Source organism: Sceloporus occidentalis, unplaced genomic scaffold (genome assembly GCF_023333645.1).
Source record: "Sceloporus occidentalis isolate IW3139 unplaced genomic scaffold, rSceOcc1.0.p SCAF_2, whole genome shotgun sequence".
NCBI lineage: Eukaryota > Metazoa > Chordata > Lepidosauria > Squamata > Phrynosomatidae > Sceloporus > Sceloporus occidentalis.
In genome coordinates this window covers 253914978-254039317 of record NW_028316982.1, presented here as the reverse complement: position 1 = coordinate 254039317, position 124340 = coordinate 253914978, and the positions used below count along the sequence as shown (strand labels likewise).

Here is a 124340-nt window from a genome sequence, read left to right as displayed (position 1 = left end):
GTGTCATCAGTGGGATCAGGGGGAAGTAAACTGTAGTTAAGTGCAAATGGTGCCCCAACTTTATTTTGTTTTACAGCACCATCTAGAAATGGTTGCGTTCACCTGAGAGGAGTAAGTGGCATTCAGTGCATTGGGATTTACTTTTGAGTAGACCAATGTAAGATTGTGTGTGTATTAACTGCCTTCCAGTTGACTTTGATCCATGGCGACCTATGAAGAGAGAACTCCAGGTCACCCTATCCTCAACTGTGTTGTTCAGCTCTTGCAGGCTCACAGTTATGGTTTCTCTGATTGATCCTATCCATCTGGAATAAGGTCTTCCTCTTGCCTTCTACCTTGTCAAGCATTACAGTCTTTTCTAGTGAGCCCTTTCTTCTCCCGATATGGCCAAACTACAACTTCAGTTTACTCATCTTTGCTTCTAGGGAGAGTTGGGCCTGATTTGCTGTAGGAACCATTCACCATATATATTCAACTATAAGTCAACTTCATATATAAATCAAGGGCAGGTTTTAATAAATTGAGTGTAAAACTAAAGGATGAAGCAAAGGAAAACAATGCCAAAAAAACTTACCAATGTCCAGCAGGCATGTTTGTAGTCATACTAAAGGCTGTATGAATGAGTGAATAGAGTGGGGCCAGTGCTTCCAGGACAGAAAACACACTTGCCCTTCCTTTTTAAAATAAGAGTACTTACACTGACTCATGGATAAATCGACTCAGGTGTTTTTGGGTCAGTTTTTGACTAAAATTTCATGAGTATATACATAATCATAGAATCATAGAGTTGGAAGAGACCGGAAAGGCCATCCAGTCCAACCCCCTGCAATGCAGGAAATCTCAATCAAAGCATCTCTGACAGATGGCCATCCAGCCTCTCCTTAAAGACCTCCAAGGAAGGAGACTCCACTACACTCCGAGGAAGAAGTGTGTTCCCCTGTCAAACAGCCCTTACTGTCAGGAAGTTCCTCCTAATGTTGAGCTGGAATCTCTTTTGCTGTAGCTTGCATCCATTGTTCCGTGGCCTATTCTCTGGAGCAGCAGAAAGCAAGCTTGCTCCATCCTCAATGTGACACTCCTTCAAATACTTAAACAGGGCTATCAGATCACAACTGTCTATTTTCCAGGCTAAACATATCCAGCCCCCTTAATGTTTCCTCATAAGGCATGGTTTCCAGACCCTTCACCATTTTGGTTGCCCTCCTCTGGACATGTTCCAGCTTATCAACATTCTTTTTGAATTGTGGGACCCAGAACTGGACACAATATTTCAGGTGAGGCCTAACCAGAGCAAAATAAAGTGGCACTATTACTTCCCTTGATCTATTCTAGACAGAATATTTGTACTGACACAGCCTAAAATCACATTGGCCTTTTTAGCTGCCACATCACACTGTTGGCTCATGTTCAACTTGTGGTCTACTTGGAATCCTAGATCCCTTTCACAAATAGTCTCATTAAGCCAGGTGTCCTATATCTATGCATTTCATTTTTCTGTCCTAAGTACAGGACTTTACATTTCACCTGTGATCATAATCTTTGTTTTCTTGATGTTCACTTTGCACTTTCTCCCTTGACCTTTCTTTTATTTCTGATTATGGAGCCAGCCTGGTTCAGTGGTTCGAGCATTGGGACTGTGAAGTAGAGGGTTCAAAGCCCTGCTTGACCCACCGGGTGACCTTAGGAAATCACACACTTAGCCTCAGAGGAAGGCAATGGCACCCCCCCCCCCGGAAACCTGCCAAGAAAAACCCCATGATAGGTGCACCTTAGAGTCGCCATAAGTCAGAAACGACTCAAAGGGACACAACAGCCATCTCTGATTATATTTTCTGCTAGCATAAGATTGCAAAATGTGTATGAGGAATTGGGAACTTCTCTCTAGATCTGGGAATGGGGTGGTGCTAAAGAGATCTTACTCAGCATGACTAGACATACTCCTTTTCCTCTAGGACATGTCCTACATTTCAACCTTTTATCCAGGAGGAATTTCAAAACCTCCTTCTGGAGCATGGCTAAGCGTGTATTTATGTTTAAGTGGTTTAAGCTTTTCTTTGGGAATGTCCTCCCATTTTTATTTTATTTTGTGGTTCCTTGTCCTCCTTTGTGGTTTGGACATCTGGACCACCTGTTTCCAGGCCATGGCCTACATTTCCACCTTCTGTCCAGGAGGTGTTCCAAAATGTCCTCCATTTTGAGCAGGGCTAAGAAGCACAAATTTATATACCTGTTATGAGTGTTTTAAAATTTTATTTGGGACGGTCCTACCTTTTGCGGTGCCTTGTCCTCCTTTGCAGGGAGGACACCTGCTCACCTTGTTTCCAAGGCAAGTCCTCCATCTCAACCTTCTGTCCAGGAGGCATTCCAAAACATCCTCAGTGTGGAGCAGGGCTAAGAAGCATGCATTTATATATCTTTATGTGAGTGTTTTAAACTTGTATTTGAGCAGGGCTAAGCAGCATGAGTTCATATACCTTTATGTGAGTGTTTTGTGGTGCCTTGCCCTCCTTTGCAGGGAGGACATCTGCTCACCTTGGGTCTTACTGCAATTCAGCCAGACAACAGTTTGCATGGTCCTAGGAAACAAAGTTTGGTTTTATGTTATTTCACTTCCAAAGTCCTAGAAGCAATGATTATTTGGGGGTGGAAGAGGTCTCCTTTCTGTTTTCTCCCTCCTCCTGTAAGGCTTTGGATCCTGGTGGGCAAGGGTCTCATTTCCTTCCCCCCTCCTTTCCTATTCCCTTCTTATAGTATGGCTGAGGGAGGTGAAATGATCCCAGTTCCTCCTTCTCTCTGTGGGAGAGAGAGAGAGAGAGAGAGAGAGAGAGAGAGAGAGAGAGAGAGAGAGAGAGAGAGAGTTGGAAACTTTTTTAAGGCGCAGGATGAAGGAAGGGGGGATAAAACCCACAAAACACACGGTTGACGGACACTCTTCCGTTTAGAAACCTTACTCGGGCGGGCCCGAAAAAAACAACCAACGACTTTGTAGCCAAACAACGCGGAGCAGGGAACAACCAGCCTCCCCTGGTGATCAGAGGGTCCGAAAGGGTGAGGAAAGGCGGCTTAGAAACCCACCCGTGGGAGTTTTCGGGACCGAAACCGCGGTTGTTTAAATTGAGCGTGGCCGGGCGCGAGAAGGAAAACAAGCGAGAGAGCAGCTAAGAAGAAGCTGGCTAGTTCTGCAGGATTCGGCGCGGGCGGGCCCTGGGTCCTGGCTGGGCGGAGTCGGTGGCTCGGGCGGGCGCCTTTGCGAACTTTTGTTTGGGGAGTTTTGTTTCCTGCCGCCGAGGAGCTGCGGAGATAATCGATACAATCGATACTATCGATACAGCACCCCTCGGTCCGCACTGTATCGAGAGGCCTGCCTCTATGGGCCGATCGATGCAGACACAGATGTGTGAAAATCCCTTCCTTTCATTCCGAGAGTTAATGGCGGAGTAAGAAACTTTCTTGGCAGTCGCTGCTGGAGGCAAAGCCGAAGAAAGGAGCCCAAAAGGGGGGCATGCGGCTCGGAGGCCCCCAGAAAGCCCTTGACTGAGAGCAGGAGGAGAAGAAGAAGGAGGAGGAGGAGGCAGCCATGGAGACCCAGCAGCAGACGCCTCCGACGGCGGCCCCCCAGCAGCAGCAGCAGCAGCCCCCGCCGCCCCAGGCCCCTCCGGCCCCCCAGCAGCAGCAGCAGCAGCAGCCCCAGCCCCCTGGCAGCGCCTCTGCCCCGGGGGGCCCTGCCGCGCCCCCTCCTCCTCCGGCGGGGCACCAGATCGTCCACGTCCGCGGAGACTCGGAGACCGACCTGGAGGCCCTCTTCAACGCCGTCATGAACCCCAAGGGCGCCAACGTGCCCCACACGCTCCCCATGAGGCTCCGCAAGCTCCCCGACTCCTTCTTCAAGCCCCCGGAGCCCAAGGCGCACTCCAGACAGGTCGGCCTCCTCCTCCTCCTCCTCCTCCTCCGGGGGTCTCTGGGGAGGGAAGGGCTCCCCTGCCTCTGCGGGGACAGAAGGGGAGGGCTCTGCGGGGCCTGCTGCCTCTAGGGGGCGCCCCTGAGGGGAGTCTGGGGGGGTTGCCTCCTCCTGAGGGGAGTCTATGGGGAGGGAGAGGTTGATTGGGGTCTGGTGCCTCTAGGGGGCGCCCCTGAGAGGAGTCTGGGGGAAGGGGAGGCTTGTGGGGGCTTGCTGCCTCCTCTGTGGGGAAGGGGCGTCTGCTGCCTCCAGGGGGCGCCCTTGAAAAGGTCTGTGGGATCTGCTTCCTCCAGGGGGCGCCCCTGAGGGCCGGGGGAAGGGGGGCTGGGGCTCTGCCTCCAGGGGTGCCCTTGAGGGGGGGGGTCTGTGGGGAGGTCCTCTGCCCCCAGGGGGCGCCACTGGGGGGTCCGCGAGGACTGCGTGGGGTCTGTGTGGGGCGGGCTGCCTTTAGAGGGCTTCTCTGAGGGGGAATGTGGAGGGTGCTTCCAGGGGGCTCCCCTGCAGGTAGTCGGGGGGGGGGGAAGCAGGATCTGAGGGGGGCTGTCTTTAGGGGGTGCCTCTGAGGGGGTCAGTATTTCTGAAGATTTTTTGGGGAGGGTTGCTGTGGGAGAATCTACCTCAGGGGTGCCCCTAAGGGGGTCTATAGGGAAAGTGGGGTCTGTGGGCACCCCTGGAAGCAGCAGCGTCTGGGAGGCTGCCTGCAAGGGCACCTCTGAGGGGTCTGTGGGGAGCAGGGGCTGTAAGGGCCTGCCTTAAGGGGGCTCCCCTGAAGGGGCTCTCTAGGAAGGGGAGTATGTGGGGGTTTGCCTCAGAGAGTCCCCTGTGGTATTGTCTGTGTGTTCTGGGGTTGCCTCTTGGAGATCTGTTGGGGGGCTGTCTAGGGGATAGCTCCTGAGGGGGGTCTTTTGGGAGTGGTGTATGTAGGGGGCTGCCTCCAGGAGGCACCCCTGCCAGGGTCTGGAGAGAAATGGTGTGTTGTGGGGACTGCCTCCAGGGTGCGCCCTTGAGGAGGGTCTCTGGAGGACAGGGGTTTGTGAGGGCTTGTCACTCGGGGGCACCCTTGAGAGGGTCTGTGGGGAGGGGGCTCTGTAGGGAGGCTGCACTCAAACATATCAGCATTAACACAGAGAAACATATAATAACATCAAGTCCACTCTCCCCTCCCCTATTTCCCTCCTGCATTAAAAAAAAAGTGACTTCCCAGTTCTGTACTTTTGGTATAACTCTATACATCCCCACTATCCTTTCTTACCATCTCTTAGTCAACCTAACCAATCTTTGTTGTTGTTGTTGTTGTATGCCTTCAAGTCATTTCCAATTTGCGGCGACTCTAAGGCAACCCCATCATGGGGTTTTCATGGCAAGATTTGTTCAGAGGAGGTTTCCTTTGCCTTCCCTTGAGGCTGAGACTGTGTGACATGACCAAGGTCATCCAGTGAGATTCATGGCTCAGCAGAAATCAAACCCTGGTCTCCAGAGTCAGTCCAACATTCAAACCACTACCTTAAATGATCAGGATTGGTCCAAACCACACTGCAGAAATAATCCAGTTTAGGACCGCTTTGACTCACCTGACTCAGTACTAGGGAATTCTGGGAATTGTAGTTTTGCGAGACATTGAGCTTTATCTGTCAGAGAGCCCTGGTGCCACAATAAACTACAATTCCCAGGATTCCCTAGCACTGAGCTAGGACAGTTAAAGTAGTCTCAAACTGGATTATTTCTGTAGTGTGTTTTGGACCAGAGTCTTCTGGCAATTTATGGTCTGAGCATCATATCCTATAAAACTGGTAACATCTCTTTATTTTATTTTTACAAATTCCATAAAAGGTTTCCATATTTTTAAGGAATATTCTATTGAGATGCCCCTTTCGAAATTAGTTAACCTTATCTAGCTGTGCCTTCATCTTCTTCCATCCATTCCATACATGTTGGTATTCTATTAATTTTCCAGTATCTCTCAAAAATCAGTCTTGCTGCTGTAAACATATAATTAGTGATAAAAGATTTTAAAATTAATATCACACCTCAGCGAAACTTAGCATGGAAAACTTGGTTCTGGGAAGTACTGCTTTTGGGAAGTTGTAGTACGAACAAGTAACTTTTATAAACTCTGGGCAGGGAGAAATCAGTACTCTTTTTGTTTGTTTATTTGTTTGTTTACTTAGTCATTTAATACTTTCCTCTACTGCTTACTTAGTTATTGTGTGCCTTCAAGTCATTTCTGACTTATGGCAACCCTAAGGTGAAGCTACCATGGGATTATTTTGGTAAGATTTATTCAGAGGAGGTTTGCCTTTGCTTTTGTCTGAGGCTAAGGCGGGTTACAGACCGGCCATTTGGGGCGGGCTGTACCCGCCCCTTTCCCCGGTGTATCGGGGCCTCAGCGGCCAGAACAGCAGCCACTGAGGCCCCGATCCGCCGCTTTTCAGGCTGCGGGGAAGCGGCAAAATGCCGCTTCCCTGCAGCCTGATAAGGGGTGTCCTTGGGGCTTCAAGCCCCAAGGACACCCTGCAGCAGCGGGGAGGAGGAGAAAGGGGCCACTTGGCCCCTTTCTCCCTTGCTTCGCTGGGCACAGCCGTCTGAAGGCTGCGCCCAGCGACACAAAGTGGCGCCGCAAACCAGGAAGGAGTTCCAAAATGGAGCTCCTTCCTGGTCCGCGAAAAGGGCGCACTAAGCGCCCTGGCGCAGACTGACGACGTCACGTCTGCGCCGCCCCGTATAGAGGCGCCGTGGTCGTGACGTCGTCATGGCGGCCCCCATGTGGAAGGGGAGCCGCCATTTTGTACGGACTCAGTCCGTACTAGGGTTAGGGGGGTGCGGAAGCATCGCACCTTCCTAACCCTAGTACGGACTGACTCTAAGAGAGTGTGACCTGTCCAAAGGCATCCAGTGGGGTTTCCATGGCTGAGTGAGGATTTGAACTCTGGTCTTCAGAGTTGTAGTCCAACACACAAACCACTATGTTAGCGTACCATATCTAAAAGGGATGGCTAGTCTCATTGAATCAGTGGAGATCTGGTAAAACTAATACATGTAGTATGTTAACCAAGCGATTCAGTAGGTCCAATTTAGTGATAAATAGGTTTAACCCATCCTGGGCTAAATCCTATATATGGTTTCTCAGGCAAGATCCATTAATTTCAATGGAGTTTACTCCCAACCAAGTAAATAAACATTTCATGTTCTCTAATGTGGAAAGTAGAACCTATTATCAAACTTGGCTATCATCAGGTTCTGGAGGGGAGGTGTTTTCAGTAGGACTTGTTTATACCTGTTCACTAGCCTTGCAGACAGTTTCATTGCCCAGAAGGTGGAAGAGACAACAAGCAGATCAGCTATTTTGGATCGGATCCTAATAAACAGTAATGACCAGGTTAATGGAGTGGAAGTGGCAGATGGGAATGACCATGTTCTCCCAGAGTTTGTTATTCAGCTGAAAGGTGAAGCCATGCTTAGTCAGACATGCCTTTTAGACTTTAAGAAACCTGATTTTAGTAAACTTAGGGAAATACTGGGAGTGATCTTGTGATCAGGAATATTAAAAGAGAAGGAAGTTCATGATAGATGGGAGTTTTTTTTTAATATTGAAGGCACAATTTCACATCATTTCAGTGAGGAGGGAAAATGGGACATGTCTAAAGAAACCAGGATAGATAACTAAAGAATGTGGGCTAAGATTTAAAAGAGACATGAACAAGAAATGGAAAATGTAATAGCCACAAAAACTAAAGTGCAGGAAAAAAGGCTGTTTTGGTTATCTATGTAGCAAAAGGAAGAACAAAGAAATGGTAGGGCTGCTGCATGGAGAAGATAGCAAAATGCTAACAGGGATTAGAGAAAAGGCAGTACTACTGAACACCTTCTTTGCCTTGGTCTTCTCCCAAAAGGAGAACAGTGCTCAATCTGAGTGAAATGGAGCAGATGATGCAGTAGCAGGAAATGCAACACAGAATAGATAAAGATGTAGTGCAGGAATACCTGGTTATTCTATAAACAAATTCACATCTTTTGGACCAAGTGAACTTCATCCAAGGGTATTAAAAGAATTGGCAAAAGTAATCTCTGAATCACTGGTAATAATCTTTGGGAATTCCGGGAGAAGAGGAGAGATCCCAGCAGACTTGCGAAGGGCAAATGTTGTCCCCATCTTTAGAGAGAGAAAAGATGACTCAAATAGTTACCACCCAGTCAGCCTGACATCAATGCCAGGAAAGATTCTAGAACAGATTATTAAACAGACAGTCTCTAAACACTTAGAAAGGAATGCTATGATCACTAAAAGTCAATATGGGCTTCTCAAAAACAAGTCATGCCAGAGTAATCTTATCTCTCTTTTTTTATATATAGTTGTAAGCTTGGTAGATGAAAGGAATGGTGTAAATTCAGTGTATCTTGATTTCATTAAGGCCTTTCACAAGGTCCTCCGTAGTATTCTTACAAAAAGGCTAGTAAATGTGAGCTTGGCAATGGGACTCTTAGACTGATTTATAATTGCTTGACTGACCAAACACAAAGGACGCTTACCAATGGCTCATCTTCAACCTAGAGAGAAGGGACTAGTGAGATGCTGCAGGGTTATGTCCTGGGACCAGTGGTGTTCAAAGTTTTTATAATGACATAGTTTATGGTATAGAAGACACGATTATCAAATTTTAGATGACACCAAATTAGGAGGGTTAGACTAGGACAGATCATAAATAAAAATTACCATTAGAAATCTGGGCCAAAATTAATAAAATGAATTACAACATGGAGAAATGTAAGGTACTATAGTTAGGTAGTAAAGATGGCAGCACAGCTATAGGATGAGCGAAGCCTAGCTTCATTATTATAATAGTAGTAATAATAATAGTAATAATTTCTTACCTGCCTTTCCCCATGAATCTAGGCGAGAAACAACAATAATTAACAAACAAGCAACATCAGTGAACAAATAAGGACAAATAAGATGTACACATATGAAAACAATCCAAGGAAAGTAATAGTGCCACTCTATTCTGCTTTGGTCAGGCCTCACCTGGAATACTGTGTCCAATTCTGGTCACCACAGTTCAAGTGGGATATTGACAAGCTGGAGCACATCCAGAGAAGGACAACAAAATGATGAAAGGAAATCATGCCCTGTGAGGAGCAGCTTAGGGAGATGAGTATGTTTAGCCTGGAGAAGAGACTACTGACATGATAGCCATGTTTAAATATCTGGAGGACTGTTATATTGAGGGAAATACCTAACAACCCTAAAGGCAGCAGATCCTATCTGAAGTTGCAAGCTAAGCTGGGTCAGCACTGGTTAATACAATGGGCCCTTGGTATCTGCTGGGGTTTTGTTCAGGGGCTTCCCATGGATACCAAAATCTATGGATGCTCAAGTCTCGTAATGCACCATATAAGATGACTTTTTAACCCAGGAAAATCTTCTCCAAAGTCGGGGGTTGTCTTACACAGCGGAAAAAAAAAAAAAGGCCTTGCCAGCCAGTTGTGCCCAGAGGAGAGGCCACGGCGGCCAGGCCTTCTCCTGAGGCAGAGGAGCCACGCGGCACGTCTTCCGCCTCTGGAGAAGGCCTTGCCGCCGCGGCCTCTCTCTTTAGGGCCCAACCAGCTGGCAAGGCCTTCTCTGAGGCGAAGACACACTGCGCAGCTCCTCTGCCTCTGGAGAAGACCTTGCCAGCCGGTTGGGCCCTAACGAGTGAGGCCGTGGTGGCAAGGCCTTCTCCAAAGTTAGAGGAGCTGCACAGTGCATCCTCCGCCTTAGAGAAGGCCTTGCCAGCTAGCTGGGCCCCGAGGAGAGAGGCCGCAGCGGCAAGGCCTTCTCCAGAGGCAGAGGACTGCCTCTGGAGAAGGCAGACGGCTAGCTGGGTCCTTCTACTTTCTCCTCCTCTTCTTCCCCTCTCCTTTTTCTTCTCCTCCTCTTCTTCTTTTTCTTCCCCTCTTCCTCTTCTTCTTTCTCCTCCTCCTCTTCTTCCCCTCTTCCTCCTCCGCTTCTTTTTCCTCTCTTCCTATGCCTCCTCTTCTTTTTATCTTATTTTTCCTATTCTTCTTCTTTCTCCTTTCGCCTTCTCCTTTTTTCTCCTTCCCCTCTTCCTCCTCTGCTGCTGTTGTTGTTGTGTGCCTTCAGCTCCTTTCTGACTTATTGTGGAAGAGAGGGGTAGTCTTAAAAGGCAAGTATATCCCAAACTCTATATTTTAAGTTGAAAAGTTGGGGGTCGTTTTATAGGCCGGAAAATACAGTTTAGTAAAATGGTTTCCTTATCTAAAATGGCAAAATCAAGGTTTGCATTTTGGAATTAAAAAAATTAAGCCATGGATTATTGAATTTGTGGATGCAGGATCCATGGATGTGAAGGGCCAACTGTATTTGGATGGGAGACAGCCAAAAAATACTTGTTAGGTATTTGTACGCTATAGTTCAGAGGAAGGAACTGGAGAAACCTCCTCTGCCTAAGAAAACTTTATGGACTACGTAGTAGGGTTACCATAAGTCGACAGGCAACTTGATGGGAGGCACACACATGCACACAGTTATACTACCTTCACCCCCACATATCCTGGCTGAGGGCAACCTTTGCACATTATCTTCCTCTTGTTCACTAGAGTGTCATAGTGCTATGGTGAGTCACACCTACATAGTATTCCCCTGTATTTTGCAACATATACACATCTGGAAGATATTGCCTATATATGTGAGGCAAAATAGATTCTCACCATTGTGTTGCTGTATAGATACATGTACTGTGTGCTTCCTCCTACTTGGGCATACCAAAAATGGCTGAAATGACTCAGACGTTGGAGGAAAAGTTTTCAGGTCTGAAGTCTATCTCCAGATCACAAGGTATGACTTGCAGGAGTTTGATCCTGCGTACTTTTCACTTAAAGACATTAAAGGCTTATGAAGTTGCCTACACAGAAAGCATGTGCTAAAACTATTGCTTTTGAAAGTTTAAAACCTCTCTTAAGTCTTTTCCGTTTTATTGCACTAACCTGTACAGTATTTATTCTACTTCCATATTTTATAGGGAGGGGGAGAGTAACTTGTCACAGGATTATACCAGGAGTTTTTGGTTTGTTATGGGTATTTTTAAAATGTATCATGATTCTTAATAACTCAAGATGATACACATTGTAGCCACCTCCTTTTTAATTTTACATCAGCTCTGTAAATTTGATTTGGGAGAGAGGTTGTGTATGACAGGCCTAAGGTCACCCAATAAACTTTGTGGCTGTGTGAGAATTTAGTCTGGATCTTCCCCAACCGGGCAACCTTTCACTGTACATATGTAATTATAATACTGTGTTTCTACTTTAACTGCCATGGCTGTTTCCTATGGAATCCTGGGATTTGTTGTTTGTTAAGGCAGAAGAGATCTGAATAAAAATCCTACATAACCTTTAATAAACTGCAAGTCACATGATTTCATAAGAGATTACTTTTGCGCTTAAAGTGGAATTATAGCACTGTAATTGTGTAGTGTGAAAAAATCCTGAGTTTCATATTTTGGGAGTGGAGAGAAGATAGGGAAGATATATGCTTTCTCCTGTACTCTGCTGCTTTTCTTGTTAATAATGAAATCCTGCTGCTCCAGAGACTAGGATACGGAGCAATGGACTCAAACTACAGGAAAGGGGATTCCATTCAAACATTAGGAAAAACGTCTTGACAGTAAGAGCTGTTTGACTGTGGAACACGCTACCTTGGAGTGTGATGGAGTCTTCTTCTTTGGAGGTTTTTAAGCAGAGGCTTGATGCTTTGATTTTGTATTCCTGCATGGCACAGGGTTGGACTGGATGGCCCTTGTGGTCTCTTCCAATTCTATGCTTCTAATTTTTTCTGCTCTTTCCCTCTGGAGGGCAAGATAATCTTTCTCACACACACATTTATGGCTGGTCTTTTCAGGTAGGTTGATATTCTGCTTTGCGACCCTGCAGGGAAAGCCTTAGAGTTCCCATAAGTCAGAAACAACTTGAAGGCACACAACAACAAAAACAAAAAAGCAGTTTTCTTCTTCAGCCTGCCCTCAGTGATCATGTGGTAGTGGTGATGGGGTGCCATTGTTGACAGCCACAATTTTTCAAGTAGGATGATACCAGACTTAAAGATGTGATAATCAAGACAAGGCAATTTCTCCCTAACTTAGTGAAATGTTCACTCTTCAGCAGGGTTTAAATTTCCTCTCTTTTCTTTTCTCGGACCCCCAGCTGCAGAGAATAGAGTACAAAAAGTAGCTTATCTATATTTGGACAATGGTGGAGGCATATTTTCTCTCCTGATCAAGTAATACTTTCTTTCTTTCTTTCTTTCTTTCTTTCTTTCTTTCTTGTTCTTTCCACTACCTCATAGGTTTTTGTGGCCAGGTGCATCTTCTCTGCAACATTTCATCTCTTAGATTTTTCCTTTTTCTGCCACTTTTTCTTCTAGAACTCTTCTGATGAGGAAGCTGTCACTTTCTTCCATGTAGCCTAACAGAAATTCTGCTATAGTCCTCTTTCCTGTACATGGATTGTCATTTTGCTTTCCACCATTAAATCTTCTGTTGTGACTAAAGTAGATTTTCTTCTGGTTTAATTTCTTTCCCTCTTAAATTCCTGGGCAGACTTATTCAGACCAGCTTCCATCTTCCGCTCTTCTACCCTCCTAGTTAAAGTCCTTTTTTATATGTTCGAGTGGGAGGTATCAGTATGCTTTCATTCCTCCTTTTCTTACAACTACCCTTAGTCCCTACAAATGTGATGGAACTATTCCATCCTCACTGTCTTTCTGAGCTGCTTATGAGAGATGCTTGTGGCAAGGCTTCTACTTCTGTGTTTCCTTAACCTCTGTTCAGAAGCTGAATGGTGCAGAGTATAATTATTTGCACTTCCTCCCTTTCCCTAAATTTGAGAGTGTCAGTCGCTTCCCTCGGAGCCTGGAGATGGAACAGCTATGAAAGCTTGACTTGACTGCTTTCTAGAGAAGGGTCTGTGCTAGTTCGAGACCTGTTTTCACTACAGCATTGTTCTTATCAGTCTCAGAACAGAGTTCTTGTGTTTGCTGAAGGAAGGAAGCTGAAAGCCCCTGAAATGATATTGGAAATTAATCACTAACAAAAACAAAAGGACTTTGACCTGATAATTGCCCTTGTCTGATTAGTTGTAGAGTGGAGTGTATGAGAAAGGCCAAAAATCTCCAGTGGTACAATTGTGCCAGACTTGACCCTTAATAATGTGAAATTGTAGAACACTCAACACTGCCTTCATTAAGTCTTACTCATGCCAGAATTTGAAAATCATTCAGTGTATTGATTCTGTGCTGTTGATATTTGGATGCCATCTACAATGTGGATTATTTGCTGTCTTTCTGCTTAAATCCAAGATGGGCACAACTCAGCAAGCCATAAGTATGAACAGAATAAGATAATCTGAACTGGGACCTGATTTGAGGGCATCAGGTCCCAAATGTCAAACCTACAGTTAGTTATTTAAGTCTTGATACAGATAACAGTAATACAGAAAGATAACATTTAGATGAGGAAAAACAAAGACTCTAGCTAGCATGTTTTATTGGGCATAAGTTTTTCATCAGATGCTTAGATGAGAGTTAACTAGTTTCATTTGTCTAGAAGACTATTTAAAAAGTTACACTTGTAAAATCATTTTTTCGTTATAAGGCCTTGTCATCTCATCTGTGTAGACGGCAGTAATGACTAACTGTTCTGTAACTATTTCTTGTATGTCTGTTACCAGCTATAGCAGCTTTTCCATGATTAAACATCTCTTTATGAGAGGCCTGGCGCTGCGTGTGTGGCTTTTTAAAAATCAGATTCAACCATAGTGCACAAACTCTGAGCCCAAGCATTAATTAACTTGACAGATATAAAATGGAGGGAAAGCCTAGTCTTGGAGCTGTATAGGTTCAACAAAGATTGGTGCTTTGCTCCCTTTGAACTTTAACACAATACAGGCTTATCACATACTTTCTATGTAGGTCCAATATTTCAAACTCCACTGACAATTATTGAAGAAAAGTTATTAGCTAACTACAGAAACAATTAAAACATACAGAAACAGTGTGCACTTCTTAAATACAAAAGGCTAAATGCTTGCCTAAATGTATTCCCTATTCTCAGTACACTACTGAACGGTGTACTTAACTGCATGCCATGGGGCTTAGAGCTTTGCAGACATGTATGTATCTGCATAGTAAAGGCCATAATAAGCATGGTGTGTGGGTGGGTAGGTATTAAAATCTTGGTGGACAGTAAAGTGTTTAAACATATGAACACTTGTTAAGGATTACTTAGGTTGTCTACAAAGGATTCGGCAGTTGTTGGGTAAGGGTTAATCTGAAGCCTTATATTCTGTGGCTGCAGTGTAGTTTAATAAACTACTGTAGGTTGTGTATGCTTGGGCTTCAGAGATGGCTTGAAATGAGCAGGGAGCAGGGCAATTCTGCAGGAACCCTATGAACCTGTCAAGCCTGGTTGAAATAATGCGAAGTGAGTCTGACCTGATGGTCCCAATGGCCTGTTACAGACAGCCAAAATAAAGCTGCTTCGAGTCACAGTGGAGGTATGGTGTTTCAATGATGCATGCGTCCTAAGAGTCCAAAAGTCACACCAAAGCCACGCTCCAGTCCTTAGGGATGGAGTGTGGCTTTGGTGCGACTTCTGGACTCTTAAGGACGCATGCATCATTGAAACACCATACCTCCACTGTGACTCGAAGCAGCTTTATTTTGGCTGTCTGTAACAGGCCAATATTTACATTACAAACTCCAGTTTTTCAACTCTAAAGAATACACACTTTAGATCCAGATCTAGTCACAGTTACCACGGTGTCATCTGGTTCTGATACTGTCTTTGAAAATTCTTGAAACAGTTGGGTTACATTACCTCTTGATCACTTGGAAGAATCTTCTAGTTCACACATCTTTGCATTATGGTGTCCCCCCACAAAATATGTGATACACATATCTTCCACAAGACAATCCTCTCAGTGGAAATGGTCCCAAATAACTATATACTAACTATATATTAACAATAACTATGTAGGTTAAGATCTGATTATGTTTTAATGAGTTTCCTAGTATGATAAAAACTTCCTCCATTTAGGTGTTAAATTATGTAGCAGATTTTGAGTTACACATATCATGTGTTTAGAAATTCTCTTGATTTGATCCAGTATTTAAATTTACATGGGAAAATTGCTTATTGCTACCCTGCTATACTGCTATCCATTTCTTTTTCTTCTCTCCACAGACTATAAATTAGCATTTAGGTCTGTGTATTAGTATTAATTCTTATATTCTTCTCGACATCTTCACCTTGCCACAGTTGCAACAGTAGTGTACTGCAGTGGCATGCCATGCATCTAGTTATAGAATGGTGGGGGCAAAAGAACCAAAAAAGTTGAGTCCCCAACTTTAGGATAAGACAGTCTTCTCTGACAAGTTTTGACCACTTTGTGGCTGGAATGACCATAAAAGTACAGTAAAAACTCCATCTGTCTTTTTCACCCATTTAACCAAGTTCAACCTGTATTCAGAAAACATTGTATGCAAAGTAGACTCAGAGACAGAAGGAGTGAAATTCAGAGGTAGGAACATTAACAGCCTAAGAGATGTAGACAATATAGTACTGCTAGTGGAGGCCAACAAAGACCTGGAGCAGTTCATTGAAGAGAGTCCATCAGGAAAGTGCCAAGGTATGCTTGATGTTGAATGTTAAGAAAACAAAAATAATGATCACGGAAGATCTACAAGAATTCATCCTAGATAATGAGAAAATTAAAATAATCAGAGTTCCCATATCTTGGATCCAGCATTAATCATAATGGAGACTGCAGTCAAGAATTTAGGAGAAGGCAAGGAAGCCAGGATGAATAAATTGTGCCTATCATATTTTGGCCACATCATGAGAAGGCTTGAGTCATTAAAAAAGACAATAATGCTAGGAAAGATTGAGGGCAGGAGAAAGAAAGGGAGACTGCAGGCCTGAATCAGAGATGCCACAGGTGTATGAACAAGGTGTATGCTACACATTATTTTAATGGATCGAATCCAGTACCATTCTTCTGTTTGCAGACAAGCCTTGAAGAAGGGGATGATGTATACCAATTTCCTCCGTAGCCCTCCCCATTCCCCCATTTGTTTCAAAGGGTTGTGCAGAACTGTGCAAATGATAGCATAGGGGTCTGCAGGGTGAACGATTAGTCAGCATTACTTCCCCATCTTGACTGTTAAGAGACCTCTAGATCAAAGATTCTTCCAAAAAATGAAAGGACTTCTTCCTTTAACAGAAGGAAACCATTGGATATGGTTTGCAACTGTGGCTGACTTCCCTTCCCTTGAAAGGAAAAAAAATCCTTCCAATGTCTTTTGTGCAGATGTTGGGGAAAAAATTCCTGAAGTGCTTTCAGATTCTCCATTGGAAGGCAAGATAGGAAGGCAACATTTATATAGATTTTGCTGTTGTGGAGGGAGGGTTCAGCAGTTTAGACATGCTGATCTTATACGGGGGCAATTTGTGATCCCATATCCAGCTATTTTCTGAAGTGGAAGTATTTGTATGATCTGCCTCAAAGATTCAGTAATAAGAGAAAAGTCAGCCTGATGAACACTGAGATTTGCCCTGCCCTGCTTTAAATCACGCCTTGCTTTCTTTTCCTCCCCCATCAAATCTTTTGTCATCTGGAATACATTTTAGCAAAACCAGACATGTATTACTGTTTGCAATGTGGACCTCATTTGTCCCATTTTGTAATACTATTTAAATAGCTTTCACAGCTGTCTCCTGAAGTCCTTGATAAAGATGTGGGACAAAGGAAGGGGAAAACAGAGAAAGGAGAAGGAGACAGAGCCAGGTACTCCATGCCTGAAGGAAATAAGAACTACCTGAAAAATCTTAAAAGTGTATACACACATGCATACTTATATCATTCAATTTAAATGTTTTTGCAAGATGTGTCTCAGAAAAGATTAATCAAATTCCAGTCCTGCATCTTGTCATGGCCTATATTTAGACATAGACTTATATATATGAAATAACTTTCATTTCTTTTATATTTTATTTATAGAGGTACTGCTCTCATATCCATTCCAGTGTTAGCTTTGGCTGTTTTCTAGTGGAGGGACTGGCACTGGGGTGTCTATTGATTGTTGCTTGTAGGATTGTGTTGGGAGATGTGTCAAGATGAGATGAGATATCTTAACATGGTGCTGACATAATGGGTATCTGGCTATGCTGTGAACTGAAGGAATTGCTTAACTTTTTACAGGCCAGCACAGATGCAGGAACAGCAGGAGCCCTAACTCCTCAGCATGTCCGTGCTCACTCTTCTCCAGCCTCACTGCTAGGAACAGTTTCTCCAGGAGCACTCACCCCTTCCAGTGTAGTTCCTGGAGGTGCACCATCTCAACACCTTCGTCAACCATCTTTTGAAATACCTGATGATGTCCCTTTACCACCTGGTTGGGAAATGGCAAAGACACCTTCTGGTCAGAGATATTTTCTGAAGTAAGTAAACTTATAACAGGGATTGGATGACTAACATTTGGGCTCTCTCCCCCCTCCCCCGACTGTAGTCAGATTTTGTGTTTAGCGTGTGTTTATGTAAGGCTGCTGTTCTTTTTTAAACAATGTGGATCATGGTAAAAATTATATTTTTCAGCAACAGGGTCAACTTACAGGTTTCAACTTGCAATATGCTTAAATTGCAAAGATGAAAAAATGCATATCACTTCTGAATACATTCATAGTATTGGAAGTTTCTGGCTGATATGGAAGAGTCCATATCTCATTGTTGATTGCTTACTTTGCAGTGACGGAGAGCATGGTTGAGAGAGGCCTTTGCCAGGAATCTTGAGAGCTACTGGTGTCTACCTCTGCATAAGACATCTTAATGTGTTCATACAACTTTTGGAGATTGAAAGATGGGAGTAGGGGAGTCATGCATGGGGGGCAGTGTCTTACTTTGTTTTTTATTTGAGTAAATAAATAAATAAATACATTTTTGCCTCTTGGCATTTTTGCCACCTTATTTTAGGGGGAATTGGAAAGAGGGTAATCATAGAAAATTGCTTCTTCCTCTCATCTGTTAAGAGACCTTTGCTAGATTGAACATTCCTTCATGTATGAAAGCAGACTTTCCTGATTTGAGTATGCTTGGAACAGTCATAGTACATAAAGGAAAACAAGTGCAATACATACACAGAAACTTATAAAGTAATTAAACATATGTTCCAAATTATAAAAGAAAATCAGGTAAGTTGTTGGTTTGCTCTTTCCTCTTCTATAGGTTTTAGAAACTTTGTATTTTAATGTTTTCAGTTGTAGCCACTTTAATCCTGAGAGAAGGTTTGCATCCTTATATTGCTGCTTTTTGTGTATTGGAGCTAATTCTATCCCCCCTGTATGCATTGCTTAGCCAATTCCAATAGAGAGAGCATCCATAATCCATTGGGTAGCCTTTTCCTTTTATGAGGAATAGTTTTATAAAATTGTAAGAATCTGTAATTGATGTAGTGCCCGTTCAGGATAGAGATTATTAGCCCGTGTACACGTCAGTCTGCAGGAAAGCATTCCAGCAGACCACTAACTGTTGCTTTGAATTTATGGATGGTGGTGGTTTCATTTCTCTGCATGTCTAAGGCAAATGATGAGTAAGTGTACTTGTGGTGATTTGGGGTGAAATAAGTTTTCTTATCTAAGCTTTGTTGATACTACATTATTGTTCTCCCTTTCTCCAAGAAACTTAGTGCAGCATATTCTCTCCTACCCCTCACCCCATTCTATCTTCACAGCAACACTGAGGATATGTTATAGAGAAAGCAAGAGAGTGCCAAGATCTTACAGTGAACTTCATGGCCAAGCAGGGATTTGAACCCAACTCTATCCATTGTACCACATTATATCTCTGTGTACTTATTTGAATCACATAAGTTAAGTGCTTTGGCTTAAGATAAATTTTTCTATGGCAGAAATTTCCAAAAGAGAAATGCAGTGAGCATGACCTGGTATAAAGAAAGGCCTTTGGTAACATTATCAGCTGGCCTAAACCAACTTAGTTGTGAACATGGCTAGCTATGAAGGAATATTTCAAAATGAAATTGGAATAATTTTGGGCTATCTAGAAAGCTTAACAGAACAATTATAAACAGTGCAATCCTATACATTTTGTTGTACTTAGTGATAGCCCATAACTCAAACATATAGCACATTTTAATAAAAAAAGTTTTAATAAAACTTTTATTTATATCCCACTTTTTGTTAAAAACAATCAAAGCAGCTTACAAGAGTTAAAATACATCCATATATACAAATATCCCCCCTTAAAAGACAATTAAACAATATAGAATTTAAAATTACATAACAATTAAAACCAATAAAAGTTGCAGTCATAATATATATATATTGGGGGGGGGGCAGTCACCACATGGCCGAGTAGTTTATTCTGGAAAGGCCTGCCAGAAGAGATCCATCTTGACAACTTTCTTGAAGCTGTCTAAGTTGGTGATTTGACGGATCTCGTCCGGCAGGCCGTTCCACAGGCTGGGAGCAGTTGCAGAAAAGGCCCTCTTGGAAGTTGCAGTCAGTTTAGTTTTTATAGGCTGCAATAAATTCTAACCAGAGTACCAGAGAGTATGGGGCGGATTATATGGAAGTAGGCAATCCCTTAGATACTTTGGGCCCAAGCCATGTAGGGCTTTAAAGGTAATAACCAACACCTTGTACTGTGCTCGAAAACTAATAGGCAGCCAGTGGAATGACTTTAATAATGGTGTTATATGGTCACTCCTAGATGTTCCAGTGATCAACCTGGCCGTCATATTCTGTACCAATTGAAGTTTTCAGACTAGGCACAAGGGCCATGTAGAGCGCATTGCAAAAGTCAAGTCTTGAGGTTACCAGTGCATGTACTACAGTTCTGAGGTCATCCAATTCCAGGAAAGGGTGCAGCCGGCGTATCAGCCGAAGCTGATAGCAGGCGCTCTTGACTGTTGCTTTCACCTGATTTCTCATCTGAAGCGACGGATCAAGAAGCACCCCCAGACTGCGAACACAGTCCTTTGAGGAGAGCGTGAGCACTTCTAGGACTGGAGGTTGCAGCCCAATACCTGGTTTAGGAGCCCCTACTGTAAGTACCTCTGTTTTGTCTGGATTCAGCTTGAGCTTGTTTTCCCTCATCCAGTTCATTACTGCCTCAAGACACTGTTGAGGGGAGAAATGCCATCTGTCGTCATCGCTGATGCCCTAGACATGGAAAAATATATTTGGGTGTCATCAGTATAGTGATAACACCCACCCCAATGCATTAGTGACAACTAATGCATTAGTGACAACTTCAGTCCTCTTCACTTTCAGTTAATAGGATCAGGAAGCAGGTGATGGGAGAGTTCTTCACCTAAAATCTTTCCAGAAAGCAGTTTATCCAAAAGCAACTAAAAGTCAGTGTAGATAGTGGGCTAAAGGACTATTGATTTGACTTGGGATAAGGTAGTTATGCTTACCCACAGTCAAGCTCAGTGGTCCCCAGACTTTCTAGCTGCCACCCCTTTTTGCCTCCCCCCATGCATGTTTCTTGATATTAGGCCTACTGTTCTACTTAGAAATTCAAGATACCAAATCTCAGTTACTTTACACCTGGTCACCCTGAGAGCAGCAGCTGAGCAGCTGGGTTCACAAAGGCCACATGCCCTGAACTGGAGACTGGCATGGAGAAAGAAAGGGAGGTATTTTAACTACAGGAGCTGTTCTGAGATGAAGGACTCTTTCCAAAAATTGTCTCCTGATACTCATTCCTTTTCTTAACCAAAGACATGCCTCCCCCACATGGCTTCAAGTGTTCCTCCGCCACCACCACCACCTCACACAAACACAAACTTTGCATCTTCTGTTACCTTTTATCTCAGCCTGTCCAGTGAAGGAAAACAGGAACACCAGAGTAGCTCCAGCTTACCAGCCAAGTCCCAGCAAAGCTGATAAAGCTGGAGCAGGGTCCCAAATTTGAAAGCTCCTCTTTTGCTGCCACTTTTCCCCCACTGTCCGTCAGCCAGTCTGTCCCAAAGTGGTGTTGTTCCAAGCCACAGAAGCAATGTTCTGCACCCAAGCCTCGCAAGAGTTTCCCAACCACCACTGCCATCACCAGTGAAAGATAAAGCTAAGGGAGTAAGCTCATGCGGGCAGGCCAAGGGCAGGAGACACTACCACACTAAATGATCAGCGAGCCTGCATTGTGATTTTAAAGGTCACTGAAAAGAAGTTTCATGCAACCCCCAGCTCCACCATTCTAAAGGCTGCTGGTTCCCCTTGTCTTTCTTGCACATCAGTACTTGGACTGAAGCCCACCCCCCCCACCCCCCCGTCATCCCCTTTTACCTCACTTCCCCCCTGGATCTTTCCACTGCACCCTGAGGGGGCGTACCACCCACTTTGGGAATCACTGGTCTAACCAAATAAAGAGCGAAACTTGCAAAATATGCCTAAATTTGATTAGGCACTGGTCAGGGTTTGTTTGTTTGTTTATTCCTACTGAGTAAATGTAACACATCTAAGTAGTGGCCCAGTTTTTTCATTAGGTCCTTAAATTAAACTGTCAATTACTTCTTAAATTCCCAGATCTAACCAGACCAGTTTGGCTGCTGCTTTGCAATTTGTGGTTTAAAGATGGTTTGTTTCAAACAAACCATAGTTAAAATTATCCCCTGTTTGTCAGACTTGTATGAAATGACAAGCTATTGTTAATCAAGGGCAAATGTTTCCAATTTCCTTGTGGCCACACAAGATGTAAGCAGGAAACATGTTAATCTGAGGCTTGTTTTGGTTTGTTCCTGTTGTGATACACTACCTTTTAGTTTGACATCAGAGCTAGCCCATAGTATAATGTAGTTGTTGAGAGAATGAAGTATCAAGAAGGGAATTGCCATTATTGCAATTACTATAGCCACAGGTGGGGTGGGGCTGGATAAAGCACCTATGTGGGTTGGTTTATGCCTGTGGCTCAGAGGTTTCATCCTCCTCCTTTACAGGAGGATTGCTGTAAGAATTACAGTCCTTTACTGTAATTATTACACTGCCAATGAATGTGAATTTCTTTAACCACTGAAGTAACCACAACAGCCTTCAAGCAGTACAACTGGGTAGTTGTCATCTATAGTACTTAATTCTTTTTTACTGTCTAGCATGAATAAAAGATAGGTTTGTGTTTAGGATCACTCAAGTATTTCCATCATCATTCTACCAGAGTTTCTGTCAGTCACTATTTCATTAAAATACACGGGCAGGGAGTTCCGCTTGTGAATTTTCATCTGGTTGATGATCTTTGAGGCATGTAGGATCTAAGGGAAGGAGCCATAGCTCAGTATGTGTTTTACCTTTAGTAGGTTTCAATTTCTATCTCTAGCACCTCCAAAGTCTAGATCAAGCTGGGAAGGACTTGTTTCTGAAGCCCAGGAGGGCTACTACTAGTCATTGTAGAACAATGTAGATAACTGTATGGAAGCCAATTTTTGCCTTCTCTTCATGGGCTGCATGCCCATGTTCCTCAATGGTGACATAGACAATACTGAGTTAGATAAATTGGTGGGCTGGCTAGATGAACTGTTGGGCTAGCTACATAAGCCACTGCCTGTATTTATGTGATTTCAGTAAAACATTTTTCCGTCAAAGAGCATTTAGTGTCCCAGTCCATGTATCTAATTCAGATCAAGCCTACATGATTTGCAAACTACTTATTAATCTTTTTTGATGAAATCAGTCTCCTCTAAAGAGAAGGAAAGCTAGCCTTTTTATAGCTGGATTGTAAAACTGCTCATTTAGGCTGAAAGCAGAGGAACACATTTGATCATGACCAGATTTTAGACAGTTTTATTATTGCAACAGAAAACCTTCCCACCTCACAAGAGGTGTCTCTCCTCTCTTTCTTTTTCTTTTTGGACTTTGGTATCTATTTCAAAGGGTCAGGTTTCAGTAAGAACAATAAAGAGATTGAGACTGGAAAGTACACATAAGTCTGGCATACTCATCTGCATGAGCAAGATCATTTGTTCTCCAGCAGACGTCCAAAGTAAATGATTGAAAGAGTTGCTAGCTGTGAAGGATGTGTCTTGAAGGGGAAAGAAGAGCAGAAACAAACCAGGTTGTTAGGAAGAAAAATAAAGGCTGTACTTTTTTTGAACCTCTCCCTGCTGGGTCACATGCAGATCAGGGGAGATTTTAAACAGATTAATAAGTTGTTTTTCCTTTTTCTTTGCTTTGGGTGCTGCTGTGGTTTGGTAGAATCTGAGAAGAGTTTCAAAGTTCTGATTAGTGCTGAAAACAGCATTGATGCTTCTGTATAGATCCTGTATGTGCTATGGAACTTTAGCAGAACAATTGTTCGTGTAAAATTGTTGCTGATTTTGTTGTAACCCAGGTTACTTGTAAGATGATTTGTTTTTGTTCTTGAAAAAATAAATTCATGAATTTTTTTATTAAAAAGTTGGGTGTATTCTTTTTTCTCCCCTCTCTCTCTTTCGAACGTGAGATACAGCTTAGAAGGACAGCTGACTGCATGCTCCTTGTATGGAACACATTAATATTTTTGTGTCTGCAGCTACATTAATATTTACTCATATTAAGCTTCTGAAGTTTTTGAAACTTTTAAATCAGTCCTTAAGTGTCCTAGTCTGATACTTTCTGTTGCATTCTCTTCTCATAGTCTTTCTTTCTACCAGTTCTTGACCATCAGATTGTCTCGGTGCCAATAGCATTTTGGGACCATGCACATGACCTAAGAAGCAATGTGGCATGACAAGAATTACTTGTGTAGCTCTTTTGCATTTCTGTTTTTTTAACAGAAAATAAAAATTGGGTGTGTAGATTCCACAGTGCAGCACTAGATTATGGTTGCACTGTCTGGGAGTATTCATTCTTGGGAGTATTCATTCTTGACTGGAGAAAGGCCGGGAACAGACCAGCAAGAAAGGGCGACTTTAAGCCGTCCCCGCCTAAAATGGATTGGGGCTGTGGCAACTATACACTGTGGCCCCAATCCAGCCTAAAAAGGAGCGAAAAAGATCAGCTCCTTTTTGGGCCAGAAAAAAGCCAGCTTTCCCGGCCCTGCCGCAAGCCAAAGCCACCTTCAAGATGCTCCAGTGGTGTGCAGCATGTCAACACCATGCCTCCGGAGCGTCTTGAAGCTGCCCATGTCTGGGTGGCCGCCTGACTTCCAGGCGGCTTCAGGGTGGCTTCAGAACATGTGGCATATAAAAGGGGCGCTCTGAAGCTGCCCAGACGGTGGCTTTAAAGGGCTGTCTGTTCCGGCCCAAAATGTCTGCTCAGGTAGAGCAACCAAACAGGTACCATAGGTTGTTGCTCTCAGTATTCGATTATTATGATTTCTTCCATATTGCTCAAATTGAAGCTTAATTCTAGGTTCACGTACACTGCCATTCTACCACTGCAATACTTTTTAAACTGCTGCAGGATTCACATTTAACCAGTGGCCACTTAGTGTTAAATGAATAACAACAACAACAATAGCAAGTACATTTCTATACTGCTTATCAGTGCGCTTAAGCACTCCCTAAGCGGTTTTACAAAGTGTAAGCTAATTGTCCCCAACAAGCTAGGTACTCATTTTAGCAACCTCAGAAGCATGCAAGCCTGAGTCGAGCTTGAGCCCCCTGGCTGGGATTGAACTCGCAACCTTATGGTTTGTGAGTGAGTTGCTGCAGTACAGGCATTTAACCACTGCGCCACCAGGTCTGCCTACTCTGATTAGGCAGCTTACAGTAAAAACAGTCTGATACATAAAACAACAGTACAAAATAACCCCAAATTCTACCCTCCTCCTCCTAAAATAACAATTAAATCATGTATACATTAAACATTAAAATCAACAAAACAGAGGATGGGGTGCGGACTAGTTGGTGAGATGGGCTGGACAGTGGTTGATGATTAATTCATTTCAGTGGATGGCTGATATGCTATTCCGGAAAGGCCTGTCAGAAGAGATCCATCTTGACAGCTTTTTAAAAGCTGTCCAAGCTGGTAATATGGCAGATCTCATCCGACAGGCCGCTGCACTATCTGGGAGCGGTTGCAGAAAAGGTCCTCTGGGTGCCACAGCTGATCTGGTCTTTACCGGCTGCAACAGATTCTTCCCAGAGGACCTGAGGCTGCGGGGTGGATTGCATGGAAAAAGGTGATCCCTTAAATAGGTTGAACCCAAGCCATGAAGGGCTTTAAAGGTCATTACCAACACGTTGGATTGTGCCCAGAAACTAACAGGTGACAGAACATGCAACGCCCCGACTCTAAGAAGAGTTTATTCCTCTAAGAAGAGCTTCTTAGAGGAATAAACTAGGTTTATCAAACAGTTTAAGTATCAATGTAGCATATTACTGCATCTCTCTTCGCTAGCTACGGTGTTTCTATTCTGATTATGTTTAAACCACAGTTTCATATTGGATCCAAACTAGGAAACTTCCATTTAGTCTTAACTTACTAAGCAACATATGAAAGCAGGATAGATTTTAGTGTGATGAAAAAAGAAATTCATTTGAAATGTGATGCTGGAGGAGAGTTCTAGCGATACCATGAACTGCTCAAAAAACAAATAGATAAGACCTACTAGAAACCAGGCCTGAAATGTAAAAGTCGAATTCTGTAAATGTGAATTTTTAAAAAGACAAGTTGGTCCTAGAGGAAATTGGGCCTAAACTCGACCTAGAAAACAAGGTAACTAAACAAGTTACTGTATTTTGGATGTACAGTGGACCCTTGGTATACATTGGGGTTTGGTTCAAGGACCCCCTGTGGATTCCAAAGTGCATGGATGCTCAGTTTCCCTAATATATACATTGGAGTACTAAAATGGTGTCCCATATATATATATATATATATATATATATATATATATATATATATTCTTCTTCTTCATGGTCTCTGCGAATCATACAAATGGGTTTCACTGTGCCTGCGCAGTGCTCTTCGGAAACTTCTGGAATCACTAGACAAAGTACACTTTGCAACTTTTAGTAACTTTTTGGCGGTAACTCCTCCCACCCGTTATAAGGCCCCTGCGTTCCTGCTCTTTCCCCAGTTCCTTTTTTCCACCGCGTTAGCTGCTTTAGGAAACTTCACTTGCTTTACTAGCTTTTTTTGGAATCACTGTTTTGACCTTGGACCGTCTTTTGGCTATTCTCTCTCTTCTGACCCTTGGTGAATTCGGACTCTCGGTTTGTTGACCTCGATTTTGGACTCTCCTTTAAACTGTCGACTTCGGTAAGGATGTCTCCAGCGCCTTTCAAGAAATGTGATGTGTGCGGGGGCAAGGTGCCTATCCAGGACCCCCATTCCTCCTGTCTCCTTTGCCTGGGAAAGGACCACGACCCCAAGGCATGTTCTTTGTGCAAGTCGCTATCATCTCAGGCCAGGAAGAACCGTGAGTCCTGGCTGACTTCTGCCATTGCTCAGGGCAAGATTCAGGAGGGTGGCTCCCGTCCAACATCAGCTCCCGCGGCCTCGGCCTCAGTCCCTGAATCTTCTTCCCGGGCCAGCGTTTCCAGTGTCGCGTCTGCCCCAGCGACTTCCGTAGTCCGTGATCCGGACGAGTCTGGCGCCGCCTGTGATGTGGCCCGTGATTCTCGAAAATCCAGTGCCACCACCAAACCCTCCAAGCACCCCTACAAGCCCTCGGGGACTGAGGGTTCTGAGCCCAAACCGGGTTTTACAAGGAAATCATCTCCTGAAGGTGCTCGCTCCAAGGGATGAGTCGAAACCGATTCCTCAGACAAGGTGGCTGCCACTTCAAAGTCCTCATCGAAGTCATCTCGGAGTGCCTCCAAGCCTGGTACCGTCGCCTCGGGATCGAAGGGTATCGCAACCTCAGGAGCAAGGCCCGCCTCTGAAGGGAAGGTCAAGACAGCCAAGCCACAACCCATGGACGTCGCTGTCCTCTCTGACTTGGCCGAAAACCCTTTCTTTCCTCCTGAGGACCGGGGAGAGACTCCGCATTCTTCTAAGAAGAGGCCTTCAACGGGGACTACAGCTGACCATAGCTCAAAGAATTCCAAGTCGACTCGGGATCCGAAGGAGACGGGATTGTCCTCCAAGGAGAGGGATCGTGCTTCCAAGAAGCCCTGACAAAGGGTCCTCCAGGCAAACTGGCTCCGGGGACGTTGCGCACCAAGGAACCATCTTCTCGGCACTGACCAGCTAGCCCTACCCCCGACTTCCCACACCTGTCGACTGTTCCTTTTGTCCACCCGGATACAGAGGCTACCCGGTCCCTGCATCACGAGTCACTTTCGCCGGTCCTGCACTCTGCTGGGGAAGAGCCCCTCGACGATGACCCCTCTGATATGTTTTACGACTCCGAGACGGACCGCTATTACATGTCGGGACCGAGGGAGCTTGCTTTCCAGAAGTTCACGGCCAAGCTCAACCTCCGTCCTGTGGCTCCCGACCGAGGCAAACCTTCGGCGGCGGCCTCAAAACCTCCTGCCCCCACAGCCCAGCAGTCCGCGGTACAGCCCTCCATCCCGTTGCGTCAGCCTGATCAAGCAACACTCCTGGATTCTGACTCGGAGCCCGAGGTCCTGCCTCCTTCAGAGGATCCTTTGGAGGAAGACACTTCCCTGCAAGGCTCTCCGCAGCGGATGCACCATCCCGAGCCGTCTTCTCCCACCGATGATGTTCGCTCCTTCAACGAGCACATTATCAAGATGGCAAGGGCACTGGACATTGAGCTATCCTACCCCGAGGAGGAAGCTAGGGACCCCGTCGAGCATCGGTTCCACGGCCGCGTGCCGACACCACCCTCCATTCCATTGCTCCCGTCTCTCGAGACCATCGTGAAGAGGTCCTGGGATGCACCGGCCTCCTTGGTGGGCTCATCGTGCAAGATCGAGTCCTTCTATAGGATTTCGCCATCATGTTGTTCTTGGTAGGCCGACCACCCTAAACAGATCTCGGCCATAGTGGAAGGGGCCCAGCAAACGTTTATTCCAAAGCAGGCAACCTCTCCTGCTGATCGAGAAGTCAAGAAAATTGATGGTCTCGCCAGGAAGGCTTATTCGGCTGCAGCCCTGGCCGTGAAGGCCATTAATTACAACACGTGCATGGGTGCTTACATCCAGACACTCATGGAGGGGATCTCACCGGTCATTCCAGATGTCCTGGATGATGTGCAACGGCGGCTGGTCGAAATCAGGGATGAGACCCACTCCATAGGCAGTTGGCTGATCACTGCCTCCAGGAATGTGGCGGATTGCGCTGGAAGGGCCATGGCTGCCTCAATGGCTCTCCAGCGGCATGCTTGGCTTTGGGGGTCTGACCTCAACATGAACGTGAAGTCAACGATTGAGGACATGCCACTGGATGGATTGGGCCTTTTCCACACCAAAACCGACGAACGACTGAACCGTACGTTCAGGATGAAGGCGGCAGCAAAGAAGCACGGCATGTCGTCATCCTCGATCTTTCCGTTCTGAAAGAGGCAGCGCCCATGGCAATCCCAAGGTCAGTCATAGAGGGCTTTTCACTAGGACCGTCAGTCCCAACAGCAAGGGGCCCAGAGGCAGAGATACCCCTCCCAGTTATCCTCCTCCTCTGGCCGGTGCAACTTTCCTGCCCGGTACTGAAAATCTCGCCGGCAGGATACCGACCAGGGGAAGAAGAGGTCCTGAAGGGCCCCTGCGCGCTTCGTCCTGTCCCCTCTCCTGTTTCTTGACATCTTGAGGCCCTTTTGCCAACACCTGAGCCTCCATCACAATGGACTCGTGGGTCTTAAACATCGTCCGTAGGGGTTACGCCCTCGTGTTCGAAGAGCTCCCCCCAATTGGAGCTTTCATTTCCACCCTTCCCTCGGAGACCCTTCTCGACGAAGTGCGCGCTTTGCTTTCCAAAGGGGCAATTTCGCCCTTGCAGCCCGATCAACTTTACAGGGCTTTTTTCTCCAGATATTTTATGGTACCGAAGGTGGGCAACAGTATGAGACCCATCTTGGACTTGAGGGCGTTGAACTATTTCCTTGAATATCGCCGGTTTCGAATGGTAACCTTGGCTTCTATTTTGCCTCTGCTTCACCAGGGTCTCTGGTTCGCGACGGTCGACTTGAAGGATGCCTATTTCCACATGGGGATTCGAGAGTCCCACAGAAGATTCCTCGCCTTCGCTGTTGGCTCCACCATGTACCACTACAATGTTCTTCCCTTTGGCCTTGCCACGGCTCCGAGGGTCTTCACAAAGTGCATGGTCCCAGTAGTGGCTTACCTCCATCAGAGGGGGGTACAGAGTCTTCCCGTATTTGGACGACTGGCTTTTTGCCGCCAACTCAGACAGAGAGCTTCACGAAGCAGTCTCGTTCGCCTTGCATCTCTTGGCATCTCTGGGATTGGTCGTCAACGAGGAAAAGTCTCACTTCACTCTGGCCAGGCGGGCCAAGTTCATCGGGGCCATTCTCGACTCCGAAAAATGCATCGCCTATCTCCCTCAGGACTGTTTCCAGGCTCTGACAGCTTCTGTAAAACTTTGCGTAGCACACAGAAGGGTGAGGGCCAGAGACGTCCAGGTGGCCTTGGGTCACATGGCTTTGACAAGCTTCGTAACACCGTGGGCGAGACTCCGTTTTCGTCCTCTTCAAGCGTGGTTCCTCTCAGTCTTCAACCGGATGGAGGACTCCCCTGCCAAATGGCTCACGGTTCCAAGGCCTGTAGCCTCTTCCTTGAGATGGTGGCTAGACTCCCGCAACGTCTGCGTCGGCATGCCCTTCGAAAAGCCCCAGCCACAGATGACCTTAACGACAAATGCTTCCCTGGAGGGTTGGGGCGCACATCTGCTCGACCTCATCTTAAAGGACAAGTGGTCCCCAGAGGAGAGAGATCTCCACATCAACGCTCTAGAGATGCTTGCAGTCGAGAAGGCGTTGAGGGCGTTCGAGTCCAGTGTCTCCAGCAAGGTGGTCCTCCTGAGGACGGACAACACGACCGTCATGTATTACATCAACAAGCAGGGGGGCACCAAGTCCAGGACTCTGCTCGACATCACTCTGTGCATTTGGGACTGGTGCATCCCGAGGCAGGTCCTTCTCCAAGCGATTCACCTGCCAGGAGAGGAAAACGAGTTGGCAGACTGCCTCAGCAGGTCTTCCTCGGTGTGTCACGAATGGAGACTTCACCCGGAGATGGTCGGCAACCTCTTCGATTGGTGGGGAACCCCCCAGAGTGACCTTTTCGCGACCGAATGGAACAGCCACTGTCCTCAGTTCTGCTCCAGAACGCACATGGAGGGATCCCTCGGAGACGCGTTCGCTTTCGTCTGGTCGGGATAGCTGCTCTATGCCTTCCCTCTGATCATCAGGGTGGTGTCCAAGATGACAACGGACCGATCGGATGCGATCCTCATCACCCCTTGGTGGCTGAGACAGCCCTGGTTTCCGCCTCTCCTCGAGACTATTCCTCCGCCTCGATTTCCGTCCAGACCTGCTGTTGATCCAGAATGGCCGGATTCTGCATCCGGACATCGAGAACCTGCCGCTGGTGGCGTGGAGACTCCAGCCTTAGCCTCACTGCCGGATTCAGTGAGGATGGTGATCCTGGCTGCACAGAAACCTTCCACCCGAAGGTCCTATGCCTGTAAGTGGATGAGGTTCAGTCACTTCCTTGCTCAAAAAGGCCTCTCTCCTGCTCAGGTAACGACTCCAGTGGTGCTGGAGTTTCTCGTGGCGCTTCTGGATGCGGGGCTATGCCTCACATACATCAAGTGCTACCTTTCAGCCATTTGCTCCCATTTTCAATTTGAGGGCAAGCTGTCCTTCTGTAGGGATCCCCATGTTAAAAGTTTTCTAAAGGGATGTGCTAACCTACACCCCCCGGTGTTGGTACCGGCGCCGGCTTGGAGCTTGGACACTGTACTATCCGCATTGCAATCCAAGCCATTTGAACCAGTGGCCACAATGGACTTGAGACTATTGACTTGGAAGACTGCCTTCCTTGTGGCCATTACCTCTGCTCACCGTGCGGGCGAACTGTGTGCCTTGCGGAGGGACCAGCCCTTCCTTAGGTTCCATAGGGACAAGGTGCTCCTCCGTACCGACATCACTTTCTTGCCTAAGGTGGTGTCTGCCTTCCATATGTGTCTGGACATTGTTTTACCTACCTTGGCGGCCAACCCGACCGAAGGCTGAGCGTAACCTACACTCTCTGGATGTAACGAGGGTTTTAGCCTTCTACTTGGACAGAACTGCTGGTTCCAGCCGGTCCGAGATACTTTTTCAGTGCTACTCGGAACCGAAGAAGGGATTGCCTGTGTCTGCGCAGAGATTCTCGAAATGGGTGGCCGCTACCATCCACCTCTGCTATGAACTCTTGGGCAAACCTCTCCCGGACAGGGTTCGGTCCCATACTACAAGGGCGGTAGCAGCATCCTCCGCATTTTTATCGGGGATTCCTTTGGAGGATGTTTGTAAAGCTGCAGTTTGGTCCCAGCCCCTGACTTTCATAAAACATTACAGGCTGGATACCTGGGCCATACGGGATGCAGCTTTTGGGAGGGCAATGTTGGTCTCAGGGATGCACTGATTGCACTGTTTCTCCAATGTTCTGTATTATTGCAGGGTTTATGCAAATGCTATACTGATTTACATGGTTATGTGAAAGTTTTTTTGATCAATCACTGTTTCAACTACCATGGGATATAAGTTCTGCATGACTTGATACTCCCATCTCAGGTTCAATATTACTGAGGCGGGTTATAGACCGCCACTAAAGTACGTGCAGAGCGCGTACTAGGATTAGGGAGGTGCGGTGCTTCCGCACCTCCTTAACCCTAATACGCGCTCTGCGCGTAAAAAATGACAGCGGCCATTCCAGACGGCCGCCGTCATGAGGACGTCACGGCCGCCCCGCCTCCACACGGGGCGGCGCGGATGTGACACCCTTGCTGTGCGCCAGGGCGCCTAGGGCGCCCTTTGCGCGAACCAGGAAGGAGCCCCAAGAACACCCCACGGTGGCGGGGAGGAGGAGAAAGAGGCCACTTGGCGCCCTGGCGCAGACCGACGACGTCACGTCCGCGCCGCCCCGTATAGAGGTGGCGTCGTCGTGATGTCATCATGGTGGCCCCCATGTGGAAGGGGAGCTGCCATTTTGTACGGACTCAGTCCGTACTAGGGTTAGGGGGGTGCGGAAGCACCGCACCTTCCTAACCCTAGTACGGACTGACTCCGTACTTTCATGGCAGTTTATAACCCACCTAAAAGTTGCAAAGTGTACTTTGCCTAGTGATTCCAGAAGTTTCCGAAGAGCACTGCGCAGGCGCAGTGAAACCCATTTGTATGTATTCGCGGATGACCACTTGAAGAAATACAGTTACAGGTAAGTGACCTGTCCATATATATATATATATATATATATATATATATACATACATACACACACACACACACACACACACACACACGAAATCAAGATTTGCTTTTTAGGATTTATATATTTTTGGAATACAGTGGGCTCTTGGTATCCACTGGGTTTGGTTCCAGGACCCCCCAATGGATACCAAAATCCATGGATGCTCAAGTCCCATTAAATACAGTGGCATAGTGAAATGGTGTCCCTTATATAAAGTGGCAAAATACAGCCTAACTTTTGGGGATTTGTATTTTTTTAAAAATATATTCAATGTATGGATGCTCAAATCTGGATAAAAAAATCCATGGATAGGGAGGGCCAACTGTATTTTCAAACTGTGGATGGTTGAATCCATGGATAAAGAATCTGTAGATATGGAGGGTCCAACTACAGTATATTATGAGATGATGTGACTCACTGAAAAAAACAGTAACACTAGGTAAAATGGTAGGCAGTAGGAAAAGAGGAAGACTGCACTGCAGATGGATTGATTCAATCATAGAAGCTGCAGTCCTGACTTTGCAAGACCCAAACAGGGCAGTTGATGACTGAAGCTCTTGTAGGGTTGCTTCTGAAATGATCTGATGGTAAATAACAAGAAAGGATAGGAATACTTATAGTAAAAGGAAGAAGTTTCAAGCAAGGAATATGCTGGCCTGATGCTTGTTCATCATGACTTAACAAACCCGTATATTAAGCAGGGTTTGTCATGTCTGACCTGCCCATATGTTGTCTGACACAAATGGTAGGGGTCCCATGACCAAAGATGTATGTTCCTGTATGCATAAAGACTCTTACACTATTTGTAAACAAGTATCTTTTAGTTCTTACAGCAACTGTTTCATATATGTATCTGTACAGAAAACTTAAGTGTTACAACACTTGGCTTCAAAACTGTACTTGGTTAATTTGCAGTCACTTGTCTTCTTAAAGAACACAGCAGTGGCTGATTTTGTTTCTATGGTTGTTATCATATGGGGTGGGTTTCTTAATGATACTTTATTGTATGTCATGATCTGTTAAAGGAATTTTTAAATTATTTTTGTATTGATTCCCCATGCAGCTGTAAGTTTGAATAAAGCTTAGGAATAGCCTGGCAAGACCTGTTTGCATTAATTGCACAGCTTGGAATTTATTGATGGGGTGGTCAATTTTTAAAATGATGACTTTAATATAAAGGCAAATTACAGTGTAATATCAAATCCATAGTCCATGTCATTTGCAAGACTTTGATTAAAATGCTTTGAATCAGTCATTCATAAAACCTGATTTAAGTAGCTGTTGATTTGAGCCCATCATGTTCTCAGGGAAATTAAGTACTGTACTTAAATATGTAAAACTATGCATATTAGTTCAATTCATTTGGAGGTTCTCCTATATATCCCATTTAATGAATACGAATGTCACAGATGATCTATGGTTCTCATTTAATTTATTAGAGAATGTCCAGCAGAATTTTATACTGGATTGTGTGCCCAGGCTTTATACATATGTGTGTGTGTGTGATATTTCTAAAGGGGTTCTCACTTATGGAAGTGACTATGGAAGTATTATTGCATATTTATTTGGCTCCTAAGGATTCTCACAGTTTAGAACATTTGGCACCTAAATAAGTAATGAATTATGATCCTTAAGTATTTTTACTACAATTAAGTTAATTCCGTATGAGTCAAAATTCGATAATATGATAAAATATAACTACCAAGATTTAATTTTAAATATTGTTGTGCTTTTTTAAAAAAAAAAATCTGACAGGAATATCTTCCCCTGGGAGTGGAAAAGTAGTTTATAGGAGCAGGAAAATGGTTTAAGAGAAAAGGGGATTTAGCATCATCTCTTTTCACTTCATTGTTCAAATTGGCTACTTTTGGTTTGTGATCTTGGTATGATGGCCTTGAATCAATCTGGTTTTCGTAGCAAGATTCTTCAGTGATAGTGTAATAGGCAGTTTCTGGAAGAGAAATAAGTGACTTTATGCATTTTGACTGGAACAGAGACAGAATCCAAAACAGAAGCCTGTATTTCTCAACCCATGTGTATTCTGAGATGGAAGAGTCACTATAGGAAGTCTCTCTACCTTCCTTAGTGACCACCTTTGGCAGTACAGTGGTACCCCGGGATACGAATGCGCCGCCTTACGAAATTTCCGGGTTACGAAAAAAATCCATGTAATTAAATGTTTCCGGGTTACGAAGGTTATTCCGGGTTACGAAGAAAATTTTTGGTGCTTTTCGGCGCGATTTCACACGAAATCGCGGCTTTCGCTATTAGCGCCTATGGGCTTTTCGGCTAGCGAAAGTTTCCGGGTTACGAAAGCGGCGGCGGAACGAATTACTTTCGTAACCCGGGGTACCACTGTATATTATCTGCCTGTGTAACCTCATTTCTTTCACCTTTTTTTCTTCTCTTTCTTGACATCTTTATTGATGAGCATGTTGTGCCAGGTGTGCAAGCTGGTCTTTGGTGTTTAAACAGGAACTAATGTGTTTACTGTTCCTCCAAAGTGGAGGTGGAGTGCTCCTCTACACCTGCAAGACGAAAGTGTGGTCTTGCTTTAAATGTTATCTTTTGGATCTTTTCCTTATGCTGATATGGGACAGGAGAGTATATCTGGTAGACATGGAACTGTGAGAAGTGTTTTGGATGAGTTAGAGGTGTGGTAGAACAAGAAGAACAAGACACTGGTGCTTTTATTGACAAAATACTTCCTGCCTGACATGATTTGACTTGGATGTCCATTACAGTGAACCTCTGGTCTTAACTACAGTAAAATTAAAAGCAGAGCAATTAAATATGATTTGTTATAATGAGAAATCTTAGTTAAGAATGCAGTGCATTGTCCCACTGAGCTTCACTGATTTTGTAAGGACTTAATATTGGACAGTGCTTGCTGGTTTGTTCTTCCGGTGTCCAGTCACTGGTGCCAGTTTAAAAATGAAGTTACACAATGTGCAAATGGCTGTCTGGACAGAGAGACATCTGTGTTGCTTTCGAAATGTTTCCTGTTAGCCAGCTGTAGCTTGACATTGCAATGAACTGTGAAGTGGGGGCTTCGCTTCATCCTTTAAGGCAAAAAGCAAGCTTTAATTAGCAGCAGATGATGATTTGCAGACCTCTCTCTTAAAGTGGAGGAGGTTCTTTTTCCAGGTGTGCTTTTGCTTATTTTCTCAAATAAAAGCAAGTTGGATGGCCGAAGTTCATATGCTCACACATATCTGCACAAACTCTTGCACTACTCATTAATCATGCTCCATGCTGTGGAAATTGTTACTGATCACCCCAGCTATCTTATGTAGTTAGCTTTCTCTACAGGAAGCTATTCTTCCGAGGAGTTTGTCAACAACTTCCTATTTTCTTTTTTGAGCTGTTGTATAGCTTCCTGAATGAACTTGTGATATGTTTCCAGTTGGTTTCTGTGGGTGCCCTTGGGGATGTTGACACAGCCCTAGTGTTATAACTCCTTATGAGGTGGTAAAATGTGTTTTGCCTTCAGTAAATGAATTATGGAAGCCTATGGCAAAATGTATGATAACCGGCTCTTAAACAAACAGGATGGTTTGCTTGAAAGGACTTTCATAAATTAATCTGTCTGAAAAGGACAAGACATTGTAGGTGGACACTGTCAATATTTTGCACAAAAGAAACTGATTCTAAAATGGAAAACCTGAGACACAGGCTTCACCAATACGGAGCACTGACTATATCAAATTGGATAATTTTAGGCCAATGCTATATATAATGCATTCTATGTCCCTAAAGTAACAGAATAATTTTCAGTCTGTTGTTGGGTGGTTTAAAGTTGTTTCCGACTTATGGTGACCTTATCATAGGGTTTTCTTGGCAAGATTTGTTCAGAAGGGGTTTGCTATTGCTGTTCTCTGAGGCTGTGCCATGCCCAAAGTCACCCAGTGGGTTTCCATGGCTGAGCAGAGGTTTGTACTCTAGGCTCCAGACTCATAATCGAAACACTCAGACCACTGCACCTTGCCAGAAAGGGGTTAAAATGCATCCCTCATTTTTCTGAAATGTTCTGTTCTTTGCTGGACCAGAGCAGGGCAAAACTGTTTCTTCCCATGGCTTCAGTATGTCTGGAAATTTTACATTTCAGAAACTGACATGCTCCTATTTGTTATATGTGCTTATACTGGCCTTTTATAGTTTGGATATTATTGTTGAAATGAATTACATTTTACCACCTACTTAGTATATATGTGCAGTTAATTGGTCTTATCTCACTATTTTCAGTTTCACATTGTGCCTTTATGCAAACACTAAGCATGATGTAGGTCTCCCCCATTTTTTCTTGCCCTGCAGTTCTTTTTCATTTCCTTGAATTCACATACTATACTATGACTTTCTATCTTAGTTTTCAGTAATTTGCTCTGGATTGTGTTAGAGCAAAGTGCTAGTTCAGATGACATATGGACTGCTTTTGACCTTTGACTTTGCCACCAAAATCTTAAGGCTTGACAGTGAAGATGAATCACAGGACTTGTGTGGCTTTTTAAACAATTGCTTTCGGTGGAGAATTTTTTTGTGTTGTAGGCTCCACTCCTGTTTTCCCTAGACCCAGAGTGGGAGGGCACATAGTCAGTTTTTGTTTAAAACGTTCAATCCTGTGTGTACCTTACCTCCCCCCCTCAATTCTGTGTTTTGGCCACACAATGCTCCAGTGAGGTAGACTAGGCTGAAGCTGACAATGACTTACCCAAGGTCTGTCTGGGAAATCAACTTGAGTGCTTCAGCTTCCACTGCCTTGAGCTCCCTGCTAGCAAATGGCATTTGCCAGATAATTAAAAAAACTTTGGAAAATGAATGTGATGTTTACAATTCTTTTTTGCTGGGGTATAAGAACTGAAGTAGATACTCTTGGAATTTGCACTCTTACATTTAGTGATACATTAGTGCTAAGCTAGTCTGTAATTGCAGTTCTGCAAAACAGGCATCCAGTCTGAAAAGATGGAGGACTGCCTGCCTATTTGTCTTAGTCTTGAGGTAGAACTAAAGGATAAGAGAGCAGGGGCAGCTCCATGGGTGGGCACTGGAGGAAAGAGTAATGTGCGAAATACCACACCACATTTGAAGAAAACAAAACACTGATAATGTCCTTGGAGTGGAGTACTCTGCTTCACACAGAGCTGCTGGAAAGAGAAAGCTATAATGAAGGAATTTTAGGCAAACACATGGTAGGTACTTCAGGTCGCATGAGTGAAACATAAAAGCTGATTATATTTGTACTTCAGAGAAAGGCACTCCTTGGAAATAACTATCAGTCTTTCTAGCAATGTCAGTGCATGCATAGCAGGAATGGGAAACTGTACAAGATTTGGGGCTGGTTTTCCTCCAATTTCCCTTCAGACCACACCTGCCCTTCTACCTCTGTAAATACCACTCTCTTTGGCTTTGTATAAGCTGCCTTGAATCCTTTTTTGGGAAAAAGGCAAGATGTAAATCCCGTGTGTGTGTGTGTGTGTGAGAAAACATGTGGTATCACTTCCAAATGCCATTTTGGACAGTATATAGCCAAAGAGTGTTTTTTTTTAAAAAAGGAGGATTGGGGGCAGGGTGTTTTCATATGTTTTTTGGTCCCTGACTGTGGTTTATGGGCAAAAATTACACCAAAATCAAACCAAAAATTGTTTCCGCAAGAACTGAGGGTGGTGGTTAAATGCTGTAAAAATGGGGCTTGGGGGGCACTTTCCCCACATTGTATAATAATTATAATGTGATATCATTGTCTTTAACTGAGACAGTAATGCCTGAAGGCAGTGGTGGGGAATGATACGTTACCCAAACCTTGGATATTATTGCTCTAATAAAGTTTTTTTCAATAAGAGACAGAATAGCAATATCAAATACATTTCTATACTGCTTATAAGGGCACTTAAGCACTCTCTAAGTGGTTTACAATGTGCAAGCTAACTGCCTCCAAGAAGCTGGGTGCTCATTTTAGCGACCTACAGAAGGATGCCAGGCTGAGCCTACCCTGGAGCCCTGCCTGGGATCGAACTCACAATTTTGTGGTTGTGAATGGCTGCAGTACTGGTATTTAACCACAGTGCCATCAGGGCACCTTCATTTGATGTTTACAAATTTTTTTGTGGGGTACAAGAATTGCATTAGATACTCTTGGAATACTCTTACATGTAGTGATAACATGTAATATGACCCACGAGGAGACTGCTTTGCGTTCTGCTTTCTGTTGTTGCATTCCATCTCTTTAATCCAGAGAGCTTCTTCAGATATTTTTAGTTGGACTTCTGACTCTGAACATCAGCTTCTCCTCATTGCTTTGCAAACAGTCTTTTGAAGCTTCCTTTGTTTCAGAACTGGTTTGACATGAAGGCAGGGAAGACTGGTTATAAGTGGGAAGAAGATCAAAAGTATCAGTAGATGTGTAGAACTGGGAACACATTTTCCTGGGTTGTAATCTTTGGGAGCTGCTGACCTTAAAATCCTAATTAAACTTGCTTATGGCATTTCTATCTTGTTTGTCTTTGCAACCATGATAGCTTTTCATTTATAAGTAAAGCAAATGTTGTTGCTCTGCTTAGGATAACATAAACGGTCATGTACATGCATGTTGAAAAGCAGAGACGGAATTATTCGCCCTTTTGGTAGGACAGTTTACAAAAGCCTTTTTATTTGCCTTCAGGTGAATAATTGAGATGCTTAGAATTCTGATGTGTGAATGGAACTCCATAATATCTGATTGGTAGTATCAACTGAAGGAAACAAGCAGTTTTTTTTAATTACTACTACATGGGATAAATCTTATTTGTAACATTTCTTTACTCCCTCATTCCTACTTTTTTGGGGTCCATTATAGTTACATAAACTGATTTTATTGAAATTAACATAGCATATTATGATTAGTAGGTCTTTCCATAGTTCCTTAAGGTCAAGCTAGAAGTGATGGCCACAGTCCACTTTGTTTAAACTCAGCACTGCCTCAAGCAGGGGAGATGGAGGTGGAAAAGAGGATCTAATCTTTGTTTGCAACAAAAAAGACACATGAAAAGAGGGCTGCTAAACAACCACTACATAGCTTTTTCCTCAACGAAGCTCTGGTGCACATTAGATGAGAGGTAACCTTTAAATGTGGGGAAGGTACAGCCTGGTATCTTTCCGTAGGTCGCTAATTCCCTTTGCTATTTAAACAATGGGCAGCCTTCTCCAGTTACAGATGATTGTGGCAGATCTGTATTTAGACAAATGCTGCCACCCCCAATCTACTTTGGCTTCAAGAGTGGCTTCATTGTATCAAAAAAACCCAAAAAACTTTAAACTGGGAAAGGGTGTGTTGTTGCTTTGACTAAAGGAAGCTATTTGTTCAAGTACTGTAGCAGAGGGCTTTCTAGCAACTATATGCTGCTGCCATGGAAGCACCTTTATTTGCTCAGGTCCTGACCTCTCTGAGAGTCAAACAAGAATTGGTTATAAATCATGGTACTTGGTTTTCACTCAGCTCATCCTGTTCTCTCCTTCCCCCATCCACACATGGATGCAATTTAGTGTATGATTTAGTGTACAAGGTTGCTTAGAAAACCTAACTAAAGCACAGCTGTTAATTGCTCTTCTCACCATGGCAAGTACTTTTGTCTTCTAGCCAGAGTAGCAGGAGGAACTCTACTTTTATACACTTTAGTCATCAGAGGCAATGATGAAGCATCATGGAAGATGCATTCAACAACATCTTGATGACCATGGGTTGTAGAGGCAAATCCAATATCATCTGGAAGGCCTCTTACACTCCCTGCCCCTCTGTACACCGGTATAATTTTGTAGCAGAAAAACAAATGAGTGACACGTCTGTAAAGAAACTAAGCAAGATTACTTAGTTTACAACTACATTTCTAGAGCTTACCAGAAGCAAGGAATCATAATTATTGAGTGAGGGCATACTTTAAGAATATGTGGGAAATAGATGTATCTATTATTTGATAGAGTTATAAATATATATAATTTTGAAAAATGAGTATGTTTCAGAAGGGACATAATGGGAATCTAGAACATATGCTAGATCCCTACAGATGCAATATTTTATTTATTTATTTATTATATTTATTTGTATCCCGCTCTTTTCCCAGGACTGGGACTCAAAGCGGCTTCACAGCATTAAAAACAGTACAATTAAAAACATAAAAAATTAAATTAAAATTATTATTATTATTATTATTATTATTATTATTAAGTACATTAAAATGAATTAAATTACTACAATATTAAAACAAATAGTTATTAAAAGAATAAGACATATTTTAAAAAGATAAATCTATAAATAAGAGGGGGGGAAACTGTAACAAATTTTTAAAATGGTCCAACATCCCAGCCTGTCCTTAAAGCAATTCCTTAATCGCCTGTGTGAATAGGTAGGTCTTCACCTGCTGGCAGAAGGCCATCAAGGAGGGACCATTCTGATCTCCCTGGGTAGAGAGTTCCAGAGTCTAGGGTCAGCCACCGAGATATCTTTCTAGTGTCTTGATCCAATAGGAAACTACAGTAAAATGTGATGTTCGGCATTTTATTTATAGTGCTCAGACTCTAAAAGGTCCAGATATTTTTGTCCACAGTTGTCTTTTGTTACTTAAAAAAGCACCCTTAACTTGGGTGCTGTATTCAGGGGTCTTAACTAAGCCATTATAATGGGGATGAGGGATGATCCTAGAATTTTCTCCTGGGAATTTTATGTGCATGTGTTTGAGCTGCATGAAGCAGCTTGAAAGCTTTTGCTTCCAGTTTGGATTAACCACAGATTTCTTGTGTTGTTCAAGCTAACTACCGGTGGTTAATATTAAAACAAACTCGTTCCATAATCCATGGTCGGAAGCTAGATTGTTTCAAACAAACAAGTTAAGATTTAAATTTCAATACTTATTTTGTGCATGTTTTTAACTGCATTGCTCTTTTAAGCTGTAAGCTGTTGTGAGTCACAATTCTAAGGGGAAGACATCATAATCCCAACAGAACAAGAAGAAGAAGGTGACAACAAGAGCGATTAACCCCAGTTCAGACAATGCAACCAGCTATCAAATTATTTTTAAAAGTCCAAGAGTCTCCTACAAGGCCTTATCCCAAACATTCAGGCCACAGCCAAAGCCTGTGGATTCTTTCTTTACAACATGGCCAAAATCCGTCCATTTCTCTCAACCTCCACTGCCAAGACTCTGGTCCAACCTCCTTGTGGCAGGGCTTCCTCTCTCTCATCTTCGTCCTTTAATTTCCGTTCAGCATTCAGTGGCACGCATCCTCACATCCGCACGTCACTTTGACCATGTTTCTCCTTTATTATCATCCCTTCACTGGGCCCCCTTTCCCTTCCATATCCAGTATAAGCTTCTGTTGTTTACTTTTAAAGCCCTGCATGGGCTGGCCCTTTTTTATTTATCTGATCTCCTTTCTCCTTACATTCCCACTCATATCCTCCATTCTAGTAGTCAAGGTTTGCTGTCCCAGCCTAGGATCTCCACTGCCCCATCCCGGATTCGTCCCTTTTCACTTGATGCTCCTCACTTCTGGAACCTTCTTCCCCCACGAACATGGGTCATCACTTCTTTGACCACTTTTAAATCTGAGTTGAAGATTGTCCTGTTCAGGGAAGCGTTCCCAAGCACTGTGTGAATATTTATCTGGTATTTGACTAGATAGTGAATGTTGATGTTTTAATTGTTGTCTGCTTTTTTAACTAATTCTATTTCATATTACTACCTATTTTTATATGTATTTTGTAGATTGTACGCCATTGGTAGGTTTTATATTTTTATTGATTTGATTTTTTGTATGTAAAGCACTGTGTACATTTACAGCGCTATAGAAATAAACTATAATAATAATAATAATAATAATAATAATAATAATCTGGATAAATAATTCAGATGGTTCAGAGTCTGAACTGTCCAAATTCAATGTGAAGTCGAAGGCTTCCATGGTTGGAATCCGTAGGTTTTTTTTTGGGGGGGGGGGTTGGGCTATGTGGCCGTGCTCTGGAAAAGTTTATCCCTGGGCCCATTCACATTACAAAAAAAATCGGTTCTGAAACCGACTCAATCACGTGAAGTTCCTACTCACCCCGAATCTCACACAAGCGAATCCGGGGCTTGCACACCCGTTCCGTGTTAAATGGCCCCTAGCGCGGTGTTTTTGAAATCGGCGCAAATACCGTTTCTTTTGGAAAACCCCGGGTCCTGGGAATGAGAACTTGGCCTCGATCACGATCGAGGCAAATTGAGGGAGGGATTTAGGTCAGAGGGTGGGCAAAGGGCAAGGCATTTCCTCCCCTCATCGGAGGGGAGGGGGAGGAGGAAAGAGCCCTGGGAAGAAGGGAGCAAGGGAAGGCATTCTTTAGGAGCCTCTTTTCCCTGCATCCCCTGCCCAAAGCCCTCTGTCGCTGAGCATTCCTTCCCTTGCAGGAGCTAAAAATTCAGGTCACGAACGGAGCTCATGTCAGGCAACCCCCCCCCCCTTTCAAATTAAAACAATTTTTTTGGAGCAAATATGCGCATTGAATACATTATGTTTGTATTCCAGAGGCAGATGGAGCTGGGCTTGCACTTTATATCCTTGGATCTCCTTGCCTTCTGCAGAGGGGGAAGCTACAAATGTTGCAAACAATCAATTTTACATTTTTAACAATTTTTTTGGAGCGAATATGCGCATGGTTTGTCTTCTTGAGCAGATACAGCAAGGGAAGCAAAGGGAAAGCTAATGTTGCTTTTAAAAGCATAAAAAAAATGCATGGCAATCCCATCCTTTGCCTGGGACAGGGGCAGATCTGACCCCAAAGCCCACAGGTTTATAAAAAAAGAGAGAGAGAGAGAGGCATCTCTCTCCCTGCTTCAGCCACTGAAACCCCTGTGCCTGGCTCTTTAAAAAGGGAGGACACTTTCCCCGATGCCCTGCAAACATCACCATGACGATAGCTTGATTGGCAGCAGCCACCTCGCCAGCAGACACAGAATGCATTCGATTTCTAATTTGCAGGTCAAAATGCATTCGATTTCAAATTTGTAGTGGGCACTTGCTAACGGAGCGATTCGGGGGAGGGGCATCCGGATCAGCCCAGTTCCTTCCAGGTCTTTTAGACCAGTATGAATGGGGCCCCTGATGTTTCACCAGCATCTGTGGCTGGCATCTTCAGAGAAGACTGGCAAGAATAAACTCTTCCAGAACACGGCCACATAGCCCGAAAACCCCACAAAAAGTATATCAAAATTCACTTGCTGCCACCATTCACTGATCTGCAGAGAGCAGTAACATTCAGTAACATTCTTCTTCTAAACTTGTCAATGCAATCCATAAGTTCTGCTGTCAGACATTCCTTTACTCATTCTAATACATGAATATCAATATAGTTCTTCCCCTTTTTTAGAATAATTGATTACTCTTATTGCTGCTTCTTGCTTTTACAGTTTGATTTTAAAAGTGCATTCTGAGGAAAGAGAAATCTATGGTGTCTTTGCTAAATTCTTGTTATTAGATGATTCTGATAACTTTAAGATGTTGTGAATGATAAAGTGTAGTATGCATCCTGGAAATATATACCTATGTATTTGCTACTACTACCTATGGCTCCATGCCTAATGACATTGAACCTGTCTGTGATACTGACAAACATAATGGGCAAGCTGCTTGCTACTTGTATCTTGTTCCTACTTAGACTGAATGTGATTTTTTTCTAATTGCAATTACATTGGCTTGCCACACAGTAGTGAGCCGATAACACAATACCTCATCTTCCTGAGGGAGAGGTCAGTCTTAAATCAGACTTGCTGACCAAGTGATAGTGTCGGAGTTCTGTTTAAAGTAGATCACCCTACTCACTCTGTATTTTATTTCTGAGTACTCCGTTAAAGATTTTTCTCCACTTGGTATACACCAGGTTTTGTTGTTTGACACAGAAAGGACTAGATAGAGACCCCAAATATCTTTACGTGTGAAGGAGCCCATACTAGTGTCTTCTTAGTGATAGACCACATAGGTCACAGAGACTGTATAGATAGCATAGTAAATCACCCAGGCTTCTTACTCTGGAGTTATTCTGAGATCATTCTGTGTGGCCCACTACTTGCATAGGGACATGTCCTCTGAGGGAGAGAATAGGCTGGCTCAGCTGCATCAGGGCCAGCCTGAAGATAGAGGCTCCTCCCTCCATAACTGTCATCCTTCAGCCTGTGAGGGAGAGAATAGACTGGCCCAGTTCCATCAGGGCTAGCCTGAAGAAGACAAGCCCTCCCTCCGGTCCATCTGCCTTGGTCCAGGCCTCAGAGGGAGAGAAGAACTGCTGGACCTGATCCCTTTCCCCCTCACCATTCCCTTCTCCTTTTGTGTTGTGTCTTTTAGATTGTAAGCCTGAGGGCAGGGAACCGTCTGTTATCCCCTCTGTTGTAAACCGCTCGGATTCCCAGTGATTGGGCGGTATATAAATAAAACCTATTATTATTATTATTATTATTATTATTATTATTATTATGTCACAGTTCTTAACCTCATGATCCCAGTGTTCCACCTTATCAGGCATTGCCATCTGGTTGTATGGAAAACATAATACAGATGTTGTACCTTTCATAGATTGGATTGGTGATAATCTGTGAATGTATGCACAGAAAGATAAATAATAGTAACATAACACTGGTTTGAGTTTTCATTCACACAACCCAGGTACTGTTCCTGGGAAACTTTGCCACTTGACCTCTTGATCACTGTTACATTCTAGTGAAGTGAGTGGAAGGCAGAAGCCACATCGAGGCTTTTGAGTGTGAACCTTATAGTTAACATGTGTTTTAGCAGCCAATGGTTCGAAACACACGGGCCAAATGACGTGGATTCCAGCCACATTCAGGGCATAGCATTCAGATGATGCACACCCTGAATGCAGCGGGAGCCTGCACTGAACCCATGTCATCTGAAAAGAACTGGGCCAAGAAAGAGCGGAAAGAATCTACTCTTTCCCATGGCCCAGTTCAGGACTGCAGTGGCAGCCCAGATCAGGATTGGGTGTATGTGGTTGTTGCGATATCGGTGTGAACGGGCCAGTCTATTCAGCCGTTTGTCTCAGCCTATATAAAGACTCTTCAATTGAAATATTTTGTCTTGAAAATGACTTTTAACTGCCTTTGTTTTGATCTACATTTTGGGCAAACAATAAATAGCAAGTCTGGGAAATACTTCAAACGCTTCACTTTAATCCTGCTCACATGCTTCCATTATGCACAAGAGTGAGGTGTTTTTTCTTGCAAAGATGTATAAGATCATTGACACAAGTAATGTTATTTTGGGCCTGTACAGACAGGCCAAAATAAAGCTGCTTCGGGTCACTTTAGAGGTGTGCTGTTCAAATGACACTCACATCTTAAGAGGCCAGAAGCTGCACCAAAGCTACGCTCCAGTCCTTAGGTCTGGAGCATGGCTTTGGCGTGGCTTCCGGCCTCTTAGGATGCATGCATCATTTAAACAGCATAACTCCAAAGTGACCAGAAGCAGCTTTATTTTGGCCTGTCTGTACAGGCAGGGCCTTTGAGAATCTTTCCCTGTTATTTATTGATATCATTCTTCAATCTCAAGCTCTTTGTAAATCATGAGTTACCCATTATTTCTGGCTGTCAAATTCACACTATTAAATAACTGAAAAAAAATGGTAAATCATTCTGTCTGTCTGTCTGTCTTTGTCTCAAAATGGGATTCATTGCAAACAAAGTACCTGTCAGTGGAGGAAGTTCACATCTGTTCCATCTCAAAGAGGCAAGCATTTTTGTGCATTTCATGTGAATGCATGTAGAATTCTCACCTTCTGCAAGACCCTTGTGCCAAGGAAAAAGAAAGAGCAAAGGCAATGCAGAGGCTAGGGTAGTGTTTCATCTTGCTTCTATTTTTCTGCCAAGAACTCCTCTGCCTTAGAACAAGGCCTCTTAATCTGAGGTCCATGGGTTTAAAAAATTATTTTCTCCCTTCAGTTTACTTCCTGCTGATTTGAATTTTTCATCTCATAGTGAATTTGAAGGTAAACATTTAGTATTTTCAAAGTGCTCAGTATATTTTACAACATTAAATATTAAAAACCTTCTCAAATGTTTATAGACTTGTATGTGTGAAGGACATCAGATTCCAGTGCAGTAAAATGTATTGTATGTAAAATAATGTGCATATATACAGTATGTGTTACCTGATATCAGTTACTGCAAAATGTGGCAACCAAAATGTCAGGTATAAAGGGATCTTGTAGCACCTTTGAGATAAACTGTTGTCGAGTGTGTTCTTTGGGAACCACATATCACTGGTTTTGCATCAACTGCCCTGGCTTATAGTTGGCTTCTGACATCAACTCAAGATGTTAGTTTTTACCTACAAAGCCCCAATGGCTTGACACTGGTAATATCTGAAAGACCACCTTTGCCCATGTGAATCTAGCCAGAATTTGAGACCATCACCATAGTTTTGTTGTATGTCCTACCACCTTAAGAACCAGATTTGGTGAGTGCATGATGACAGGACTTTGTCTATAGTACTATCTTAGCTATAGCACTTCTTTTCATGGGAGGTCAGCTTGTAATCCATCATTATACAGTACAATCAACTGTGTAGCTTGCTAAAAATAAAAACCTATTTTAAAATTGTTTTGGTTTTTGTTTAGAGAATGCTTTTGTTTCTTTACCATCACTGTAGCAGTCTTGGTTGGCCAAAAATAGTAATAAATAATATTTGAAATAGTAAAATAAAAACACTTTGAGGACTACATTGCCAGTGGTGGGCTGGGCCACAGGAGATGGTGGCTACCCCCTTTCTCTTTTCCCCACCTAGCTCTAAGAGCTAGATTGTTGGGGGCGGGGGAGTTATGTTGTCCATGGAGCACCTAAAAGCTAATTTTTCCTGCACTGAACTAATTCAGTTTCTAGAGGGGTTTTGAAAATGGCAGGACCAACATGCAAGACTGGAGCAGGCATAGGGTTTTGCAAGTGTCTGACTGTATGCTAGTGGTATCACTTGTTGTTATAGCTCTGTAGCTTTCATTCCAAAATTTACAGTAGTCATATGTATACATAAAGGAATCAGACCTGTTTGTTTGAACAGTCACTCTGAGAAATAAGGAAGATTTCCTTTTCTGGTAAGGTTTTTGAAAAAGAGAATGTATTCTTTTATTTCCCATTTGCATTCTGTCTTTCCAGTGAGCTCAAGGCAGTCTATCTAGCTTTTTTCCTCCCCACTGTACAGTCGGCCTTTCTTATCCACTGCTTCAAACATCCATGGCTTCAAGCATCCACGGTTTGAAAATTTTCTAAAAAAATATAAATTCCAAATAGCAAACCTTGATTTTCCATTTTATTTTAGAGACACCATTTTCCTTTTCCATTGTATTTAATAGGACTTGAGCATCCAAGGATTATGTTATCCACCGGGGGGGGGGGGGGGTCCTGGAACCAAACCCCAGGAGATAACAAGGGCCCACTATATTCTCAAGAAAGAGCAGTCTGAGAGAGAGAGAATGGCTAGCCTATTTGCATCCTATGAAGTTCATACTCTACAGGTACTTCAACTTGGAACATGAGTATCAGAGTTGTCAGTAGAGGTTTATAATGGGTTTGGGAATCATGTGCCCTACCAGATTTTGTTGGCCTGTAGCATTCCTCAACATTGGCTTTGCTGACTAGGGTTGCCAAGACTGTCAGTCAAATATCTGGAGAGCAGTGTGATTATCACCTCTGGTTTATAATCATGACTGTGGTCATAAATGGCTTTGTTCAGGAGTCCAGAATTGAGAGAAATCTCTCTAGCTAATAAATCATACATATTATCAGCACCTGTGGAATACATATAAATAAAATAGCTGTCACCTCTTTTAAATCCATGATATAGTGTGGGCTGTACATGTAGCAAATAACGATGGAGATACTTGCTTCCGAATAATGTTAACAGGACTGATTGAAATGGATGGCAAGATGATTAATATGAAAACTGATTTACCATATATACTTGTGTATAAGTTGAAAAATTTATGCAAAAAATTGACCTAAAAGCCTGGGTTACCACAGGTCAATATTATAATATTGCTAGAAAAAATGATGGTAGCAGCTCTTTTGGATTTCCCTGCTATGGCAGGGAGAGCAGAGGGGATTGGTGCTTCTTTGACAGTAGGGTCTCCCCAAAGGGCCAGGCTCTTACTCTAGTCCTTACCTCCCCTTCCCCCACCCTGGCAGGGGAATCTGAAAGAGCTGCCACTGTGGCAGAGAGAATGGGGGAGATTGGTGTTTCTTTTATGGTAGGCTTTTCCAAGACATACTCTTTGCCACTCTACCAACCACCCTTAGTTGTCCACAGCTGGTCTACTTGTTTTCTCCTGCTTTAGGAGACATGTAGGAGAGCTTGGCCAGGGGTGGGTAAAGATGAGCCTGCGAAGGCAGGCAAAAAAGATGAGAAACCAATTATTGCACCACCCACAGTGCTTACCGTCTCTGCCTCCTTTTAGCCACCTGACTACCACCTCTTTTCCCCACCTAGCTCTAAGAGCTAGATTGTTAGGGGTGGGGGAGTTCAGAGAAGGTGGAGACACACAGACTGGCTGCAGCCAACTGAGAGCAGGAAAAGGCAGACGAAAGATGAGAAACAGCTGCTGTTCTTTACTACAGGTTGGGAGTGGTGATGAATAGGCACAGACACCCTTTGCTTCTTTTAATCCCACTCCCCACCTCTGGAAGGCAGGGAAGCCAAGAAGTCTTCCTGGTGACTTGGTAAAAACATTTTACTTTGGGCAGGGAGCAGGATTGAATAGGCATGGACACTGGACAGTCTTTGACTGTTTAGCCCCATTGCTGACCTTGTAAGGCAGGGAAACCAAGAAGCCTTCTTAGAAACTTCGTGAAAGATCACAAAGTTCGCAATGAACACGGGTCATACTAAAATTAATAATTTTTGGCTCTGAAACCTGCCTTCAACATACACATGTTTTAATCCCGTCCGTTTGATCCTCGCAATTAAGCAAGGGTTGAGGATATGAAACCTGCGCAAATGGAAGGGCAACTGTATATGGTATACCTAATCTAAAGCATGACTTCTGTGCATTCGGTTTTGATTACTGTGTTGCATGCTTGATACATACAGGTTGAGTTTTCCTTTTCTGAAATGGTTTGGGTTTCAGATTTTTCGTGGTTTTTTGTTTGTTTGTTTGTTTGTTTTTTGAGGGGGGACTTTGGAATATTTGCCTATCTATAATGAGAAATCTTGGAGACAGGAACCAAGTCTAAACATGAAATTTATTAATGATTCGTATATACTTTATCCACATAATCTGAAGATTATTTTATACAGAAATTGTTTTAATAATTTTGTGCATGAAACAAAGTTTGTATATACTGAGCCATCAGAAAACAAGGTGTCACTAACTCATCTCCCATGTGGTCAATTTTGGATTTTGAAGTTTTTTGGATTTCAAAATTCTGGATAAGGGCTACTCAATCTGTAGTACCTGTCAACAATGAAAAGTATTAGCAGAGTTAAGCTTTTATTGTAGTAGTAAGTAGTTGGGATTTTTTGCTAAACTGGAATTAGAGAGAAGTTTCTTACTTTATTTTTTAATTACCAGTAAAACATAGGGAAGATAATCTTAGCCCTACATGATAATATTTAAATAATGGAGTATAGTTCAAAAATTATTTTCCCTTAAATGCCAGAACTGTTAACAGACTCCCCCCACTTTTCTGTTCCACTGTGATAATACATAACATGGCAACTGAGTATTTGTGTCTTTGAATGCAGGTTTGGAAATATGGACTGGATGCACCTAAAACCTTGGGACCATTCCCCTTCCCCACATTTTGAAAGCAAGTCCTTGTATTATTTAAATGTGAGGTTCAAATGATTTGTAGTGTAAATATAAAGCCCACACTGGTTGCACTTTTGATCTGCTTCTCTTCTGAATTCTTTCCCACATTACAACTTTCATACATAGCAAATAACAGAGACTTTAATAGGCTTTATACCATCTCATATGACACCCATTCCTGCTTTATGCATGCTGCTGAATCACAGAATGTTACTAGTTATTTCATACATGCTTCTTAAAAAGCACATTTTGCTGAATGAGATATTCCATGCTGGCTTTCACCTCCATTAAAAAGTAATTTAAAACTTTAGTTAACTGTATTATGACTACAATTCAGGCTTATCTTGGATTTAATTTGCCTTTAGAGGCTAGATTGTATTTTATCCATTTGCTGTTTGCTTTTTAAAGTCCCCTCCTAAAAACTTAATGTTCAGTTTTTCAATAGTTTTGAAAAAAATAAATACTTTCATCATATTTGGGTGTTAAGTGTTATTTTAAAAAAATTAAACAGCAGTTAAATGTGTTAGTTATTTTATTCATTTATATCCCACCTTCCTCTCAATAATGAAACTCAAGGTGGCTAACAAAATACAGTTGGCCCTCCACATTTGTGGCTTTGGCTTCTGTGGATTTGATTATTCAAGGATTTCATTATTATGTTCTCTCTAGGAATCTCTTGAGTCCTTCAGCGTGACTCTGTTGGCGGTTAGCCATAGCATTGTGCTGGAATACCTAGAGATTCCTAGAAAAAACACTTCTCTAGGCATTTATAGGACCTCCAGCATGTTTTTGTGGTTAAATTCAGGTAGATGTTGACCACAGGAGTTGCACTGGATGACTTAGAGGTTCCTAAAGAGGTATTTTCTAAAGTTTAAAGAAGAGGGTATTTTTTTAAATTTGCGGTTTTCCCGCTTTCATGGTGATCCCGAGCCCAAAACCCCAGCGAATGTGGAGGGCCCACTGTCCCTAAAAACAGTACAGATTAAAACTATACAAAAGCTTCAGTAAAAGTATAAACATTATTTTAAAAACAATTAAACAATGTATAAAAAGCATTTAAGTCCCACAACAGTGCAGCCCTGTGTAAAGAATTATATTTTAATATAAAGAAGGGAATAACACATTCAGCCATAAAAATATAGTAATAGTAGTTACTATTAGCAAGTGAAAGCTAGTGTGACGTACTGGTTTGAGTGTTGGACCACGACTCTAGAGACCAGTGTTTGCTCACTCAGCCATGGAAGGCAATAACAAAAACTCCTCTGAACAAATCTTGCTAAGAAAATCCTTTGGTGGGATCACAGTAAGTTGGAAATGATTTGGACAAAAACAACAAAAATATGGTAATAGTGAGGTTATTAAGTTGAAATATAATTATAACTGATAAGATCTGAAGGTCCTCCACTTGACAAAATCTATATGTTTTTGGAGAAGAAAACATACACCCCATTCCTGCTACTCTGTCGGGCATAAGCATGTCCTTAACCTCATTTGGTACAATTGCTCAGCTTTGAGCAACCGGTAAAGTGTAGAAGAGAGAAACAGAAACTCAGTCTCACACAGTAAGGGTGTATCACTACACTTAAAAATAAAAGCATGTATAAAATAATAGGAAAAGCTACTACAGCAGTGGTTTTCAAATGATGGGGCAGGACCCTCAGGGGGCATGCGAGAGTGGCTCAAAAGGATGTGATATTTGGAGAGACTGATACCTCCTCCTCCTCCTCCCAAACCTTTTTATGTGTAAAATTTTTGCATGCATCAAATTAAATATTGAATTTACTTAAATAAAACTTTTCTAATTGATATTATTTCCTTATGAAATGTTAAAATATGAATATACATGAATGTACGCACACCAAATAAACAAAATGTTTTTATTCATATACTACGCTGAGTGGGAGGGGGATGCAATGTCCTCATGTAAAGGGGGGTTCCCAGGAGTAAAACGTTTCAGTACTTAAAGTAATCCTGTGTCAATCTCTGGACATGCAATGTCTGCCAGAATAAACACTGTCCCTAGAAAACAGTCTTACATGAGCAAGCACCCAATAGGAATGATAATAGAATCATAGAGTTGGAAGAGACGACAGTCTAACCCCCCCTGCCATGCAGGAACTCACAGTCAAAGCACTCCCAACAGATGGCTTTCCCTTTTGGGCCTTGTGCTGGAGTACCTACTGGTAGTTTGTGCGTAGTGGAGCAGATCTGTCTGGTAATACTACCCCAAATCTGTTTGCCTCAGCTATCTGGCTAACTTTGCCTGATAAAGTGGCTGTCAATGTTTTATGAAGGAGCAATGAAAACTGCAGGGTAGCATTCTTGGCTTTGATCAGAGCTGAATAAATGTTTTAATCATGTGAGTATCTCCCTACCATCTGCAGGAATCCATTAATTTTCTAAATCCATATTGACAGTTCTTTAGCTTTCACTGTTAATGATCAGTAAGTACCTTGATGGTTACTACACCTTTTCCCAATGGCTGCAACCTGAATCCATTTTATGCAGATCTGATGAGCTAGTTGGAGATTGATTTACAGTCTTCCCATGTGTAGTTCTACTAAGAAAGAGTTCAAGAACCTTTGCTGTATAAACTTTGCTCTCTTAAAAATATCGTCTTCCATTGTTTTGCTTTTCCAGTGTCATGCAGGGATGAATAGGTTAACTTCCAAGCAAGTCAGCTTAGCAGAAAAATCCAACTCTATAAGCAGTTTTCCCACCCTTTAAGTTTGCTTCAGGTAAGGCATGTGCTGGAATAACACCAAGACAAAATCATACATCATGTTTTACAAAGAGTTTCAGCGGAATGTTGTTTCATTTCATTTTGAGCCACGGCTTAGGGGTACTATCTTTTCCAGTAAACCTTTCAATTGATCTTGTATGGCTGATTTCAGAAGTGCTTTATCGCCTTTGTTGTGGTAACCTGAGTAGGTATGAAAGTTAATACCCAATAGCCATATTGGCCTATATTTGAACTCATATACAATTCTATTCATCTTGAGATTCATTTTGGAATATTTTATGTGTGTTGGGGGGAGTCTGCGTTGAAGTTTGCTATCTTTGCCAGAGGCCTCAGTTTATAGCATCAAAATACTGGAAGAGATTTCAAAATAAAGGCAAACTGGTTGGAGCACTTTCTATGTGGATGCTTCTTGACTTAGAAAATTATGGTTACTTTTTAAAAATTATATATATATATATATATATATATATACACATACACATACACACACACAGAGAGAAAGAGAGAGAGAGAGAGAGAGAATCATTCTGTACCAAGCACTTTTATTGGAAATGGCTAGTGCTCCAGATTTCAAAAGATAATGAATTGTGGCTCAGATCATGTGTAGCGGGGAGGGCAACTAACTACCTAAGTCTGGAGCCACACAGACCCTACACTACAGTTTGGAGCAGTGGTTCCCAAACTTTGGTCCTCTAGATGTTTTGGACTTCAGCTCCCAGAATTCCTGACTGCTGGCCAAGCTGGCTAGGGCTTCTTGGAGTTGAAATCCTAAGTACTTGGAGGACCAATGTTTAGGAATCACTGGTTTAGATCAGTGACTCCCAGACTTTGGTTCTCAAGATATTTTGAGCTGCAACTCCTAGAATTCCTGACAGTTGGCCAAGCTGATTGGGACTTCTTGGAGTTGAAGTCCAAAACACCTGGAGTATGAAAAGTTGGGAACCACTGGTTTAGATCAAAGTTGGCCCATTGTGTTTTCTTGCATAAAGCAAAACACAAACTGGCCTAATCTCCCTTTTCCACTTACATCAACCAGCTGGGCTGGCAGTTGAGTCTCAACGCTTCAATGCTGGTGATGGAATAGTCTCCACCATCACAAGGCAGTAGGGTAATTCCGGGATAGGGCACAGGGCAGAACAGGTCATGTGGTATACCAGTTTCTACAACCTCAGGAGAAACAGTAAAGAGGTGGTTCTTACTGCCCCCGTTGACCTCATCACATTTGCAGGGCATGCTTATCAAATTTGCAAATTAGGAGGAGGAGATCAAAATTCAAAATAACCTTAATAGATTAGAAAGCTGGGCCAAAACTAACAAAATGAATTTCAACAGGGAGAAATGTAAAGTACTGCACTTAGGCAGTAAAAATGAAACTCATAGGTGTAGTATGAGGGACACCTGGTTTAACAAGACTACATGTGAAAGGGGTCCAGGAGTAGTAGACCGCATGTTGAACATGAGTCAACAGTGTGATGTGGCAGCTAAAAAGGCCAATGCGGTTCTGGGTTGCATCAATAGACGTATAGTGTCTAGATCAAGGGAAGTACTAGTGCCACTATATTCCTCTTTGGTCAGGCCTCACCTGGAATACTGTGTCCAGTTCTGGGCACCACAGTTCAAAAAGGATGTTGAGAAGCTGGAGTGTGTCCAAAGGAGGGCCACCAAAATGGTGAAGGGTTTGGGAACCATGCCCTGTGGGAAGAGACTTAAGGAGCTGGTATGTTTAGCCTGGAAAGGAGACGGTTAGGAGGTGATACGATAGCTCTGTTTAAGTATTTGAGGGGGTGTCATATTGAGGATGGAGCAAGCTTGTTTTCTGCTGCTCCAGAGAATAGGATGCAGAACAATAGATTCAAACTACAGGAAAAGAGATTCCACCTCAACATTAAGAGGAACTTCCTGACAGTAAGAGCTGTTTGATAGTGAAATACACTCCCCCAGAGAGTGGTGTAGTCTCCTTCTTTTGAGGCCTTTAAACAGAGGCTGGATGGCCATCTGTGTTGGGGTTCTTTGATTGTGAGTTCCTGCATGGCAGAAGTTGGACTGGATGGCCCTTGTCTGTTTTCTGTGATGTCTGAGTTTGGACAGGACTTTTTAGTTTCAGTTTTTCTGTACTCTGCTCACTTACTTTCTTGCTGACACTTTTATCACTTTATACTTTAGTTTGTTCAGCTCATGACCCCAAATTTTTATTTATTGAAGTTATGATACAAAAATATAAGTGTAAATAAGTAGACAGTATGGGCAGCTTGGTTAATGCATATGAAACTGTGTGTTTGTCTGGTTTGGCAGGTTTGGCAGGCATTCTTTTGCTTACATGTGTGTAAACACAGTTTATGTGCTCATAAGTCCTTTTCTGGATAGGGCATAGAGGGCAATTCTCTTGCCCTTCTGCTCCATTAAAACCTTCCCACACCCAGCAGCTGTCAAGCCCTAGGAAGGGTTGCACGTTCTTTTCAGCTGGAACGGGATGGAGTAGGGTGATTAATACCATGAAGATCCATCTTCTCTGAGCTCAGGTGAGTACAATCCATTTGGGAACACACCTTCATTTCTCCCCCTTCCTCCAAGCAAGCTGCTTCGCCTTGGTCTGAATTGCCTCCCCCTTCCTCTGATATGTGGCCCTCCCAGGACTTGACAGATGCTGGGCATTGGAAGGACATGAAACTGTTTATATGTAGAATCTCAGCCATTGTGTGGGGGCCATGGCATTGAAATAATCAGACCATAGCAAAAAATACCTTCCATACTCAATGTTTAGTGAAAGGTTCAGAAGCCAATTAAATGATTTGCATTCAGAACGCGGCATTTGAGAGACTTCAATAAGAAGTAGTAGTTTATCAGCTCTCTCCTAAGTTTGCACATTCCAGAATGTGTGTTGGAGCCTGTAATAATGCTGCAAGTGACACAGAAGCACACCTTGAGCACATCTTGAGACTTGGCCTGTGAATTTCAAAATCTTCATGGAAAACTGATCTAAATATGGTTAATTTTACTATCGTAAGGTACGTATGAAGTTCCTTCTATAAAAGTTATGTAGCAAACTTGCTTGTGTTTTTGAATAGATGGCTTTAGGGAGCATGTGTCTCCGTTACTGATACAGATTGGAAGCAAATGGTACAATTCAAAATTTCCAGAAATGATCTTTAAAGCCACTTAAGCTTTAAGGCCAGAAAATCTATAGGACCATTGGTTGGGGGGGGGGGGGGGAGACATATGTAATGCAAATATAAATATTTTAAGTTAACCAAAACATGTGTTCCACACTTGTCTGTGAGCCTCAAGAGAATTATATTGGACTAGATAGGGTGTCATTTATTGTCATTGCCATTTTGAAGGTGGGAATACAGAGGTATGTATATTCCCTGAGGCAATTTTTGCTGAGGGCATTTCCCAAATATTGCCATTACCATTTTATTTCTTCTGTAAGTCCAAACTAATTGGGAATAAGGGAAGATTAGTTGGCTGTTAGGAGGTAATGAAGGTTTGCCCTGAAAATGCGGAGAGGATATCTGACCATTGTTCTAAAGGCTGACTGAGAAAATATAATTTTAAAGTATAACACAGGCCTCTAATTTTGATCCAGAAAGATTGTACAGGCTGACTATCCTTTATCCAAAATGCTTGGGATCAGGAGTATTCTGTACTTAGATTTTTAAATATATATATTTGGGAATATCTGTAATTGTGTATATGAAAGCCAGCATGTTATAGTGGTTTGAGCATTGGACTAGGATTCTGAAGACCAGGGTTTGGTCTCCTGTCCAACTGAAGAAAGTCATTCTGTAACGCGCTCTACATGGGGCAACCCTTGTACCAAACCTGGAAGCTACAATTGGTGCAGAATATGGCAGCAAGGCTGGTCACTGGATGCTCCAGGGCCTGCCATATAACACCTGTTCTACAAGATCTTCACTGGCTGCCTATCCGCTTCCGGGCGCAATACAAGGTGTTGGTTATCACCTATAAAGCCCTAAATGGCTTGGGCCCAGGGTACTTGGAGGACCGCCTCTCCCCATATAGTCCGCCCCGCGCTCTCAGATCGGGCAGTAAACACCTGTTAAGAGTTCCTAAATTTAGGTTTGTCTCCTCTTCTCAAAGGGCTTTTTCCATCGCAGCCCCTCAAATCTGGAACTCTCTCCCGGATGAGCTCTGCTCTGCAACCTCCCTAGATCTTTTTAGGAAGAATCTAAAAACTTTTCTCTTCCGGCAAACCTTCCCGTATGTGTCCTGATGTTATCTCTCTCTCCTCTCTGCATTGTGTCAACCTTTTGTTATGTATTCTGATTTAATTTGGCTTTTATGGATGCGTTGCAATATTTGAAATTTTATACTGTTTTTAAGGGTTGGGGTGGGTTTGTATGGGTGGGTTATTGGGGGGCTATTGACTGTAACTTTGTATCTTTTGATAATATTGTACACCGCTATGATCTGCCAGGAATAGCGGTTTATAAATAAATCATTCATTCATTCATTTGGTGACCTTGGACAAGTCTCTTACTCTGAATCTCAGAGGATAGCAATGGCAAATCCCCCTCTGAACAAATCTTGCCACGAAAACCCTATGATAGGTTCACCTTAGAGTTTCCATAAGTCGGAAATCAGTTGAAGACACACAACAACAACAGATATCTTGGAGGTGGGACTCAGCATTAAAATAAATTTATTTAATTTCATATACACCTTATGCACAGCATCAAGATAATGGTATAGAATCTTTTTCATAATTTTGTTCATGAAACAAAGTTTGTGTACACTGAACCTTCAGAAAGCAAAGGTGTCACTGTCTCAGCCACCCATGAAAAATGTTTTGGGTTTTGGAGTATATTGAATTTTGGATAAGGGAGCTTCAACTTGCACCATTGCTTTAGTAGAATATACTGGTCTAAGTTGTGGACTTCTTTCTGTACTTACAAAACCACCAGGGTTTGAACCAATACGACACCTTAAATGCATGTCTTATTGTTCCACATTCTCTTGAGCGATGGAGAGCAGGATCCTGGGTCTGAGGCCAGTACAATTTGTAGAATACAAATGGGACTTTCTCCTCTACTGGGCCTTAAAAAACAAAATAAAAACATACTGTTAAATAATCTTCAAATATCTAATATACATGTCTTAGGAAATGATTGAGGAAACTTCAAGTTCTCTATCCTGACTTCAAGTTTCTTCTTTTCAATGGTTATTGAACTACGTCAGCTGATGATTGCTTTACTCATCCCACTTGCTACCAGTTCAGGTCTCTCTCTTGCATGTGTCACTTTTGACTCGCAGTGTTGCCAATCTGGTGACTTTCACACGAAAATGGGGATTTTAAAGAGCTTTTGGTGTGATTTTGGTGTCTGGCTCTATTTCAGTGCAGATTTAGTGACTTTTGCACATTTCAGCTCCAGCCTGAGAGCAAGGCTGGCTACAGAGCAACCATTCCTTTGGAGTCACACACTAACAGTTTCAGCCAATCAGAGAGAGGACTGGAGAGTGGTCGCCGCCCCGCCCTCAGAAAAAGCTCTTTCTCTCTCTTTGAGCCCCTGACTCCCTTTAAGAGCCAGGTTATAGAGCAACCAATCCTGTTTGGAGTCACACTAACAGCCAATCAGAGAGAGGAGAGTGGTCGCCCCCGCCCTCAGGAAAAGCTCAGTCAACTCTCCTGGCTTAGTGCTAGGGAATCTTGGGAACTGTAGTTTGTGGTGGCACCAGAGCTCTTTCTGATAGAGAAGGCTCAGTGTCTCACAAAACTACCATTCCCAGGATTCCCTAGCACTGAGCCAGGGCAGTTAAAGCAGTCTCAAACTGGATTATTTCTGCAGTGTGTCTTGGACCCAACTCAGGCTGCATCTTCACTCCAGAGACAATCCAGTTTCATACCGTTTTAACTGCCATGACCCAGTGCTATGAAATCCTGGGAATTATAGTTGTCACACCAGAGTTTGCTGAGAGAGAAAGTTAAATGTCTCAGAAAACTAGAATTCTCAGGATTCCATAGCACTGAGCCAGGGCAATTGAAGGGGTGTCAAACTGGATTATTTCTGCAGTGCGGCTGTAGCCAAACACGTTTCTATTTGCTGGACCCCTTTCATGTCAAAATAAATATCTTAAAAGTATTAGAAGGACTGAAAGATTCTGTTTGGCTTTAATGGTAATTTTGAGAGTTGAAATAAGTTACAATTATTTTTATTCAATTAGGGTTATGTTTATTTGCAAAAGATCTGCCATATTAACATTACGGGAATTTTGACTGAATATTTGGTGCGATATGGGGGATTCAGTGTGTTTTGGTCAAACGTGCGGGGAAATATCTTCGAGGCTTGTTGGCAACACTGCTTTTGTGTGTGTGTGTGTGTGTGTGTGCACGCGCTACTCTTACAGACCACTCACTGTTATCTTTGGCTAACTTGCTTCTTGCCTCATGCTTTCTCATCTTTTTGTGGATTGTCCCTTCACTCAAATCCATTAAAAGCAAATTGCTTTCCCCAATGTGGTGCAGTGATTTAAGTACTACCCCAGTACTTTGGAAGACCAGGGTTCAAATCCCTACTCAGCCATAGAAACCTGCTGGGTGAGCTCAGACAAGTCACACTTTCTCAGCCTTAGAGGAAACCTCTGAATACCACTTGTGTCAAACCTCTGAATAAATCTTGCCAATAAAACCCTATGAAAGGGTCATTGAAAGTTGAAGTTGACTTGAAGACACATAATAACAAAAATTGTGCAATGTCTTGGTCATGTTTCCCTACCAGCTGTCTTAAACATGTCCATAATCCGGCAAATACCACCCATGTGTCTATGTTATGCAAGTGTGGAATTAGGTGATGGAAGGTACAAATATATTTAAGGTTTCAGTGCTAAATCAGTAGCTGTGAATCTCCAGCAGACTTCAACAGACTTCACAGATAGAGATCTTAGTAGTATCTCCCACCCCCCAATTTAGATAAGAAAACTGTAAGAACAACTACTATAGATTAAATTCTTGGTACTCAAACTACTTTACAAGGCTGCCATGATTATCGCCATGGTTCATTTGTAAACTGGAAAATTTGTTCAATTTTTTATTTCATTTTTTAAAACAACAAAGTCATAAATATGCCAGTTGTTAATCATTAGTAGTTGAAGAGGGGAAAGAACTGATTAATGTTTAACTACTTGAAATCACTCCATAAAGTTAAAGAAATTTCTTTACTTGCCCTGATGAACCTATGTTGATTACCTTAGTTATAAATAGGCTAATCATTTCCAATCTGTTTTAAAAGGGGTACCTTTCCTGTTTAAGTTAGTAAATATTTAAAGTATATTTGCTTAATCTTTGCTTTCAGATAGTCACAAATTTAGAGAAATAGGTTCTCTTCATGCTCATAGTTATGCCAGTGAAATGTAAGACTAGACTTCCCCTATGTATTGTGCTCTGTTCAGAGATGACATTTTATTAATGTAGAAAACTGACTTACAGTTTGTTTGCTATAATATAATTGTGATGTGTTGCCTTTGAATTTTATATTGCCAGTTCTGAAAATAGACAAGAGCAAATCTACAAGCAGTGTAACCCAAACAAGAGAGCATACGTTTTTGTGTGAGGAACTGTAGAAAGATTAGTCAACAATAAAGCATTGTCCAGAGAGTCAATTAAGCATGTAGGTTTAGCGAGCTTGGGAACAAGGCCTAGCATGTGACTTTATAAATAACAATTTCACAACAAACATAGGCTTGATAAGTGGGCCATAAATCTGGGCAGTCAGCCTGCTGAGCATTTTAATGCCAGCCCTACCACTGCAATACTTTTGAACTGATTGCTGGTGAGAAAAATAGGAAGAATGGAAGTTAAGCTAAAAACTATGTGGTTGTCAAACCAATCTTTGTATTCTACTGTGTGGATTTAGCCTATATTGCTTTCTTTCCAACAAGAGAAAAAAAGTCATTGGGTTAAAAACAATGTGAACCCACAATACATATTTACATATCCAGGAAAAAGGACTACACTACTGGCAGAATGCAACAGGTGGTGAATTTCCTGTGACACAACAACACAACTTTGATAGTAGAAGGTGATGTGTGATCTAATCTTCCCCCGAGCCCCCTATTCCAAGCAAAGAGTAGAGATGGAGAGGAGAGCATACTCAGAATAAGTAAAGGGGCAATCTTCAAAGCGGGAAAAAAGAGGAACCCAACAATTATTGTCCAGTTAGTCTGACATCTATACCAGGAAAGATTCTAGAGCAGATAATTAAACAAAGAGTCTGTGAACATCTAGATGGCAATTCCATAATCACAAAAACTCAACATGGGTTTCAGAGAAACAAGTCATGCCAGAGAAATCTTATCTCTTTCTTTGATAAAATTACCAGCTTGGCAGATGAAGGGAATGCTGTGGATATAGTATATCTTGATTTCTGTAAGGCCTTTGACAAAGTTTCGCATGACATTCTTGCAAACAAGCTTGTAAAATGTGGGCTAGACAAGGTAACTGTTACATGGATTTGCAACTGGTTGACAGGCCAAACACAAAGGGTGCTCAACAATGGCTCCTTTTCATCCTGGAGGGAAGTGACCAGTGGGGTCCCACAGGGCTCTGTCCTGGGGCCAGTGTTATTCAACATCTTTATCAATGACTTGGATGACAGAATTGGGAGCATACTTATCAAATTTGCAGATGACACTAAATTAAGAGGAATAGCTAATACCACAGAGGACAGGATCTGCTTTGGTCAGGCCCCACCTGGAATATTGTGTCTAGTTCTGGGCACCACAATTCAAAAAGGACATTGAGAAACTGGAGCGTGTCCAAAGGATGGCGACTAAAATGGTGAAGGGTCTGGGATTCATGTCCTATGAGGAACGACTTAGGGAACTGGGGATATTTAGCCAAGAGAAGAGAAGGTTAAGAGGTGATATGATAGCCCTATTTAAATATTTGAAGGCATGTCATATTGAGGAGGGAGCAAGCTTATTTTCTGCTGCTCCAGAGAACAGAACCCGAAACAATGGATGCAAACTACAGGAAAAGAGATTCCACCTCAACATTAGGAGGAATTTCCTGACAGTAAGGGCTGTTCGACAGTGGAATGCACTCCCTCGGAGGGCGATAGAGTCTCCTTCCTTGGAGGTCTTTAAACAGAGGCTGGATGGCCATCTGTCGGGGATGCTTTGATTTGGATTTCCTGCATGGCAGGGGGTTGGACTGGATGGCCCTAGTGGTCTCTTCCAACTCTACAATTCTATGATTCCTCTTTTCACCCTCATCTCCTCTTTAAGATATGCATCTGCAAATGGACAATGGGAAACCTCATAAAAGTATATGTATTTATCTTTACTCTCTTTCATAATATTTCCAGACATGGCAGCAGCCTTTCTCCAGACTTCTCTGGTATTTAATTTAGAAGTATAAAATAATGGTGGCTGGGTTCTGCAATAGCACAGAAATGGGAGCACCTGGCGGTTTAGAAAGGCAGAGAATGCCAATTTGAAGCCTCAAAATAAAATTTTAAAAAATATGTGTCCCCAGTTGAAGTGATAATACAAGGGTTACAGTACTGCCCATACAGTCAGCTGTCCACATTTGTGGCTTTGACTTTTGTAGATATAATTATTCACAGATTTGATTAATATGTTCTCTCTAGGAATCTAGGTCCTCCAGCATGACTCTGCCAGAAGTTGATCATTGAGTTCAGAAGGAATACTTAGATATTCCTAAAGCAGTGATGGCGAACCTATGCCACGCATGCCGGAAGTGGCACTTTGGGCCTCTTCCTCGGGCACAGGGCGAGGGAGAAGGCGGAAGAAGCACATGCGTGCCCGTTCCTCCCCCTCCCTACCTTTTCCTGGCCTCCAGCTGTCAGCTGGAAGCCAGAAAAGGGCACTCCGGAGAAGGAGCCAGAGGAGCGCGCCTCTGGCTCCTCCTCACAGCCTTTTCCCAGCCCCCAGCTGCCTGTTCAAGAGAGACAGAGGCTGGGAAAAGGGCGGGGAGAGGAGGAGTAACCGGCGCGCGCCAGTTGCTCCTTCCCAGGGAGCTTTGCCAGCCTCCAGCTGTCTCTGGAGAGACAGCTGGAAGCAGGGAAAGGTCCATGGGGAGAGAGGCAGGGGCCCTCCCCACCTTCCTCCTCCTCCACTTACCCTTCCTGCCTTCCAAATGCCCAAAACGGGGCACCTGGAGGGCAGGGAAAGGTCCATGGGGAGGTACGCAGGGGCCCTCCCCACCTTCCTCCTCCCCCACTTACCCTTCCTGCCCTCCAAGTGCCCAAAACGGGGCACCTGGGGGGCAGGGAAAGGTCCATGGGGAGGAAGGCAGGTGCCCTCCCCACCTTCCTTCTCCCCCACTTACCCTTCCTGCCTTCCAAGTGCCCAAAACGGGGCACCTGGAGGGCAGGGAAAGGTCCATGGGGAGGGAGGCAGGGGCCCTCCCCACCTTCCTCCTCCCTCACTTACCCTTCCTGCCTTCCAGGTGCCCAAAACGGGGCACTTGGAGGGCAGGGAAAGGTCCGTGGGGAGGATGAGAGGGGGCCTGCCCATTCCTCTTTTTCCTCTTTTGCCTTTCCTCATCCCCAAAGGGTTCTAGAGAACCCTTTGGGGCGAAGAAAGGTCCGGGAAGAGGAGGACTGGGGCCGTGCCCATGGCTCCGCCCTGTCACGGGCCTTTGCTGATGCCCAGCTGTCTCTGAGAGACAGCTGAGGGCCGGGAAAAAGGCAGGAGAGGAGCCCCACCCAGAGGGTGGAAGCTCCGCCCATGGAGGGTGTAAGCCACACCCCCTGGGCCAGAAGCCCCGCCCCAGCACATAGCCCCATCCCAGGGAGCAGAAGCCCCGCCCCCTGGCACGCGAACCTAAGAAGGTTCGCCATCACTGTCCTAAAGAAAACACATCTCTATGCATTTGTACTTCGGGCATAATTCTATAGTCAGCTTCCAGTGGATGTTGACCACAGAGTTATGCTAGAGGAACTAGAGATTTCTAGAGATGTTCTCTCATGTTAAAAAAAAAATAGTGGATTTTTAATTTGCATTTCCCCCACTTTTATGGGCATCCTGTGTCCCAAACCGAAGCGAATGTGGAGGATCGCCTGTATATACCTTTTTGCTGTAGCTACCTCCTACCGTGCAGTTATAAATGTTGTTATGAGTGCTTCAGTGCCAATAACCACCAATATTACTTAGCTGTAATCTTCATTTTGTTCAGCTCTGAGAATATTTTTAAGCAGGAATCCATGTCTGTGAGCAGTACTGAACTTGATAAGTTTAACTAAAATTTAACGTTCACAAAGGTGTGACATAATGGGAAATCAATGTAATAATAATAATAATAATAATAATAATTTCATTAATACCCCACCTCTCCATTAAGATTGAGGCAGCTAACAACATTAAAACATTAAAATATAATAAAATACAATGTCCCAAAAAACCACCCACCCACCATAACCAATAAATCATAATTATAAACAGTAACAATAAAGCAATACTGTTAAAATTATTAAAGTGGACAAGACAGGGTAGTCAGTGGGGGCGACAGAGATGCTAATCTGGGAAGGCCTGTCGGAAGAGATCCGTCTTGACTGCCTTTTTAAAGCTGTCAAGATTGGTAATATGATGGGTCTCCTCCAGCAGGACATTCCATAACTTGGGAGTGGCAGAAGAGAAGGTCCTCTGGGTAACCGCAGCCTGCTTAGTTTTTGCTGGCTGCAATAGATTTTTCCCAGAGGACCCAAGTTTGTGATATGATGTTATGCCTTTCCTGGATTTGAGTTTTACATTTATAAAGCCAAGTTCATATTATGGAAGATCGTCTTGATCCTTTAGAAGCTATACAGGGTCAAGTGGCAATCATAACTAGGAGTGCTGCTTATTCCTCCATCAGCTCCCCATACTCCAGGAGCAAGGATCTGGTGACAGTGGCTTGTGACATGGTATTCTCAGACCAATAGCTGCAATGGTTTCTACATACGGCTTCTCTTTAACAGGTTTAGTTCACACTGAACATAGCTGCTTACCTGGGTGGGGGCTGCTAAAATCTTTCGCATGAACATCAGTAAGCATTGGCTTTGTATTTTCATCTGGAAACAAGGATCAAGTTTGTCTGAAACAGTCTCTCACCAGAATATCCTTGGCATGTCTTCCTTTAGGGAAAACATCTCGTAAGATGACAATGAGGTTTTTGCGCAGAGGTTTTTTTAAAAAGTCAATTCACCTTCTTGGTGGAACTACTTCTTCCTTCTGTGGCATGCAGGGATTTTTTGAGATGGAAAAAAGTGACATTCATCCATGGTGGTTTGTTTCAAATATTCTATTCCAGCTGTACAAAACTTCTAAAGAACAGACTATGTACCAAAGAAATAAGAGCCAAACTCTTTATGAACAGCATGAATCAGGCAGTCTAACTTTATTAATTGGAATGTGGGTAGGATCTAGGAGTAGTTGTGGATATTTTCTACCAATATACATTAACATCATCAGTTGCTCTGATAGCAGTGATGGCGGCTAGTAACTGTGCAATTATTTTCAGCAAAGTTACTCTTTGTATTTGAAATTAGAATTGAGGAGGCAAAGATTAATTGTTAATTATTATATTAATGGATGTTTATTTTAGAAATGGGAATGCATTTAGAACTTTCATTGTCTTTTTATCAATATTGACAAACTGGAATAGAGCAGCTAGTAAGGGAAGACTTTTCAGTGCATTTATTAGAAAGGTTGAAAGTATATTGTATGCTTAACTAAATAAAGCCATAAAGTGTGCACTAAGTGATTCATAAGCTTTGGTCCACATTGTAAACTTAGTCTGCAAGAACATGATGGAAAATAGTAAGAGAATTAATAGAAGGTTCTTTCCAGAAGATGGTTGTTTTGTTCCTCCATAATAATGCATTAGCTAACAGATGTATATTACAAAATGTGTGCTAACGTAGGTATGCCAATCTTTATTAAATGGCACTTGCATTTCCTCCCCCTGTTTCAACCATATATTCAGTTTAGCTGTGGAAGAGGGGGACTGGAGTGCAGAAGGCGGTTAATTTTAATTCAATATCCTGGCAGTAATCACATTAGTAAATATATTTGCCTGCAAACTAGAATGGTCATCAGGAGTGATTTTGTTTTGTTTTGTTTTGTTTTTAAAATCACTGTAAAATATGTTACCTATCCCTGCAAGTGTCTGTGTGCACTGTGTGCACTAATGTCATTTTTTGGCACTTTCTTCAGAAGGTTTGCCCATAATACGACATGTGATGCAACTTTTCTCCTGAAGAGTAATATCAACTGTTTCATTAGAGCAGTCAGATCATGCCCCCCCCCCTGCTGTTTCTTTGCCTGGAATTCTGAATAAGCAGATTCAGAGAACTGGAAATGAGTCAGCTAATAACACAACTGGCACTACTACAGTCAGCCCTCCATACCCATGGTTTCTTTATCCACAGATTCAACTATCGACTGTTGAAAATATTTTTTTAATATGTGAATTCCAAAAGCACTCTTTGATTTTGCCATTTTATATAAGAGTTGCCATTCTGCTGTGCCATTGTATGTAAAGGGGCCTGAGCATCAACTGATTTTGGTATCCACGGAGGGTCCTTGAACCAAATTCCAGTGGATAGCAAGGGCCCACGGTACATTTTTTTAAAAAGCAAAATGTATGGGTAGTTTTACTTCATAAAAACAAAATTTTATGGAACTTTAAGTGAATATTAAGAGCAGTGTTAAATGAACTGTTGCCTTTTTACATGAACTCTCTCCTATTTCTGGTCCTTTGAATTGCCTTATAGCAAGCAGCCTTTCTCAACCTAGTATTATGTTTAGCACTACAGCATCCATTAATTCTTGGTATGGCCAAAAGTCAGGAATGATGGAACTGTTATTCAAAACATGGTGTGTGTTGGATGTCACAGGTTGGTAGAGATTGGCTTATAGAATGGTGTGACCGAATGAAAGTAAAATTCCCCAAAGGTCAATCTGATGGAGGAATACATGAAGAGAGGTGCATATTGATTGGAATGGTGGGTTTGCTGAAAATAAAATTCCTTAGATAATCAAAACAAAATGACCAATTTCATTTTATAGCAGTAGCACTAACAAATACATTTGTATATCGCTTATCAGTGAACTAGCACTCCCTAAGCGTTTTACAACATGAAAACCAGTTGCCCGCAATAAGCTGGGTATTCATTTTACTGACCTACAAAAGGATGGAAGGCTGAGTGGACCTTGGAGCCCTCCTCTAGGGTCGAATTTACAATGTTGTGGCTGCAGTACCAGCATTTAACCACTGCGCTACTAGGGCTCCTTTTAGTTTTTTAGCATTTTATAGTGTTGTGTTTTTATTGTCAATTTTTGACTATACAGTGCGCCCATGTTTTAGAGCCATTCGCGCGCCCTGGAAGAACTAATAGGGTGTGTGTCGCGGGTACAAACCCCATTAGTTCCAATGTGGCTCCAGCATTCGCTGATTTCCCCTTACGCGGAGGGATCCGGAATGGATCTCCGAGTAAGGGGAGGGCCCATTGTATATGTTTGTTGTTGTTCCACCCTTTGGTGAAACTAAACGTTATTAGTCATTGGAGTGCCCTCATGATTTGCATGCTCTGTTCTTTAAGACTGTTGTGCAATGAGAAATCAATGACTTTTTTCAGACCGCTATCTAAATAGTTAAATAATTACTTCTCACCATCATGGTTAAATTTGTATTGTGAAAAAAATCCTTTTCTCTAATAATGCTACTATATATACTCATATATAAGTCTAGAAATTTTAGTCAGAAAATGGACTCTAACAGCCTTATCCAATGGTCAGTTTAAGTGCTGTGCTTTAACTCTTTCCAAAAAGAGAATCATCCCCATCTCTGAGTAGAATGGCTAAAAGTGAGAGCTTAGTCCATCCCAGGAATGCCTAAAAGAAAGCACTGACTCCCCCTACTCTCTCCATTGCAGCACCGCTTCTGACCTTTTTGAATGCCTTGGTGGGAAAGAGGTGTTGGCGGCAACTCTTTGGCACTTCCCTCAAAGGAGCTCCAAAGGAATCAAGTTTTGAATAAGACATTTGTGTATGTTTGTCAGGCAGAGCTATCACATTAAAGTTAAAAAGTAAGAGCTATATAATCACTGCTAATATAGTTCCCATTTTATTTTATTTGCCTTTTCTTTCTTTTTGACATCTGCACATTTTCTTGGCCCCATCTGCACCTGGTTGCCTCCCCCACACATTGCATAGCCACAATTTACTATAGTTCGCTCCTCATCCATCCAGCCTTTAAGGTGAGCACAAACAGTTATGCCTGCCAGAATTTTGTAAGTTTTTTGGCATCATTTCTTTTGCTTCGTCCTTTACATCCTTCATTACATGCCTTTATGTTTTACCTTCAACATATCCATGGGTCATATCAAAATCCATAATTTTGGCCCCAAAACATGCTTTCAGCTTCAAGGTACAATCCAGTATATATGGTAATTATACTTTTACATAGCTTTGGAAACATAAAAACATGAGATGGTCAACCCTCAGCTGGTTGCATTCAGAGCTGATACCATCTCTTGTTCTTGTCTTGTAGCCGTAAGAGTTTCAGCTCCAGCCCTTATTTATGCCTCTCAGTGGAAGTGTTTGAAATCCGTTTGTTTTGATAGCAGACTGACATTATCTGATATAGATTAGAACAAAAGATTCTTCAGATGGAGCCAATGAGTATTTTCTCTTTTTTCTTGACACACTTTAATAATAAGAATTACTGGCGCTTTACAGAGCTCCCAAAAAGGGCGCTCTGCCGGCGCCCGTGTTTGCTGCATGAGGGAGCTGCTGCGGACAAACCGTGCGGCTCCCCCGCACAGCAAAAAGAACCTGCAAAAAGTGGGTTCTTCTTGCGGCACAGTTGTGACGCTGCAAGGCGCCAATGGCGCACTTGCGGCATCACAACCGTGCTGTCACGTGCAGATGCTAAGCATCCATGTCAAAATGGTGGTGCCCATGTCTATAGGGCGCCGCTATTTTGATGTCCCCAGTACGTACTAGGGGTGAGGCCTGACTGGATGCTGTGTCCTCGGCCAACCCCTAGTACGTACTGGGGGCAGAGCAAAGGCCCATCTGTAATGGGCCACTGTTAACTTTATTTGTATTCTACACCCCTACCTCCAGAACAAAACAAAACAAAACATCAAGACTAAGAGTGACTAGTGTTACTCAAGGTGGCTTTCTGCTCTGATGGAGGGGTCTTAAACACCAAACCTATTATGCCAAACCATTTTTGAAGTGTCTTCTGTCTGAAAATGATTTTCAGCGTTATATTCAGTGGGCACATGCTATTGTTGAAAGACAACGGCTGAGAAATGGGTAGGCTTACTGTGCTTCCCACAGCTGCAGTGATTGGGGCCACATTTTGTGAAGGCAATTATTTGATGCCAGTTCTGTGTGGGCTTTTGTTTAATGCTGGCTTTCTAACTGCTTTCTTTAATCTTAGAATATTTTATGTGTTGGCTAAATTCCTTCTTCTGTTTTGTCTTAGTCACATTGATCAGACAACAACATGGCAGGATCCAAGGAAGGCCCTCCTTTCCCAGATGAATGTTACAGCTCCCACAAGCCCGCCAGTTCAACAGAATATCATGAATTCAGCAACTGGTAAGGGGAAATCAACAAATTTTCAAATAAATTGCTGCACGTGGTTTAGCATTTTACAGTGGAAAGTTTATGTGTCACCTAAGTACAGTCTGCCATTATTATCATCCATAAATGCTTCCTGTATAATTATTATATGCTGTTGCTTCTCTTAAGTAGGTAGAATACTCCATTAAAAACAACATGAATTTGTATAATGAGGGACCTGCATTACCTGAGAAAAGGTAGCAAGGTGCAAGTGAAAAAAATAAACTTATTTATTCTGAAATAATTCAGGACTGTTTTTAAAAGTTATAATAAAGTTTGTGCTCAAAATATTCTAATTTCTTCATGTTGATTAGCATAACATTTTCTGTTGCTATTTTTCCTTTGTCTTAAACCTTTTCTGCTTTTTTCTGTCTATGTATAGTTCTTGATGCATTGCTCTTCTATTTCTTCTTGCTGTGATATTTTCTGACATTTCAATTGTACAAAACACATCTTTTGAAAACATGAGCATTGTTTTCTTCTTTTTATTGTTGATGGCTCAAACCAAGTAGGATAACTCTATAGGCAGTTAGTTTGTCATTCAAAAACCCTGAGATGTTCTATTTAGATATTCAGATGTTATCTAAATATAGAGCCTTATGGAAGCTTAGGCCTAAATTGAATTGTTAGTCCTAACTGGAGTAGTCCTAAGAAGTAGATACATTAAGTCAGTAAGAACTTGAAAAGGCAACATTTATGTAAGTTCTTTTAATTCAGCAGATTTTGTCCAGTTGGAAATAACAATTAGATTTAGGTAACTATGGCCCAAAGCAGGAAGGCCAAAAGGTTCATGCCGGGACTGCACTGGCCCGATTGTGCCAGGATGGGCAAATGCACAGACCTGATTCCAAAGTAAGCTGCTGCCACAGTCCTGGACTTGGCTGCCGGCAGGAGTGGCTTTTCACCACTCCTTTTTGTGCCCGCTTTTCTGGGTTGGCGTGCTCTCTACACGGCTTCCAGCCACTTTGGGGGCGTATCTTGTATAAACCCTACACAGCCCAAAGATGGCGCTTTTCCCCCATCTGCTTTTGTCCTTTGTTGCTTCCACACTTGATGCAGTGGCCTCCTAAGGAATAATGTGGTTAATGCTAACTGTGGCCTAAATGGGAGTCTGAATCTTGTTTTATGCTACAGTTTGAAGGTAACCATGTTTAATAATAACAGCCACATTGTTCAAAAACAGAAGGAAGAGGAGCCTGTGATAACCATTATGTTCTCCCCTTTATTTAAACACAGTAATGAGACTGAGAAACATTACCTGGAGATTCCTATGTACATCACATTCCCAGTTCTGCATGTTTGTTAACTTGGTCAGAATCTGGCAAATACTGTGAAACATAGAATGGGGGACACCTGACTTGAAAGCAGTACATGTCAAAAATATCTAAGGGTATTAGTAGGCCCCACATTACACATGAATAAACAGTGTGATACTGCATCAACAGGAGTATAGTGTCCAAATCAAGGGAAGTAGTAGTTCTACTCTATTGTGCTTTGATCAGACCTAATCTGAAATACTATGTCCAGTTCTGGGCATCACAGAAGGATATCAACAAGCTGGAACATGCACAAGTGCCCAAGATGATCAAAGATTTGGAAACTAAACGTTATGAGTAACAACTTAAGAAGCTGGGTATGTTTAAAGGATGTCATGTAGAAGATGGAGCAAACTTGTTTGCTGCTGATCCAGATAGATCTTTCATTATATTAGTATTTATTCATGTGTAATTTACATGCAGCTACTTCTGGTTCCTCTTTGGCTTGTTATGCCCAGGTGCTAGGATCACTTTCAACATATTTATTTAACACACCATCTTTAGCCCTGCACCTAGAATAGCTAGTAAGCACTGAGAACATTTCAAACAGTTTTTAAATTTAATCACTTGGAAAAGGGAATTGAAGCTAAAGGAAATACCTGGTGTGAATAATAGAGGTTGTTGGGGGTTTTTTTAGGGGGCAGTTGAGAGTTCTGCAGTCTGGATGTCACAACCAAAAATGGCGCTGTCCCACCATTCTATCCAACTGTTCTTCAGTTATTAGGATGCAAAAGAAGGACTCAGATGATGCATTTTGCAAGTTCAGGTCAAGTTAGTGTATATGGGATAACTGAAGAGAAATGATGTGGTGTCTGGGTTGGGGACCCTGCCCTTGTGAGCAAATGGTTTGGATCTTTGTTGGGACCATCTCCATGTAGAAGATGAAAGTTCACACTCTGTCTGCAGCAAGCTTTCCCTAAGAATCTGGTGACTGAATGGGAAAGGGTTGCCTTGCCTTGTAGTTTATCTGCCCCTTTCAGTAAACGGGCAGATAATAAAAATATGCCTATAACCCTGAATCTGAGTTAGAGGATCTTAATTTTCCTCATGTGAGTGACATCTCCTTTTGCCTGTTCATCCTGGGACAACTTGCATGCCTCAAGATATTTATATGTATGACAATTTTTCTCCTAATTTTTATAAGTGAGATTGAATAGAGAAACAATCATTTTAGGTTAATAAGCAGAACTGGAATCTATAGCTATCTATAACTTACTAAGGTTTGTCTTTACTATGTGGCTTTCCTGGTGTGAAATTGTGTGAAGAGATAATGGCTGTATTAATATAACTGTGAACTTTTCCTGCATATCTCAGAGCTTTGCAATCAGAATTAGCAAACTCTGGGGTATTTTTGTCCTTCTTATGATGTTTTGCTGAAATTTAAATTCAACAGCATCTATGACATTTTATATAAAGCAGAACTGTAACACTAAATCATAGTTTCCCAGATGCACTAGTGGTGGTTGCAGCTTTTTATGTTTCCCCTAAAAAGTTCACAGTGGAAACAGGTGGGGCAGAAAACTTTAGAAATATCATTGTCCATGTAAATTTTCCTCATGGGCCTATTTGAGGGGGAAAGGCTTATGTCTGGTGTGCTTGATTGCAAGAGGAGCGGGACATGTATAGACACATCAGAAGGGTAGCTTGAACTGAACTAATTACTCCAATAAAAGAAGCAGTGCAATTTGCTGATATTTCTTTATCAGTTGTGACATGAGAAGTGGTGATAAAAAGCTTCATGATAGCAAACCGCATGTGTTACTAATTTGGAAGACCATTCCTTGCTAATAATTTGGTTGCTATATGAGTTAGTTGTCCTTCCTAAACTTAAAAAGGAAATTATACTTAGGAGTCCCTAAGAATGAAGAAGGAATAGTATAAATATGTACTGGAGATAAAAGAATGGAACAGGAGGTCTAATCATCCATCTTGGCCCCAGATGTATCTGTGACCATAGTAACACACAGCCTAATTACTATACACTGAATAATGTTTAGAATTGTAGAGGGAACACGCAGTTTCCCACATCTTATGCCTTCATGACTTGCCATGGATAAAGCTTGAAACCAAAAATAGACACAATCACCAAAGTGTCGCCTTTACCTCCTGCCAGCTTCACCTGTATTCACCTGGTACCCATCTGCTACATAAAGAGCAGCAAGGTATAATATACTGCATAAAGTATGTTAAGTTGGCCATGAAACCCACTGGGTGACCTTGAGCAAGTCTCATGCTCTCAGCTCCAGGGGAAGGCAATGCCAAACCTCTACTGAAGAAAACTTGCCAAGAAACATCATGATAGGTTTGCCTTAGGGTTGACATAAGTTGGAAATGCATTGAAGGCACACAATGGCAGGAATCCCTCAAACTGTTGATAGTGGTAAGTTATAGGTGTGAAGGTTGTAGACAGTTCTGTATCTAATGTAACTGGAAGTATGTGTTTTGCTCTCCATCTTTTGAGTTTTATAGAAAGGCAGTGTAAAAATATTGCTAATAAACTTCCCTGTCTCTTGCCCTCCTCACATCTCTCTCCTTTTGTGCTCTCTTGGGTGGCCTTCCTAACTTAGAAGTTCATTCTCTCTGCTTTGGGTGAGCAACATCGAAAGCTTACTAGTTAATCATCTTCACTTTCTACATAATTAGCATACATTTACATAATGAATGTATGTGTTTGGAATTTGCATTGGAACTAAGTGGAGCATGTTCTTCTCTGATGTCTGAATGCTAAACCTTAGCAATGCTCATTAAAATAGGACAGTGCAGCAAAACAGAATGCCACAGTTCCCAGCCAGTAAACAAGTGCTTTTGTGATTAATACTCTTTCTATTTTTTAATGCACAGAATGCTTTATAGCTCCTAGCTCATCTGTGCTGTTATATGAAATAAGTGATTGGTTTTTCAGTTGTATAAACAGTAAAGAAAAGAGGGTGAACTACCAGATGCTGTGCCAGCACATGGTCTGCTGACCCTCACAGAAATACAAGATACATTTCATTAATAGTAGCCTTTACAGCATTCAAATATTTTGATATAGGAACCTGATTGTATCTCACCATTGCATAAAGACAAAGTACAACATATGACAAGTAGCATAAAAACACTAAGCAGGAATGCAGAAAGAACCAAAGGTAGATTTTTAAACTCCTGCAGTGTTCAGTCACTTCTTAGAGGGGATAACAGAGAAGCAAAGATGAAAATAGTTGCTTAGTCGGATTTTGAGATGTTGGGGCCCAGGAAATGGTCTCCTGCTTGTATAATGAGAATGACTTTTAAGCCCTTGGAACACAAAAATTTGAGGATCAACAAAAGATGGGTACTTTGAAATTTTCACTCAGATGTGTGAATAAGTGCTTTACTAGGACACAGCTGCTCTTTCTATCCCCAAACTCAGAGCTGCTAGATACTGAAACTATTTGTTTCATGCGTGCTGTGTTCATGGTAAATTATTTTGGGTTTCTTTTTATAAAAATAGTTAATTTTTTCAGCAAGGGCAAACCACAGCCTACTATGAATTGCTTCCTTCTGTGTTACAGGCCCGCTCCCTGATGGATGGGAACAAGCCATGACCCAGGATGGAGAAATTTACTACATAAACCATAAGAACAAGACTACATCTTGGCTAGATCCAAGGCTTGACCCACGCTTTGGTAAAAGTTCCTCTCACTTAAGACCTTTTTTTCCTTTTTTCACTTAAAACACTTTTGTACTTAGGTAAATATAATATTTACAAATGGAAACCTGCAACCCAAGATGTGGCTATTTCAAATTAATTTGTGGAGGTCATCCACTCAGCTAACTCTTTGCTTCGGGTTTAATCTGGATTTAGTTAGCAATAGCAATAGTATTTACATTTCTATACCACTTCATAGTGAACTCAGCACTCTCTAAGATGTTTACAATCTGTAAACCAACTTTAGTTGGTCATAGAGTAGACTCATTTTAATCAGTGGATTACTAGCCACAGCTAAAAAGTCTGACTGATTTCAGTGAGTTTTCTTTTTGAGTATGACTAAATTGGGATCCTGGCCTTTGTGTCTATGCAGTTTTCTTTTTCCTCTACCCACTAATGCTGTTTCGAGTTTAGAGTAGTGGGTGAAGTTGCCCCTCAGCCTACCTCTACTTATAAATATAACCATCTTTTAGTTGTGTGCTGCCTTCCCATGTTCCCCTTTGATCCATATTTTGCAGGCTGCTGTAATCATGTTTAGTATTTATGTAGTGTTGGACATGCTTTGCTTACATAGCCAGTTGTTAGAATTGTCTTTTAGCGGTTTGTCAGCATTATCCCTCTGTTGCAGATAGAGGGCTTAGAATGCTCCTTTGAGGGTATCTAAAGAGTTTAGAACAAAAGCCAAATGTGAACCATGAATTTTCAAATTCATGGCTCATACTTCAGTGCTATGCAAGGTGTGTAATGGAAACACTCTCTCTCCTGAATCCTATTTCTATTCAGATTTTCAAACTTCATCTTCCTTTCTGCTGTTGTAATTCGTACACTAAGTTTTTCAGCACTTGGTCCCTTAAATACCTGATTCTCTCCTTTCTGCCAGGTCAGTATAATTCCTTTTTCCTCCCTTGCCTAATTTCCCATTTCTAGCACAGCAGTTATATTGGCAGCATATTTGCCAGTCATCTGTAGTTAGGATGATTGTGAAGATTCAGTGAACTCAGTCCGTGGTCGGCATGCAAGCCTAGCTTAGCAGTAGCAACTAGGTCTGTGTTTCAGCTGCCAGTTTTTGTTGCACTCAAAATGTTGCTTGCCAATATAAATATCTGCTGTAAAATTTGCACTCATTAATAGAAAAGTATGTCAGGTACTTGTTGTCTAACTTAGATTATTCTAATACTTGTCCTTCAGTTTACTGTAATGATCTGTGGAAGATAAATACCAAGTAGATAAACAATGGGAGCATACAGTTGTTTATAACAAAGTTCAGTATTCTTTGTCCCCACAATAACATTTGTTGCAAATCAACCACAAATGCCACAAAATAGTTGTCTTTTTGTGGTACACTATATGTAAGAGAATCAAGCAACTTTCATTGCTGTGAAGTGACAGTTCAGCTCTGAAATACTATGTTGAAACATGTCCTTGATGAATGAGAGATTGTGTGACTAACATTTTTTGGCAACCAATTGACAGAAAGTTCAGGAAATTACATTGTAATTTTGTGTTTGGTCCATTTTTATTTCATTTCCCCCCCTTTTCTCCAAGTTTAGCAGGAAATGATATTTGGGTCATGTTTCAAACTTAACTAAAGCATCGAGATAGCAAAGATGGGGAAATTTTCAGCTTCCCCAGTTATGGGTGAGTGGGTTGTAGATTTCTCACTTTTACACAAACTGGAGTCTCTATGCTTTTTTGTTTTGTTTTTGTTTTACTCAGAGGTAAGCCCTGTGTGAAGAGGGAACTAACTGATAATTATGTTTAAGACTGCAATCTAAATCTGGATGGAATTCAGGCAGGCAGGCAAACTCATATTTCAGTTTCTCCATGAAATACTGTTGGATTATGCATCTCTTTATGTTATAATTCTACCTGTTCACATGTATACAGTTTGTACGTCCTTTTAGCTAATAAGATGAAAGGCAGAAAATAATTGATGCATATTTGTAGGTTCACTGGTGTGCTTTACTGTGTGCTCAGGAACTGGACCTGAAGGTTGATATTACCTAGGTAAAGTTTAGATGGGAGATTGCCTGATGGAAGCTGTTCTTAATTTCATGATAGTAGAGCAGGATCTGTGAAATCACCATAAATAAATAAATAAATAAATAAATAAATAAATAAATAAATAAAGGCAAGCTTTTTTGAAACAAAAAACAGTATCTGCATTGAGTGGTTCTAACTGATTAGAACTATATGCCTCTTCAGGTGGAAATATACAGTGCAACTAAGGCTGGCAAGAAAGTCGAACCTTTGTGGCTTCCAAAATTCAACCTTGGCCTTAGTGCAGCTAATGAAAATAATGTGCAGATCACTGAGTAGGTCAGCCTGAGGGCTGTACAAAAGGCTTTGAAGCTTTACAGGGTTTCTGACCTATCAACATCTGTGGGCCTCTTTAGGGAGAGGCAGTGACTGCACAAGTGCCATAGAATACACAATGCTAGAAGACTCAACATTTCACGTTTTTATGGTTTAACATCCTTGCTAATATTTATTACTGTTCAAGCATTAAATAAAACTAGATTCAAGACACTCATAATGAAAAACGGTAAAACCTTAAAAATCCTATCTATTGGCAAATGGAGATGAGGATTAAGGATTGAAAGAAGACTTAGGACTTAGTCAGCCAATAAGATACAGACCTAGTTCCCTAACTATGGCCCAGTACAGAGAGCACGGAAGTGCCGTGCTGGGGCCAAAAGTAGGGCTGGGGAGCACGCAGCAACCGCACGCTCCCCAGCCCTACTACATATGGAGGGCGCCATCTTGGCATGGCGCCGTCCATACGCAGCGCACGACAATGCCGTCATGTGCGCACCACAGCGAAATGGACCGGCACGCACCTGATGTCATTGTGCCACTGGATGGCACTTAGGGCGCCCTATTTGCAACGCGAGAAGGAGCTCCGAAACAAAGCTCCTTCTGGGAGGGTGCCTCATTCCCGCGGGAACTAGATTGTGAGCAGCCCCTTTCTCCTCTGGCTGCGCCTGTCGGGGTGTCCATGGGGCATGAAGCCCCATGGACACCCCTTTCCAGGATACAGGGAAGGAGCGTTTTGCCACTTCCCCAGGGCCTGTAAAAGTGCCAGGTTGGAGCTGCAGGGGCTGCCAGTGAGGCTGCCCTGCCTCCAACCCGGCAAGAAAAGGGGCAGCTGTGGACCTCCCCTTTTCTGCCATCTGTACCCCGCCAAAAACATGGTTGTGACACTCAGCAAGAACAGAGTTTTACCACTGGGAGTTGATGGAGGTTGGTGCACCCCACCCACATAGTATGAAGTAGTTCTAACAAATCAAACATACTGAAGCACATACTATATGTGAAAAGTTCTATGTTATGGTGGAACAATTGTAACAATATGTTGAAATACAACCTGAGGTTCCTAATAGCTATGATTTTTTCATGGCAACCCAGGAGCTTACATTCATGATCAGGGCTTGGTGTAGCTCTGGGGACAATGGATAGGAAAAATCAGAGGGCCTCTGATTTAGTCTTCTGTAAGAACTAACAAGATTTATAATTTCTTGCAATCTAATGAAATAGGGTAGTCAGTGAAAACTTACTCCAAATATTCCTGATTGTTGCCCAAGATGCTTTGTTGTTTTTGTGGCAGCAGACAACACTGCTGTTCTTTCTCAACATTTTACCTATGTTTGAGAAATGAAAAAGAATTATTATTTTAAAAAAGAAAAAAAGAAAGGGAACTGTAACTAATCATTTACTTTGTGGGACTTGGTACTCTGTGTGTGTGTGTGTGTGTGCCTTTAGGTTTTCTGTTGATTTATGGCAACCCTATGAATTTTATTGCATTTACTTAGACAAGGAATGCTCAAAGGTGGTTTTGCCAGTTCCTTCCTCTGAAATATAGTCTACAGCACCTGGTATTTGTTGATAGTCTCCCATCCAAGTACTAACCAGAACTGGCCCTGCTTAGTTTACAAGATCAAACAGGGTCTGGTGCCTTTAGTGTATTTAAGCTGCTATATGTTGTACCATACGTTTTACTAACCATTTTTAAAGTAACTTTCTCAACTGTGATTGTACACAATGAAGTATGAATTGTTCTCTAAAACAATTTCATATTTATCTTACAGTTAAGAGAGAACCACTATATGACAGCATATCAATATATCGTTTGACAATATGAGAATTTAAAAATATGTACTGTATGAGGGCTCTGAAGGTAAAATGTTAGTAATAGTTATGTAAATGGTTAATTGTGATAAATGTTATGTTACAATAAGAATCACAATCTAAAGAATGTATTAATTCAGTATTCCATATATATAATTAGAGAATCCATTAGACACCTCTTGGTGATGGCAAGAATCATTCATTGAACATTTGGGTTCCTCTTGAACTTGCAAAAAATATTTCTTGATTGTAATGTGAAACAATCACATTGGCTAATTGGATTTCATAAAATCATAGAATCATAGAGTTGGAATAGACCGCAAGGGCCATCCAGTCAAACCCCCTGCACTGCAGGAAATCTAAATCAAAGCATCCCTGACAGATGGCCATCCAGCCTCTGTTTGAAGACGTCCAAGGAAGGAGACTCCACCACACTCCGAGGGAGTTTGTTTCACCGTCGAACAGCCCTTACTGTCAGGAAGTTCCTCCTAATGTTGAGGTGGAATCTCTTTATATGCAGTAGAGCAGGCATGCACTAAAGCTTTCTTTCTGTTACAATAAATATTTGCTCCCCTTTATGTTTATTTATACAGTACCTGCATTTCAAGAGCCAGCATGGCGTAGTGGTTTGAGTGTTAGACTACGACTCTGGAGACAGGGGTTCAATTCATTGCTTGGTTATGAAACCTGCTGGGTGACTTTGGGCAAGTCACACTTTCTCAGCCTCAGGGGAAAGCAATGGCAAACTTCTGAACAAATCTTGCCAAGAAGTCCCCATGATAGGTTCTAGGGAAAAAATGCATCAAAGTATAGCTCAGTTTTATTAAGAGCAGAATAAAATAATGGGTTATATGTAAAAGGGATGGGTTAAAACTATTGCCAAACTAATAGGTAGACAGGGATCCTTGGGTCTGTGTGCAGAACCTGGATGTAGAATAAAATAATACTCAAACCCGTCAGTAAAAATGCTGATATATCCAATAAGTACTAGGCATGATAGGTTCACCTTAAGATTGCCATAAGTTGGAAATGACTTGAAGGCACACAACAACAACAACAAAACCCCATATTTCAGCTAAAGATTAGATCTGTAATATATTGACTTGTCTAAGTCACATCCATGTGGTAGGTATGCATACATGACACTAGATCGGTAGTCTTTGACAATGCCCCATAGATTTGTTGAGTTGAGGCAGTTTTCCATTTTAGCCCTGCATGTAATTTTCATAAAACTTCAGAGCCTACACATTGTCCTAACTACCAGAATTGTCTACTAGAACATGGCCACATAGCCCGAAAAACCCACAAAAAACTATGGATGCCGGCCATGAAAGCCTTCAACTTTACATTAGAATTGTCTACCTTTGTGATCTATAAGTCATCTGAGTCACTTGGCTAGATAGAAATCAAAATGTTCTTTTTTAAAAAAAAATAAGGTCTTGTTTGTCTAAAATTCACTCATGTTTCTTAATAACCTGGTTTAGCATGGGTGCAGCGTGCACAGGCTTGTTAACGCTTACACTCATAATCTCTGAAAACTTAATACACAAAGCCTTATTAAATGCACTGAGTTAACTCGTAATTTTAAAAGAATGAAGCAGTGCAAAAAAAAATCAAAACAAAGTGTTAAAATAGCTAGTATAAAATCTGAATATCTTATTATGCTAATTGTGAATATTTAAGTTATCATAGAGCCTGGGTATTTATTTCCATTCCAGAGAAAAGGTATCCCATCTGGAAGTTACTAGCTATTACTTCTGAAAGATTCTGAGCCCTTGAAATAAACCATTTTATTTGGCATTCTTTAATGCCAGTACAGAAAGCAAACAAAAATTCTTAATTTCATAATTTATTCTCCAAAACAGATATTCATATCTTTAGCACAAGGGATATGTGGGCTCTGTAAGCAAAGTGTTCCTAATCATGTGCCTAAATCCTCAAAGGTTCTGTTTAGTGGCAAACTGATATGTTTTGAGTGTTTGAGTAGCCAATTAGTGAATTAGTGTTCACCGGAAATAGATGAATCAGTGGGCTGGAAACTTGATCTGAATTGTCCCTTTTCCTTTCGATTTGGTTTTAATTACCTTTTAAGTCAGTTCATTATATGTATCACAACAATGGCCTGAGAAGGAGTGGAGAGGAACTGGCTCATTCAGATCCCCAAATCTCCTCTGTTTGGCCACCTGGAAGAAATTCTTTCTAAGTTAATTACTGTTTAGACACACTGAATTGTTGCCTGCCTTTCATTTTAAGGTTGGCATCAAGATTATTTCATTTATCAGTTTGTTTACATTACTTGTATCCAGTCCTGCAATGTTTCTTTTTTCAGAGATTCTTACAAACTAGATAAGCAAGTAACACAGATTTCCGAATATTTTCATGAAAAGGTTAAAGCAGCATAGCAATACAGTTCTGTGTAAATTCAAATGATTTAATGCCTCTGTAAAAAAAAGTGGGTTTTGCTTGTTTCTTTGTTTTGCTTGGTGCTGAAAAAGATGTTGCCGTGGACACTACATAGATGGGGACACCACCATTGAAATAGCCCCCCTCTCCAGTCAGTACCTTCAGTGGTAGTAGAAGTGCAATAGAATGTAATTTGCAAGCAAAATTTTAGAATTGCATAGAATTGCTTCAGAATTTTTTTGATGTTGACCAATGCCAGAACAGTTTCAGGGAGTCACCTTAAGCTTGTTTTACTGTGGGAAACAAGCATATTTGCATGAAGATGAGGGAGAGGACATCTCAGAGAAAGAGTTAGTGAACTGCAAAATATACCATCTGGGCCATGTGTTGATCTGAGAGAAACAGTTTCTGTTTTTCTCTCTTTTCCCAAGCAGTCTTTCTCTTCCCTTCTCTCCACTCCTCTTCCCACCCCTTCCTTATGAGTGTTGTTAAAGGCTATCTGGAATAAACAGCTAGAGCAAAGGTCAGAAGTTGGAAACTTCTCCATTCTGGAAATACACACTCAGTTTGCTGTAAATAATGACGTCTCCTTGCTCAAAGAGATTTCAGCCACTTCTTTGAAGCATTCCATGGTTTCCTAAGATTCTTACAGTCGCATTGTTTAAACTCAAAAGCCTCTGTATCAAAAAGACAGATGCATACAACTGTTTTATTTTTTGAACTACATAGTTTCCCTTTTTGGGCCCACTGCGTCTGAATAGTCAAGACAAGCTTGAGTAAATGCCAGAAGTCTTTTTTTGTTTTATTGCTATTATTATCTTGTGGTTGGACTTTTAATCTGCTCCAGGCCTCCCCCCCCCCCCCCCCGGTCAAAAAAGAGCTCAACAAGAAGGAATAGAAAAAAAGAAACTGAAGCATGTAGTCTTCTCTGATTGAAGGTGATGGCAAATGGGGGATACACTGCTCTTAATAGGGAAAGTAGGGATTCTTGAAACATGAAGTTGTACATAATCTTAAGGATTATGAAGTTGTACATAATCATAAGCCTGCAAGATTTCCTCCTGTATACCATCTTAACTAAGAACAGGAACAGCAAAATGCAGGCCTGTGAATAACATCTTCATTCTACCCCCCCCCCCCCCCCGTGTGGTTTGTAAGACCTGGCCTGATGAAGAAGGCAATGAAGCTTTGAAAGCTTGCAACATGTATAGTGTGCATTTTCATTGGCCCAATAAAGGTATCGCTGTGTAGTGGATTTTTGTTTTTACTGGAATTGCTATATGGCCAACACAGCTACCCCTGGTTGTGTTTTGTACATAATAGTAATGGCTGTTTCAACTTTCAAATTTTTCTGCCAAAGAAATTGTTTTCCTTTCACCCTTTCCTTGTCTGATCTTTCCCCCTTCTATCTTAGAATTCAGAATTAGTAACCTGGATCCTAGCTTCCCTTCCATTAACAACATTAAGTCCATATTCACAAACAAGCATTATCCCTCATCCCATTGTGTCTCTCTTGAAAATCTGCTGCTGCAGTGGGGATAGAGGAACTCTTTAGAATGAGAAATGGTATCAAAGGCTGCAGATATCATAGGATGGAGATGGAAATTGCTACCCAACCATCAAACTTGATTAGAGGAAGTACCTAGGTATCTAGAATGTTAATTATCAGCTGTATTGAAAAACTGATGGAAGTTATGTTATTTGCAGGTACCTAAGGGCAAAAGCAAAACACCAAATTTACCCAAGAAAGCACATGTACTGCAGGATGGGCAATTTCCAGAGGCCAATACATTTGCTCTGTGTTCACTTCCCCTGCAATATTTTAATTTTTATTAAAGGGCTTCCTCACACCTTCTAGGGGCATCCTTTCTCAATCTTTTTTTTTTTCCTTGTAGGAATCCTTGAAATAATTTTCAGGTCTCAGGGAACTCCTGCATTAAAATTATAGGTCTAAGGGAACACTTGCATAGCTACAGCTCAAAAATGATTTAATCTTTTTTCAGCCACAATCTTTCATGGAACTCTGATTGAGAAATTCTGATCTAGAGGCTGTGAGGGATAGTTCCACCACATTTGCCGCTGTCTTGTTTTATGCCCTCTTCTCCAAAAAAAGTAATTGATAGTCACTAGGTTACAAGAAAAGCCTCCTCTGAGCATAAAGATCTGTGTGAATCCTCCTTTAAAGAGAGAAGGAGGATAACAAATGTCACAATGAGAACTAAAGTACATACTCCCCAGAAAGGCCATGTTACTATGTAAAATGCAAAACTCAACAAACAAATGAGTAATATGTCCTGCATTGTACAAGAATTTTGCAATAGAAAGAAACAGATTTGCTGAATTATAGCAGTGATGGAGTTCACCTTCCTTCTCAACTAGTAGGATCAAAAAGTAGTCTTCATTTCCCCTAGTTTTCTTACTGGATTGAAACATTGGTAATGTTTAGTTTAGTAAATTTAGTTTAGCTGCTTACAGCTTCAACTAGTACTAATTAAAGACAGGTAGCAAGTCTGATAAAAACCACTTCCTTAAAATACAGTAGCGTGCTTTTTACCTTATTATTTCTTCTTCCTCTTTACTGTTGTCATAGTTCTTGATTTCCTTCGAATATATTATTGTTGTTTGTTTCTTTTGCATCCTGCCTTTTCCCAGTACTGGGGCTCAAGACAGCTTAGAAATTTAAAACCACCACATTTTGAGATACGTAGAAAAACATCAGTAAACATGTATAAAAGTTACTTTAAAATGCAGTTAAGCAATAGAATTTTAAAAAATGGTTCCTTCATTAAAAGACAGAAGATAACAGCTCATCATTGAAAGCCCATTGTATTTATTTCCTAAACATCCATCATGATATAAACGTTTTCACTTGTTGGTGGAAAGACAGGGTGAGCCATCCTAGGAAGAGTATTTCAAAGTCTGGGTGCAGCCACAAGCAAGGGCCAGCCCCTTTCCTTCACTAACTGTGGCTGGGAAGGTGGTGGGAGTGGGCCTAACCTAAAGATCTTAGACCTCAGACAGGCTCATCTTGGCAGATACAGTCCTCCACATAGTATGGACCTAGCTGAGCCATTTCCCCAAATTTCTAATACAATCACAGTTGAGTCTGTGATTTTTGGGTTGACTTGTGGTAGGTATGAGCCTCTCCAAGTAGGATACTCTTCCTCATTTCTCAGGGTAGTTCCAGGCCAAGAAGCTGCATGGAGGGAGGTTGGATCAGTTCTTGCCAAAGAAACACAGCTGCCAATTCCTCTTGTTTGGAATGCCATTATGTTCCTTTAATGTTTGAAGGAATCAGTGCTGCTGATGGTTATCAGTGTCTGGCATAAATTGCCCTGTATCAGCATGGTTAGTAGCTAGGTGATCAGCCTGTTGTCATTGCATTTGATTCCTTATGGCAGCAGAATCCAGACACGAGGAAGTGGCAATCATGTCAAATACTCAAACAGGTACCTGCATTGCCGTTCCATTTGTCAGGGCAACATAATGTACCGCTTCACATTTGAATAATATTGTTGCTAAAATATTGCCATTAGGTCAAATAATGCAAGATTACATTGAAAATAGATATTTTCCAAGACTTGAATTTCTCAAGTATAAGAAGGAACATTAGAATCATAGAATCGTAAACTTGGAAAAGACCACAAGGGTCATCCAGTCCAACCCCCTGCCATGCAGGAACTCTCAATCAAAGCATCCCCGACAGATGGCCATCCAGCCTCTGCTTAAAGACCTTCAAAGAAGGAGACTCCACTATACCCCGAGGGAGTGAGTTCCACTGTCGAACTGCCCTTATGGTCAGGAAGTTCCTCCTAATGTTGAAGTGGAATCTCTTTTCCTGTAGCTTGCATCCATTGTTCCAGGTCCTGTTCTCTGGAGCAGCAGAAAATAAGCTTGCTCCCTCCAAAATATGACATGCCTTCAAATATTTAAACAGGGCTATCATATCACCTCTTAACCTTCTCTTCTCTTGGCTAAATATCCCCAGTTCCCTAAGCATCACACTGTTCACTCATGTTCAACTTGTGGTCTACTTGGACTCCTAGATCCCTTTCACATGTAGTCTCGTTCAACCAGGTGTCCCCCATCCTATATCTGTCAATTTTATTTTTCTGCCCTAAGTGCAGTACCTTACATTTCTCCGTGTGGAATTTAATTTTGTTAGCTTTGGCCCAGCTTTCTAATCTATTCAGGTCATTTTGAATTTTGATCCTGTCCCTGGCGTATTAGCTATTCCTCCTAATTTGGTGTCATCTGCAAATTTGATGAGTATGCTCCCAATTCTGTCATCCAAGACATTGATAAAGATGTTGAATAACACTGGCCCCAGGACAGAGCCCTGTGGGACCCCACTGGTCACTTGTCTCCAGGATGAAAAGGAGCCATTGTTGAGCACCCTTTGGGTTCGACCAGTCAACCAGTTACAAATCCACGTAACAGTTGCCTTGTCTAGCCCACATTTTACAAGCTTGTTTGCAAGAATGTCATGTGAAACTTTGTCAAAGGCCTTATTGAAATCAAGATATACTATATCCACAGCATTCCCTTCATCTGCCAAGCTGGTAATTTTATCAAAGAAAGAGATAAGATTTCTCTGACATGACTTGTTTCTCTGAAACCCATGTTGACTTTTTGTGATTATGGCATTGCTTTCTAGATGTTCACAGACTCTCTGTTTAATGATCTGCTCTAGAATCTTTCCTGGTATTGATGTCAGAGTAACTGGACGATAATTGTTGGGATCCTCTTTTTTTCCCTTTTTGAAGATGGGGACAACGTTGGCCCTCCTCCAGTCTGCTGGGATTTCCCCTGTTTTTTCCAGGAGTTTTCAAAGATTATTGCCAATGGCTCCAATATTACATTTGCCAGTTCTTTTAATACTCTTGGATGTAGTTCATCTGGTCCTGGAGACTTAAATTCATTTAGATTAACAAGGTAGTCCTCTACTTTCACTTTACTTATTCTGTACTGAAATTCCCCTATTCTGTCCTCTGCGCCATTATCCTCAGGTTGAGAACCCCTTTTCCTTTTATGAGAACACTGAGGCAAAGAAGATATTGATTAACTCTGCCTTTTCTCTCCCTGTTAGCATTTTGCCATCTTCTCCACATAGTGGCCCTACCATTTCCTTCTTCTTCCGTTTGCTGTGGACATATCCAAAAAAGCCCTTTTTATTGTTTTTAACCTCTCTAGCAAGCCCGAGTTCATTCTGCGCTTTAGCTTTTCTGACTTTACTCCTACACATGCCTGCTATTTCTTTGAATTCCTTTTTCGTGATTTCCCCTCTTTTCCATTTCTTATACATGCTCTGTTTAATACTTAGCTCAGCTGTAAGTTCCTTAGTCATCCATCCTGGTTTCTTGGGACACCTCCCATTTTTCTTTCTCACTGGCACTGTTTGAAATTGTGCCTTCAGTATCTCCCTTTTGAGAAACTCTGTTTTTTTCTTGCAAGCATCCACCAGTCTGTCAGTTACATCCTCCATTACATTATTTTTTGGAGTATCATTTTAAACCAGTGTTAATGAAAGGCAAATCATTTGAAGTTTTGAGTTGATCTCCCTTTTTATTGCTCTTGAAACTTTCCACAATTTATATGTGTGAATTTACACATATAAATTCAAAGTGTGGTGGAATCTCGTCCTTTGGAGGTTTTTAAACAGAGATTGGCTGGTCATCTGTTGGGAGTGCTTGATTGTGAGTTCCTGCATGGCAGGGATTGGCTGGGTGGCCCTTGCAGTCTGTTCCAACAAAATTAGTGAAAAGTTCTACTCTACTTACATAACAACATGTATTATAAACTGCCAGTTTCAGTTGGTGCAACATGGTGATGCTGCAAAGTTAAATAGCTTAGTCATAAATTCTATTATGCTTTTTTATGTGTGGGGAATATAAGAGGACCAGTTCTTAATTGAATTATACAAACAGTGAAAGCCTTATGTAAATGAAGCAAAGATTCCTGGGACCTGCCTACGCTTACTCTGTACTTTAAAAGTATTAATTTTGTATTAAATGAAGATATCACCCAGTTTTGCATGACTATGGCTGTGAATTTGTACATCTGTCTATAGGATGTGTAGAAAATTGCATCCTTTTCTGTGTCATGCTGGTTCTTTGTGGATGTGGGAGTGTTTGGAAAAACAATCATGTGGCCTTCAATTTGGCATTCTGAAGCAGAGTAGTTCTGGTCATTCTCTTAGCAGTTTCATGAATATGCCATTTGCCATTGTGCAATACTGGGTGACAATAAAGTCCAGATTTCTTGAGTCATGGGGAATTTGTCTGTAGAGATGGCATTTTTGGCTTTGTAACCTGTTGATTTCTGAGGCCTGAAACACACAGGCCAAGTAAAGTGTCTTCTGGCCACTTTGGGACCATGGCATTTACATGACGCTGGACCAAAAAGTACCTGGAATAATCCAATCTAGCTCAGAAAATGCATACCTTCGACCATGCATATAAATGTGCCAACACCAGAGCAGTTCTAAAAGAGTGATGTATCCTAACCCTAAAGCTGTATATCAACGCCCTAGTAGTGCAGGTGTGCATTTAAAAAGGATAGAACTGGCATACCCGAGTGGTCAGGGCAGCAATGCAAAAAAGTGAAAGTGTGACATCTCCAATGGATGTAATTACAACATACACAGACCAGACAGTCCAAGAGGGGGGATGGGGTAATGGGGGCATGTACAGTGGGGCATGATTGTGCATTGCCAGGGAGCCCTGATAGTGGTTAAATGCCAGTACTACAGCCACTCACAGTTGCAAGGTTGTGGGTTTGATACCAGCCAGGGGATCCAGGGTTGACACAGCCTGGCATCCTTCTGAGGTCGCTAAAATGAGTACCTGCCTTGTTGGGGGCAGTTAGCTAACATATTATAAACTGCATAGGGAGTGCTTAAACACACTGATAAGCGTTATAGAAATGTACACTTGCTATTGCTGTTGTTATTACTGGATATACTTCTCCTCCAATGTCCCGTCCTGGTGAAGGATCGCAGGTGACTGTGTGGGCAGTCAAAGGGGGCGGCCATCCAATGGGGTAGCATCTAGACAGCAGACAGTCACTGGCGGTGTGTTTGTGCACCAGTGTGCATGGGTGGTGGGAAGGTGATAAAAAGAAATTACCCAGCGGTATAGTTTGAGGCTGCACCGTGCAGTTGGGCCATGCGCATTGGGAGCAGGCGGTGAAGTCAGCAGGGTTTCAACCCGCTTTTGGCAAAAGCAGTTTCAAACCCCTTTTTTTTCTGCCTGTCTGCTTCACCCCTGACATTCAATCTATGATCTTGATTGTCCATACAGGACTTCTTTGTTTGAATAACTGGATTTGCAGTCCTATGTATGGTGGTGTAAAGCCCAGTAACTACCAGGAATTGGCTTTCAAACAAACATAAAGGTGATATATATTTTATAACTTTGCTTATGCCTTGGTTCTTTATTTCTGGTTTTCATTATAATATTAACAACAAGAAAACCAGGAAACTAAACTATTTGTCTTATGCTTTTAAGAGACGACAAAACTAGGTGTGTCTAATGATTTTGGCTTTCATTGATTATTAAATATGCTACAGTGAAGATGGAAAATATACAGTAGAAAATTGGCAAAACATTATCACTCTGTCCTATAGTGGGCCTTGTTAAAGTGTATGTCTGTTTCAAGAAATGTAGCATACTCAACTATGTGTGTATTGAAAGTGCTGTTCCCTGCACCTCTTATTTCAAATCCCTCCCAAATCCCTCTCTTTCCTCTTTTAAACAAAGATTTGTTTGTTCTTTGTCTGCCTGTGAGGTCTTTGCTGCTTGCCCCATGTTTGGGTGCAGAACCCCATATTTAAATGCTTCCCTGATACCATGAAAGCAAAGAACAGGGAAAATGGTAAATCCTGGTCCTAGGAGATAAAGGAAAATATTTATTTTATTTTATTTTATTTTGCCTTTCCACCCTCTTCTTAAATTCGGTGGTGTTTTTAGAAAGGAGCTAAATGTTTAAAGATCATTAGAAGCTTTTCTTGAGCCTCTGAAGTGGCATTTCAGGTACTGTACATAAAAACAAAAGTGCTTCATTTGAAGGTTGCACGGCTAAAGTGTTACTTGTGTGGCTTTTGCTGCGTTAGATCTCCCACTCCTTCTTTCAATTCGTCATGGACTCCCTACCCTACCCCACTGTTTTTGCTGGGCTGAATAAAAAATAGATTGTAGCACAAACAAATGTTTCTAAAGGCTGGCCATTCAGTAGCAACTTACTGCAGATCTATGAAAAATCTCTTTACGTTCCTTGTTCTTTGTTTGCATTTGAAAAATGGTAAATCTCAGACACATAATGATCACAGATATTTGTCAGACACACACACATTCAAGATGTATTTTGTTCTGAACTTTTAAAGGTTTTTGTTTTTCTTGCTTTAAGCTGTGGAGTCTTCTAATTGACTAGTTTTACAGATTGAGGTAGAACGCAGGCCAAGAATACGTATTCTTGTGCAACAAATCTGTGCTTTTAATTGTCTTTATATGAGACGTTCCTGGAGAAATTGTTCATGACTGTTAATGGTTGTACATCTCAGAACTGTCTGAACATATTTCCAAGGAACTGAAAGTGTTTGGTTATTTTTGCCACATGTCTATAAATAACCTGGGTTTGATCTGTAGCCCAGTAGAGCTGGCTGATGATTGTCTGTTTACAACCGAAGTGGAAACTGGCACAATTTCTGCATAAGCCTATATTTATCGTAAATGTATTTTGTTTCTCTGACCTAGGAGCAGCCTAGTTGGCTAAAGCGTATAATCAGAAGAGCAGACTTGCTACCCAAGTGCTTACTTAGTTTAAACTGACTTAAGAACCCTGGATGCTACCCAGATTGTGAAGTGAGCCTCCCTAGGGAGGAGCTGTCATCTCAGTGTCCTGTTTTCTCTCTCCCAGACATCACTGTTCTGAATTCAGTTTGTTCACCCATTTTGTTAGACCATTCTGTTCTGGTGAAAACATACTGAAAGATGGTTGTTCTCAGTAAGAGAAGAGCAAATCTGAACATATTTAGCAGATCAGAATGAAAGTTCTGATGGCCTCCTGCACATTCATGTGAGGAAGGCTGTGCATGCAGGGACTGTGTATTCTTAAAATAAAGTTTTATCTTTTTTACAGTATGCAAATTGGGGAGCTTGAGCTTACAGTGGACAAGCCAGTGTGGTGGCTCCTGAGTTCCAGGAGTGCCTAAAGAAAACAAAGAATTTGATAGATTTAGCCATGCCTGCTGGCAATCAAATTGCAGGAGCAAGAAATTGACTTCTTCTTTAGAACTTGTTTTCTGATGAATTCTATTTTATTGTAATTACACAACCCCAGCTTGTATTTTTTATCACACGATCCATAACAGCAAAGGTTCCTCCTTGTGAGTTTGTGCCATGACATATAGTGACCGAATAGATCATGCTCCAGTGGCATCTTCTATGGAACATAATCCCTTTAGTTTTGTTTTAAAGCACTCACCACATTTATTTATTTATATGCCCTTTAATAAATTTCAAAGCAGTTTACAAATCAAAGGAAATGTGCAAAGCAATCAAAATAATATTATTATTTAACAATCAATGAAATTATTCCAAGAGAAAAATCATACACACCATTAAACAGAAGATACCAAATAACCCCTGTGCTAGTATCAAAAGGGGCCAAAGATCTGAATGAAGAGGTGTGTCTTAAGTATGAAATTTAGTAACTGATGATGTCTAATGTGCTTTCAAAGGCAGGGAGCTGTATAAAACTCTGCCAACCAAGAAGGCTGTAGCATCTTAAAATGATGGCTTTGTGAGGTGGTTAATGTTGGTGCATGTTGTACCAGCATTCACTTGTCTAAAATGTTGATGATAATCCAGAGCTCAAGCAGCTCACAAGATCACTTAGAAAACTATCAACACAAACAGATGAAGCAGAAAGCATCATATCTAAATTAATAGCTTGATTCTTGAAGCCCTCATGTTCAAATACTACCTGTTAAGCATTAAAACACTACATCAATTAGCTCAGAGTCTTACTTTGTTCCCAAATGTCTTTATCTTGTTAAAGGCAAACAATTGAGCTGTTTTCAGTCTTTTCTTCCCTTCCAATGTGATTATGACTATTTATTCTATGATATTTAATGCCAAGGTGTATTCATTTATCATATGTTATCTTGAGTATTGCTTATAAAAAGGCAGATTATGCATTCCATATGAATAGAAGAAAACAGCATTGATGTTTAAAATAATAATAATAATAATAATAATAATAATAATATTTATTTATATACCGCTATTCCATAGATCACAGCGGTGTACAACAGTTGATAAAATAGTTAAAAACATCATAAACCCCAACACCCCCCCCCCCACAATATTACAATACAAAAACATAATAAGAGATAACAACAGCAACACCCCATACAAATGGCTGAGAAGATAGAGTACATCAACATCACCAAGGGGAAAGAGTGACAACAAGGCTCATGGGGGAAAAGCCTGGCAGAATAAGTGGGTCATAAAAGCCATAGACTGAGGTTGTTTCACTAAACAATTTGACTTTTCTTTTAAAAAAATCCAAATTCTGCACTCTGAATAAACTGCAAGGGAACTTACACATTTCTCTAAACCTAATAATGGATACAGGTCTGGCAGCAATTATTCTCAGTAGCTTTGGAATTTAGAAAATGTTGGAAAGGACTACAGAGGTAGAAAGTATAAACTGAGAGACAGGTGGATCTGCATGCTCCTCTATTAAAGCCCACTATTGGATGTTTCTTGGGCATTTTCTGAGCAGGCCTGATGACAGTCAAGCATAAATGAGTAACAATAATAATAATAATAATAATAATAGTAATTTATTTATAGCCTACCTTTTCATGGGGAATCAAGGCGGGTTACAACATCTAAAAAAAGTGTAATACACATCAAATCTAGTTAAAATTAATCCCCCTCCCAACCGCCAATCCCTGATTATAAAACTAAACTAAATTATTTACAATATGAAAACGTTGTGATGATAAGATCAACAAAATTGGGGGAAAATATAACAAGGATTCTATAAGAGGAGGGAATAAGCTGCATCGTGCTCGGGGAGGGGAGGCTAGTTTGGAAAGGCCTGCCAGAACAGATCCACCTTAACGACCTTTTAAAAGGCCACCAAGGGTGGTAATGTGGCGGATCTCGTCCGGCAAGTTGTTCCATAGCCTTGGAGCAGCAGTGGAGAAGACCCTCTGGGAAACAGTGGACAGTGGATTTTTTAGACTGAAGTAAATTCTTCCCAGAGGATCATAAGGGGTGAGGCGGACAATATGGGAGAAGGCGCTCCCATAAGTAGTCAGGACCCAAGCCATGTAGGGCTTTAAAGGTAATAACCAACATCTTGTATCGTGCCCAGAAACTAATAGGCAACCAGTGGAAGGATTTCAGGACGGGTGTTATATGATCAGTTCTTGAGTAGCAAGCTTAAGATATACCCCACCTCTGTTGTAACTTCTGTTGCAGCTAAATATGCCACTGTTCTTTATTAATTTAAACTCTTATCTGCTACTTCTGCTTCCTAAAAAGTCTGCATATTTGGATGCACAAAGTGGATCATAGATGAAAATGACATCATTACACATCTGTTGGTTTCTTTTACCTGATGATGTATTCCTTTTGGACATATACCTTTAAATCCAGCTTTTTGAACAGTGTCTTAAATTGTTTTAAAATGCTTGTCCTATTGTGTGCCTCCACAGCTATGAGCCAGAGAATCAGCCAAAGCACTCCAGTGAAACCACCTCCGCTAGCTCCCCAAAGTCCACCTGGTGGTGTTCTGGGAGGTGGCAACTCCAATCAACAGCAGCAGATGAGATTGCAGCAGCTGCAGATGGAAAAAGAAAGGTTACGACTGAAGCATCAAGAACTGCTTCGGCAGGTGAGGCCTCAGGTTAGAATGCACTTCCATTATAATACAGTCTGTTTTGTGTGCATGTGTGGCATAATGTTTGCCAGCTTATAGTGATGGTAGCAAGCATTGACAAATTGGGTGAGGAATTGATACTTTCATCATGCATGGAGAGTAAATATTCAGGCTTATGTGTTCTAAAGAATATTTCCTCCTTGGATGAATTTCCCATGCAAGCAGCCTAGCTGCAAGCAAACAGAACTGCCATAGCTATGCACACATCTCAGGGTCTGTGACTTTTTCAGAACACTTCTGCGTGAGTGTATGTGCTTTTCCTGTAACTTCTGGTATAAGGGCTGTTTCCTTGCACTGGTGCTTTTTTTCATCTCTTAAACCTCTGCTATGGGCACAACAACCTGCTGGGATGCCTTGCAAAATTATTAATCCTTTGCATGGACATATCTGTTCCTGCTGAATTTCCCTGCTTCATGATGAAAGAAACATGGAAAATGGATCATGCCTTGCTGTGTTTTTGCCTCTGATTCTTTTGCAATTTTGCATACTTCTGACACAGCTTGTTGATAAAAACAAAACTATTCTCTTTTTGGCTAATATTTTGTTCCCAACAGTGACCAACAACGTACTTTTGAAAGCTCACCTGCAAGGGAAGATATTAGCCTTGTTCCCTCTAGTACATTTGGTATTTAGAGGTGTTATTGCTTTTGTAAGTGGAGCAAATAGTGGAAACACTATTTAGTTTCCTGGTTCATAACCATTGATAGACCTGCCATCTGAACTTGTCTAAAAGTTTTTTTAAAAAATCCATCATAGCCAGTATCTATCTCCACATCGTGTGGTAGAGGGTTCTAAAAGCTAGTTCTATATATTTCAGTTTTGGAGAGCCCAGATCTATTCAGAACTCCTGTTTGTAAATTGCAGGATTATAGTCATTTGGGCATCTTAGATATAAACTTAATGATGATGGTTTAAGAATAATTGGGGGGCGGGGTTATAGCAGATGTGAAAATAATCACCAAATCATTTTGTTAATCCTTGATGGTGGATACGAACTGTAGCAAAGTGCATGCCAGTGGACTATTTAAACATCCCATTATGAACAGTTTCTCTGTATCATTCACATGGCAGAAAATGGAGGTGTGGAGAATCATATAGGTTAGGTAATGCTATTATTATTCAGCTGAATTCTTAAGGGCCTAGCTCCCTTAAACGTGCAGTGCACCCGCACCATATGTGGGCACACCATATGTGGCTTTCAGCTTATACTGAAGCTGCACTGTTATCAAAAGAATGGTGCATGTGCCCGTGGCGTGCACACTGTGCCACGCTGCACGCACGAGCCCTATTGTTTTCAATGATGCTCAGGTCTGAAACGCATCCCCTGCATAAGGGAAGGACCCACTATAAATGGATTAACTGAGTGTCTTGCCTCTGGTTTTAGTTACTATCTAAAATGTTAATAAATGTTTCTTCATGGTTCAAATATAGGTTGATTTGGTACTTTTTTTTTCTCTTTTGAGTTTGTTTTTTGCTTTCCTTTCATTTTTGGTAAATAGAGGTTTGGCCCTGAAGAGACAATGAAGCTTACTTTCTGGAACTTTCGCTTTTAATCCTTGCTTCCTATCCTAGATCTTTTGCTAATTATTGATTAGCTTCTTGTTTCAAGTCTCTGACATCACTTTTGCAAAGTTTATGGGCATCACAGACATCTGACTTCTTTGAGAGAATTCTATTGAACTTTCCCTCCTTTTCTCTTTGGGTGATGGGCTGCGCATTATACAATATTTTCATGCTTTTGGAAATCTCAGGCTTTTGCCATCGTCATCTCTTGCTTTTTCTGCACTTATTCTGGAGTCTAACTCTTCTTTATATACTCACGGAATATTAGTAGGGATAACTGCTTTGTTTAACTGGATCATTGCAGGATGTCTCTTGCCTTCTTTTAAAAAAAACAGTTATGAAACATTATCTTGGGACAAGTTTAACAGCTTTTTTCAGTTGAAATGGCTGGGCTTTTCCTGTAACTGCTTCGCTATTAATCCTCAAACAAATTCATATGCCACCATGCAAGCATGCTTTTAGATAAGGCTTCTAATTTTGAATTTCTTCTTCAGTAACTTCTTGAGAAGTTTACTAACTGCAGACCAGGCAGTGTCTGCTACCTTGATGTCCCCTTCTTTTTGTTCCCTGTATGTTAAACCAACATGTGTTCATGTGCTCTGTAAGCACCCCTAAGCGTCTTGTTCCATTATACAGCAGCTTTTGTCAGCTCTTAACTCCCTTATCCTTTGTCATCTTTGGCTGTCATGGGAGCTTGCCTCTTCAGAATGCTAAGATGTGTTTGTCAAATCAGCCTTCCCATCACAACCATGAGGAGCAAAAAAGTAATGTTTCTCCATCTTATTTCTTTTACTCTTAGGCATTGCGGAATATCAATCCAAGCACAGCCAATTCTCCAAAACGTCAGGTAGGCTCCTAACAAATGTTTCAGAAAACTAAGAAACATTTTTTTTAAACTTAGAGCAATTGCTCAAGATGCTTGGGCTACATGAAGCTGCTTTGCTTTTTTTAACCCCAGCTTGCAAATAAACCCAGTGTGCTTGAAAAGGAGTTCTGTGTATCTCAAAAATTGTTACTAGTACTGTATTTTGAAGAATAGGTAGTTTAATAAAAGACAAGTGGTCATGCATATTTCTCCCACAAATGCAATGCATTGATTTCCAAATAGTATTTGGAGATTTTTAAACAGCCTGCATGGCCATCTGTCGGGAGCACTTTGATTGTGTATTCCTGCATGGTAGGGGGTTGGACTAGATGGCCCTTGAAGTCTCTTTCAGTGATTCTCTGTCTTTTTTGTTGGGCATAGTAATGATGAGGAAGATATATAGTTGTCAAGGTCTCTGTCTGGCATGCGAGCACTTTCCAATCCTTCTACCTTGCCCCAAAAGACAGATCCCCAAGTTGCCTCAGCACTTTTCCTGTGTGACTGAAACCTGACATTCTCTCAGTAAGTCTTACAAACCATCCCTCTAGTAGCATTAGAATCCACTGTTGACATGTATAGCCATCCTTAGAACTTGATGTCAAGATGTTTTGACAGTGTAATATTAACTATCATTTTTCTTATTTTCAAAATTTCAATACAAGTGTGTCCCATCTAGTTAACTGTCTGATATTCCACATAAACATTCAATGTGATGGCCTTGGTGGCGCAGTGGTTAAATGCCTGTACTGCAACCATTCACTCAAAACCACAAGGTTGCGAGTTCAAGACCAGCAAAAGGACCCAAGCTCGACTCAGGCTTGCATCCTTCTGAGGTCGCTAAAATGAGTACCCAGACTGTTGGGGGCAAATTAGCTTACTTGCTAATTAGCTTACTTGCTGTTCACCGCTATGATCTTTGGAATAGCAGTATATAAATAAAACAAATTATTATTATTAATGTTTAGGCAAAAAATCTTTTAAGTTGTATATCATCAGTTTGTTACAGTCCAGAATGCTTTTCCTTGGCCATAGTTGAGATGGTTTTACTTGCATTGTCTGGTCACAATATAAAAAGTTTAAAAAGCTATGGGGGGTGGAGGTGGAGTGTATTATTAGTGTATCAGCTGTTTTGCTTTTACTAGATTCCACTACTTGTCTTAGCTTTCATTAGTGCATATGTCTTGGCAGAAAGCTCTGTCTTCACTCAGTGACGTTTTAGTGTGCTGTGCAGCAAATGTAGAGGAGAACTCAATAGTTCGAGCTGCATCCTACAGTTGGCTAACTTAAATATTATATTCATCCACTCCATGCCATTTTAATAATCTAATGTTAATAAAATGAGAAACTTTTTATTAACACACACACACCTGCATGTTAAGACCCAAACACTTTTACAGAGATGCTGCCTCTTATCTGCCTTTTTATCAGAAACCTTTGGTATTTTTTCATTCATTTGCTTCGTCTTCAAAACCTATAGGATTTGCCCCAAATTTAGAATGTTTAATCTTAGTTCTTGTACCCAATAATACTTGGAATCTTCCCCACCTCTCACATTGGGGAAAAGTGTGGTCTGTTATTTAGTAGAGTTTTCCATCTTCTCCATCCTTCACTGTGAATCATGAAATAAACCACCTTCCACAACCACTTCTCATAGTTTGCTGATTTTATTAAGGAAATTATCTTTATAAGTCTAATGCATTACCTTTAGAACTAGTTGGAGTGCTTGTATTTCCATCAGCATTACTTCTCTTTGCAAGTCCAGCTCTCACTAGTGCTGATCTCAATTCCTGAATTTTAGCATGATTCCTATTAGTTTATTGCTTTGTGTTTGAAAATATTAAAATCAAACTATTTTCATAATCATTGAGTCTTGCCATTGCCCTTTCCCTCCCCTTTGGCAACCTAAAGTTCAACTTCATCTCTTGCTAGAATTCACATATGACATTCAAACAAAATAGATTTTAGAAAGGAACTTTGAAGCCATCTAGAGTATCTTCTTGCACTGACATAAGAGCCACTATGCTAGTCTGCTGTAAGCATACTGTAGGAATTAACCATCTGGGCAAAATCAAAACAGTTTTCTCAGTAAGAAAGTTAGCAAGCTTGAAGAGAAACAAAATGGCACCACAATTATGTCAGTTTCACCTGGGGAAAACTGTTTCAAAGCTCTGTATGTTGATAATTATATTCTTAATGGAAAGAAAAGTTCAGAAAGTTCTTTCATATACAGAAACTTGCAACATTTTTTACATTTGTGGTAATTGGCAATGCTGCAAAAAGCGGGTTGTTAGTGAACCAAATGGGTTATAAAGATCTATATTTGCCTGACCCTAAAACTCAGTTCCAGTTTGTTTTGGTGTTTATGGTTTAAATTGGCTGAGGTCATTTTTAATGATTTCTGGGGTTCAATAATATATTCAGCTGACCTTTGGTTTAAAAAATATAGTACATGGTGTACAGTCCTTATGCTCTTCATCATCTTCTGAACTAATCCAGCTCTAAAATTTCAGATTCTCAAAATATGGTACCATATGTTATTTGATTTGATATTTGATATTCCTGACAGTAAGGGCTGTTCGACAGTGGAATGCACTTCCTCGGAAGTTGATGGAGTCTCCTTCCTTGGAGGTCTTTAAACAGAGGCTGGATGGCCATCTGTCAGGGATGCTTTGATTTGGATTTCCTGCATGGCAGGGGGTTGGACTGGATGGCCCTAGTGGTCTCTTCCAACTCTACGATTCTATGATTCTATGATTTCTTTTAAATTCATTTTGCCCTGGATATAATTTGCAAACTCATTCTTCCTCAGTTTTCTATTCTTTTAGCTGCTAGGTGAGTACCGAAAATTAACAGTGAACTCTAAACTTCTATCATTCTTCCTTCAGGCTTTTTTCCTTTCCTTTTTTTTTTTAAGATACTTTAGTGTTGATGTAAGCTGCTTTGGGAGACAACAGTTGTCTCAAAGGCAGAATAAAAATCACAGCAAAAATATCATCCTTGGAAAGACAGAAACAGAACCCTGCAGTGTGTTTTATCCAAGTTACCACAATACACTTGTGGACATGGTACAATTCAGTTTTAAAGGTTGGGTCTGGTATCTGCTTTTGGGTTTCCGTAAAATGAGGAATTCACAGTATATAAGCACTTCATTCATTATTTAGCTGTGCTGATTGCCATATTATCATCTTTGTGGTAAAATTGCTGCTACAAAGATGTTCTTCTCAGTCATGTCAAAGTCTGGTTCTCAAGTGACATTGATAATATTTTGCGATTGTATGGATATCATTCTGAATTGGTAGGGAGAAACACACTGGACTATCTAACTTATCTAACTATAGGAACAAGCTACAGGGAAATGGCTTTATATTTATGAATTAGATTTAGTGGTGAGGACAAAGAGCTCACCTAAGTTATCCTCCTTTCTGATGTTCTGTTTATTGGATGTGATCTATGGCTCAGAAAACAGCCATTAGATTTTCACAAATAACTGCCCCCATTTGAACTGGTTAAACTTGTATTTTGTCTTTCCCAGCCCACTGTTACCAAAGGTTGATCCAAAACCTTCACCTCCTATTCTCATTGCTGCTACTATTTTCTTCTTAACTGGATCATTGTTTCAGGGCTGAATCTATATTTGCCCTGGCATGACACTACAGGTTCTGGCCAATTGAAAATTAAAGATCTTTGAAGGGATTCTGAGGGAAATTGCAAAGTTAATCCACAGACTGCAAATTAAGATGAGGAAAGGAAAAGACATATGTTTGGCATAAAAAAAGTTTAAAGGAAAGATGAAAATAGCAGATGTAAACAACTGGCTCCACAGATGGTACAGCCAGGAACAATTGGGATTTTTAGATCATGGTCTGTTGTTCCATGAGGGGGGACTTCTGGCAAGTTGCAATACTTGAAGAGGTGGCTGGTTGCATCTCACACCAGTTGGCAGAAATGTTTTTGCCAACAGTCTCAAGAATTTGATCAAGAGGGCTTTAAACGTTATGTTGGGGAGGGAGACAGTATTCTGGAAGGCAAAAGGGCTGGAGAAAATAGCTAAACTGTCACAGAGGGAACAAGGCAAATAGTGCAAGGAACCCAACACTGGGAGGCAAAAAAAGCTTGCTCAGGCAGCAAGTGGGGGAGTATGGTCTTAGATGTCTCCACACTAATGCACAAAGTATGGGAAATAAGCAAGATGAACTTGAACTCCTAGTACAACAAAGCAAATACGATATGATATGCATCACTGAAACCTGGTGGGATGAGACTCATAATTGGAATGTAGGAATAGAAGGGTATAACCTTTTTAAGAGAAATAGGCCAAATAGGAAAGGAGGAGGAATAGCACTATATCTCAGAGATACTTACACCAGTGAAGTGATCCAGGAAATCAATACTGGAAGCCAGTGGAAAGCATCTGGATAAAAATTAAAGGCGAGGGAAACAACATGGATGTTATGGTGGGAGTCTACTACAGACCCTCAAGTCAGATGGAGGAACTGGATGGTGCCTTTCTAGAATAGATGACTACACACTAAGAAAGGAGAGATTTATTAGTGATGGGTGACTTCAACTATCCTGATATTTGCTGGAAGTCAAACTCAACCAAATCCTCAAGGTCTAGCAAATTCCTCACTTGCCTCAAAGACAATTTCATTGTCCAAAAAGTGGAAGAGGCAACAAGGGGGTCAGCTAGTCTAGATCTGACCCTAACCAACAAGGATGACTTGGTTAATGGGGTGCGAGTGGTGGGATCCTTAGGTGGAAGTGACCATGTTCTCCTGGAGTTTGTTATACAGTGGAAAGGAGAAGCCAGTAGACTTTAGGAGAGCTTTTTTGGATATGTCCGCAGCAAAAGGAAGAAAAAGGAAATGGTAGGGCCACTGCATGGAGAAGATGACAAAATGCTAACAGGGGACAGAGAAAAGGCAGAATTACTCAACACTTTCTTTGCCTCAGTGTTCTCAGAAAAGGAAATAATCTTTGAGAACTCCAGGAGAACAGGAGAAGTCCCAGCAGACTGGAGGAGGGCAAACATTGTCCCCATCTTCAAAAAGGGGGGAAAAAGAGGATCCCAACAATTATTGTCCACTTAGTCTGACATCAATACAGTGGGCCCTCTCCTTACGGAGGGGATCCGTTCAGGATCCCCCCGCGTAAGGGAAAATCCACCTATTCTTGAGCGCCATAGGATATAATGTCACTTGTTCATGTGGCGGAGCCGCGCACACGCGCCATGGGCACACACACCATTGTTTCCCTCCCCAAGTGGCTTCTGCATAAGCTGGAAGCTGCATAAAATGCGTCCGCGCAAGGTGCAGGCACACTGTATCAGGAAAGATTCTAGAACAGATCATTAAACAGAGTCTGTGGCATCTAGAAGGCAATTCCGTAATCATAAAAAGTCAACATGGGTTTCGGAGAAACAAGTCATGCCAGACAAATCTTATCTCTTTCTTTGATAAAATTACCAGCTTGGTAGATGAAGGGAATACTGTGGATATAGTATATCTTGATTTCAATAAGGCCTTTCACAAGGTTTCCCATGACATTTTTTCAAACAAGCTTGTAAAATGTGGGCTAGACAAGGTAACTGTTACATGGATTTGTAATTGGTTGACTGGCCGAACCCAAAGGGTGCTCAACAATGGCTCCTTTTCATCCTGAAGAGAAGTGACCAGTGAGGTCCCACAGGGCTCTGTTCTGGGCCCAGTGCTATTCAACATCTTTATCAATGACCTGGATGACAGAATTGGGAGCATACTTATCAAATTTGCAGATGACACCAAATTAGGAGGAATAGCTAATACTCCAGAGGACAGGATCAAAATTCAAAATAACCTGAATAGACGAGAAAGCTGGGCCAAAGCTAACAAAATGAATTTCAACACGGAAAAATGTAAGGTACTGCACTTAGGGCGGAGAAATGAAATGCATAGATATAGGATGGGGGACACCTCGCTGAATGTGAAACGGATCTAGGAGTCCAAGGAGACCAAAAGTTGAACATGAGTCAACAGTGTGATGCGGCAGCTAAAAAGGCCAATGCAATTTTAGGCTGCATCAATAAAAGTAGAGTGTCTAGATCAAGAGAAGTAATAGTGGCAATGTATTCTGCTTTGGTCAGGCCCCACCTAGAATATTGTGTCCAGTTCTGGGCACCACAATTTAAAAAGCACATTGAGAAACTGGAGTGTGTCCAAAGGAGGGCGACTAAAATGGTGAGGGGTCTGGAAACCATGTCCTATGAGGAACAACTTAGGGAGCTGGGGATATTTAGCCAGGAGAAGAGAAGGTTAAGAGGTGATATGATAGCCCTGTTTAAATATTTGAAGGGATGTCATATTGAGGGAGCAAGCTTATTTTCTGGTGCTCCAGACAACAGGACCCGGAACTATGGATGCAAGCTACAGGAAAAGAGATTCCACCTCAACATTAGGAGGAACTTCCTGACAGTAAGGGCTATTCGACAGTGGAACACACTCCCTCGGAGAGTGGTTCAATCTCCTTCCCTGGAGGTCTTTAAACAGAGGCTGGATGACTATCTGTCGAGGATGCTTTGAGTGAGAGTTCCTGCATGGCAGGGTGTTGGACTGGATGGCCCTTGTGGTCTCTTCCAACTCTGCGATTCTATGATTCTATGATTTAAACATTAGAATGACTTTTTTACTGTGAGAGTTGTCCGACTGTGGAATAGACTGCCTCAGAGGGTGGTGGACTCTCCATTTGTAGAGATCTTTAAGCAGAGGTTGGATGGGCATCTTTCAGGGCTGCTTTAGTTATATGTTCCTGCATGGCAGAACTTTGGATGCAGTGCTTCTCAATTATTTTCTGTCATGCCCCCCCCCCCCAGGAAGAAGAAAACATTTCGCGCCCCCTGCGCGACTGTAAATAGTATCATTTGTCTATAAAATTGTTATAAGTACACCTCTGCATAACACTGTATCCTGAGCCTCGCGCCCCCCTTTACGGAGCCTCGCGTCCCCCCTGGGGGGCCCACCCCACTATTTGAGAAGTACTCAGAGTGCCCTTGTCTTTTCCAGCTCCAAGATTTTATGATTCTAAGAGTTTAGCTGTTTTTTTTGGATAGAATATATAACATTATCAGAAAGAAAGACAATAATAGTTCCTGTTCCATTCAACTGCAGATATAGGACAGTTTGAAGCAAATAAATGAGAACATGTAGTTGTGATGGGATTAAACAAAATTAAAAACTAAGGGCTGTAAAATTGCCTTTTCTTGAAGCTTGTAAAGAATAAACAGACTGAACAAGCATACATTTAGTGGTGCCGAGGTAAGTCAGATATCATGCCAAAGGGCAAGAAGATGATATTGTGCTGGTTGTATAAAATGTTGGATTAGCTCTCTTTGCATTTCTGTAAGAGCATGTTAGGATGGTGTCTATCCTTGTTGTGTGTTATAAAATCAGTGATTCACTTCCCCTCCCACATTAATGCATGCTATTAATATGCAGAAATAAAATGCTTTCCTTTTTTGCACTGTGACTCAAGCAGATAGAAATAAGCAAGTGTCAACCTTGAATATATTTACACCTATATAACTCAATGGGCCAACACAGCTAAGGAAATGGTATAGATTTGACACCCTTTCATTCCTGTTGGAATGAAAGATGCACTGGACTGCTGCTCACAGTCAAAATTTTAAATGGGATTCTACATATGGTTTTATAGTTTGTGAAGGCGATCATAGATGTTAAGTGATACATAGGCTAAGACCATACCTGTTACAGTCTGAAAGGACTGCCTTTCTCCACATTAGTGTTGGCTAATGATCACAAGAGTTTTTAAAACTCTTTTAGTACCTTGAGTTGCTTGCCATTATAGCTCCAGGTCAACTCCAACCCAAGCACCTTTTTTTATAGAGAACATTTTGGTTGTGTTTGTGGTGTGCTGTGAATTGCATTGTGCAGAAAATTCTGAGGCTATACAGTATTTAGTTGCACAGCAACTTCTGCATATGTTTTTTGGACCTCTTTAGATGTATGGTAACATTTTAAAGTGTTCTTTCCTCTAGAAAACATGGTGGATACATAAAATTAGCACATTAAAAGATGTTTAAGTATGGGTAGTTAGTGTTATCTGCATGACAGAATTGCATTTATCAAATTGAAAAGGTTGGGTGGACGGCAATTTAAGTTCCAGTTATAATTGTCTCATGCCCCCCTAAAAATGCATTCCACCCAGTTTTATGACAAGCACACTGAATTAGCATAATAGATTTTGATCTCAATACAGTATTATTTAATTTGTCAAAGCCAAGGCATTTGTGCTAATCTCAGTCTTGCTTTGTGAATGATCACCGTGTTCTGATCAAGTAAGTCCAAGGTGCCACAAGACTATTTTACGAGATAAAATAATTATTTTTCTTTTAAAAGTGAAATAATTATTTGTCCACTAAATAAATGAATGTAGATAATTTTAAACTTTTGGCATTTAGAATCTTCCAGATAGCAGAGAGTTTCGACAGTAGTTGAACCCTCACTTATTAACATGCCTGTGGTAGCATGTATCCCTTAGTTCTGCTTCATCCACCACATAGTAGGACATCTCCTAGCTGAAACATTGGAATTTTTAAAATCTTTGTTGCGTTTCTTTTCAATTTTAAGTCTGTTATGCAGCCCAGACTGTTTTTCAATCTGGGTTTTGTTCAATTCAGGTTAAATTGTAATTACTGTTCCCGCTTTTTGGCAGCCATTGAGGCTTATGGCCTCACAATCACTCTTCAAGTGCTGCCCAGCTTGCTATCATAAAATTTCCTTAGCCAGTGGTCATACAGAGTGCTTCTCTGTTTGGGGATTTCACATAACATTGATGAGTGCCAAATCTGCTTGAGTTTTACCCCACAAGACAGACGTAAAATAGCCACCAAACTCAGATTTCTGTGCAAGGATACTGTTAAATCTATAAAGCCTACAGCCACAACAGCAGTCTGTTCCATCTGTGTGTCCTCAGCATTTCTTATTGTCTTAATAGCTCCCACCCCTGAGACCACCTACCATACCTACTGTCAGTAACAAAACTGTTGTCAACATTGATCTATCCAGCTCTATTGGCATCAACCTTTACAGCCATTCAACCTGTAACAGCATCAGCAGCCAAGGTCCACAAGAAGAAGAGAAGGCATAAGGAAGAGACTTCCAAGAAATGCAATAAATATCTGGGAAAGGGGGCTGAGTTCTCAGGGGAGAAGCTTCCATCCTCATCTTTTCAAAAGATTCCTTCTGAGTGAGGAAGTATTCAGGTTTTCCTGAGACTGGTCAACCAATTCATACTTTTTAAAATATTCACTTTTTTTTCCATTTCAAAAACTGCAGGCAGAGACAATGCCAACTCACAAGCAGCATTACTTTTCCTAGGCTGCATAACTACCTCTCTGCCAAATGGTGAAGCATTATTTAGAATAGATCAATACACTAAATTGAGTTAAGTTGAGAAACCTGTTTCCCATTGTGTTCAGTCTAAGATGGTGCAATGACACTTTTAGTAAAGAAGTGTCTTTTTTGCTTCCATCTCTTTATTCTGGTTTGTCAGTGCTTGATAATGTATGTCTTTGGAATCTATTTCCACAGGATTGATTAAAGCAGTCTCATCTATAAACCTTTTGGATTTCCCAGAAGTCACTGAATATTTTGTGGGCTTAAAAACCATTGGACTGAACACAACCTGCTCTGGTATACAGCTATAATCACTTGGATTTTCAAAGAGGTTTTGGACCATTAGCTGCTGAGGAGTCTCTGGAGAAATCTGTATCTTTGGCTCCTTTACGTTACTCATGCCAGTCAGCTCAATCCCTGCTATATATCTTGCACCCATCTTCTTCACCTCTCTTAGTGTGATGCTATTCCTTCTTAGATTGCTATTTCCAGACTAAAAGACTAATTATTTTATTAAAAAGGTCCCATTCCCTGCCACTTTAGTTTGTTCACCTCTTCAAGTATTGCAATGTGTGTATGTTCCATTTCTTATTTTAAAATTTCTAGCATCTCATTACTCACGTTTCATGCATTCCATGTTCCTACTATAGTATATGTGTTGTGCAGCTTCAGACTGTCATGCCACCTCTGAACAGCAGCTGAACATCTTTTTAGTTTGAGTTCAGCACATCATTAGAATGGAGCATTATTTGTACTTTTCCACTGTTGTTCCCAATAGCTGGTTGAGTGTCTTCTGATTTGGGCATCTCGTCTTCCAGCATTATCTCTTGCTTCATTTTGGTTTGTCTCATTATAGGCTTTTTATCGAAAGTAGTTTACTGGTGCCTCCTTCCATACAGAAATGCTAATGTACCACGGTTATCTATGAGAGATCCTCTGCCAGTTACGACTACCACCACCCCACTACTGCTGGTGCCCAATAGCTTCCCTTCTCTTCTATTGATGTATTTGTACAGTTAGCCTGGCTCTTCCACAAAACCCTGTCTTACTCAGGAAACTGTACCAGTAGCAATACTAGCTTTCAGCATCACCTCTTGCTTCGTGGAAGCACACAATCCCACCATCACAGACAGGTAATGCCATAGTCAGGGTGATCAGATATCATAACCACAAAGGAAGACAAGGCACCAAAAATGTAGGGCATTCAAGAAAAATGAAGGACATTACAAAAGAAAAGCTAAAAACACTAATATAAATGTAAATGCATGTTTCTTAGTCATGCTCAAAATAGAAGGCATTTTGGAATTCCTCCTGGACAGAAGGTCCTGAAATGTAGGACCTTTCCTGGAAAAGGAGGATGTCTGGTCACCCTGGCCTTAGTGGAAAGCCCAGTTTATATTTTTCTAAAGCCTGAAATCCATTTCCGTTCCACTCAGTATGTGTATATTATATGTACTGCTGTTATGAACAGGGAGGCTGTGTATTAATTAAGTTTCTTATTGAGAGACTGAACTCTTCTGTGTTGAACTTTCTTGCAAAATATTTATTGATGTTTTTAATAAAAGTGTGTGTGTGATTGGAAATCTGTCTGTGGTGTTCCATCTTGCCTCAGCATGGCTCAGATTTTTGCCAGACCTCAGCAGGACATACTTCTCATTCTGAATTGCAGTGCAGTTTTTAGACTGCTTGGAATTGATGGAGGGATTGCTTGAAGCAACTGAGTACCAGGGAATTGCTTTTAAAAGGTTACAAGGAGCACTTCAGTGTGCAGCTTTAAAGCAATACTAAGAAAAATAAGCAAGGTTGTTGTTTCTTTCCAGGAGAAAAAATATTTTTGTCTGCTGGGCTTGGTGTAGTGGTTTGAGTGTTGGACTCTGGAGACCAGGGTTCAAATCCCCACTCAGTCTTAGGAATCAACTGGGCGACCTTGAACCAGTCATACTCTCAGCCTCAAAGGAGGATATAGACAAGCTCCCTCTGAACAAATCTTGCCAATCAACAAATCTTGTTTTTGGAAGCCGCCTTGTCCCATTGTGAGAAAAAGAGGGCATATAAATGAAGTTAAATAAATAAATAAGAAACCCCTTTGATAGTTTAGCCTTAGGGTTGCCATAAGTTGGAAACAACTTGAAGGCACACAAGCTTGGAGGCAATATGTTGAGTGACACAAGCATGCAAAATTGTGCAACTGAGGGCTAGTACAAATGCACTGCAACCTGGTTTGTATGAATGGTTCATGTATGTAAGCAGTATAAGTGTGAGTAGTCATGGAAGTTGCTTGTTTCTTTCTCCTGTGAACTCCAGTTTTTCTCAGTGTTTAAGGCCTGAGCCAGATTTTTCAACTATTTGCAAGATATTTAATTACATAAGAGATGGTATACTTTTTGTACTTTTCTTCTTCCATGTGGCTCCACTTACATGAGTAGACAATGAATACTAGCATCTGTTTGCATTCCTCAACCAATCTTATTATGCATTCACACACACATAACTCCAAGACATGATTTGTTGGCTGTGTGAACAAGCTTTGAGGAGGAACAGACTCTCTGTCTATGTTTGTGGTGATTCCTTGCCTCTGATAATGGTTTATTTAGATTAAATATTCAGTTTGTGAGGGCTGCAGGGGATGGGTGAGTGGGTGTGTAGGATAGGTAAACTTAGGTATTGTAATCTCTCATGGCTACCTCTGGTTTTGTGTAGCTCTTGAAGTCGTGTCATACTGACTAATAAAACTATGTGTGATATGATGAATGCAAGAATGTTTAATTTCCATTGTCAACATATTACTACTACTCTTGGTGTCATATTTTAAGTTGTGTTCACTCCCACTCAGAAGCGACAGGATGGTGAAAACGTTTAAAATCTAGTAAAAGTTTGAACTTAGCCTGTTTGAACTCAGTGGAGTAAAAGAGATTAGTTTTCAACTGAAATTGAATTTTAAGATGTGCTTTGGACTATTCTTTGGACTATATTCAATATGATTGGTTGTCTATTGTAAGACAAAGTTATAGGCTTGTTTGTATTTCATGAGAATTTTGGGAGAATTTTTATCCACTTGTGCTTATCAGACGCACAAGTAACTAATAATACATTAGAAAGTAGTGAGAAATGTTGAGTGTTACCACTTTGCAGAAGAAGCTGACTTTGACAGTTTCCCAATTGATTTGTGGTAAGTGGCTCACACATATGGCCCACATGCAAGAGCAGCGTAACATAGGTGCTACAGATTCATGTGAGATTACAGCTTCTCTTTTATGGAAAGAAAATGTTCTACTGATCATGGAAGGGCATTTGAGGCGACTGGTTGTTTTTTGTTTGTTTGTTTTGTTTTGTTTGTTTTTTAGCAGTTTAGCACTCTGAGCACTTTAGCACACATTATATGAATACAGAGGAGCCCTAAGATGTCTAGACAACACAGGTGAACAAGGAATTGAAGCTGGCTTTTGCTAGTGTTAGTCCACCTCTGCGACTGCACCACATCATCCCTTTCAAACAGAAACAAAGAATATTTTTCCAAGCCCAGTTTCATGTTAATCTATATAAATCTACATCTGCTGGAGAATACCAAATATGCAATTTCTTTAAGTGTCCATCTATGTCTTAACCCAAGCCTCCTTTCATCAGCCTTTGCTAGAAGTGCCTGCCTTCTGTTGTCATCATTACTAGACTTAGGTCAGCTCCAGAATTTGTTTTTTCAGCCTTTCTCCTAGTGACCAGATGCAATTGTATCCTGAAACCCAATGGAAAATGCAACAGCTATTTGATCATTTTCAGGGCCTGTGGGACACCAAGACTAGAGTGGTGTCACTGCTTGGGGAAGAGGGGAGGGAGCATCTAAAAATAATTGGGGCCAACAGTCTGATAGATTTATTTTGGCTTTAAATATTCTAAGTCTGTGGAAACTATTAGTCTTCTACAGTTCTGCTGTGATTTGAAGGATTCCATTCATATTTAGTAACTGTATTCCTGTACAAAGTTCCTTAATACTTATTCATTCCTTATTGATGCTAATGAAGACTCTTGGCTGTATTAGTATTAATAAAAAGTGAAACTGCAAACACTGAAACAGCCATGATAGTCTGCAGCTTGTGCTGATTTATAAAACTATTTCCAGAGGGATAGCTGTATTAATCTCTTGGAACATAGAGCCTTACAGCAGCCTAAAAGACTGATGGTTCTACTGTGATACAAGCTTTGTGGCCTGCAGCCACTTCATCAAATGCATAGAGTGCTATCCTGTCCTGTTCCCCACAGTGCAAGAGAGAGGGGGGAAGTATGAATACTAAGGTCAGAATGAAATGTAAGGAAGTACAGTGTCAATCTTGTTAATAATGACTGTTGAGAACACTGTTGTTACTGGTAACACAAACATCCTGACAGTGGTTCCTGGCATATCGCTCCACCTAATGCATCTGAGGAAGTAGACTTAAGTCTATGAAAGCTCATGCTGCCAACTTCTTTAATTAGTCTCAAAGGTGCTACAAGATCTCTCTGCATACTGTAGCCTAACATGGCTATATCTTTGAATCCTACAGTGGGTAAGCCAATTAGCATAAACACTGTGATTTTTTTAAAAATTAACTGATCTCCTGATTCAAGCTTCAGAAGAGAGAATGGAACCTCTTCTTGAATTGTAACTCATAAGTCTTTGTTTTTATGTGGCTTTGGAGCATCCACTGGATGGATGAGGAAGGAACTATGGTAAATTGTGGCTGTGTGATGGGGAAGGCAACCAGGCAAGAAAATGTCAAAAAGGATGTTTTATTTATTTATTTATTTATTTTCTTCTCCCAAGACTGGGACTCATTAAAAAACAGTACAGTTAAAAGCATATACATTAAAACACCCTGGCCCATTCTTTAAAAGCTTTCTGTTTTGAATGCTTGTCTGAAGAGGAAGGTCTTCACCTGTCGGCGGAAGGGCATCAAGGAAAGGGCCATTCTGGTTTCCCTGGGAAGGGAGTTCCAGAGTCTATGGGCAGCCATAGAAAAGGCTCTCTCTCATGTCCCCACCAACTGTGCTTGTGATGGTGATGGGACAGAGAGAAGGGCCTCCCCTGATGAACTCAGGGCCCAGTCCGGCTCATGATTTTGCATGATTTTAACCCAGAAAAGCTAACAAACACTCACAGATGTCTTATTCAAAGTCTGATTCCTCTCCTTTAAGGGCCCCCCCTCCTTTGAGAGGGCCAAAGAGTTATTGCCGCTACCATTTTCCTGCCCAGGCATTCAAAAAGCTCAGAAGCAATGTCACAGCAGAGAGAGTTAAGAAGGTTAGTGGTTCTCTTAGGTTCTCCCAGGACAGTCTAAGCTCTTGCCTTTTGCTAGTCTACCAGAGAAGGGGTTGGTTCCTTTTATTTGACTAGAGTTAGAGTACTTACATTGAGCTGTGGATAAGTCAATCAGGTTTTTTTGTCTTAATTTTTTGACTAAAATTTTTAGACTTATACGTGAGTATATACAGTAGTTCTCGTGAAACAATGCACTTTCAAATACTTTTATAAATTCTGTTGACTATTTCTCACTTGAACAGCCGCTAACCTGTGGACAAACCTGCTGCAAATTCAGTCCCACATGCAGGATTGGAGTTTATGCCACATATTTTATGAGCTGATGTACAGTTTCCTTTTTCAGGGCCTTGGCAAGTTTATCGCTACTCAAACAGTAGGCAGCAGTTCAGTGTGAGGGAGGCAGCAAGAGTACAGGCCTGAGCATGTCATCATAGCACTCTCAAAGGATCCTTTGGCGTCAGACCAGTGCACTAAAACCTACATCATGTTGGCCAGCTGTAGTTTTTGTAGAACTAACTACTGTAGTCATATAAAGCTTTTTCTTTGAAAAATGCTATATATAGATGTCTTTGTTGTTTATACAGAGAATTTATCCTTTTTCTGTATCACTGGAGGATTTTCATTTCACAACAGTGAATCTGTGCATATACTGACTACAGAACCTTTATCATCAGATTTACCTGTTAAATTCTGACAAATTCACATCTGTCCTGTGATTTTACAGTCCCAGCCCAGGATCAAAGTTCTGTTGGTATATCACATCATATTTATTAGGGTGCATATGTGTGGCTGTTATAATTGAGCAAGTGCAGCTTTTAAGTCACGATACTCAAATTTTCCAATTTGTTTGGAGAAAGGCAAGTTATAAATCTTATAAATGAATAATAAACTGTCATAAGAAGAATACATATATACAGGAAACATAAAGATGTGTGCAAGAACATAAGAAAACCTGTAATAGGTCAGTCTCAAGAACTGTCTATTCCACCATTGTCTTGTGTTGTTCTTCTTCTTCTGTGCCTTCAACTCTTTTCCTGTTTATGGTGACCCTAAGGCATCTATCATGGAGTTTTCTTGGCAAGATTTGTTCAGGGGGGTTCGCCTTTGCTTTCCTTTGAGGCTGAGAGAGTATGACTTGCCCAAGGTCACCCAGTGGATTTCGATCACCACATGAGGATATGAACCAGAGTCGTAGTCCAACCCTCAGACTACTACACCACACTGGCTTTCTAGCATTGGTCCAAAACACACTGAGACAGCTTTAACTGACCATGCTAAATGCTAGGGAATTCTGGGAACTGTAGTTTTGTGACACATTTGGCCTTCTCTGTCAGTGCCACAATAAACTACAGTTCCCAGGATTCCCTAGCACTGAGCCAAGGCTGTTAACGTGGTCTCAGAATGGACTATTTTTGCAGTGTGTTTTACACCATTGTCTCACAGAAGTCATTTTTCCTCTAAGAAGCCCTTGTTCAAGACATGACTGAAGCAACACAAACCTGCTGGTGTTCTCCAGCAACTTGTATTCAGAGGCATGTTGCCTCTGATACTGGAAGTAATATACAAGTATAGCCATTCTGACTAGTAACTATTGATAGAGTCAATCTACTAGGTATGGAACTCCACATACATACTGTGTTTGTAGATATAGACTTGTCTGTCCTGTATATAACGATGAATTTTGAACCTTGTGTGAGATTTACAAATGTGAACTTCTTGGTTGGCAGGAATTGGCTCTTCGTAGCCAGCTTCCCAGTATGGAACAAGATGGCTCTCAGAATCCAGTATCCTCTCCTGGAATGTCTCAAGAACTGAGAACAATGACCACAAATAGTTCAGATCCTTTTCTTAACAGGTTAGTAGTTATAGCTACTGGTGGTTTTGTTTCACCAAAGATGATGATCATCTGTTTTGAACATCTGTCTGTTCTAACATCCACAGCTGCAAATGGACTTGCCATTTAAGGGAAGATGCAAGGGTTTCTTTTTGTTTTTAAATGAGGATTAAAAGCTGTCTCCTGGGGGAAGAAGTCAACTGTTCAGACTTGTAGGAAGAGTTTGCCTTCAAAGTCATAACATGTTTGCCCTGGCACAAGTCAATTGATATACAGCCGTTTAGGATTACTGACTCGGAAAATCTTTTCGAAAGCTAGCAATGAAATCTACTGTGGGGCTCAGTTAAAAGAGTTTCTGCAGCATTCCTGATTCTATTTTTATCTTTTGTAACGTTGACACAGGAAAAAGTGACACAGTTTTATATATTGTATTACAGGTCTATAGACTAGCTTTTTCTGGCATTCATTTGTGAAGCCTGTGGATTCTTATTCTTATTATTATTATTATTATTATTATTATTAACCTTTATTTATAAAGCGCTGTAAATTCTTGTTAACAAGGCTGTGTGTCTACAGTTAATTTTTAAAAAATGTTTACAGCCCTTGTTGTACAGTGTGAAAATAAAGAATATGTACTCCCTACCATCCCCCCAGACCATTGAAATCTGTATTTTTCCCATACTGGAAATGACTTAATGATTTTAGAAATAGGCCCTCCCTTGATTTATTCAAGCAAGGGGGAACCCCAAGCCTGGCAAAATTACCCCCACAAGCCCTTGAAGGCAAAGAGTGTCAATGAAATATTTTTAAAAATGGTAGCAGGGGGTTCATGAGGTGGTCCATCTGCATGCAACTCAGAAAAGTGTTAATCCATCTCACATTGCTGAAAGTGGGAGGACCTGGCTCTGCTTCTTCACATACCTTTTTGGACATAAACATCTGTTAGGAGAAAATGATTTTATTGGAGCTTACCTGCAAGTATTTTGCATATTGTTTAATGTCTTTCTGAGTAAGTCTTTGAAGTGATTTATAGTAAAACGGGTGTAAAATGGAATTTCAGGGGGTGTAGCAAAGATACATGTGTGAATCTAGATTCAGTTCTCTTTTGTTAGCCCAAGACAAAATCTGAGTATTGCCTGAATCCACAGGCAGACCTGCAGATTGCAGTCAACAAGAAAGTTCCACTTTTTGACAAAATCATGAATGAGAAGCAGGAGCAAAGAAGTAATTGAATTTCATGTTCACAATTGGAATTGATTTTACTGTTTACAATTTTTCTCTGAATAAATTAGACTCTAATTGCTCAATTTAAATTTGCATTTTACCCACTGAGTTAAAAGTTGGTTTTTTTAACTTCAATTTGTTCATCCGCACTGTTGTATGTGGTTCAATTTACAGTTTTAAAAAATTAAAAAGTAGACTTTTTTTATCTTCAAATGTGATATTACGTTTATAGAGGGTATGAACATTAATCAAACATTTACTAGGGGCGTGGGGCAGAGAACCACTGTAGTAAAGCAGTAGTGAAATGCAACCTTTAGAAACAACACAAAATTAAGCTGAGCCAAAACAAATAGGTGTGTTGTAACATGCAGTTCATGAAACGCTACTGAAAACCTTTTGTCCCACATAAATCAGTTCAATACAAGCAAACATCACTTCAGCTGTTTTATCCATTGCTGCCATATAAAATCTCAGGCTTTACAACTGGGGCCCGCTGTGAATGGACTCTGGCTGTGCCATGGACCGTTGTCTACACCGGTAGCCATAAATAAAATGTCAAACACAGCTCTGTTGTCTCACCATCACCATAGATAGCATTCCTTAATCCAACTGTTACTCCATAAAAAGACAGTGGGAGAGAATGGAGATTCTTTCCCTGTTGCATCCATCTTCTGAAAACTATCTTATAACACTCACAATTATATGGATTATTCCTTGAAACTCTTGTCCCTTTGAAAGCATGCATTTCTATGACATGTATTTCTGTTGCATTATTTAATGTTCTTTGCAGAATTAAATACCCAGAGATTGATTTTTTTAAAAAAAAATCCATATTATTATGGTGAGAACAGAAGTCAGCTTCTTGCTTTAAACTAATGGAGTTTAAAGGGACAGTGTCCTTAAAAAATCAATTGCAAAATAATTTGGAATTTCTCCTCCTTCCAGTGGAACTTATCATTCAAGAGATGAGAGCACAGATAGTGGCCTCAGCATGAGCAGTTACAGTGTCCCCAGAACTCCAGACGACTTCCTCAACAGTGTTGATGAAATGGATACAGGTTTGTTTCCTTGATTTCCAGTTGAACTTAAATAGGATGCTTCTGTTAACTAATAATTAATTTGATGGGAATGTGCATTTCTGGGAACTGTCAAATTTATATAATGCTTTTGTCCTGCCCAGTTCCTTAAGGTTTAGCTGATGAAGGAGTTTTTAGGTGAACATCAAGAGAAACATTCAAACAGTAAGACATGGAACAAATAGGTGGTGTGGGTCTCCCTTGGGGATAGCTTCATTCTGGATTTCTTGGACTGAGCAGAGGGGGTCAACGAAATGGCTTACAACAGGAGTAGGCAACTTGGGTAGGTTTTCAGGCTGTTTCCCACCCACCAATATGCTGGAACATACCGAGATCCACACCAGTTACTCCCACCCACTATCAGCATACCCTGCTGAAATGCAGTGTTAGGAGTAACAGAAGCTTGTTTATTTTGGTGCATAGGGAGTGTTGGCATGGCTTTAAGGAGACTAGCATAATAATCCTATAAAACAAACAAAAATGCAGCCTGTATTTTTTGACTGCTGCCATAGATCCCTTCAGTCTCCATTATTCTATCACTATCATTTCCTTTTCACAAATTCTAGGCTATATAGAGTTGCTGTTGTCCACCCACCCCTTAAAAGAGTAGTTAGGAATGGACATATCGCATTGTTTTTGCTGTTTTAGAGTTTGGGTGTGTGTGGGAATTTTTGTGTGAATTTTTACCTTAGTAAAAATGTTTTTCCATACTTGAAAAGAGAAGATCTTTTGGGGTTTCTATTAACTTTAATGACGGCATTATGCTAACATTCTTAAATATTGTCCCAACCCTTGCTTGTTTGTCATGATGTGTTCAGTGAACCATGGCCTAGATACTACTCTGCAAGGCCTGTGGTACAAAGGTTGCTGCACAGAATTGGTCAGTCAGGAAAATCCTGGAAACCTGATGTATTCCACAGACTAGCTGCTATAGGAGCAAAGCCTCAGTTTAGCCAGATCATTTGTTGTTTGATACGGTGCATTTAACACTCCTGCTTCTTTTTTGTATTCTATCCAGGTGACACTATCAACCAAAGCAACATACCTTCTCATCAGAACCGTTTTCCAGACTACCTTGAAGCCATTCCAGGGACTAATGTGGACCTTGGAACGCTGGAAGGAGATGCAATGAATATAGAAGGAGAGGAACTGATGCCAAGTCTACAAGAGGCTTTGAGTTCCGATATCCTTAATGATATGGAGTCCGTATTGGCAGCCACCAAGCTAGATAAAGAAAGCTTTCTTACCTGGTTATAGGGGCCTCAGGGAGATGGAGTTTGAAGTCTTTGAAGGATCTAAGGAGATAACACATGTACCTGATGTTCAGAACAAGCCTGTGCGGCAAGGGCTTCTTGGCTTAAGATCAGAGAGAAAAACAAGTAAATGAACAAAATACTCCAGATTCCTTTCATCCCATGTTTTTGTTCTTCCATATCCAATCGCTGCTGTTATACTGCTGACCTCTTTCATATTTGACTCTGACAAATTAGATTATTTGTTTTAGTATATTTTTGTTTGTTTGTTTGTTTGTTTTGGCTATTGCAACTACTGTTCACCATGATGGTAGTGGAAAAGGAGAGGATGGGGAAGTGGACAGAAAAAAAGTGGGATGAGAGATAGAGAGAAACCAGCCCTGTTTTGGGATGATGACTGCCATTCCTTTCATCTTGCTAGCTGTTTGCATTCTGCTTTATCTAATAATATGAACTCTGCATGTCCCCACTCATAGTTGACTCTGCTTGTTGTTTGCTGTGTTGCCTGTGGCAAGTGGCAAAAATGACTTACTGGTCCAGCAAGCCAAAAATGATGTATCTGATGTAACAGAAGTCAATACTGATTTGGAGATAAGAATTAGAAGAAGTCTGAAAACTTTTTGCTATTACTGTCAGCTATTTGCTAGTTCTCTGTTAGGTTTTTCACATTCAATAACAACTTAAACAGGAGATTTTACACACCAGCTTTAAGAATCTTGATCATTGCTTCTTCTGCTTATATTTCTCTTTGCAACGTTTAGATTTTTTTTAATTATTGTACTAGATTAGGATGATAACTGTTATTGGTTTTGTGTGTTTTGTTTTGTATTTTTACATAGTGAAATCTAAATTTCCTGACTTCACCTAGTCTTATTTAAGTCTGAAATGTTTGACTTTTTTAATACCTAATTAGCATAGTCAGTGAATATCTATAATTCTGTGTTTTGCTTGTAACTTCTTAAGATAGCTTTGAATGTATTCATTAAATCAGTCTTCCATGACCTTGTGTCCTCCAGGTATATTAAGCTACAACTCTCATAGCCCCAGTCATGTGTTTGTGGGATTGTGGAAGCTGTAGTCCAGTGCATCCAGGGGGCACCAGGTTGGTAAGGGCTATGTTAGATTAAAGTACTGGTGGTTTGTCTTTTACACCTATGCCAGAATTTGAAGCAAATGTTTTGTTAGGGCAATGTTTGAAATTTGTTAATTCATGCTGTTCAGAAGTGTGCTTATTTGAAAGTTCATCCCACTTAGTTCAGAGGAACTGCATTGATCTGTGTAGGTTTTTTAAGATTGCTGATTAACACTGAGTTTGAAATGTAGCAAACAATACATTACACATTTTCATCAAGGGACAGTTCTTGCTATTGTTGGAAGAGGTTTTAACATTGATAAAATTGATGGCTTGAGATTGTGAAGTCCCTAATGGATGAAAATGGATGCTTCCCTGTAGTTAGTTAGATGATATATCATCTGCACTGTCATCTGAGTTTACAATAGTAACAATGCGAACACTAAAGTTAAGATGCGGCAAAGGCATACTGACAAGTTTAGACCATGGTGCATATAGAAGACTGTAAAGATATGTGTTAGATGGTGACATGAGCAAGTAGTAGTGTATTTTAGTTGTAGATTAGCACTGAAGTTGAGAGGATGAGTACATCAGTACCATTATTCACAGGAAGTGATTGTCCTTGAAGTTGTCTTGTAGGAATTGTGACATTTTCCAAAGAGTATTTTAAGTGAACAAAATGAGCATGAATCAATGTTACGGTATAAGCTATGAAGTATTTTTTTAAATTAAAAAATACATTAGCACCAACAAGTACCTTGAGGGGCTGTCAGCATTCTCTTTTAATGTGTTGTCCAAATGTTAAGAGATGGCCATCAGGTAACTTTTCAGACTGAAACGTGATATATAAATTGTCAGTCTAGGAGATACTGGCCTAAATCTAATTGTTAGTCTGGAAGTTAGGAATGCAACACTTATGTAAATTCTATTGATTCTCTTCTAGTTGGGACTAACAATTAATTTGGGTCATTTTTTAAATAAAAAAAAGATTTTGTTTGGTCATCCCTACCAGGGAGGACTGAAATTAACAGAATTAGGCCTGTGCTAATTAGCCACAGCTTAATAGCTCCTTTATCTTCTGTAATGCTATGTTAACCTCAAAGACGGTTGACAAGAGCAGATTGTAAGAGCAGACCACACTCCCATTAAGAACATTCTATTATATTCCCTTTCTCCTCTGCGTTTTTCAAAAGTATGTTTTTTTAAAAAGATGTTAAATATATGAGTAGAAATGAAGAAATGGAAGAGATTCAAAGTTCCAGTGTTTTGGTTTGCCCCTTTGTATCCAGATACTGGAGGACCACTTGTATCTATTTGAGCATTAAGTAGGAACTGTTGAATTCCGATGTTGGGTATTGCATAGAGATGCACAGAAATAGTTTCTGTTTGCTTTTCTTGGTCACAGCTTTAAAGTTGGAATTTATTTTAAAAATCCTTGTTGTACATACATTACACAGCTTATTCTATATGTGAGTAGCACTGCTGGAGAGGTACCGACATAAACCTGGGAATTCTTGAATTTCTCTTAACACTAAACTGTTTATGCAGTACTTAACTCTAGTTACTTTTTAAGCCTCTTCATTTATTGGGGAACGTGCCTTAGAGATGAATTGTACTGTTGGCAGAAGAAGAACTATAAATGAGACTGATTGGAAGTTTCTATTTGAATCTATCACTTGACAAAGTTGCTTCACTTTTTTTGTTTTGAAATGCAAAAAAAGAAAGTGTTATGGGTAGTATTTTGTATTGATTGGTGTATATATTTAAGCAGATCACTGTCCTAACTTTGTAGCTTCTAGATTTTTTTTAAGTACAGTGTGTTCAGAATGGAATTGAAGCTTATGAATTCTTGTGTATGTCTGGCAACATAACTACTTCGGAATATATACCGCTTCTATAATTTGTGTGGATCAAAAATTCTACCAATCAGTGTTGGAACTCAAGCAATGCAAGAGGTGGAAAGACAATTTCAGAGCAATTAACCATTAACTTAGCTTTTGCACATCTGGAGAATCCATATTACAATGTCTTTACTTGCAATCATGGAGGGGGGATGTTTTTATACAAGAGACAGATGAGTCTGTCTTCCTATAATGACACTTTTATTCTTTAGGATAAAAAAATCTGTATTTTAAAATGTTTTTGGGACTCTGAAACACAACCTTTTCAAATATATATATAGCTATGAATGTTATATTTTCTTAGATATAAGAGCATGCCTCTTTTAGGTACCACAGTAAATTCTGTTACAATATTTTCTTATATGTAATACTTTTTTTCATTGCTTTTTTGTTTTACATGATATAAATATATACTTTGCGCTTATGATGTCTTGTTTGGTCTTTAATGAACGTGAATGTTGAACAGTTTTGCACCTGTAGTCTGGCCATTCATGCAGGCTGCTGAGAACCTAAACTTTAAATATAAACATAAACCAATTTTAAACCTTAGGATTGTCAAAACAAAACAGAATGCTTGCAGGCAGTCATCATTGCCCAGAACTCCATGCATTCAAACACATTCACAGAGTGTACAGGCAGAGGCTTGCCCCCAAGTTGGTGTGATGGGGGAAATCTTTAAATAAGGTCCCTTTTGGGTGGGAAGAAAGAATAAATTAACCATGGTCGTAATTCTGGTATGCATCCGAGTGTACTCTCAAGAGTTGGGGAAGTAAATTTTGCAACCAATAATGAAGGTAGATCTTTACTCAAGGCTAAGGATGAGAGAGGGAAATACTTGCACTAAACAGATTAGCCCTCTTCCTTGATTTAATGTTTCCCTTGGATTCATTACCTATCTGTGTCAAGAGGCATAGAATTTGTACTGATTCAAAGTACGTGGCTAATTCCTAGCAAAGATAACAAGACCATCATTCAAGTGCGAGGGTTAATGTTTTAGGATTTTTGACCCATTTATAGTGAACCTTTTAGATTACTTTTCCTATCTGTGCTTCATATGCAAGGTATGCATATTTCCCATTATGTATCACCTAGAGTCCCATCACAGAGTTGTTGTGTGTCCCCTTTGCCCTGTCAGGAATAAGACTGTTTTGTGGGTAATGGTGATGTTTCTGGGATTTTCCCTGCCAGTTTATAGTACAGAATCCTGCTGCTGTGTGGAATGGAGAGGAACTGTGTAGTACAGATCTTTCAAGGATGCTAATACAGAGAGAAAGAAATAGATGCATAACTCAAGGATAGCAACTTCCTTTTACCAGCTCTCAGTTTAGCTCTTCTCATAGCAGGGTGTGCTTGGTCTTTCGTATATTGATGATGTACCAGAGATCCATCCTTTCACATGGATGCTATCCCATCATAAAATTAGTGCTAGGTTGCTCTTGACACCAGTGTCCTTTATATGCCATGTCCAGACACTCCTTCAGAGTTAAGATTCTCTAATTTGCTTCACTTGGAAATTTGCTTCTGCATCCTTTGATCTTAAGTTCACCTGGGCCTGGGAAATTGAAAATTTCAACAACTTGCATTTCACTGGAATTTTAATGACACTCAGCCCTTGTTTAATCAGGAGTTGTTACTTCAGAAAGTGGAGGGTTACAACTCAGATGTATAAAAATGTATAAAAAGTTTATTTAAAGAGAGATTACCCTGAATTAGGTGGGGCACAGACTGCCCGAAAGAGGCGGCAGTCTGGAGCCGCCTCTCTTTTCTGTGTAGTTGCGCCGCAGCAACCAAATTGCGTGGCACCTCTACGTGGAAAACGAAGGAGCACTGGAAAGCGGCTCCTTTTAGCGCTGCCACAAACTGCTGGCGGCGGCGCGAGCACGTCACTGCTGCTTAGGTCCATCTGGATGGCACGTAGCAGTGACGTCACAGCTGTATGCACCAATGTATGTGCTGTATGTATATGGCACTGCGCAGCAATGACATCCAGAGGCATCTGGAAACGGCACTCCAAGGCAACCCTAGCACGTCACCAGGACATGCTAAAGGGCCCGTCTGCACCAGGCCAAAGTCAGCTTTAGTGTTCTGCTGCATCCTAAAATACTTTACAGTATGGTTGGGTTAGCCTAGACTTGTACACAGTAAATATCCAAATTCTGGCTCCACCTGTCCAATGTGCATATGTTCACACATACCCTAAAGCAGCTGTCGTCATTTCTGTAGGACTGATCTTCAGATAGTGAGATGTGGAACTGCCAAGTATTAAATGTTTCTACTGTGATATATGGACTCACCATTAATGTTACAGCCACTATTAAATACCTAGGGTGGCATAATGAAAACATTTGTTGTATTGGAAGGATGTTAGACTGAACAGAGCATGGAAACTTTAATGGGAAAGGCATGGCCAAAGTGTTGGTGTTAACCTTTACTGGGAAATTTATAATAGGTAGTCTCAATTTTGAGAGTAAAGTGATACTAACATGTTGTTTTTCCTGTTTCAAATAATAATAATAATAATAATAATAATAAAATGTATTTATATACCACCCTTCTTAGAATCAGGGCGGTGTACAAGAAAAGGCATACAACAATATAATAATACAAACATAATTTAAAAACAATACAGTACAATAAAAACAATAAAATTCGTGCCAGCTTGACAATGCTGATGGACGGGGGGGGGGGGGGGGAGGGGAGAGCATTCTGGGGCGAAATAGTCAGGGGTAGGCCTGCTCGAAGAAGTAGGTTTTCAGCCCCTTCTTAAATTGGGCTAGGGAGGTGGCTAAGCGGAGCTCAAGGGGCAGCCAGTTCCAGAGGTTGGGGGCCAAGATGGTGAAGGCCCTCCTAGAGGTGGAAGCTAATCTAGCCTTTGGAACTCTTAGAAGTTGCTGCCCAGATGATCTGAATGTGCGGGGCAGATTATATGGAGAGAGGCTGTCAAATAGCAATAGCAAAATAGCAATAGCAAAAAATAGCCAAAAATCCTTCCAAATAACCATGAAAATGTTTCTGAAATCATATGGGTTACTTTGTCTTACTCCAACCATAATGTAAAGGGATCTTTTAGCACCTGTGAGAATAACTGAAATAACTGACATCTGAGGAAGTCTACGAAAGCTCATGCTACCAACTTCTTTCTTTCAGTTAGTCTCAATGGTACTACAAGATCCGTTTGCACACTGATTTTACACACTAACATGGCTATGTCTTTGAATTTTCCAATCATAATGTGTTAGTATTAAAATTAGCTGCAACAATTATGTATATACTCTTGTGTAAGCCTAGAAATTTGAGTTAAAAAATTGACCCCAAAAACCTGGGTCTCCTTATCCACGGGTCAGTGCAGGTACCTTAACTCAAAATAGGAACCATCTCCATCTCTGAGTAAAGTGGCAAAAGCTAAGACCTTAGTCCATCCTGGGAGAACCTAAATGAAGCACCAACCCCCTCTATTCTGTCCACTGTGGTGCTGCTTCTGGCCTTTTGAATACTTGGACAAGAAAAATAGCATTCTTTGGCATTGTTTTCTTTTCCTTCATTATTTATATTCTTTGTTGAATGCCTCTAAGTTTAATCCTCTATACATGGGTCATATCAAAAATTCATATTTTTGGCCCCCAAACATGCTCTTGATTGGGTTGACTTATAGTTGAGTATATATGGTACCTAAGGAAAACAGGTTGTAACAATTACTCAAGGTGTCACATATGTTAGACACAAAGATGATACAATCTCCATTCTATTCAGGTCCCAAAATCCTCAACTGGCTGTTTTTAAAGTACAGTACTTATTTTTACTCTGTAGATGCACCCCAAGATGGCAAAATGTATCAGTGAGAAAGATCACACATGTTAGAAAAGGCTGCAGCATAGAATCCAAGAGTTGGAAGAGACCATAAGGGTCCTTATGGAAGGACCATAAGGGACCATAAACCAAACCCCTGCCATGCAGGAACTCACAATCAAAGCACCCCAACAGATGGCCATCCAGCCTCTGCTTAAAAACCTCCAAAAAAGGAGGCAATCTACAAGGCAGCATGTTCCACTTTTGAACAACTCTTTACCGTCAGGAAGTTTTAATTAATGTTTAGGTGGAATTTGTTTTCCTGTAATTTGAATCCATTGCGCCATGTCCTAGTCTCTTTCTTAGCTGTCATATCACCTTGCTGGCTCATATTCAGCCTATGGTCCACTGAAACTCCTAGATCACTTAGTTTGTTTTTGCCTGATTCCATAGGGAATGGCAAGTCTCTCCTCTCCTCTGATCTCTGCTCAGTTAACAGGACAAACCATTTTTGAATACTGAACTTAGTTTGCAGGAATTGAAATAAGCCAAGGACCAAGGGGGAAAGTGGAGGAAGAGTGAGAAAGTGGGGAATTTTAAAAGTAGCTGGAAAAGTGGGATAGCGAGATTAATCATGACTGTCCCTACCAAATTTGGACAGTTGCAGAGTTTGCTATATTGTGGTGAAGATTACCACTATAATTTGAACCATAGCTAGGCAAGTGGTTCACAGAAGCATAGAGTTGGGACTACAAGTGGCATCCAGTTCAACCATCCTCAAGCATTCCTGTCAAACAGCTCTTAAAGCGAAGACGTTCTTTCAAATGTTTAGGTGGAATCCTTTTTCTTGTAAACTGAATCCATTGCTCCATATCCTTAGCTCTGGAGAAACAGAAAACAAGCAGGCTCCATCTTCTACATTACATCCCCTCAGATATTTAAAGACGGCCATCCTGTCCTCTCTTCTTCAGGCTGAACATACCAAGATTCTTATACAGATTGAAAGTAGTCTTGGAACTAACTCCTCATGTCTGCAAACACAGATTTTGGAGAAACAACACTCCAAACATTGACCACTCCTGCTCTTAGGAACTACATACAGAATACCCATTCTGCTTTCCTTAGACCTCAGGATTTCTATGTCTGTTCACAAATTAGTTTCTACTAGCAAGCTGTTATCATTCAACACATACTTACTCTGAATTGGTTATTTTAGAATCCACATCTACTACATTTGTGACTTTAGCATATAAGATATTTAAATATGTTGGAAGTCTGTGGCCTCCCCCTGACTTAGGGAGAGAGGCATTTGGCTCAACTGGAGGATAAGATTAAATCGCCTGAAATTTGTTACTTTAAGGGTTAACTAAACAATCAACAATTAAGTGACTAATACTTTGTTTTGATTCACTTGGAATAAGCACCAACATGAAAAAATGCCACTCCCAAGTCCTTAAATCTGATGACTACACCCCCACTCAAAATGCCTAGGTAGACACACATATCATCTTTTCAGAGTGGTGTTTGAAAAGGAAGTGGTGAAGAGGTATATCTCTGCTTGCAATGCTGTGAGCAAATTCAAAGGTGCCTGGCTTCGATATTGCTACGGTGCAGTCTACACAATTGCATACTTACAGCATGTTCATCTGAACTGTGTTGATCTATAACAGGGTGAACACAGTCCAGAACCTTGTTGGACTGAAAGTCCTATCTTTCTTCATCATTGGCAATAGCGGATATAACTTCTGGGAGTTACAGTCCAACGCCATTTGGAGGGACATTATTGCCTACCTACCTTTTGCAAGCAATCATTTCTTTGGGTCAGAGAGTGGGATCATATTGCAGAAAGTCCTGAGAGATCTATCCCATGTTTGCTTCTATACATCTTTCCAGGAAGAACATTCTCTTTCCAGAGGGCAAGAGAAAAACCAAGGCTTCCTCTGCATTGTAAATGCATTAAGTACTTTACAGGGGAAGGCAATGACAAACTTCCTCTGAACAAATCTTGCCAAGAAAATCCCATGATAGGTTTGCCTCAGGGTCACTGTAAGTCGGAAACAACTTGAAGGCACACAACACGCACATACATATAAAACAGCACACTCGTTGCACATCTTTCCATCCAATCAGATAAAGAGTGAAG

General features: G+C 41.3%; 1 protein-coding gene across 6 annotated transcripts; it reads left to right on the top strand.

Annotated features, from left to right (window-relative positions):
- Window positions 1–3251: 3251 nt before the first annotated feature.
- On the top strand, window positions 3252–118835 carry YAP1 (Yes1 associated transcriptional regulator). Of its 6 annotated transcripts, none has more exons than XM_089512760.1 (9): window positions 3252–3919; window positions 17210–17448; window positions 69333–69448; window positions 74322–74435; window positions 92721–92899; window positions 95307–95354; window positions 111779–111906; window positions 114055–114167; window positions 115204–118835. In XM_089512760.1, exons 1-9 carry the CDS (start codon window positions 3578–3580, stop codon window positions 115440–115442), a joined length of 1518 nt encoding a protein of 505 aa, XP_089368886.1. In that variant the 5' UTR covers window positions 3252–3577; the 3' UTR covers window positions 115443–118835. The 6 variants fall into 6 exon arrangements, with proteins under 6 accessions (XP_089368886.1, XP_089368885.1, XP_089368890.1 ...); XM_089512759.1 differs by having other exon boundaries at window positions 92721–92911; XM_089512764.1 differs by lacking the exon at window positions 74322–74435.
- Window positions 118836–124340: the final 5505 nt, after the last annotated feature.

Excerpts from the sequence above, each read along its gene's own strand:
- YAP1 (XM_089512759.1), top strand. The coding sequence starts at position 3,578 with ATGGAGACCCAGCAGCAGACGCCTCCGACGGCGGCCCCCCAGCAGCAG. Across the intron at positions 69,449-74,321 it reads TATCATGAATTCAGCAACTG|GCCCGCTCCCTGATGGATGG; the intron begins GTAAGGGGAAAT and ends TCTGTGTTACAG. Across the intron at positions 95,355-111,778 it reads CCAATTCTCCAAAACGTCAG|GAATTGGCTCTTCGTAGCCA; the intron begins GTAGGCTCCTAA and ends CTTGGTTGGCAG.